This window comes from Cornus florida, unplaced genomic scaffold, assembly GCF_030987335.1.
Source record: "Cornus florida cultivar Cherokee Brave unplaced genomic scaffold, ASM3098733v1 CherokeeBrave_3.0.0_Hap2_Chr10, whole genome shotgun sequence".
NCBI lineage: Eukaryota > Viridiplantae > Streptophyta > Magnoliopsida > Cornales > Cornaceae > Cornus > Cornus florida.
In genome coordinates, this window is record NW_026775580.1 from 15,659,239 (window position 1) to 15,803,417 (window position 144,179).

General features: G+C 37.8%; 1 protein-coding gene and 2 pseudogenes across 4 annotated transcripts; all 3 read right to left on the reverse strand.

Annotated features, from left to right (window-relative positions):
• Positions 1 to 445: 445 nt before the first annotated feature.
• On the reverse strand, positions 446 to 546 carry LOC132280582 (small nucleolar RNA R71; annotated as a pseudogene).
• A 10,442-nt stretch (positions 547 to 10,988) lies between these two features.
• On the reverse strand, positions 10,989 to 11,089 carry LOC132280583 (small nucleolar RNA R71; annotated as a pseudogene).
• Positions 11,090 to 42,149: 31,060 nt separating this feature from the next.
• On the reverse strand, positions 42,150 to 100,543 carry LOC132278744 (AT-rich interactive domain-containing protein 6-like). 4 transcript variants are annotated; one of them, XM_059780613.1, is made up of 15 exons: positions 100,357 to 100,543; positions 100,174 to 100,243; positions 99,264 to 99,787; positions 98,981 to 99,114; positions 98,844 to 98,883; positions 91,554 to 91,606; positions 91,149 to 91,194; positions 81,772 to 81,864; positions 77,135 to 77,257; positions 76,909 to 76,960; positions 76,595 to 76,667; positions 73,779 to 73,845; positions 73,631 to 73,681; positions 59,770 to 59,862; positions 42,150 to 42,533 (listed from the first exon to the last, which is right to left on the reverse strand). In XM_059780613.1, the coding sequence occupies exons 3-15, from the start codon at positions 99,777 to 99,779 to the stop codon at positions 42,429 to 42,431; spliced, it is 1,446 nt and encodes a 481-aa protein (XP_059636596.1). In that variant the 5' UTR covers positions 99,780 to 99,787; positions 100,174 to 100,243; positions 100,357 to 100,543; the 3' UTR covers positions 42,150 to 42,428. The 4 variants fall into 4 exon arrangements, with proteins under 4 accessions (XP_059636596.1, XP_059636595.1, XP_059636597.1 ...); XM_059780612.1 differs by having other exon boundaries at positions 100,079 to 100,243; XM_059780614.1 differs by lacking the exon at positions 100,174 to 100,243.
• Positions 100,544 to 144,179: the final 43,636 nt, after the last annotated feature.

The window sequence follows — 144,179 nt, forward strand, 5'->3', positions numbered from 1 at the left end:
GTATGCACCACAACCCCCCATCATTAATCAAGCTCAATATAACCAAGGTGTCCATGTTGCACCTCAAGTTGCTAATCCACCACTCGCATTGAGAGATCACTATGTGCCTAATGAGTATAATGCACCCACATGCATTCAATTGCCACCATTTAGAGCACACCATTATGAGATTAAAGCACAAACTATCCAAATGCTACCTAACTTTCATGGACTTCCTAGTGAAGAACCTTACAAGCATTTGGATGAGTTTCTTGAAGTTTGTTCTACCGTTCGATACACGGACATGCCGGAAGAAGTTTTAAGGCTGAAACTTTTTCCATTCACCCTTAAAGATAAGGCGAAGTATTGGTTCAACAACCTTAGGCCTTTTTCTATAACTTCTTGGGCAGAAATGCAACAAGAATTTTTGAAAAAGTACTATCCGGTTTCGAAGACCAATGCTATGAGAACCACCATTAGGGAATTCACACATGGGGAGGGAGAAACTTTCCACGAGGCATGGGAACGCTTCAATGAATTGCTTAGGAAGTGTCCTCACCATGACATGCCTAAATGGCAATTGGTCCAATTCTTCTTTGAAAGCTTATCGGACAATTATAAAGGCATGGTTGATGCTTCAATGGGAGGTTCTTATATAGACCGGCAAGAGGAAGACGTGTGGCGTCTTTATGAGAGCATGAGTGAAAACTCTTTGCATAGAACATTGTCATCTAGGAATGGTAGAAATTCTCAAGGTAGGAAGAGTGTTGGCTTACATCAAGTTGACCACTCAAATGATATAACCGCCGAGATGAAGTCTTTATCTCAAAAGTTTGATCAATTGATCAATCAAAACTCGGCGAATCAAGTGTCTTCCTTTCCTAATCATTCTCCTAGAGCTCAAAATGAATCATGTATAACTTGTTCTAGTGTTCTTCATTCTACTTCTAATTGTCCTCATGGACAAATTCAAAATGAACCCATTGAGCAAGTTAATGCAACATTTGTGAACCAAGGGAACAATCCTTATGGTAATCATTACAATCCCGGTTGGAGGAATCATCCTAATTTTTCTTGGAAAAACCAAGGGGAGGGCTCAAACTCTTCCCAAGGCGGTTTTCAAGGGAAATACATTCCACCTCCACTTCAAAACCAAGGATCCCAAGGTTCAAGACCATATAACTCACAAGGAAATCAATTTGCTAATTCTCATTTTCCTAACCAATCATATTCTCAAGGAAATTCTAGAGGTTCCGCTTTTGAGGAAAAGGTTTTAAATGCTTTGGGCACTCTAGAAGCAAATACTCAATTGTTGCATTCTCATTCTCAGTCAATTGCCAAGCTAGAAACCCAAGTAGGGCAAATAGCTGAAACACTTAATGCTAGAGAGAAGGGAAAGATGCACGTGAATGCCCCAATCAAACAACAATGTGTTGTAGAAACCAAATCCTCATTGGAAGGGCATAATGTTGAGCATGTCAATGCGGTAACAACCTTGAGAAATGGTAGGGTAGTAGACAATCAAGTTAGAATGCCTAATGAAGAGAGTGAACCGGTACAACCTCAAGTTGTCACCCGTCCTGTTCCACACACTATTCCTCCTTCATTGCATGTGTATGATCTTGAGAATGAGAAGCTCTCAAATTGTGAGTTAAAAGATGATTTCCAAATAGATTCATTGAAAACAGTGTTGAAAAATGTGTTTGAGAAAAGTTCTTTAAAAAATGTTATTCATGATTCTTCTTTGAAAAGTGATTTGAAATCCAATGAATCGAACAAGTCCAATGCTGAAAATTCTTTGAAAGAAAATGCTGAAAGAGTTTTTGAAAAAGCTCCATTTCCGGACGCCTTGAAAGGGTCCATTTCAAAAGAAAGGCAAAAGACCAAGAACAATGAGATAATGGATATGTTTAGGCAAGTCACAGTTAATCTTCCACTTTTGGATGCAATTAAGCAAATTCCGGCTTATGCCAAATTCTTAAAAGACTTGTGCACCCAAAAGCGGAAGAACAAGAGCCAAACATCAAAAAAGGTGGTCTTAACCGAACAAGTGAGTTCCATTCTACAACACAACACTTTGCCAAAGTTTAAGGACCCCGGTGCACCTACAACATCTTGTGTCATTGGTGAACATGTCATCAACCGGGCACTTCTTGACTTAGGGGCTAGTGTTAACCTTCTTCCCTATTCGGTTTATGTCAAATTGGGCCTAAGTGAATTGAAACCGACGTCGTTGGTTTTACAACTTGCCGACCGATCCATTAAGAAGCCTAGGGGGATAATTGAGGATGTGTTGATTAAGATTGATAAGTTCTTCTTCCCGGTTGACTTTGTCGTCATTGACACGGAACCGGTGCCCAATCCAAAGAACCAAATTCCGGTTATCCTTGGCCGTCCTTTCTTGGCAACCTCAAATGCCAACATAAATTGTAGGACGGGGATAATGAAGATTTCTTTTGGGCACATGAGAGTGAAGTTGAACATCTTTAACCCCACACCCAATCGATTTGACAAATATGAAGAAGAGGTTAATGTGGTAGAGGAATATCATGATCTTGCTTGTGAAAGAAATAAGCTTTTGTGCATGAACAATGTTTCAAAGCCTTCATCTTCATCTTCAGCATTGCATGCCAGAAAAGTGATTTCGAACTCTTGTTGTGAAAGGTCGTGGAAGCCCAAGGAAGGTTTTGACAAAGAACTCAAGACGTCTTTTGAGTTTACCCCAACAAGTTCTTCTAAGAACCATTTGTTGGGAGTGACTCAAAACATCTCTCATCCCAAAAAGGAGGGGATGCATTGCAAGATCTTTGATCCGGGCTGAAAGAGCCCAAGGTCTTGCTAGAGACGTTAAAGACTAGCACCGAAATTCGTAGGATGTCAAAACCCTATTCCTCCCTCATTTCTATCTTGCATTTTGATTCTTGCGAAGTCTAGATACTGTTTTTGTGGTTCATATACATTAGAAGGAACTGAGTAAGGGATTGCATGAGCATTCAAGTCATTTTGAGCATTTATACATAATTTCGATCGATCCAAGACTTGGTTCGATCGATCCAACTATGGACTCGATCGATCCAGCTCTCATTTTGCACCCAACACTTAGAAAAATTTTGGACCTGCATCCAACCTCCAAAATGCATGCTCTCGGGATCTCCAAATTCTCAAAAGTTCGATCGATCGTAAACCATTTCAATCGATCGAACTACCTTTCGATCGATCCAACATGTGGTTCGAACGATCATGAGTCCCAACACTTAGAAAAATTTTGGACCTGCATCCAAATTCCAAAATGCATGCTCTCGGGACTTTTCAAAATTTTTCATGTTCGATCAATCCAAGGTTCCAACACATCAACTCTTGAACCCTTAAACTTGTACATTCTTTATCCTCTTCGATCGATCGAAATCTTTCTTCGATCGATCGAAATTTGCATCTCATTAAAAAAAAAAAAAAAAAAAAAAAAAAAAAAAAAAAATTCCATTAAGAGTGGAGACCTAAGTTCGATCGATCGAACTCTGCATATCGTGTTTTTAAAAATATAACCGAGTTGGATCGATCACTTTGGATCGATCCAACTTCAAAAGGAAACCAAACCCTAGTCTCCCTCTTCTCTCAATCTCATCTCAATCCGGCCAACCTCCATTCCAATCATCTTCCCCATCTCCGGCGAGCCAATTCCGGCAAGGTAGAGCCTTATTTTCACCGCGGCTTCGCACCCTCTCTCTCATCTCATCCCTCTCGCTTTTGAGGTAAATCGCGAGCCATTTCTTGATTTAAAAGTTTAATCAATGCATGATTCATGATTTTCTATATTGATTTATGTTGTATGTGTATTAATCATCCATTTTGAAGCATCAATTTCATGATTATGGTATACATATTCACACATGCATTCGGCCGAACCAAATTAGGGATTTTTTATTTGCTTTGGCATTTGGGGAGTGTTTGGGTGTTGAGGATGGGATGTTTGGTGTGTAGATGGGCCCACAAATACGTTTGTGTGGGCCCCGTGCTCTAGATCTCATAGATCTGTGACTTTTCAAATTCGGCATTCGCACAGTTCGATCGATCGAACTTGTTCTTCGATCGATCGAAGTAGTGAACTTCATTTCACTATCTTCGATCGATCCAATCTTGTGCACTTTCATGCTTCGATCGATCCAAGTGTTGGATTGATCCAATTCACTTCGATCGATCCAACTTTTGAACATTTTTCACTTCGATCGATTGAAAATCTCTGTGATCGATCGAACTTAAAGTTCGATCGATCGAACTTTCACAGATCATACATACACACTCCATTCATCTTATGTTGTCTTCATGCTATCTTTATATGCACAATGCCTGTGATATTCCACATTAGATGCATTTCACACCTACATTGCTTAGCATGATTCACATTTTATCATCATCATAGATTCATGTCATCCGTATTTTGTCTATTTTATTTGACATACATGTTTCTATTATGCACTTAAATTCTTATATCTGGCACCGACTTATATTGAAATATTCTTGTCTTTTTGTAGATCATGCCTCCGCGGTACAAGAGTATAGCCAGGAGATCTTCGGGGCCACAGCGACCCCACAGACATATACGGCCCAGGATAGAAATGGTTGCAGAGCCATCTCATGCTCAGGCGGAGCCCGCACAGGTTACTCCCCCTCAGTCCCCATCCCACGAGGCTGAGGAGGGAGCTGACCACATACCATCTACATCCCAGGCTCCTCCAGCCTTCACACCATCACCTTCTCCTGTGCGCCATCAGGCAGATGCAGCCGCCATGCCATCACCGCAGCCACCTCTACCGGCTCAGCGCCGTAACCAGTTGCTGCCGAGATATGCAGCTATGACCGTGGCTCAGGAGTCGTACTTCGATACTGCGTACTTCTACGAGTCTATCCTGACCTGGTCTGGCTATCAGGATATCATGCAGCGGGGCCTCTCAGCCATCTTTGCCCCAGTCACTGGCCTTGTATACCCGCGACTGGTGCGGCTATTCTTTCAGCATCTCCGGCCCTCGCCACGATCTACTGCAGAGATGATCACTACACTGGACGGCCACGAGATTGTCATCACAGTTGACACTCTGGCCCGTGCTTGCCGGTGCCCACACCGGTGTCCACCTGAGCTTGCAGAGACATACCCGAGGCTGCATAGGCCTTCATTTTCTGACATGGCTGTCTCCTTGATAGGCCATCATGCCGGTGGTCAGACATTCGCCACCAGGACCTTCTTGCCTAACGACCTCTGGTTCATCGACACAGTTCTTTTTCAGAACATTTACATGGCAGGCCACAAGATCCAGAGGCGTCATAACTACTTGACAGCTCTTTACGCTTTTTACACGGGCTGCTGGGTATCTATCCCAGTCCTCATCTGGAGCGTGATGAGGTTACTGTATGATTCTTTCATTTCCAGGAAGGACCCTAAGCGGTCCAAGGTCCTGCCCTTCGGACACCTCATCACGCAGATCCTTCTTGACCAGCGCTACAGAGTGCCCCCAGATGAAGAGCCCCTTACACGGTCCAGCTTCTATAGGAGGAGTGACTGGAATAAGAGCTACAATGCTCTTATTTGGAGTCTTCAGGAGCCAGCTGTAGAGGCAGCAGCTGAACTAGAGGAGGAGGAGGCAGCCCAGGCACAGCCGGCACCTCCAGCAGCAGCAGATATCGCAGCGGACGACGCACCGGTCGGTCCGGCTACCGATCGCATGGACATTGACCTGGAGCGACCTGCGGAGGAGTATGCCGATGCTGCAGATGATGCTGATGCCGAGGATACCAGTGATCGAGCCGCTGCTCAGGAGCGAGTTCAGGAGTCTTCTTCAGAGGCATCTCTGCCTGAGTCTCCAGTTCCCACTCCCGGATTCGGAGCACGCTTACAGACACTGGAGGAGGACGTAGCAGCCATGCGAGCCGACATCACTGCCCACCGAGCTGAGTTCACCTCTTTCAGGGCGGATGTCATGGCTTACTTTGCCGATCTCTCCAGCCGACTCCCTACACCTACACCCGCACCTGCACCTCCAGCCACTGCAGATCTTCATGATCAGGCCTCCTGAGACTCCACTTCCAGTTATTTTATGCTTTCATTTCTTTTATTCTGGATCTGTATTATACTGTCACTGTTACTGTATTATACCTTGCGGCCGGTCTGTCGGCTTTATTATTTTATTGATGTACCTGCACTTTATATTCTCTATATATTGCTTTTTGATTATGGATGTCTCTTAGTATCTCATATTCGTATGTTTGACTCCATCAGGTACACCACAGTGACTTCAGTGAGAGAGTGCTGCCTAATTTTTCAGGACCACTCTTACACCTCTCTCTCTATTCTCTATTTATCCCATCTTACACTTGCATGTCCACTGTGCACTAATTATCCTATCTTGTTATCTAATGAGTTTATCCGAGTGCAAACTTTTCAGGACCATAGTTTATCCCAAGTTTGGGGGGGGCCATGCCACCCACTTTGGATACTTCTATCCTGATCATTCATGTCTAAAGCACTGGTATACTCTTTCCTTTGTTCTCTTCACACATTGAGGACAATGTGCAGTTTAAGTTTGGGGGTATTGGTGTATATTTCAGTGTTATTTTAAAATTCAAATTTTGAGCATGTCTTGTGTATTTGAGGGATATTTCTATACTTGGTCCATTTCTAGCTATGATTTTGATCTTTTGAGGACTATATTGCTTAAAATTTAAAAATTGTTTGACTTGAGAGTCCAATACTCCTTGTATGCCTTGAGGATGCCATTTAGGAGTAATTTTTTCAAAAGATTGATATCTTGCTTGCATTTGTGGTCCACGTCATCCTGATTTTGTGATTATTTTGAGATTCATTCTAGGATTCTACACTAGCACCGGCGCACGCTAGCATTCAATTGTGGGGTACATGCTTTGTTAATTATTGAATTGGTTATATCCCAATTGGGCTAGTAGTGCATTGAAAGCTTTCATTCTTTATAAAGGTGGATAACAACCCCTTTTCATTGAGTAGCCGGGATTCTTGCCTCATTAAGTAGTGAAATTCTTGCACCGAAAGGTGGAGGGCCCCAACTCTAGGTTAATAATTGAGTTGAAAAAAAAAAAAAAAAAAAAAAAAAAAAAGGTTGCAAAAAGCAATAAAAGTGAGGACTTCTCCCAAAAGGTGAGAAGTGGGAAATGATTAGATGGTTGTTGTCTTTATTTGTAGCCTAGTTGATTTGAGTTTGTAAGTCCGTAGGGGTGTCTTAACACCTAATGCCCTAAAGCCATCTGGTTTGGGAGTCATTGACCTAAAGCTCACTACATGAATCTTCTAGAAAGCTTAAGAGATCAACACATTGCACAATACTTCCATCTTTGATCCTCAAAAAAAAAAAAAAAAAAAAATAGAGTGAAAAGATTTGTGTGCTAGTTTGAGGGTAAGGATGTGATTACTTCTCTTGTTAGCTAAGATAGCAACACACTTGATGCCGGACCTCTCACATGGATTCTAGACTTGTTTTGATTTTCATGATCATTTTCTTGATGTGTGGAGGACCATGCTTGCTTGCTTGATATTGAAATTTTGGGCGATTGCTTAGAAACGGTTGAAAAATTGCATACTTGAGGTAGTTTTCTCCCAATGCTTGTTTGCAATATTGGTGCCTCTTTTGAAAAAAATGAGCTTAATATTTGTGGGTACCATTTCTGAAACCCTCACGAGACTTTACTCGTCCACTAGGGGTAACCTAGGGGTTTAAAAGGCTTGTTGCATATGCTAAATGCAATCATGTTCCCTACGAAAGTGGCGCTATCATTTTACTTGCTTTCCAGTTTATACTTGTTTAGTTGTTCATTTCATTCTTTTACTTCTTAGTTCATTGCTAGGGACTAGCAATATTTAAGTTTGGGGGTGTGATGAGCACTGAAAAGTGCACATTTAAACCCGTTAAGCTTAAGGATTCTAGTACCTTTATCTATCTTACTTTGCCGTTTTAGACTTATTACGTGTTATTTATATTTTCAGGCACTAATCCCAAAATTGAGCTAACTCAGTCAAATAAGAGCTTAATTGAAGCAATCCTGAGATAAACCAAAGGAGGGAGCAAAGTGGAGAAAGCAAGGAGCAAAAAGGAATCAAAGTTATGCAGCTAAAAAGTTCGATCGATCCAACTTAGAGTTCGATCGATCGAACATCTATGATCGATCACAGTACTTCTCGATAGATCCAACCTTGGCCTTTGCTGAAATTCCAAGTTCTATCGATCCAACATCACCTTCGATCGATCGAACCCTATGTTGTCCTATTCAAATGATTGATCTTATCCACAGCTGTACGCCTACCAACCACTTTTGTCCTTTTCCCCATAAATATCTTTGAAATATCTCAGCCTTGTCCTTATCCGGAGGAGTCAGACCACTTCGATCGATCCAAGATGCAGTTCGATCGATCGAACCCATCTTCGATCGATCCAAGTTAAGGTTCGATCGATCGAACTTCCTCCAGCGAGAAAAAGTTAAAGTCTAGCTCATTTGTTCCGTCCTTCACCCAATCATTGGAGAATATGCCTTGCACGACCACAGCTCATCATAGGGTGTATTTGACCTACCTATATAAGGAATATGATACACTTTTTGGAGAGGAGCCTAGAGTCTCTTGTCACACATTGAAAATCATCTTGAAGGCTATTCTTGGAGAGGAAAAAGGGAGGAACCTAGAGCAACCATTGGAGGAAATCTTCATCTACAAGGAGCAGCCATGGAGTTAGCCCTTGAGGGTTGGATCATCACTACCATGAGTGGCTAGACATCTTCTTGGGGCTAGAGTTAGCCCCAAGCATGCTTTCTATACTCTAATCTTGTGTATTATTGAGGGATTAGTGTTGTATGATACATCTTGATATTCATGTATATATAAATCTTGATTATTTCATGGTTTGTATGGTTTAATGCTTCCAATTGACTATTCTATTCTACCCATATGTCTATGTATGCTAGAGTAGGATATTCATGTGCTTATCTCTAGATTTAGTGTTTTTGATGCATGTCTATGTGTATTGATGCTATAGATCTAGAGATTATCAAGATGATATGCTTAATGAATGCTATTTTGGTTCATTTGATGGTTTATGCCTATTCTTGATGGTTTGTGCCTCTCCCCTAGTCTAGATAGCTTTATTTTCATGCTAGTAGTGTAGATTTAGTGTAGTGGTAGTATAATGTTAGATAGGAGGACAATCTACTCTTGATGTTTAATGTTCCATGCTTGTGAGTCCAAATGGCATATTCCTCTAATATTGTGTTGCATGTGGATTGTGAGCTTAATGAAGGATTAATGATTTGTTTTGATCTATTGTGCTATCCCCATGTTGTCTAGACAATATATGCTCTATTGCTTAGATATATTGTGCTCTTCACATGATGTTTAGACAATACTTTCTTGATTTGTCATCCTTGCCAATTGAATCAACCTAATGCACACACACCCTTATCATATTGCAACACATCCATTACCCTCAATTGATCACTTGTTAGTAGTATAGAAAAGTATTGCTTGGTGGTAATCTCTACACCCCAAGACCTCTCTCTCTTGTTTACCTCATATTATTTTATTTAGTTGAATTCAATTTAGCTTAATCAACCAACCAACCAATTGTGTGATCACTTGACCTACTAACCCTAATTACCATAGTTTCACAATTCGATACACCATCAAATCCCTTGGGACGATCCCTACTCGCCCTATCTATATTTTATATAGAGAAAGGTAGTAGTGGCTTTTTATAAATGTAAAACTTGGCCACCTCCTAAACACACACAACTCTCAAGCTTTGATGGTTGTGGCGACTCCATCAAGGAAACCGACAGCAAGTTTTTGGCACCGTTGCCGGGGATTTTAAATTGGCAACGTCGAATTGTGAAATTCAATTAGGATTAGTACTCTTTTGATCGTGTCTTTACTTTCTTTTTATTTTCTGTTTTTGATTACTTATTAAGTTTGTTCTTCATTAACAAGGTGCATTGAGCAAGGAGCTAGCAAAGAACTTCCAAGCTATGGAGCAAAGCAAAGCAAAGGAAAAATGCTTTAAATGAAGAGTTGCTGAAAAAATTTTGCTAAGCTAAGCTTTTAAATTTGGAGTTGAAGTGCTAAAGGACTATTGTGAGACCTTCTTACTCAATCTCCTTAGTTAAATCGGGGGCCCACGTGGAGACATTTATTTGACATACATTGCATTTGAAAATTGTGGTTGTGAAGTTTAATTGCATTATTGAGAAAGTTGCTTATTCGTGTTGCATTGTGCATGCATGGTCGTCGTTCATTGAGACCTACTCTTGTCCCTCTTGATTTGCATTTAGAATCCACTATTAGGAATCCAAGGGGAAGAGGAAGTTCACATAGAACCAATCTACCAATGGATGCTCTCAATGATGATCATGTTGAAGACCTTGGTCACATAGACCAACAAGGCATCCTTCACCCTAATGTGCAAAATGATAATATGCAAGTTCCATTAGGCATGCCTAGGCCATACATTCATCAACCTCCTCAACAACAAGGCCAAATTCCAATGGGAATTCCAAGGCCAATGTATGCACCACAACCCTCCATCATTAATCAAGCTCAATATAACCAAGGTGTCCATGTTGCACCTCAAGTTGCTAATCCACCACTCGCATTGAGAGATCACTATGTGCCTAATGAGTATAATGCACCCACATGCATTCAATTGCCACCATTTAGAGCACACCATTATGAGATTAAAGCACAAACTATCCAAATGCTACCTAACTTTCATGGACTTCCTAGTGAAGAACCTTACAAGCATTTGGATGAGTTTCTTGAAGTTTGTTCTACCGTTCGATACACGGACATGCCGGAAGAAGTTTTAAGGCTGAAACTTTTTCCATTCACCCTTAAAGATAAGGCGAAGTATTGGTTCAACAACCTTAGGCCTTTTTCTATAACTTCTTGGGCAGAAATGCAACAAGAATTTTTGAAAAAGTACTATCCGGTTTCGAAGACCAATGCTATGAGAACCACCATTAGGGAATTCACACATGGGGAGGGAGAAACTTTCCACGAGGCATGGGAACGCTTCAATGAATTGCTTAGGAAGTGTCCTCACCATGACATGCCTAAATGGCAATTGGTCCAATTCTTCTTTGAAAGCTTATCGGACAATTATAAAGGCATGGTTGATGCTTCAATGGGAGGTTCTTATATAGACCGGTAAGAGGAAGACGTGTGGCGTCTTTATGAGAGCATGAGTGAAAACTCTTTGCATAGAACATTGTCATCTAGGAATGGTAAAAATTCTCAAGGTAGGAAGAGTGTTGGCTTACATCAAGTTGACCACTCAAATGATATAACCGCCGAGATGAAGTCTTTATCTCAAAAGTTTGATCAATTGATCAATCAAAACTCGGCGAATCAAGTGTCTTCCTTTCCTAATCATTCTCCTAGAGCTCAAAATGAATCATGTATAACTTGTTCTAGTGTTCTTCATTCTACTTCTAATTGTCCTCATGGACAAATTCAAAATGAACCCATTGAGCAAGTTAATGCAACATTTGTGAACCAAGGGAACAATCCTTATGGTAATCATTACAATCCCGGTTGGAGGAATCATCCTAATTTTTCTTGGAAAAACCAAGGGGAGGGCTCAAACTCTTCCCAAGGCGGTTTTCAAGGGAAATACATTCCACCTCCACTTCAAAACCAAGGATCCCAAGGTTCAAGACCATATAACTCACAAGGAAATCAATTTGCTAATTCTCATTTTCCTAACCAATCATATTCTCAAGGAAATTCTAGAGGTTCCGCTTTTGAGGAAAAGGTTTTAAATGCTTTGGGCACTCTAGAAGCAAATACTCAATTGTTGCATTCTCATTCTCAGTCAATTGCCAAGCTAGAAACCCAAGTAGGGCAAATAGCTGAAACACTTAATGCTAGAGAGAAGGGAAAGATGCACGTGAATGCCCCAATCAAACAACAATGTGTTGTAGAAACCAAATCCTCATTGGAAGGGCATAATGTTGAGCATGTCAATGCGGTAACAACCTTGAGAAATGGTAGGGTAGTAGAAAATCAAGTTAGAATGCCTAATGAAGAGAGTGAACCGGTACAACCTCAAGTTGTCACCCGTCCTGTTCCACACACTATTCCTCCTTCATTGCATGTGTATGATCTTGAGAATGAGAAGCTCTCAAATTGTGAGTTAAAAGATGATTTCCAAATAGATTCATTGAAAACAGTGTTGAAAAATGTGTTTGAGAAAAGTTCTTTAAAAAATGTTATTCATGATTCTTCTTTGAAAAGTGATTTGAAATCCAATGAATCGAACAAGTCCAATGCTGAAAATTCTTTGAAAGAAAATGCTGAAAGAGTTTTTGAAAAAGCTCCATTTCCGGACGCCTTGAAAGGATCCATTTCAAAAGAAAGGCAAAAGACCAAGAACAATGAGATAATGGATATGTTTAGGCAAGTCACAGTTAATCTTCCACTTTTGGATGCAATTAAGCAAATTCCAGCTTATGCCAAATTCTTAAAAGACTTATGCACCCAAAAGCGGAAGAACAAGAGCCAAACATCAAAAAAGGTGGTCTTAACCGAACAAGTGAGTTCCATTCTACAACACAACACTTTGCCAAAGTTTAAGGACCCCGGTGCACCTACAACATCTTGTGTCATTGGTGAACATGTCATCAACCGGGCACTTCTTGACTTAGGGGCTAGTGTTAACCTTCTTCCCTATTCGGTTTATGTCAAATTGGGCCTAAGTGAATTGAAACCGACGTCGTTGGTTTTACAACTTGCCGACCGATCCATTAAGAAGCCTAGGGGGATAATTGAGGATGTGTTGATTAAGATTGATAAGTTCTTCTTCCCGGTTGACTTTGTCGTCATTGACACGGAACCGGTGCCCAATCCAAAGAACCAAATTCCGGTTATCCTTGGCCGTCCTTTCTTGGCAACCTCAAAAGCCAACATAAATTGTAGGACGGGGATAATGAAGATTTCTTTTGGGCACATGAGAGTGAAGTTGAACATCTTTAACCCCACACCCAATCGATTTGACAAATATGAAGAAGAGGTTAATGTGGTAGAGGAATATCATGATCTTGATTGTGAAAGAAATGAGCTTTTGTGCATGAACAATGTTTCAAAGCCTTCATCTTCATCTTCAGCATTGCATGCCAGAAAAGTGATTTCGAACTCTTGTTGTGAAAGGTCGTGGAAGCCCAAGGAAGGTTTTGACAAAGAACTCAAGACGTCTTTTGAGTTTACCCCAACAAGTTCTTCTAAGAACCATTTGTTGGGAGTGACTCAAAACATCTCTCATCCCAAAAAGGAGGGGATGCATTGCAAGATCTTTGATCCGGGCTGAAAGAGCCCAAGGTCTTGCTAGAGACGTTAAAGACTAGCACCGAAATTCGTAGGATGTCAAAACCCTATTCCTCCCTCATTTCTATCTTGCATTTTGATTCTTGCGAAGTCTAGATACTGTTTTTGTGGTTCATATACATTGGAAGGAACTGAGTAAGGGATTGCTTGAGCATTCAAGTCATTTTGAGCATTTAGACATAATTTCGATCGATCCAAGACTTGGTTCGATCGATCGAACTTTGGTTCGATCGATCCAACTATGGACTCGATCGATCCAGCTCTCATTTTGCACCCAACACTTAGAAAAATTTTGGACCTGCATCCAACCTCCAAAATGCATGCTCTTGGGATCTCCAAATTCTCAAAAGTTCGATCGATCGTAAACCATTTCGATCGATCGAACTACCTTTCGATCGATCCAACATGTGGTTCGATCGATCATGAGTCCCAACACTTAGAAAAATTTTGGACCTGCATCCAAATTCCAAAATGCATGCTCTCGGGACTTTTCAAAATTTTTCATGTTCGATCGATCCAAGGTTCCAACACATCAACTCTTGAACCCTTAAACTTGTACATTCTTTATCCTCTTCGATCGATCGAAATCTTTCTTCGATCGATCGAAATTTGCGTCTCATTAAAAAAAAAAAAAAAAAAAAAAAAAAAAAAAAAAAAAAAAAAATTCCATTAAGAGTGGAGACCTAAGTTCGATCGATCGAACTCCATCTTCCATCGATCGAACTCTGCATATCGTGTTTTTAAAAATATAACCGAGTTGGATCGATCACTTTGGATCCATCCAACTTCAAAAGGAAACCAAACCCTAGTCTCCCTCTTCTCTCAATCTCATCTCAATCCGGCCAACCTCCATTCTAATCATCTTCCCCATCTCCGGCGAGCCAATTCCGGCAAGGTAGAGCCTTATTTTCACCGCGGCTTCGCACCCTCTCTCTCATCTCATCCCTCTCGCTTTTGAGGTAAATCGCGAGCCATTTCTTGATTTAAAAGTTTAATCAATGCATGATTCATGATTTTCTATATTGATTTATGTTGTATGTGTATTAATCATCCATTTTGAAGCATCAATTTCATGATTATGGTATACATATTCACACATGCATTCGGCCGAACCAAATTGGGGATTTTTTATTTGCTTTGGCATTTGGGGAGTGTTTGGGTGTTGAGGATGGGATGTTTGGTGTGTAGATGGGCCCACAAACACGTTTGTGTGGGCCCCGTGCTCTAGATCTCACAGATCTGTGACTTTTCAAATTCGGCATTCGCACAGTTCGATCGATCGAACTTGTTCTTCGATCGATCGAAGTAGTGAACTTCATTTCACTATCTTCGATCGATCCAATCTTGTGCACTTTCATGCTTCGATCGATCCAAGTGTTGGATTGATCCAATTCACTTCGATCGATCCAACTTTTGAACATTTTTCACTTCGATCGATCGAAAATCTCTATGATCGATCGAACTTAAAGTTCGATCGATCGAACTTTCACAGATCATACATACACACTCCATTCATCTTATGTTGTCTTCATGCTATCTTTATATGCACAATGCCTGTGATATTCCACATTAGATGCATTTCACACCTACATTGCTTAGCGTGATTCACATTTCATCATCATCATAGATTCATGTCATCCGTATTTTGTCTATTTTATTTGACATACATGTTTCTATTATGCACTTAAATTCTTATATCTGGCACCGACTTATATTGAAATTTTCTTGTCTTTTTGCAGATCATGCCTCCGCGGTACAAGAGTATAGCCAGGAGATCTTCGGGGCCACAGCGACCCCGCAGACATATACGGCCCAGGATAGAAATGGTTGCAGAGCCATCTCATGCTCAGGCGGAGCCCGCACAGGTTACTCCCCCTCAGTCCCCACCCTACGAGGCTAAGGAGGGAGCTGACCACATGCCATCTACATCCCAGGCTCCTCCAGCCTTCACACCATCACCTTCTCATGTGCGCCATCAGGCAGATGCAGCCGCTATGCCATCACCGCAACCACCTCTACCGGCTCAGCGCCGTAACCAGTTACTGCCGAGATATGCAGCTATGACCGTGGCTCAGGAGTCGTACTTCAATACTGCGTACTTCTCTGAGTCTATCCTGACCCGGTCTGGCTATCAGGATATCATGAGCGGGGCCTCTCAGCCATCTTTGCCCCAGTCACCGGCCTTGTATACCCGCGACTGGTGCGGCTATTCTTTCAGCATCTCCGGCCCTCGCCACGATCTACCGTAGAGATGATCACTACACTGGACGGCTATGAGATTGTCATCACAGTTGACACTCTGGCCCGTGCTTGCCGGTGCCCACACCGGTGTCCACCTGAGCTTGCAGAGACATACCCGAGGCTGCATAGGCCTTCATTTTCTGACATGGCTGTCTCCTTGACAGGCCATCATGCCGGTGGTCAGACATTCGCCACCAGGACCTTCTAGCCCAACGACCTCTGGTTCATCGACACAGTTCTTTTTCAGAACATTTACATGGCGGGCCACAAGATCCAGAGGCGTCATGACTACTTGACAGCTCTTTACGCTTTTTACACGGGCTGCTGGGTATCTATCCCAGTCCTCATCTGGAGCGTGATGAGGTTACTGTATGATTCTTTCATTTCCAGGAAGGACCCTAAGCGGTCCAAGGTCCTGCCCTTCGAACACCTCATCACGCAGATCCTTCTTGACCAGCGCTACAGAGTGCCCCCAGATGAGGAGCCCCTTGTACGGTCCAGCTTCTATAGGAGGAGCGACTGGAATAAGAGCTACAATGCTCTTATTCGGAGTCTTCAGGAGCCAGCTGTAGAGGGTGCAGCTGAACTAGAGGAGGAGGAGGCAGCCCAGGCACAGCCGGCACCTCCAGCAGCAGCAGATATCGCAGCGGACGACGCACCGGTCGGTCCGGCTACCGATCGCATGGACATTGACCTGGAGCGACCTGCGGAGGAGTATGCCGATGCTGCAGATGATGCTGATGCCGATGATACCAGTGATCGAGCCGCTGCTCAGGAGCGAGTTCAGGAGTCTTCTTCAGAGGCATCTCTGCCTGAGTCTCCAGTTCCCACTCCCGGATTCGGAGCACGCTTACAGACACTGGAGGAGGACGTAGCAGCCATGCGAGCTGACATCACTGCCCACCAAGCTGAGTTCACCTCTTTCAGGGCGGATGTCATGGCTTGCTTTGCCGATCTCTCCAGCCGACTCCCTGCACCTGCACCCGCACCTGCACCTCCAGCCACTGCAGATCTTCACGATCAAGCCTCCTGAGACTCCACTTCCAGTTGTTTTATGCTTTCATTTCTTTTATTCTGGATCTGTATTATACTGTCACTGTTACTGTATTATACCTTGCGGCCGGTCTGTCGGCTTTATTATTTTATTGATGTACCTGCACTTTATATTCTCTATATATTGCTTTTTGATTATGGATGTCTCTTAGTATCTCATATTCGTATGTTTGACTCCATCAGGTACACCACAGTGACTTCAGTGAGAGAGTGCTGCCTAATTTTTCAGGACCACTCTTACACCTCTCTCTCTATTCTCTATTTATCCCATCTTACACTTGCATGTCCACTGTGCACTAATTATCCTATCTTATTATCTAATGAGTTTATCTGAGTGCAAACTTTTCAGGACCATAGTTTATCCCAAGTTTGGGGGGGGCCATGCCACCCACTTTGGACACTTCTATCCCGATCATTCATGTCTAAAGCACTGGTATACTCTTTCCTTTGTTCTCTTCACACATTGAGGACAATGTGCAGTTTAAGTTTGGGGGTATTGGTGTATATTTCAGTGTTACTTTAAAATTCAAATTTTGAGCATGTCTTGTGTATTTGAGGGATATTTCTATACTTGGTCCATTTCTAGCTATGATTTTGATCTTTTGAGGACTATATTGCTTAAAATTTAAAAATTGTTTGACTTGAGAGTCCAATACTCCTTGTATGCCTTGAGGATGCCATTTAGGAGTAATTTTTTCAAAAGATTGATATCTTGCTTGCATTTGTGGTCCACATCATCCTGATTTTGTGATTGTTTTGAGATTCATTCTAGGATTCTACACTAGCACCGGCACACGCTAGCATTCAATTGTGGGGTACATGCTTTGTTGATTATTAAATTGGTTATATCCCAATTGGGCTAGTAGTGCATTGAAAGCTTTCATTCTTGATAAAGGTGGATAACAACCCATTTTCATTGAGTAGCCGGGATTCTTGCCTCATTAAGCAGTGAACTTCTCGCACCGAAAGGTGGAGGGCCCCAACTCTAGGTTAATAATTGAATTGAAAAAAAAAAAAAAAAAAAAAAAAAAAGTAAAGTTGCAAAAAGCAATAAAAGTGAGGACTTCTCCCAAAAGGTGAGAAGTGGGAAATGATTAGATGGTTGTTGTCTTGATTTGTAGCCTAGTTGATTTGAGTTTGTAAGTCCGTAGGGGTGTCTTAACACCTAATGCCCTAAAGCCATCTAGTTTGGGAGTCATTGACCTAAAGCTCACTACATGAATCTTCTAGAAAGCTTAAGAGATCAACACATTGCACAATACTTCCATCTTTGATCCTCAAAAAAAAAAAAAAAAAAAAAAAATAGAATGAAAAGAATAAGCGCACCTAGAACAATAAAGCTTTAATAAAAGGTCCACTCTCTTATCTTGATGATCGGTACTAGATTTGTGTGCTAGTTTGAGGGTAAGGATGTGATTACTTCTCTAGTTAGCTAAGATAGCAACACACTTGATGCCGGACCTCTCACATGGATTCTAGACTTGTTTTGATTTTCATGATCATTTTCTTGATGTGTAGAGGACCATACTTGCTTGCTTGATATTGAAATTTTGGGAGATTGCTTAGAAACGGTTGAAAAATTGCATACTTGAGGTAGTTTTCTCCCAATGCTTGTTTGCAATATTGGTGCCTCTTTTGAAAAAATGAGCTTAATGTTTGTGGGTACCATTTCTGGAAACCCTCACGAGACTTTACTCGTCCACTAGGGGTAACCTAGGGGTTTAAAAGGCTTGTTGCATATGCTAAATGCAATCGTGTTCCCTACGAAAGTGGCGCTATCATTTTACTAGCTTTCCAGTTTATACTTGTTTAGTTGTTCATTTCATTCTTTTACTTCTTAGTTCATTGCTAGGGACTAGCAATATTTAAGTTTGGGGGTGTGATGAGCACTGAAAAGTGCACATTTAAACCCGATAAGCTTAAGCATTCTAGTACCTTTATCTATCTTACTTTGCCGTTTTAGACTTATTACGTGTTATTTATATTTTCAGGCACTAATCCCAAAATTCAGCTAACTCAGCCAAATAAGAGCTTAATTGAAGCAATACTGAGATAAACCAAAGGAGGGAGCAAAGTGGAGAAAGCAAGGAGCAAAAAGGAATCAAAGTTGTGCAGCTGAAAAGTTCGATCGATCCAACTTAGAGTTCGATCGATCGAACATCTATGATCGATCACAGTACTTCTCGATAGATCCAACCTTGGCCTTTGCTGAAATTCCAAGTTCGATCGATCCAACATCACCTTCGATCGATCGAACCCTATGTTGTCCTATTCAAATGATTGATCTTATCCACAGCTGTACGCCTACCAACCACTTTTGTCCTTTTCCCCATAAATATCTTTGAAATATCTCAGCCTTGTCCTTATCCGGAGGAGTCAGACCACTTCGATCAATCCAAGATGCAGTTCGATCGATCGAACCCATCTTCGATCGATCCAAGTTAAGGTTCGATCGATCGAACTTCCTCCAGCGAGAAAAAGTTAAAGTCCAGCTCATTTATTCCGTCCTTCACCCAATCATTGGAGAATATGCCTTGCACGACCACAGCTCATCATAGGGTGTATTTGACCTACCTATATAAGGAATATGATACACTTTTTGGAGAGGAGCCTAGAGTCTCTTGTCACACATTGAAAATCATCTTGGAGGCTATTCTTGGAGAGGAAGAAGGGAGGAACCTAGAGCAACCATTGGAGGAAATCTTCATCTACAAGGAGCAGCCATGGAGTTAGCCCTTGAGGGTTGGATCATCACTACCATGAGTGGCTAGACATCTTCTTGGGGCTAGAGTTAGCCCCAAGCATGCTTTCTATACTCTAATCTTGTGTATTATTGAGGGATTAGTGTTGTATGATACATCTTGATATTCATATATATATAAATCTTGATTATTTCATGGTTTGTATGGTTTAATGCTTCCAATTGACTATTCTATTCTACCCATATGTCTATGTATGCTAGAGTAGGATATTCATGTGCTTATCTCTAGATTTAGTGTTTTTGATGCATGTCTATGTGTATTGATGCTATAGATCTAGAGATTATCAAGATGATATGCTTAATGAATGCTATTTTGGTTCATTTGATGGTTTATGCCTATTCTTGATGGTTTGTGCCTCTCCCCTAGTCTAGATAGCTTTATTTTCATGCTAGTAGTGTAGATTTAGTGTAGTGGTAGTATAATGTTAGATGGGAGGACAATCTACTCTTGATGTTTGATGTTCCATGCTTGTGAGTCCAAATGGCATATTCCTCTAATATTGTGTTGCATGTGGATTGTGAGCTTAATGAAGGATTAATAACTTGTTTTGATCTATTGTGCTATCCCCATATTGTCTAGACAATATATGCTCTATTGCTTAGATATATTGTGCTCTTCACATGATGTTTAGACAATACTTGCTTGATTTGTCATCCTTGCCAATTGAATCAACCTAATGCACACACACCCTTATCATATTGCAACACATCCATTACCCTCAATTGATCACTTGTTAGTAGTATAGAAAAGTATTGCTTGGTGGTGATCTCTACACCCCAAGACCTCTCTCTCTTGTTTACCTCATATTATTTTATTTAGTTGAATTCAATTTAGCTTAATCAACCAACCAACCAATTGTGTGATCACTTGACCTACTAACCCTAATTACCATAGTTTCACAATTCGATACACCATCAAATCCCTTGGGACGATCCCTACTCGCCCTATCTATATTTTATATAGAGAAAGGTAGTAGTGGCTTTTTATAAATGTAAAACTTGGCCACCTCCTAAACACACACAACTCTCAAGCTTTGTTGGTTGTGGCGACTCCATCAAGGAAACCGACAGCAGTCTTGAGCCATGATTTTGATCTTTTGAGGACCATGATACTTTGAATTTTAAAATTGCTTGACTTGAGAGTCCAATACTCCTTGTATGCTTTGTGGATGCTATTTAGGAGTAAATTTTTTTGAAAGATTGATATCTTGCTTGCATTTGTGGTCTACATCATCCTAACTTTGTGATTGTTTTGAGATTCACTCTAGGATTCTACACTAGCATATGCGCACACTAGCAATCATTTGTGGGGTACATGCTTTGTTAACTATTGATTTAATTATATCCCAATTAAGCTAAGTAATGCATTGAAAACTTTCATACTTGACAAAGGTGGATAACAAACCCTTTTCACTAAGCAGCTAGGATTCTAGCCTTATCAGGCACTAAATTTCTTGCGCCGAAAGATGAAGGGCCCAAACTCTAGGTTTAAAAAAAATAAAAATAAAAATAAAAAAGTGAGGACTTCTCCCAAAGGGTGAGAAGTTGAAAATGATTAGATGGAGGTTGTTTTGATTTGTAACCTAATTGATTTGAGCTTATAAGTCCTTAGGGGTGTTTAAAAACCTAATGCTCTAAAGCCGTCCGGTTTGGGAGTCATTGGCCTAACGCTTAACCTCATAAATCGCTAGAGAGCTTAATAGATCAACACATTGCACCACACTTCCATCTTTGATCCTATATAAATAAATAAAAATAAAAATTAAAATTGGGTGAAAAGAATAAGTGTTGAATAAATCTTTAATAAAAGGTCTATTCTCTGTCTTGATAATCGGTACTAGATTTGTGTGCTAGTTTGAGGCCAGATGTGATCATTTCTTTGGCTGGCTTAAATAGTAACATATTTGGTGCCGGTTCACTTAAAAAGGATTCTACAGTTGTTTTGATTTACATGATCATTGTCTTGATATGTGGAGGACCATACTTGCTTGCTTGATGTTGAAATTTTAGAGAATTGCCTGAAAAGGGATGAAAAATTGCATACTTGAGGTAGTTTTCTCCCAATGCTTGTTTTGTATGTTGGTACCTCTTTAGTGAGAAAGAGCTCAATATTTGTGGGTATCATTTCTGGAAACCCTCACGAGACTTTACTCATCCGCTAGAGGTAACCTAAGGGTTTAAAAGGCTTGTTGTATATGCTAAATGCAATCGTGTTCCCTATGAAAGTGGCGTTTTCATTTCATTGTTTTCTAGTTCATAGTTACTTAGTTATTTATTTCTTTATTTTCTTTATAGTTCATTGCTAGGGACTAGCAATATCTAAGTTTGGGGGTGTGATAAGTGCTCAAATGTGATGCATTTTAGCACTTAAGCTAGGGTATTTTAGTCTAATCATCTATCTTACTTTCATGTTTTAGTACTTATTTATATTTTTGTCTATTTCAGGGCAATAAGGTTTAAACAGGCTAACAAGAGTCTTTTAGCTCAGTTTTGGAGCTAAGGAGAAGACCTGGAAGAAGTCAGGAAAATTGCACCTGAAGGGACTTCGATCGATCGAAGGAAGTCCCGATCGATCAAAGATTTCTACAATCGATCGAGATTAAGGTGGTTCTAGCTCAATGGATAAGGTTTCTAGGTGTCAAAATATCTTTGCCACGTCAGCTTCGATCAATCGAAGCCTTCTTCGATCGATCAAAGTTATTGCTGGTAGTATGCTGTCTAATTCCCGAGCGCGCCCGGACTCTACCAACTTTTGTAGCTTCGAATTTCTACCAATTAAATGTTGTATTTTTGACTTGTTGCCTACTCAAAGAGGCTTGTATATAGATTAATTGAGCCAATTTGTAAAAAGTTCCTCTAGCTGATATTTTACCAAATATAGAAATAGTTTCTCTCTCTAGAACTATGGTTTGTGAAGAAAACAAGGATGAAGAAGATGATGCCAACCTTGAATCTAACCCTTGAGGGTTCCATGGCCACTACAATGAGTGGCTAAATCCTTTTTTTGGGGCTAGAAATAGCCCCTAGGCATGCTTCCTAAACCTAGTCTTTTGTAAATTTTTGGGGATTTTAGTTGTAATTGATGTTTTGACCATGAATAAATATAGATCTTTTAATTTTTACATGATTTGTATGGATTAATGCTTTCAATTGATCATTTAATTATATCCATATGTTTATGTATGCTAAAATTAGTGTTCATGTGCTTATCTCTAGATTTTGTGAAATTGATGCATGTCTATGTGTGTTGATATTATAAATCTAGTGATGGTCAAGGCATGGTGCTTAATTAATTACTCTTGTGGTTTATTTGACGGTTTATACTTATTTCTTGATGGATTGTGCCACCTCCTTAGCTTAATTAGTTTAATTTTCATGTTATTAGCACAGTTGTAGTGTAATTTCTTTAATTTCCTAGATAGGTGGACAATCCATTCTTGTTGTTTGATGTTCCATACTTATAAGTGCAAGAAGTACATTTCTCTATATTTTTGGGGTGTGCATTAATTGTGGTTTAATTGAATGGTTAATGGTCTTACTTGATAGGTTGTGCTACTAACTAGATTGATTAGACAATCTTTGTTTATTTGTCATCCATGCTTAGTTTTCAATTGATGACACACACACACACAAATTACAACATAAATTTCCCTATTAATTTACAATTGCTAGTGTTTGGTGAAGTAAAGCTTAGTGGTGAATTCTAAGCCCCAAGACCTTTATATCATACTCTTTTTCCCTAATTTCTAGATTGTTGTTGATTGCATTGTTTTAATTGAACCATTAGTTTAATTAACCAAACCAAACCCTATTTGATCATTCGACCTACTAATCCAACTTTGATTCCAGAATACCTTGCTTTTCCCTTGGGACGATCCCTACTCACTCTTGCTACGTTAGTAGTTAGTAGTGGTTGTGGCATTTTACAAATTTAAACTTGGCCACATTTTATCACAATTCGAGCTTTGGTTGACCGACCACACTAGTATGACACCTTAGTTTACTTGTAGTTAGGTAGACAATTCATGCTTGATTTTGATAGTCCATGCTCATTATTGCAAATTATATTATCATCTTGATTTATGTGTGCTTGTAGCCACATTTTGGTTGCAATAAGTTTTACCCATTAATTGAAGACTCTTGGTTTAGTTATATTTGCTTAGTGGTGAATTTCATGCCCTAAGCCCCCTCTTCCTATCTCTAAACCCTATTTACTTTGTGTTAATTTTAATTGCATGTTCACTTTAGTATAATCAATCAATCAAACCTCATTTGAATCTCACGTCCATTAATGTCAAGTTAGATTCCAACCCATAATCCCTAAGGACGATCCCTTCTCACTTTATACTCACATATAAGTGTTTTGTGGCTTTTATAAATTTAAAAGTTGATGCCCACTTAGCACTCTTATTTCTAAAGATTTAAACACATTTTTATTGGAAACACATTAGAGAGCATCAGTATAGCGAGATATAAACAATTTATTTATGAATCACAAAGCTAAACTAGAAAATAGCTCAAATCACAGGTCTGAGAAGTGAAATTCATTTGCAGCATAGTATAGCTCAAGAACAAGTGCTCAACAAATGTAAAGAGCTCAAATATACCTGGCTCAACCTTGATTTAGCACCACAACAACCTCAGACCTAAAGTGAACCTTTAAACTAACCCTTACACCAGCAAATGGACTCCATGATGAACACAGCAACAAGGATCAATCCAGTGACATTTCTATGAAGATTTCAGGTTCAGATCATCGTCAAGGACCTTGGGAATGTTGGTTCATAAGAAGCTCTCGAGATAGGTTCAATTTAGGTTGTAATTATGGTTTTACAAGAGGCTTAATTATGCAGAATGACTATCACATTATATATATACTCAAGCATACAATGCAAGTCCTACTACAAGAAGGATATACACATGGAACCTATAGCTAATTATTGGCCAAAGAATGTTTTGACATTCTTCATGTGAATAGACCACAATACCCTTACTGTGAGGACCTATCCCTTTTTCATTTTTTGGTATTTTCTTTTTTTGTTTATTTTTTTGGGTTCGCGTCTTGTCGAACCAGGTTGAGTCAAGTGCTTGGGAATAGTCCCTGACACTTCTTTCCTTTTGGATTTGTTTTGCACTTGCTTTGGTTTTGGCTTTTGGCACTTGGGGTTATTTGTGTGATTTTATTTTGTTGACATTCCCATTTATGGGGGTCTTTGTGCGAATATCTTTTGGAGATATTTTCATGGAGGGGTTTTTGTGTAATTATTTTTTAGAGATATTTTTATTTTGAGATAACAGTGCAATTATCTTATGAGAAAATTTTCATATGGGGGCTTTTGTGTAGTTAATAAAAGTTAGGGAAAAGTTCCTTATTTTGTGTTAAGATTCTTGTATGGGATTCTTTTTAGCATTTCCTCGAGCCATGGACTCCTAGAAATACATTTCCGACCTTTTCCCCCCGTTTGGGTCTGGGATATATTTTGAGGTACATGACTTATTTTTCAATGCCATTTCTCTCATTGTGAGTTATTTTGGACACCGGTACTATTATGTGTTCGGTTGTTGTCCGTTTGAGCACGTTCGGATAACTTTTGCTTTTTGGGGTCGTGTAAGGCGCGTTTGGGGGTTATTTTTGAAAATAGTATAAAAAGGAGGAGGAGAGAAAGAGAAATCAAAATTCTCCTCTCTTTGGCAAAATTTTCTTATTTCTTTTTCATTCTTAGATTCATGTCTTCTCTCCTCCATTTAGCCTTCCATCTTTGAGATTCATCCTTTGCCGTAGGAGGGTTTTGTGTTGGCCTTCGTACAACCTTGCTTTATGTCTGATAGATTTCCGTTTTGTCTATTTTTAAGTTTTGGAGTTGAACTTGGGTTTAGATTTGGGTGTTGGTGCAAGAGGATTAGTTATTCTCCTCGTTGTCCCCGACATAACCCTGAAGTTGTGTCGCGTTCAGGACATCTTCGCTTTGGCCTTTCTGAGGTTTTCACCTCAAATGGAGCTAGGGGTGTCTTATGCCTTTAAATTTCACTTTCTTTGGGTCTTATGGGTATGGAAGGTGTAAAGCATTCTTAATTGTAAATGTTTATTTATGAGCCTTGATTTATTTCATGTATATGTGATATATATGTAATGTTTAAGGTGTTGGTTTGATTTTAATTATGCCTTGGGCTATATTGGGTTTTAGAAATGTTGAGTATGATAGAAAAGGAATAGATTGGGGTTATAGTTTTGGCATATGGTATTCCCTTTGTGGTTAATTGAGGCTTCGAATTCATTTTGGGAGCATTTGATGCATATATGTATTGTTGTGTACTACGGGTACCTTGGTTGGCTTACATGAGGTTGTTGGGCTATTTTCAGGCAATGGGATGCATTGCATTATTTTCATCATGCGTGGGTAACGGTGTGGGTGCCACTTTGGCCATGGGTGTATTGTGGTTATTATTGAGTCCATGGGTTGTGTATGTATGGCATACATGAGATATTTGATGGATAGATATTATCCATCGGGTGTGGAAAGGCACTCATTTATTTTTATGCATGGGATATGATTTCCGGCATGGGGCATTGATAAGTGCTCAAATGTTGCACATTTTAGCACATAAACTAGGGTATTTTAGTCCATCCATCTATCTTACTTTCCTGTTTTAGTTCTAATTTCTGTTTTTGTCTATTTCAGGTCAATAAGATTTAAACAGGCTAAAAAGAGCCTATTAACTCTTATTTGGAGTCAAGAAGAAAATCAAAAAAAAATTCAAAAAAAAGTCCACTGGAGCACTTTCGATCGATCGAAGGTACTCCACAATCGATCGAAATCTTTTTGATCCATCGAAGTGCCACGTCAACGCTAGCACAGCAAAGGATAAGGCCTACAGAAGATATTTTTATGCCACGTCGTCTTTAATCGATCGAAGTAAGCTTCGATCCATCAAAACCATCTTCGATCAATCGAAGATCCTGCTGGCAGTGAGCTGTTTTATTCTCGGGCGCGCCCGAACTCCACCAACTTTTGTAGCTGCGGGATTAGACCAATGAAATGGCTATTTTCTAACTTGTAGCCTACTCAAAGAGGATTCTATTTAAATCAGATTGGACCATTTTTTTAGGGTTCCAACTTTTGTTCCCAACTTTAGCTAAAAATAGTATAGTTCTTAGATAATTTTCTCTCTCTAGATTAGGGTTTTTGGAGACCAAAGCAAGAGGAAGAAGATGGTGCCTACATTAAAGAAAGCCCATAAGGATTGGATGACAATAACCATGAATGGCTAGATCCTTCTCTTGGGGCTAGAGATAGCCCTAGGCTTACCTCTTAAACTTTAGTATTTTGTAATTTTTGGGGATTTTATTTGTAATTGATGTTTTGACCAAATAATGGTATAGATCTTCTGTTTCTACTTGGTTTGTATGTATTAATGCTTCCAATTAACCTTTTAATTCTATTCATATGTCTATGTGTGTTAGAATAAATGGCCAGGTACTTACACTAGATTTTATGAGTTTAATGCATGTCTATGTGTATTGGAATTGTATATCTAATGATGGTCAAGGCATGGTGCTTAATTGACTACTTTTGTGGTTTATTTGATTGATTGTGCTTATTTCTTGATGGATTGTGCTACCTCATTAGCTTAATTAGTTTAAATTCATTGTCCTTAGTATAATTGTAGTGTAGTTGCTTTACATTCCTAGGTAGGTAAACAATCCATGCTTGTTGTTTGATGATCCATGTTAATGATTGCAAGTAGTACATTTTTCTAGATTTTTGTGTGTATCAATTGTGAGTATGTATTGATGGATTAATGGCTTTAGCTTGATAATTTGTATTACACACTAGCCTAGGTAGATGAGTTACACTTGTTATTGTCATCCACACTTATTGATTCAATTGGTAACACACACACACTTGTTTTACAATATAGAATCCCCCTAAATTGACAAACGCTAAATGTTTAGTGAGGTGAAGCTTAGTGGTGAACTCTATACCCCAAGACCTCTCTCTTATTCTCTAAACCCTAATTAATTTAGTTCAAAAATTAATTTGCATGTTTTTAATTGAATTCTAGCTTAATTCAACAAACCAAACCTCTCTTTGATCATTCGACCTACTAACCCGAATTTGATTCCGTAATACCTTGCAAATCCCTTGGGACGATCCCTACTCACTTCGTGCTACGTTAGTAGTATAAGTAGTAGTGATTTTTATAAATTTAAACTTGACCTCAAAGGTTACTTGGACCACTCTCACACGCACACATTTTGACATATGCAAGCAACCTCATCAAAATTTTGGCGCCGTTGCCGGGGATTAGCAACGTAGTATTAGGAATTTAACAGGAATTAGTACTCTTTTGATCCTTGTTATATTATTTTTTTTCTTACATTGTCACTCTTGATTAGGTACTTAGAGCTAAGGGAAGTAAGCAAAGGAGCCTCAAAGCAAGCTTAAAAAGCAAGCATGCAAAGCATAAAAAGCATTAAAAAAATAATAATAATAATAATAATATAAGAAAAAAAAATAATATAAGAAAAAAAAAAAAAGGCATAAAAATTCTTAAAGTTGCTTAAGGACCATTGTGAGCATATCCTAAACTCCTCTTGCTTAATTAAGCATCGGCCCATATGGAGGCCTTGTTATTGGTGTTAAATCATCGGCCCGTGTGGAGGCCCTTTAATTTTTGCATTGTTTAAAGCATGGGAGTATCGGAACGATGTATGTGGACGCTTGTTATTGATTGATTTGTGTTCTAGAGGAGAAGTGTATTTGCTATTTGTTGTGATTGTTGTTGGTGTTGACTTGCATTGTGCATGCTTGGTAGAAGATCTCAAAACCGTCCTCTTGTTCCTTTGAATCCTAATATCGATTCCATCGTTCGAAATCCTAGGGGTAGGGTTCGTCCTAGTTAAAACCTTTCCATTATTGATCAATCCATTTCATCAATGGAAGATCACATTGAAGACCTAGGCCATGTAGATCACCAAGGCATCCATCATCCAAATATTGTGCAACAACATGATAACATGCACATTCCTTTCGGTATGCCTAGACCTCTTGCTCCTCAACTACAAGGCCAAGTTCCACTTGGAATGCCAAGGCCATTCTTTGTGCCACCACCACCTCCCATCGTCCAAGCTAATAATGGAGCTCATGTAGAGCCACTAATTGCAAATCCTCCCATGGCTTTAAAAGATCACTATGTGCCCAATGAATACAATGCACCCACATGTATTCGTCTTCCTCCCTTTAGAGCACATCATTATGAAATTAAGCCACAAACCATACAAATGCTTCCGAAATTTTTTGGCTTAAGCAATGAGGAACAATACAAGCATCTAGATGAGTTTCTTAAGGTGTGTTCAACCGTTAAGTATACGGACATGCCAGAAGAAGTTTTAAGGTTGAAACTCTTCCCCTTTACTCTTAAAGTCAAATTCCAACTTGAGGCCATATTCCATAAATTCTTGGATGGAAATGTAGCAAGAGTTTTTAAAAAAGTATTATCCTGCTTCCAAGACCAACTCCATGCGAACTCTAATTCATGAATTTGCACATAGGGATGGGGAGCTTCTTCATGAACCTCGGGAAAGATTAAATGACTTGCTTAGGAAATGTCCACATCATGACATTCTTAAGTGGCAAATTGTCCAACATTTTTATAAAAATTTGTCGAAGACCCACAAAGGCATTGTAGATGCTTCAATAGGAGGGTCTTATTTAGATAAGCATGAGGATGATGTGTGGCATTTATATGAAAGCGTGAGTGAAAACTCAATGTATCGATCATTGCCTTCTAGAAATGGTAGAAATATAAATGTAGGAGGGAAGAAGAACTCTAGCTTATATCAAGTGGAGAGTTCAAATGATATTGTCGCTGTAATGACCCGGTCATTTTCCTTCCTTTCCTTTTCTCAGATTTTCACGGATATTTTTTTTTCCGTTGATCTTTTCCTTTCTGAGTCAGTTTTTCGGCATTTAGTGTCATCTTGAGTACTCGGGAATGGTTTCTGAGACTCTTTTCGGTGGATTGACGACTTCCTTTAAGGACCGAATCATTTTCACATTTTCACTTTTGTGACACTATTCACTTTCGTCTTTTTCTCGGTTGTCACTTTGTTGGCATAACCTCACTTTTCGTGTTTGGATTTGATTACGGTTTTGCATGCTTCCACGATATTTAAATTCCATACTATGTGTATTTTCACTTTTGTAGAAAAGCATGCTAAGTGCTTACTTTTCTTGTAAAGGGTATAGATGCATGACTATTTTGTAATTTTCTAAACTTTAGGGGTTTTGTGTAATTACTGTAAAGTAATTATTTTTCGTCTTAGGGACCATTTTGCAATTTAATTTGGGAGATATTTTCAAAAAGGATTTTTTTGCAATTTCTGGAAAGTGTGACAAGTGTCACACTCTCATTGGTCCACTTGTTGTGATGTGTGTGGAAACACTTTGAGGCCTTGGATGAGGACATGTGGAGGGTGGAGATTTAACCACTTGTTGGCCTAGGATTGGTGCACTTGTTGGCTTGGATGGTTGACAAGTGTAGGCTTGAGATTTAACCTAGGATGGAGCCTTGGATTTGTGACAAGTGTAGGCTCACAATTTGATCTTGCATTAGTGTGTGTGTGTGAGGTAGTGTAAGAGCACATAGTGAGTGGAGGATCTCTATCCCCTCCCCTCACATTTCATCTTGATCATTTTTCATTTCCTCCCTCTTTTGTAAAGAAAACCCTAGCCTCCATGGATGGAGCCTAAAGCCTTAAGCTTTGACCTTGATTTTTGAGAGCCTTCCATTGATTTCCAAGCTTGAACTTAGGAATACATTTTGTTCCCATCATCTTCCTCTTCATAACCCTAGAAGTGTTTGCCATTTTGTGTTGATTTTGCCTTGGATTCTAGAGAGACACTTCTCTAGTGAGATAGGGAATGTTATAGGGTTATATGTTTGTTGTCTTGCATGTTTTTGATGCTTATACAACTTGTATGCATGTAGTGTATTAATTTAAGAAATTATGATTAATGGTAGTTTACTTATAACTCATTTTAGACTTGGTAAATGGCATGGCCATGAGTTGATCTTTGATATATGTTAATTTGGGTTGATTTAGATGAGTTTTCAAATCTAGAGATTAAATGGATTTAATTTGGTTTAAATTCTAGTAAGTTGTGTTTTGCTTGTAATCCATCTTAGACTAGATATATGGTATGACCATGACTTAGTGCTTGATATAAATTAATTTGAGATCATTTGGACAACTTTTGAAATCTAGAGATTTAATTGATTTAAATTAATTAAATTCTATTTGATGATATCTTGCTTATCTTGCACTTTTGATTTGATATATGTAAAGACCATGATATGTTGCTTAACATATATTAATTTGAGGTTATTTGAAATCTAGAGAATTTAATCACCTTGTTTAATTAAATTCTATCTAATGGCTCCATGGATCCATTGGTATTTTAGAAGTTGTTTCTATATTCAAATCATGGACTTGAACTTGTTATGTATTCACTTGATTGTGTTTTGAGCATTGGACAACTTTGTTGTTATATTTCTATTCATGAGAACATGTTTTCTTTACAGAATATATTAATGCCATGTGTAGTGAATTGCACACTTTGTAATTGACATTATGTATGTCATTTTAGAATTGAAACTCTAAGGCATGGATTGTGTCGTTTCAACCTACTTGTGCATGGAAGGTATTTTCATGCATTATATAAGTTATGTATAAGTTGTGAACTTATTTGGTTTAATTTTGGAATCTTGGAACATTGTTGAGTTGAGATGGCTAGGGTTTGGCTCTAGTACGGGGACGTGAGTCCTCTAAGTCATTGAGATAGTGCGCACTTAGGGTGGTCTTCCCTGCGGGTTAGTGCCCAGAATAACCATTGAGGTCTCGGCAGAATTCCGAGCGTAGATGTCCAAGTCTTCCATTATTTGTTTTCACATTCAATTCCAAGTTAACAATCATGTTTATATTGTAACTTGTGGTTTTAGTTATTGGCGATTTTGATGTTGTTAAGTACATCCATGTATATGATTTTAATGAATCATTTTGATGTTGTTAAGTACATCCATACTAAATTGATATATTTAGTTGATTTCACACTCTTAGATTTCTAGTTGATAACCTAGAGAACCTATGTCTTGATGTGTGGTAATAGATATTCTAATTATGCTAAATTGTTATATTTAGTTGATGTTGCATTTTAGACTTCAAGTTGATTACCTTGAGAATCTATATGTTGTGCTTTGTGTAAGCATGCTCCTATGTTGTTGCTTTGTGTAAGCATGACCCTATGTTGCTAAAATTGCATGAATGAGGTGATTGACGCTAAAAATGATCCTAGGTAGCTAGGATGCTCCTTGAGTCTCACCTTTAACATAGACGTTAGGTGGAATGAACCACAATAACTAAATAATGCACACTTGTAAAACGTAGGTCGATGCATGCTCATTTCCTACGAGTAGCTTTATGTTACTCACCCCTACGATACTGGGGCATATTTCAGGTATAAGAATCAAGGTTGCGATTCTCGACATGCTTGGAAAATTGGTGGACTTGAAGATTTTCATTTCTTGTAAAGGTTGGCTTGAAAAGCCATTTGTAGCCTTGTATGTCAAAATATGTATATTTGAATTTAAACATGTAATGTGTACATGAGTGCACTCCTTACAATGTATTTGACATGTATAAGATGAGGCCGGAGGCCAATGACATGTATTTGTATTCTATGTAGTTTTGACTTCATGATATATTATGAATTATTGAAAAATGTTAAGTTATTGTCTCACTATGTTTGCATCGGTCATTTTCGGGAGCCGCGGACCATTCCCGCATGCTCAAAATCATTTATTACGTTTGCGTGCATATTCGTTTCAGCCTAGAAGTGTATTTGGAGTCAAAAGTATGTTTGGTGCAAACTTACATTTTTTGCCGTTTTGAGCCTAAATTGAGCATAAGGGCATTTTGGGGTTTTCACTTGAAAAATAAAGTTTTCTTTCAGCATGGTTGGCTAGAAAACATGATTTTGAGGGTAGTTTCTTCTTTGTGTTTTTCTCAAAAAGGCCCAGAAAGTCCTCAAAATTGCATTTCAAGTCAACATTTCAGGAGCAGCCTACAGGAGTTCGAGCGCTCTAAGTAGGGAGTTCGAGCGCTCAAACTTCGGGCAGATTTCTTACGGCAATTTTCGAGCGCTCGAAGTCCTTGTTCGAGCGCTCAAAGTACTGTTCACGGGTGTGTGTGTCTTGGTTCAGCACTGCACCTCTGACTTCAAATCATCATAACTTCTTTGTTTTAACTCCGAATTGGTCCGTTCTTGAGTCTAAATTGATCGCGTCGAAATAAGCTTTCCAATGGTACTAATTAGAGCTTCAGATTCTTCTTATGGCTCAAGTTATTCAAGTTTTAGTAAGGTAATGTCTGTTTTTGGTTCGAACCGAGATAGGGTTTCCCTTCCTTCGACTTCCGAACTTGATATCTTTGCCGTCCGGACCCCAAATCAAGTGATTCTTGAGTCTATCTTTATTAATTTTTCATTGTCTTTCCAATGGTGTGCACGGTGGCACCCATTTCAGGGTGGAATGACCATTTTGCCCCTAGGTTCATTCTTTTCCGTTTTTGAAATGTTGCTTCCGCATTTTCTTCCTTTAGGTTTCGTGACCTCGTTGAGGGTCACATTGGTGTCTTAGAGGAGTGTTGTATCTCTACAGACCATTGTTCTATCTTTTGCTTCCGCATTTTGGATCCGTTTTGGGTCATCACAGGACACACTGGGTTGAAAAATCCAGGGTCGTCACAGTTGCTAAGGTAAAGACCTTAACTCAAAGATTTAACCAAATTTTGGCCAATTAAAATTTGGTTCATCAAGTGTCTTCCTCTCATTCTCATCATTATTCTAGTAAATCTTGCATGACGTGTTCAAGTGTTCTTCATACTACTTCCAATTGTGCCCATGGATATGTGCAAAATAAGCATCATGAACAAGTCAATGCCGCATTTGTGAATCAATGGAACAATCCTTATGGTAATCATTGCAATCCCAGGTGGAGAAATCACCCAAATTTTTCTTGGAAAAGCCAAAGGGAAAGTGTCCCCAAGGTAGTTTCCAAGGGAAATATATTCCACCTCACTTGCAAGTTTAAATTCTTAAGGCTATCGTCCTCCTTATTAACCATCCAATGTGAATCAATTTTCAAATTCCTAAGGTTCCAATCAACTATCCTATTCTCAAAGTCATTCTAGAAGTCCCGCTTTGAAGGAAAAAGTTTTATCAGCTTTAGGAACTTTGGAGGCAAACACTCAATTGCTTCATTCTTACTCACAATCAATCGCCAAGCTAGAGACCAAAGTAGGGCAAATAGATAACACATTGAATGCGAGAGAGAAAGGGAAGATGCCTCTAAATCCCGCACCTAACCAATAATTCGTAGTGGAGACAACTTCCCCAACGGAAGGTTCTTCACTTGAGCAAGTTAATGCGGTGATCACTTTGAGAAGTGGAAGGGTAATTGATAATCAAGTGCATGAACCAAGTGAAGAGAGTGAACCGGTGCAACTTGTGTTGACACCCGTCTCGTCTTACATCTTATTCCTCCTTCACTTAGCAAAAAGGACCCCATTGTTGAGAATTCATCATCAAATTTTTTGAAAAATCTTTTGAGCCAAAGGTGTAATGACCATGTCATTTTCCTTCCTTACTTTTTCCCTGTTTTTACGAATATTTTTTTTTTTCCGCTAGTATTTTCCTTTCTAAGTCCGAGTTGTGACCCTTTGGATTGTCGAGAGTGTTCGGGGATAGTTCCCGATACTTTTTCTTTCGGGAGATGGGTATCATCCTGGTGAGGACCGTGTCATCTCCTCGCTTTTATTTTTCATCATTTTCACATTTGTCACTTCTTCCACGTAACCTCACTTTTTGTGCTAGGTTTTGATTTTTGACTTCACGTACTTTTATTCCATTTGGTTTCCACGAAATACGTATCTTTACTTTATAGAAAAGTACGCTGGTTGTTCACTGTGTCCGTAGGGGCATGGATACAAAGTTTCTTTGGAAAAATTCTTTGTTCTTGGGATGTTTTTCATAAATATTGTAATGACCCAGTCATTTTCCTTCCTTTCCTTTTTCCTCAAATTTCACGGATATTTTTTTTCCATTCAACTTTTTCTTTTCTGAGTTTGGTTTCTTGTCACTTAATGTCATCTTGAGTACTCGGGAATGGTTTTCGAGACTCTTTCTTTTGGATTGACAACTTCCTTTAAAAAATACTATTTAATTTTTGTCTTCCCGTTTGTCACTTTGTTGGCACAACCGAACTTTTCGTGTTCGAATTTGATTCCGGTTTTGCATGCATCCATGATATTCAAATTCCATGCTATATGTATTTTTACTTTCGTAGAAAAGCATGTTAGTGGTGTACCTTCTTCCTTAGGGGTATGGATGCACACTTCCTTGGAATTTTTCTTTCTTTTGGGGTTTTTGTGTAATTACCGTAAGTAATTATTTTTCTCTTAGGGACCATTTTGTAATTTAATTTGAAAGATATTTTCAAAAAAGACTTTTTTGTAATTCTTTGAAAGTATGACAAGTGTCACACTCTCATGGAGCCACTTGTTGGCATTAGGGTGGAGTCACTTGGAAGCATCATCTTGTGACATTTGGAGGGTGGAGATTCACCCACTTGTTAGCCTAGGATTGGTGCACTTGTTGGCTTGGATGGTTGACAAGTGTAGACTTAAGATTAAGCCTAGGAAGGAGCCATTGATTTGTGACAAGTGTAGGCTCACAAATTAGTCTTGCATTGTGTGTGTGTGTGAGGTAGTGCAAGAGTACATAGTGAGTGGACGATTACTAGATCCTCCACTCACCTCTTTTCACTTTCATCTTTTTCATTTCTTTGTTCTTCAAAACCCTATCCTAGCCACCATTGGAGAAAAGCTTGGTTAATAGCTTATTTCTTCATTTTGGCCTCCTTCCACTCACCTTAGACCATTAACCTTAGGAGACAAAAGTTTCCTCTCACTCTCCTCTTCAAAACCTTTATTTGTTTTCCATTTTTAAGCTTGGTTGCTTGGGATTATAGAGATTCAATTCTCTATTGAGGTAGGGGGTGTTATAGTTTATTATCTAAGTGTTTTACTTGCTTTTGTATGAAATATAAGCTGTATGTATGTCTTTTGTTAATTTAAGAAATTAATGATGTATCATAACTTGCATATAACTCACTTTACACTTGGTATATGGCATGGTCGTGACTTGATCTTTGTTATATATTAAATTTGAATGATTTAAATGAATTTTCAAATCTAGAGATTTAACGAATTTAATTTGATTTGAATTCTACTTAATTATATTTTGCTTGTATTCCATTTTAGATTTGATACATGGGATGACCATGAGTTAGTGCTTGTTATATATTAATTTGGGATCATTTGAATAACTTTTGAAATCTAGAAGTTTAATTAATTTAAATTAATTAAATTTTACATGATGATATCTTACTCATTTCGTACTTTTGATTTGATATATGTAATGACTATGCTATATTGTTTAACATATATTAATTTGAGGTTATTTGGAATTGATTTGAAATCTAGAGAATTTAATCATTTTTGTTTAATTAAATTCTATCTAATTGTTCCATGTATTTAATTATATTTTAGAAGTTGTTCTATGTATAAATCATGGATTTAGACTTGTTGTGTTTTTACTTGATTATGTTTTTAGCATTGAATAACATGGTTGTTATGTTTATATTCATGAGAACATGTTTCTAATATTGAATATATTGTTGACTTGTGAATTCATAGTATTATGAATATGGAATGCTTATTGTGCACTAGTAGAAGTTAAATTGCTAACTTGTTGCTATGTAGTAGTAATATGAGATTCTTGCGAATCATTGATAGTATTAGCTTTGTAAATTTATTGCTACAATGTTGTAGAATTAGTGTTTAAAGTTTACCATGGAGGCATGATTTAAATTGTTAAGTAAATGATATTATATTGTACATTGTATCATGGTAAAGACTTGACATTATATATGTCATTTTAGAATTGAAACTCTAAGACATGGATTGTGTGGTTTCAACTTACTTGTGCATGGAAGGTGGTTTCATGCATTATATAAATTATATATAAGTTGTGAACTTATTTATTTATTTTGGATTCTTTTAGGACATTGTTACATGTGACATAGCTAGAGTTTGGCTTTAGTACGGGAGATAGAGAGTTCCCTAAATTATAATGCGCACTTAGGGTGGTATTCCCAGCTGGTTAATGCCTGGTTTAACTATAGGTCTCGGCTTTATCTGAGATTTGATGTCCAAGTCTTCCACTACTTGATTTCGCATTCAATTCTAAGTTAACAACCAATGTTTAATTGTGACTTGTGGTTTTGGTTATTAGCGATTTAATGTTGTTAAGTACATTTGTGCATTATGATTTGTAAAGAATCATCGCATGTTTTTTATGTTGTTAAGTACATTTGTGCATTATGATTTGTAAGGAATCATCGCATGTTTTTAATGTTGTTAAGTACATTTATGCATTATGATTTGTAAGAAATTTTTGCATGTCCTTGATGTTGTTAAGTACATTTATGTTAAAATATTCAAATATAGCTTAGGAATGATCCTATAGATTCATTTCGAACATAGACGTTAGGTGGTATGACCCACTTTTGTCGTTTTCATATTTTAGATTTCAAATTGATGGTTTTGAGAATCTATGTCTTGATGCATTGTATTAGAAATTCTAATTATGCTAAATTGTTATATTTAGTTGTTTTTTGTACTTTAGATTTCAAGTTGATAACTTTGAGAATCTATGTCTTGATGCATTGTATTAGAAATTCTAATTATGTTAAATGGTTATATTTAGTTGTTTTTGCACTTTAGATTTCAAGTTGATAACTCAGAGAATCTATGTCCTGTTACTTTGTATAGTATGCTTCTATATTGTTTGAATTGCATGAATGATGTGAATTATGCTAGAAATGTTCTAAGGTAACTTAAGATGCTCCCTGAGTCTCACTTTTAACATAGACGTTAGGTAGCATGTCCCTTTTGGATTGTTTCATGTTAATGTAAAAATCTATAAAAAGTTGAGTCTATGCATACTCATTCCTTACGAGTAAACTTGTTTACTCACCCCAAAGTTACCGGGTGATTTGTCAGGTATGGATGCCTTGGTTTGGGATGCACAATATCCCTGGATCGCTTCGATGAATTGAAGTTCCTTGAGTGTATTCATGTTCATGACTCTTGTAAATGTTGGCTTGAAATGCCACTTGTAGTCTTATTTGTCAAGATGTATATATTTTATTCTAAACATGTAATGTGTGTATGAGCACACCTTTTAGAATGTATTTGACATGTATGAGATGAGGTCGGAGGACAATGACATGTGTTTTATACCCTATGTAACTTTTGAACTCAAGAAATATTATGAAAATATTGAAAATTGCCAAGTTATTGCTTCACCATGTTTGCATCGGATGTGGGAATTCCATTTTCATTCTTTCATAGGGTCTCATTAATCATGTATGAAGTATGACCAAGGGCCAAACGGTCATTTGACTTCATTTTATAATTTTGGTTTTTAAAATTTTCATTTCAAGTTCATCTTCGCCTTTTTGGCTGTCGGGGGGTCAAATTTTGCATCGGTCGTTTTCGGGAGCCGCAGACCATTCCCCGCACTCAAAATCACTTATTACATTTGCGTGCATATTCGTTTCAACTTAGAAAGGCATTTAGGGTCAAATGCATACTTGGTGCAAAGTTGCATTTTCACCGTTTTGAGCCTAATTTGATCTAGGGGCATTCTAGACATTTCAAAGTGAGTTTTTTTTGTTTCCGTCTGCGTTGTCAAGTAGAAAACAAGATTTTGGGAGGGGGTTCTTCTTTGTGTTTTTCTTAAAAAGGCCCAAAAAGTCCTCAAAATCACATTTCAAACTCAAAAAGCTGTTAAGCTTGTCTGCAAGATGAACGCTCGTCCATGGGGGACGAGCGCTCGTAGATAGGGCAGTAGGAGTTGCCCTGGGCGTGCTCTATATGAGCGCTCGTCGCCCTTGTACGAGCGCTTGACCATCCTTTTTCAGCACTGCACCTCCGACTTCAAATCATCATATCTCCTTCGTTTTAACTCTGAATTGGTCCGTTCTTGAGTCTAAATTGACTGAGTCGAAATAAGCTTTCCAATGGTACCAATTACAGCTTCGGATTCCATTTGTACCTCAAGATATTCAAGTTTTAGTGAAGTGGTGTTTGGATTTGGTTCGAACCGGGATTAGGTTTCTCTTCCTTCGACTTCAAGACTTGATATCTTTGCCGTCCAGACTCCAAATCAAGTGATTCTTGAGTCCATCTTTGTTAATTTTCTTTGTCTTTCCAATGGTATGCACGGTGGCATCCATTTCAATTTGAAATGACCATTTTACCTTTGGTTCATTTCTCATTAGGTTTGACATTCTTACTTCATTGCTTGACTCATTTGAGTTCCATGGCTTCATGAGGAGCCATTTTGGTGCCTTGGGGATGACGTACATCTCTAAAGGTTATTTTAGACATTTCGATTCCGCATTTTGGATCCGTCATCGGGTTACCTTTCGGTTATCGCTGACGCACCGGGTTTATAAAACTTGGGCCGTCACAAATATCTTTTAAAGATATTTTATTTCGAAGGTTTTTAAGAAAGTATCTTTTGAAGGATATTCTCTTTTTGGGTCATTTGTGCAGTTATCCTTTTTTTGTATGGGCCATTGTGCAATTAATGAAAGTTAATGCCAAGTGTCCTGTTTTGAGCCTGGATCCTCGAATGAGATTCATTTTCACTTTTTATCGAGTCACGTACTCTTAGAATTGCCTTCCGGTCATTTTTCCCAGTTTTAGGATTTTTGACTCCGATTGCCGCCGAACTTGATAGGGGCATATCTTTCTGCTCGAGACTCGATTTTCGACGCTGTTTCTACCGTTGTTCATTTTTTTTTTTTCATTTCGGTTCTTTTTCATTCACGGTGCTTTTCCGTTTGAGCCCGTCTGGACAAATTTCACTTTTCGAGGCCGCGCGAGACCTGTTCGGGGCACTTTTTGAGAATTTTATAAATAGGGGGTAGGAGAGAGAAAACATCAGATTTTTCTTCCTCTCTCATGGCTGCCGGCCATTTTAGCTCCCTTTGGGCTGCTACCTTCTCTCTTCCTTTTGGACTCTTCCCCTTTGATTTTTCCCTCGCCAATGAAGGCTTTATCATCGGCCTTAATAAGGCCTTCATTTCCTTTCTTTTAGAATCCGATTTTGACCATTTTTGAGTTCGGGTTCGGATTTTGGTGTTGCCGCAAGAGGGTTTGTTGTTCTTAAAGAGTGCTCAAATGCGATGCATTTTAGTTCCTAAATTAGGGTATTTTAGTCCACATCTATCTTACTTTCCCGTTTTAGTTTTAATTTGTGTTTTTGTCTATTTCAGGTTAATAAGGTTCAAACAGGCTAAAAAGAAGCTTGTATTTACATGAAATTGAACCAATTGTATAGGGTTCCAAGAAGTTATTCCAATTCTAGATATACAATTAGGTAAATTTTCTCTCTCTAGATTAGGGTTTTTGGAGACCAAAGCAAGATGAAGAATATGGTGCCTACATTGAAGAAAGCCCTTGAGGGTTGGATGACAACAACCATGAGTGGCTAAATCCTTCTCTTGGGGCTAGAGATAGCCCCTAGGCTTGCCTCCTAAACTTTAGTACTTTGTAATTTTTAGGGATTTTAGTTGTAATTGATGTTTTGACCTATGATTATATAGATCTTATGTTTTTACATGATTTGTATGGATTAATTCTTCCAATTGATCTTTTATTTTTATTCATATGTCTATGTATGCTTGAATGAATGGTCATGTGTTTACACTAGATTGTATGAGGTTAATGCATATCTATGTGTGTTAGAATTGTAGATCTAGTGATGGTCAAGACATAGTACTTAATTGACTACTCTTGTGGTTTGTTTGATAGATAATGCTTATTTGTTGATGGATTGTACTACCTCCTTAGTTTAATTAATTTAATTTCCTTGTCATTAGTATAATTGTAGTGTAGTTGCTTCAAATTCCTAGATAGGTAGACAATCCATTCTTGTTGTTTGATAATCCATGCTTATGAGTGCAAGTAGTACATTTCTCTAGATCTTAGTGTGTGCATTAATTGTGGGTTTATTGAATGGTTAATGGTTTAATTTGATAGATTGTGTTATTCACTAGATTGATTAGACAATATATGCTTATTTTGCCATCCATGCTTAGTATTTCAAATAATGACACACACTTGATTTATAATATGAAATCCCCCTAAATTGGCAAATGTTAAATGTTTAGTAAGGTGAAGCTTAGTGGTAAACTCTATGCCCCAAGACTTCTCTCTCATTCTCTATACCTTAATCTTTGGATTGTCTTTAATTTGCATATTTTTAATTGAATCATTAGCTTAATTCAACCAACCAAATCTCTCTTTGGTCATTCGACCTACTAACCCAAATTTGATTCCGTAGTACCTTGCAAATCCCTTTCGATGATCCCTACTCACTCTTGCTACGTTAGTAGTAGTAGTGGTAGTGGTTTTCATAAATTTAAATTTGACCAAAAAGGCTTATAACTTGAACCACAAATCACACATTTTGGCAAAGCATAGCGGCAAGCGCTCCGTCAAATTTTGGCATCGTTGCCGGGGATTAGCAGCGCCATATTAGGAATTGAATAGGAATTAATACTCTTTTGATCCTTGCTCATAATTTCAACAAGTCCTACAACTATAAACTCCAAGAAACTGGAGTATTATAAACCAAATCCAATATAAGAGGCCAATATTTCCCAACCTTGATAGCAAAAGGACACTCATAGAATAATCAATAGTCTCCAACCCACCCTTTACAAATAACATCAACATTACCAAGTGGCCTAACGGTACTATGCTCATACTTCCCAAAAGGAGGTCAGGGCTCGAACCTCAGTGGAGGCATTCACGTGCTAGTACCAACTAAGAGAGACAAATAAATAAATAAAATAAAATATTCAACATTAATTAATCTTTTCTTTAAATTCACTAAAGTTGGGAAGTTTTGCAGAGGAAGACTGCAACATAAATAGTGATGAATTTTTCCTCTAGATTTAATCTTCTACAAAGCTTTCCAAATATTGGGTTCGAGTGCAGTATTGGATGGATTGTTCTAGTGCAAGCTGGGATTTGCCAAGAAAAGATAATAAAAAATCAATGACTAGAGCTTAATTTTCCCTAATATACTTTTACAAAAGTCAAACACCAAAAAATATTTTCAACGCCTTTACCAACAAAAAATTTAATTGAAAAATATTTTACAAGAAAAATATTTTACGTCAAAACAAACAGAGCTTTAATGCAAGTTTTTCAGAAATTTGAAAAGAAATTTTTTTTTAAATGTCTCAGAGGAATCGTTCCATTAAGATTTTCATTTTGCTGTTGTTGCAGTGAAAATAAAGAACTGAAAAGAAAATTTGATTCTTATGTTTATGTCTCAAATCAATTTCCAGAGTGGTTCAAATCCCCAAACAAACATGTGGGGTGTCAATTTCTTGTTTGGATAAAAATTATATAAATAAACAAATAAATTTTATTCTTACATTTATGTCCCTAAATTCAGTTTAGTCTTTGTTAGCAAGTAATACTGCGGTGTTTTAACACATGCGTATTGAATACTAGGTATCACCAAGTCACACAAAAGCACCAGAATAATTAGAAAGTCCAAATAATTTGAATTCGATATATCCTACAAGAAGCACCACAAACTATATTTTATTCACAAGACCTCCAAACTAACTTAAAATTCAAACATATAAAATAAGTTGAATACTCATGAGATAGTTCGTGCCTAATCAGCAAATGCCAGTTTTTGCTCCAATCTGAACTTCATACTTCGATCACTTCAAATGACGTTAGATTTTTTCTCAAAACTTGGTCAACCCATTCGTTAATTTTTGGACATATCAAGTTCACATTTCGGACTGCTCAAAAGGGACACGAACAAAGAGTCGGCCATGCAGGCTAACGACCGCAGACGTCTGAAGCGGATCAATTCTGGCTGGTAGGCTCACTACCTGAAAACCACATTATGTATTAATCCAAATAAATTTTACACTTTTCACACAATACATCTATATTATACACACTGCACACACACGAGTTAAATTTCATTACAAACATTGAATTAGTAACATTTTTGCAGAAAACCCCTTGAACTAATCAAAATTCCCCTTGCCATCGGGAAACGTTGTCCCAAACACATGACATACGATTTCTCCCTATCACCCAACTAAAAAGAGAACTAATAATAACATAGTAAAAATATAAAAATAAGAAAAATGAGAGAATTATGTAAAGACTTGAATGAGATGAATCACTAATTCATAATTCTAGTATTGATAAATAAAAAGAGCACATGCTCATATTACAAGAAAGGAAATTAAATCAAACCTAAATTAATTCATAGCATATTCGTGGCTACCAAATCTCTCTGCTAATATGACAAGTCATTCTATAAATCGTAGTTATCATATCTGCTAACACTCTCACAAAGTGCAAATCTGACTAGCGATGATTCTCTCTAATGAGGTTCAGATCAACAAATCAAAAATGTCTCCTCAGACCGTAAACAACCAACAATGTCTCCTCAGACCCTTTCCCTTTACAACAATGTTTAAAACATGTAGATGGAAGAATTAACAATATCTCCTCAGACCATTCCCCTTTATACATATGTTTAAACAATGTAGATGAAAGAATCAACAATGCCTACTCTAACCATAAAAAAGAAACAACCGTCTCCTCAGACCATAAAAGACAATAACTATGTCTCCTGATACCATAAAAAAGAAACAATTATGTCTCCTCGGACCGTTTCTGAAAAAGTGTTGCCAAACTCGCAATGTCCTCATTGAGTCGGACCACCCTGCCAACCCGACACCTCCCAAAGTCGCCTTTAGACCATTCCCGAATGGGTGACACCGAACTCGCAATGCCCTCATTGCAGTCGGACCAACCTGACTCTGATACTAAGTAAAAATATAAAAAGAAGAAAAATGGGATAATTGTGTAAAGACTTGAATGAGATACATCACTCATTCACAATTCTAGTATTTATAGATAAAAAGAGCACATGCTCATATTACAAGAAAGGAAATTAAATCAAATCTAAATCAAATCACATCATATTCTATGCCATGATTCGTCGCTATCAAATCTATGCTAATATGGTAAGTCATTCTATAAATCGTGGTTATTATATCTGCTAACAAACATATTTCAAGGCCCCAATGGAAGATTCCTCCCTTTCAAAAGACTTTCTATTCCGCTTCATCCAAATGCACCACCAAACGCAAAAAGGGGTCGGCCTCCAAAGGTCAGGTGTGGGCCCCAATCCTACAACCTCTCCACGCATCAAACAACTCCCTCGTAAACCGAGGCATAACCCATTGAGCGCTGAACAAACCAAAAATAAGGCTCCAACAATCGTGAGCCATGGGGCAATGCAAAAGAAGGTGATCCACGAACTCTCCATCCTTTTTACACAAACAACACCAATTGCCTGTAATCTATTTTCTCTTTCTTAGATTGTCAATGGTCAAAATTTTGCCCCACATTGCCATCCACACAAAAAATGCCTCTCTGAAAGGAACCTTAAATCGCCACACTATCTTCTATAGGAAGATAGAACCATGAACCCCAAAAAGACGGAGGAACAAGAAACGGACCTTGAACCTCCCCTGAGGAGAAGGCACCCAAAATAAGGAATCAAAGCCTCTACCATCCACCTTCTGTCTATACAAAAGATCTAGCAGGCCAGAAACATCGTCCAACTCGTACTCCTAAAGAGCTCGTTGCACGAACAGCTACCGTTATTAAGCCAATAACAGTCGACCACCATGGCATGTCTATCTACGGCAATCCTAAAAAGTCTGGGAAACAAACAAGGCAGCAGGCGATCCCCGCGCCATAAATCCTCCCGAAATCAAACATCCCTGCCCTCCCGAACTCTGAATCTAATGTGTTTAGAAAACTCACCCCAGCCATTCCGAATAGACTTCCACACTCCAACACCAGCAGCAGATCTAATTGGACCAGAGGACTACCCCCTGTCTCCTCCCCAAAGCGGCACAAGATCACTCTCCTCCAAAGACAATGTCGTTCGCTACTGAATCTCCACAACCACTTCCCAAGGAGAGCCTTATTGAAAGGGATGAGCCTCCTAATGCCAAGACCACTCAACTAAAGAGGCGTGCAGACTTGCTCCCAACGAATAAGATGATACTTCAACTCCTACCCCTGCCCACCCCACATCCGTTGAAGAGTCTCAATCCTTCCAACAACAGAGGTTGGAATCTGGAATATTGAAAGAAAGTAAGTTGGAAGGCTCGACAACATATTCTTCATGAGAATAACCTTCCCGCCCTTCAACAGATACTACTTCTTCCACCCAGCTAATCTTCTCTCAAGCCGTTCAATCATCGAATCCCAACCTCCCACCCTCCTCGACGAAGCGCCTAAAGGCAAACACAGATAAGAAACAGGGAAGGTCGTCCCACACCCAAGTACCACAACAAGATAAGCAACATCCTGAACCTCTCCCACAGGAACGAGCACTCTCTTACCCATATTGGCTTTCAAACCTAAGACTGCCTGAAAGCAAACCAAAACACACCTCAGATAGGACACGGACAATCCACATCACAAAAGACTAGTCCATCTTCAGCAAACAACAAATGGGTAATCTCCATATGCTGGGAGAGTCTGAACCCACCTTGAAACCCCAAATAAATCCCAGTGCCTCTGCCCTCCTCATCAACCTACTAAGGGCCTCCATAACAATAAATCCCCGTCTCAAGCCTCAAGAGCTTCCAAAAAAATCGGAGGGAAAACCATTCACCAACGCAGAAAATCTAACAGAGGATATATAAGCCTCAATCCATCTCCTCCACTTCTCACCAAAGCCCAACTTCACCAACAGATACAACAGGAACCTCCAATTAACATGATCATAAGCTTTGTCAATATCCAACTTATACGGAACTCCAGGAACACCACTAATCAACCTGGAATCCACACATTCGCTGGCCATAAGAGCGAAGTCAATAATTTGCCTGCCAACAACAAAAGCATTCTGGGACTCTGATATGATACCATCAAAACTTCCCTCAATCTCAATGCAAGGACTTTAGTAATAAGCTTATAAATACACCCGAGTAAACTAACTGCTCTAAAATCCTTGACATTGGAAGCTCCACCCTTCTTAAAAATAAGGGCAATGAAAGATGCACTCAGCGACTGTTCAAACCTCCCATTAAAATGAAACTCATGGAAAGTGCTCATCACGTCATTTCATCCCAGCTTTCCTACAAGAACCTCGTAGTAAAACCATCCGGACCCGAAGCTTTGTCTCCATTACAGATCTTCAACGCCTTCAACACTTCCTCCTCAGAAAAAGGAATCTCGAGCCCATCCCTGTCCAATGCTGAAATAGAGCTAAAATGTCAACCATTAAGGCGAGGTCTCGAACTTGAAGGCTCCGAGTAGAGCCTATGATAAAATGAAACAATCCCCCTACACAACTCCGACCCGTCCACTCAGATCCTCCCGATGTAGTTACCCCTCCTGTGTGCATTAGCAAGCCTATGAAAGAACTTCATATTGCGGTCTCCCTCTTTAAGGCACAAAACCCGAGATTTCTATCGCCACAAAATCTCCTCCAAAACAACGATCTCTGCAATTTCCACCTGATAAATTGCTCTCCTAACCTGTTGAGTCTCCAAAATACCACCCACCCCTTCCAACTAGTCAATCTCAGCGATATCAGCAAGAGCCCTATTATTCCTCCATTCAGGGTTCCCAAACAACTTATTCCATTTTTTTAGTTCCACCTTTAGGAGGCAAAGCTTCCTACCAAAACACAACTCGAAGTACCCACCACCGTGGCCTCCCACCAAAGCCGAACATTCCCTTGAAAATCTTCAGCTCTGAGCCACATATTCTTGAATCTGAAAGGAGTGCTACGAGATCTCAAACCCCCACAATCCAAGACCAACGAAATATGATCAGAAGTCACCGTAGCCAAAGCCGACTAAACAACATCCAGAAATTTCTCCTCCTAATCCCCAAAGATCACAAATACATCCAGTAGGCTGGACCAAGCAAAGGCAACACCCTCCAATGGTAAGTCAAAAAGATGATGTCCATCGATGAACTCATAAAACTGCATCATAGCCAATAATGACCATCTACCAGCTGTAAATCTCTCAAATGGGGACCTAACCACATTAAATCCCCTCCCGCGCACCAAAGAAGAGACCACAACCCCATCACATCACTGAGCTCCTCCCACAACACAATTCTCTCCCCATCATCCACCGAACCATAAACCCCAAAGAAGGCCCAGTAAAGCCGTCCTCCTCCAACACGAATGCACATGAAATAGAGAACATCCCTCTCTAGGTGTCCACCCTTGACAGCCACCTCCTATCCCACATAACGAGAATACCTGCGGAAGACCTTGAAGCGTTCAACGCCTCCCACTCGACAAACTTGCTCCCCCAAAGGCTCCTAACCACCCTATCCGACATGGAACCAACCTTCATTTCTTGGATGCAAACCACATGAGCTCCCCAATTTCTCACTACTGCCAACTTCACAACCTTCCTCTTATTTGGATCATTTTGACCACGGACATTCTAATAAATGAGTCATAGCTTCATGAGGAAACAATATCAAGCTCCTCCCCTTTACCCAACTCTCTCAACCCCAACCCCATTGCCGCCGCCCACCCCCCACCCCCCCCCCCCCCCCCCTTCCCTTCCCTTCCCTTCTGTCTCTCACCACCCCATCCTTCCCTTCATAATGAACATAAGATGGAAGATTTCTCACCTCCCTCTCCCCTTTCCAAAGAGGGGTGTTCCTCTTCCTTCTGCCCTCCCTTCCAAACTTATTTTTCATCACCCCTTCTTTTCCCTCCACTGTTGCATGGAGAATCGACAGGGCCTGTTCATTGTTACCATCAAAGGAAACACCCAACAATTCACCAGTGACGCCAATATTCTCCTTAACCCACTCCTTCCAATGTCAAGGAAAAGGAGCCTATCAGCATCTCTCTCCATACCTTCCGGTCTCACTACTGCTAGAGGATCCACCACCCCCAAAATTTGGATGCCCCTCTTCTGCCCACACAATCAGATCAAGAGGGCCAGCCTGCTGATCCCTCACCCCAAGCCTTTCGCCACCCTCCTCATCAACACACGACAACCAATCAATAACACTATCCACCCCATCTTTCGTTTTGTCAGGCAATGTGTCCAGAACAGTGGTATGCATATCATTAATCCTATGTTTTTTCAGTTCTTGAACCAACAAAGAAGCAGACTCATTGCTGAGAATGATACGAATATCCTTGCCAACACAAATAGTCATCCACTCACAAAGAACAGACAAGGCATCCAACTGCGGTCTCATCACGACGTCTCTGTATATATGTTTTGGTTAATCAATCTTCAAGTATTCAATTAATCTCCATGCTTTAGGACTCAATATAACAAGGTATTCTGTGACCTCGATTGTGATTGAAAAATAAAGCTGTCAATCTCTCTCACAATTTTGTAATGTCTCTTATGTTTCTCTTATGTTTAGAGACAAAGTCAACTTTTAATAGTTTTAGAGTGACTAGAAATTGATTAGGAACGTTTTAGATGAGTTTTGGAAAGTTAAAAAAACTTTTTCAGATTTGGAAACGCATATTTTACCGACTCCCGAGGTCTGTACAATCGATTGATGTATCGGTTGATACCTTTAGGGTTTGCTTCAAAGGATCGAGCTTTTGGTTGAGCTAGTCTAGTGGAACTTTGAATATGGTTCCATCCGTCAAGCTCTTTTGCTAAACCTAACTCAACATAGCATAATTTCGGATGCTTCATTGAGGGATCAAACGGATTCGAAATTAGACATATAATATATCATTGGAAAACTTATCGGGGCTAGTTTCTATATACATAAAACTAATTACGAGATTCCAAGTACTGTATTTTTAATAATTTTGAACACACGGAGGTCAGTTTTCTTAACTTGAAATCCTTGTCAAAATCAACTTTTAGATTGGTCCTACCGAAAAAATTTAAAAAAAAAAAAAAAAAAAAAAAAAAAAAAAAAAAAACACTTTTAGATTGGTTTCAATGTTAACACAAAATCTAAGCTTTCTAAGGTGTTGTTTGATAAAATTCAAATTTAGTAGTAAAAATTTTAAGAGCTAAATTTTAAGTGCTGAAGTTTTTAAGGTGTAATTAAAAGTTTATGATTACTAAATTCTGTGGATTTTGTTATACCTTTTTTACCCTTTTTCTCTCTGTTAGAGGCGATTTTTGGGCGATTAGGGTTTCCTGGTGATTATTGATGCGATCATAGATTAGGGTTCATGGGAGGATCATTTCTTGATGTCGCAAATCTACCACGTCTCATTCTTAACGGCAAGGTTGAAAGCTTCCCAACTGCAGATGGTAGGACCTTCAAGGTGGATCATCATAGAACGGCCAGCCGAGAATCAGTCTTAAAATATTGCCTTGTTGGACGCTTCGATAGAGATGTGGGAAGCATTGACTCGATCGAGAAGTGGGCAGTGCAGACGTGGAAGACTGCGTGTAGAGTAAAGGTTTCAATCTTGCCTGACCGTCTTCTTCTGTTCAGACTACCGTAGGAGAAAGAGGCACAAGGAGTTCTCAGTTATGGCAAGAAGAATTGGGGCACTGCTTATTTGGCCATTAATGTATGGTATTTTGCAATCGGTTGCTCGGCGGTAAGACCAAGTGGAAGAAGACGACGAGTGGTGATGTACGGATTACCCCTTCATCTTCGATGTCAGATGTTGTTCGAAGCAATAGGGAATCTATGTGGTGGTTTTCGAGACGTGCAGGTGGATGATATGGTGGTAGGAGACAGACTTGTTCTTTTTGTTGCTGATGAAGGTTTGATCCCGGAATTCATTTACGTGGAAGATCAGAGAGTGGCCTTTAAAGTTGAATTGAGGGAGGAATTATTACCATCCATCCTTCCGAAAGCCTCCATCGATTCATATGTCAGATTCATACCACAGGATGGGTGCAAGGAGCCAAGAAATGGAAGACATCATCGTCCTTCTTCCCGGCCGGAGTTTCAGATCATTCTTGGTCCTCAAGGAAAGAGACGAGTGCACTTCAACACACCGTCCGCGAGTGGGGCAAAGGGAATTATAAGTAGTATGCATACGCGTACGAAGGTTATCCACACACATGGATAGGCTTGCGACAGGCTGGGACATGGCTATGACGGGCCTGTTTTGAATAATGGGCTTCATAGGCCCAAGCCTAATGGATCATTGGCTAGGCCTAGGCTTCAGGTCCCCCAAGGGATTAAAAGGAGGGTCCAAAGAGGGCCCAATAGATCCTTGTCCATCTCATTACAAAATGACAAGCCCGCCCCAAATGTTTTAGTGGAGCCATGTGATGAAAGATCAGCCCAAGCCCAGGCCATGCTCAGTCTATTTCACAGCATGCTACACACACGGATTTGTCATCTGCCAGTAGACATTGGTCCTTGTCTGAGAAAACGAGGTGGAGGAAGACGAGTGTAAGCATGACTGTCATTCATCCTCGAAGCTCTCTTTCTGCTCCTTCTTCTACTCCTTTTTGTGGGGTGTTGAGAAGTGGTGGTAGTGTGGAGGATGTTTGTGTTCAATAGAGGGATGTTTCTGGCCTATTGTTCCACGGTTTGATGGGTTAGTGACTAAGGCTGCAAAGGAAACGTCTGGAAGTGTAGGAAGCTCTGATGGAGTGACAGTCTGTGTGGGACGAGATCTCCAATTTAGATTGACCGACGAATTAGCTGTGGCCTTGCTTAAAGAGCTTCAGCTTTTTGTAGCTTTGAAAGGTCTAAATTGTTTGCCTTCCGAAGGTTCAAAGACGAACGATGTTCATAGTTCGACGACACTTGATCCGGGCGATTCTACTACAAATATGGATCTACAATGGATATGTATGTTAATGGTAACGAGAGTGGGGGGGAGGAGAATGGAGATTGGGCTTCCTTTTAGCAGGATTATTCCAATTATTTACTTCCATGGATGGAGACGGACCAATCTGTTATGGGAATAGTGGAACATTTGGCAATATTGCGACCCGGTAGTTTGGAGACGACTAATGATTTGGGCAAGGAATGGGTGGTAGAGAATATTGGTGTTACTAGTGAAGCGTTGGGTCTCTCTTCAGAGGGCAAAGATGATCAAGCCTTGTCCATTCTTCACGTAATTGTGGTAGGGAGAGATGTTGCAGAGAATATTTAAGGCACGAAAGAGGTCAAAAGTAGGAGACCTTTAACGTCTTGAAAAGGGGAGCAGGAGGTCAAGAACCTCATTTCTTATGTTAACTATGAAGGGAAGGATGGGGTGGCGAAGGAAAGGGGAAGGACCAGAAGTGGGAAATGGGGAGGAGGGGAGACGATTGTTTATGGTTCTTAATGAAGCTACGAATTATTATGTGAAACATTCATGGTCTAAATGATCCGGACAGAAGGAGGGTGGTCAAGGTAGCTGTGAGGAAGTGGAGTGCCCATGTTGTTTGCTTGCAAGAAACTAAGTTAGCCTCTATTTCTGACGGGGTGGTAAGGAGTCTTTGGGGAGGAAGGTTCGTGGAATGGGAAGCGTTAAACGCCTCAGGCACCTTTGATGGAATCCTATTTATGTGGGATCGAAGATGACTGTCAAGGATGAACATTTGGAAGGGAAATTACTCTTTGTCATGCGAGTTGCAATTTCAGATGGGTTTTTTCTGGGGTTTATGGGACAGTTATTGACAGTGAAAGACCTGCCTTTTGGGAAGAACTTTGCTACGTTAAGGGACTGTGGTCGTTGCCTTGGTGTCTAGGCGGGGATTTCAATTCTGTTAGATCTCCGTTTGAGAGGTCCACAGTGGGTAGGTGGTTCTCAGAAATGACCCAGTTTTCAGAGTTTATTGATAGTCATTTTCTTATTGATCTGCCAATGGAAGGGGCAACCTTTACCTGGTCTAATGGTAGGGATCCGGTTACTTTTTCAAGGCTGGATAGATTCCTGATTTCTGGGGAGTGGGAAGAGAAATTCCCGGATGTTATTCAAGAAGCTCTCGTAAGGGTGACATCTGATCACGTTCCCTTAGTCCTTGATTGCGGGGGTTTGAGTTCTCGGCACACCCCATTCCATTTTGAGAATATGTGGTTAAGATCAGAGGATTTCCAAGGGATAGTCCAGTCTTGGTGAGAGGAGGCGATTGTTACAGGTTCCTATAGATTTGTATTAGCTAGGAAGTTTCAGATTCTCAAAACTAAGCTTAAGAGGTGGAACGAGGAGGTGTTTGGGAACCTTGAATGGAAGAAGAATAGAGTTCTCGCTGATATCGCTGAGCTTGATCGTCTTAAAGAGTTGGGACATGATGTGGAGTCTTTGCTGAGATCGCTACTATGGAGGAGATTTCGTGGCGTCAGAAATCTCAGGCTTTGTGGCTTAAAGAAGGGGATCGCAATACAAAATTCTTTCACAGGCTTGCTAATGCTCATAGAAGGTGTAATCATATTGGGCGTATTTGTGTGAATGGCTCGGAGTTGTGGAGAGAGGATGAGGTGCGCGGGGGGATTGCTTCTTTTTATGAGCAGTTTTTACACTAAGATGTTGGGGTGGAGACCTAAGCTTGATGGTCTCCACTTTGATGCCATTACTGAGCTGGATAGAGACAGGCTTGAGGTTCCATTTTCTAAAGAGGAAGTGCTGGAGGCGTTATCGAGTTGCAATGGTGATAAAGCTCCGGGGCCAGATGGGTTTACTATACGATTTCTTATGGAGAGTTGGGAAGTGGTGCGCAATAAGGTGATGGGCACCTTCCAGGAATTTTATTCTCATGGCATATTCGAGAAGTCATTAAACGCATCTTTTATTGCCCTTATTCCTCAGAAGTGTGGCGCTTCTGATATTAAGGACTTTCGGCCAATTAGCTTAATGGGATGCATGTACAAGCTTATTGCCAAAATTCTTGTTCTTAGGATGAGTAATGTATTGGATGGAATTATTTCGGAGTCCCAGAATGCTTTTGTTGGAGAACGGCAGATCTTGGATTCTGTTCTTATAGTAGGGGAATGTGTAGACTCCAGGCTGAAGAGTGGGGTCCCTGGCGTCTTATGCAAACTTGACATTGAGAAAGCTTATGATCACGTTAATTGGAAGTTCCTCCTTTACTTGCTTCAGAGGATGGGGTTCGGAGTTAGGTGGAGGAAATGAATCGAAACATATATTTCGTCCGTCATGTTCTTTGTTCTAGTGAACGGATCTCCTGCTGGTTTCTTTGCGAGCTCTCGAGATTTGAGACAAGGAGACCCCTTGTCATCTTTTCTATTCCTTATAGTCGTGGAGGGTTTGAGCAGACTAATGAGGAGAGCGGAGGATTTGGGTTATATCAGGGGGTTCAGAGTCGGCAAAGATGTAGCTCATCAGATGGAGATCTCCCATCTGTTGTTCGCGGATAATACATTGGTTTTTTGTGATGCCGATGTCTCCCAACTTAGATATTTGAGGTGCATTCTTGTTTGTTTCCAGGCGGTTTTTGGGTTGAAGATCAATGTTGGAAAGAGTGTGCTTGTCCCGGTAAGGGATGTTCCAAATATTTCCTCCTTAGCTGCAGTTCTTGAATGTGGGGTGGGTGCTTTTCCTCTTCCTTATTTGGGATTGCCTTTGGGAGTTTCCTCTAAGAGGGTGGGGAGCTGGGATCCGATGATCAATAGGTATGAGAAGAGGTTGGCAGGATGGAAGAAGCAATATTTGGCGAAGGGGGGGAATGTCACTCTTATAAAGAGTACTCTCTCGTCCCTTCCCACTTACTATTTATCTTTGTTTCAAATCCCATACTCTGTCGCTGAAAGAATTGAAAAAATTCAAAAGGACTTTCTATGGGGTGGAAGTGGAGAGGAGTTCAAATCTCATCTTGTTAACTGGGAGCAAGTTTGCAAACCCTTGAAGTTAGGCGGTTTACGCATCTGAAAGTTAGTTCCTTTTAATAGAGATTTATTGGGAAAGTGGTTATGGAGATTCGGCAGGGAACGACATCGCTAGTGGAGAAGGATCGTCTCGTGTCGTTTGGGGAGGAGAGTGGAGGCTGGTCCTCTCGTTCAGCCTCTGTTGCGGGAGGCGTCAACGTGTGAAAATTCATTCGGAATGGTTGGGATGTCTTTTCCACACATCAGATTTAAGATTCGTGACGGTAGGCGTGTCCTCTTTTGGGAGGATTTATGGTGTAGAGATCAGTTGTTGTCTTCTTCCTTTCCTAGACTTTATAGTATTGCCGAAAATAGGCACGCCTACGTATCTGACTGTTATCAGCTTGATAGCAGCGGGGTTACGTGGGATGTGCATTTTCAGCGTTCTTTTCAGGATATAGAGATAGACGAAGTATGTGTATTTTTGGATTTGTTGTATCAGCAGAAGGATGTTGGCAGAGGTAGTGATATCATTTTGTGGGTCTATTCCACCCATGGTAGATTTGTTGTTCAGTCCATGTTCCTTTGTCCAATTTCGTTGGTCATGATTTCCCATGGAAGACTATATGGCGTTCTAAGGCTCCACTTAGAGTCGCATTCTTTGTTTGGACTGCCGTCTAGGATAAGATTTTGACGTTGAACAATTTCAGGAAGAGAGGCAATACTATTGTTAATTGGTGTTGTCTATGTAAAACAGACGGTGAGTCTGTGGATCACATTCTTATGCACTGTCTTGTGGCGTATGATTGTTGGAACCTCATCTTCGGCATTTTTGGCATCCATTTGGTAATGCCTCGGTCCTCCATAGGACTGATTAACGCGTGGAGAAGATGCCCAGTGAAAAGCCACGCTCGTGACTATTGGAGGATAGTTCCAAATTGTGTTTGGTGGTGCATTTGGAGAGAGAGATAGCAGAATTTTCGAAGGAAAGGAAACGTCTTTGGCGACCTTGAAAATGCATATTCTTCGTTCTATTTTCTGTTATGTGAAACGAAGTGATTGCTCCTCCACTGATGACTTAGTTTATCTTTTGGACTCTATTAGTCTTTAGGTTCAACTTTCGTTTTTTGTATTAGAGACGCGTTCCCCTTTTGAACGCCTTTCTAACCGAATTTTACTTATCAAAAAAAAAAAAAAAGCTTTAAATGTGTAATTAAAATATATATATATATATATTTGAATTTTCAGCATCAGTGATAAGTGATATCCTTTCACTTAAAATTTTATCTCATTTTAAGTGACGTTTACTGTTTTCAGTGATATTCAAATTGTATTATCAAACGCACTTAATTAAATAAGCACTTAACCCCTTCAGTATTAAGTGCTTAACTCGTTCAAAATTAAATGCTGAATTGAGTTATCAAACAGCACCTAACCCACACTACTAAAGTTTCAAAATTCATTCCTAATTAAATAATCTAATTAATAATTCCTTTTAGATTAACTACATTGATTCAAATTCTTTTGCATTGTCCCTCGCTTGGGACTGTTGGGTAATGCTATTGGGTTTGTTTGGATTCTAGTGGGTTATGCCCAGGTCCTCAAGAGACTTGGTGGAGGCTTAGAGAGGGTGTTGAGTAATTCTGGAAGATTATGCCCTTTTTGTTTATGGCTCGAGAGAAATACGAGATCCTTTGATGGAAAGGAAAATCCTATTGGTGCGTTGAAGTTCTCCATTATTAGCAATCTTTTTTGTTGGGTTCTAAGGACAAATTGTAAATCCATGGAGGAGATAGTTGACGTTTTTGGACTCCTTTGAGAGTTTAGAGGCCCTATTTGGCCTTGTGTTGCCTATGCGGGATGCATTCCCCTTTTGAACTCTTTTTCAATACAATCCTACTTATCAAAATAAAAATAAAAATCAAGTTTCCTAATTAATCCTAAGTCAATCCTAACCAATTTTTCATGGATAATTAGGATCTTCTAAATCAACTTCCCAATTAAATAAACTAATTAATAATTAGTTCTAGATTAACTCCATTAATTGAAGTTTCCTAATTAATCCTAAGTCAATACTAACCAATTTTTTCATGAACAATTAGGATATTCTAAATCAACTAAATTATTACATCCAGTTCGGAGTTTGGAGTGGGAGGCACATCAGGTTTTGGGAGGATGACTTGGGACGTGCATTTTCGTAGAGAGTTTCATGATTGGGAGCTTCCGAAGGTCACAGAGTTCTTAGCTTTGCTCTATAGCCAAGTGGTGGAAGGTGTAGGGATGGATGAGATGGTGTGGATGGGCATCCCAAGAGGGGTATTTAGGGTTAGGTCTTTTTATCAAGAGTTTGACGGAGATCCCAAGTCCTACATTCCCTTGGAAGACGATTTGGAGGTTGAAAGGCCCCGTGAAGGGATCTTTTTTTGCTTGGACTGCTACCCTTGGAAGCATTCTCACCCTCGACAATCTAAGAAGGAGACGGCAGATTGTGGTCAACTGGTGTTGTATGTGCAAAAAGATGGGAGGAAAGAGTGAATCACCTTCTTCTTCAATGCCCAATGGCAAAGGATGTTTGGTCTATGTTCTTGGTTGCGTTTGGCATGTTTTGGGCGTCCCCAAATCCACAGTGGATATGATCGAGGCTTGGAGAGGGTGTTTGGTGGAGCCAAGCCAGATATGCTTCGAAGGTAGGGAGTTTACGAAGGTCACTGAGCCAGGTGGTGGAGGGTGTGGGGATGGATGAGATGGTGTGGATGGGCACCCCGAGATGGGTATTTGAGGTTAGGTCTTTTTATCAAGAGTTTGACGGAGATCCCAAGTCCTACATTCCCTTGGAAGACGATTTGGAAGTTGAAAGGCCCCGTGAAGGGATCTTTTTTTGCTTGGACTACTACTCTCGGAAGCATTCTCACCCTCGACAATCTAAGAAGGAGATGGCAGATTGTGGTTAACTGGTGTTATATGTGCAAAAAGATGGAGGAAAGAGTGAATCACCTCCTTCTTCAATGCCCAATGGCAAAGGATGTTTGGTCTATGTTCTTGGTTGCGTTTGGCATGTTTTGGGCGTCCCCGGATCCACAGTGGATATGATCGAGGCTTTGAGAAGGTGTTTGGTGGAGCCAAGCCAGATATGCTTGGAAGGCCACTCCCCTTTGCTTATGATGATGTTTGTGGCGCAAGAAAAGTAAGAGATCCTTTGATGGAGAGGAGACTCCTATTTGGCCTCTCAAATGCAATATATTGTTTACTTCATTTTTTTGGGTTAATGGGCGTAAATGTAAATCTATGGGGCATCTTTTGGATTTGTGGATAGCTTGAAATTATAGTTGTCGCCTTTGGTGTGTTGTGTTTTCTTTTAGAAGCGCTCCTCCCTTAAGCGCCTTTTATTTTTTATTTTTTTGATAAATAATAATCGATTAAGAAGCGTTCAAAAGGGGAACGCGTCCCATAACAAGAGTGGAACCAAGTTCTAAGGACCCAAAGAATCCAAAAAATTAACTAAGTCATCAGAAGAGGAGCAAGAAGTCCTCTTCACGTAACTAAAAATAGAACGAATAATATGAAGTTTCAGCGTCACCATGGACGACTCCTTCCCTTCGAACATTCTACTATTTCTCTCCTTCCAAATGCACCACCAAACGCAATGTAGAACTGTCCTCCAATAGTTGCGAACACTACTTCTCATGCGGCATCCCCTCCATGTGTTAATCAATCCCTTGGAAGATCCAGGCATTACCCAAAACACACCGAATAAACCAAATATAAGGTTCCAACAATCGTACGCCACTGGACAATGCAAGAGGATATGATCCACTGACTCAACATCTCGTTTGCAAAGGCAGCCCCAATTAACAATACAATTACCTCTCTTCCTCAAATTGTCAATCGTTAAAATCTTGCCCCATACAGTTGTCCAAACAAAAAATGTCACTCTAGGAGGAGCAGTAGAACACCAGATGGTCTTCCATGGAAAATCAATGCCAATGAAGTTGGTCAGGCATCGAAACAGGGATCGTACTTCAAATCAACCATGGGACGAGGGGATCCACCTAATATCATCACTACCTCTGCCAACTGCCTCCTGTTTATTCAATATATCCAGAAAAACACATACCTCGTCCATCTCCCAATACTGAAAGGAACGCCGAAAGCTCACATCCCACATAATACCACTACTATCAAGCTAATAACAGTCAACTCCGCAGGCATGTCTATCGGTGGCGATGTTGTACAAACTTGAAAAGGTGCAAGATAACGACTGATCACTGCACCATAAATCCTACCAAAAACGAACATATCTACCGTTATACACCTTAAATCTAATATGGGAAGAAAAAACATCCCAACCCTTCCGAATGGATTTCCACACACCAACTCCTCCCGCAATAGAGACTGGACGAGTAGACCACCCGCCACTCTCCTCGACAAAACGACGTGAAACGAGCCTTCTCCAAGGGTGATGCCTTTCCCTGCCGAATCTCCATAACCATTTACCCAAGAGAGCTTGATTAAAAGGAACCAACCTCCGAATACCCAAACCACCCAACTTGATGGGCTTGCAAACTTGCTCTTGAGCGCCTTTATAAAATCTTACTTACCAAAAAATAAAATAAAAAACTAAATTATTAATTAATCAGCCCAGAACCTATAGTCTCTTAGGTTACTTACCTTCTTTATGTAGTGTGATTGATGAAGCTTGAAGTAGGATGTCGATGTGATCGTCCAGCTTCGTCTTCAATATACAATCATAGTTTCAATTTCAATGCGAAACTTCCACTAAAATGACACCACATATAGACTAAGAAATAACTTTTGCTTACGGAATATGCCAACACATGAAACCTTTTTCCTAACAAGTTAGTTTATAATTTTGTTACAATTAGATTTTTAATCATGGGCAACGCACATACACTTTTACAGTATGTGTGTGTGTGTATAAAGGAATAGGGTCTGGACAAGTATTAATATGATACCTCTGCATCTGTTAAATGGTTGTAATTGCTCTGTAATTTCAGAGTAGAAGAGCAATTAAGAACTTGAAAATTCAAATGTAATGAAACCTCACGATCTTCTTCACTCTGAATCCGCAAATTAGGGTTCACCAAAACAGATAACTTATTCCTCTTTCTTTCTTTTTACTCTGCATACTCTCTAATAAAGATAAACCCAGAAGAGAAAACAAACGCAGAGAATACACCAAGAAATGCTAACTAGGGCTCATAATGTTGATTGGACTAAAGGAGAATAAGAAGATGCAGTTAATGGAAGAGAAACAACCACGGAAAGACCAAGGATGGCGGCATAAATGCTTCTCTCCCTACTCCAAACCAATGCGTAAAAGTGACTGGTATATGTGGGTTTGGAATGGGTTTCGCACAGTTAAATAGCAGAAACAGGATGCAAAAGAGCAGAATAACAGGAGGGAGGGAGGGAGGGAGGGAGGGAGGGAGGGAGAGCATGAAGATAGAGAAGTTAAAGAAAAGGAAGAGCAGAGGAGTACTGGAGGAGCACAGAGAGGATATTTTGAAGTAATCCTTTCTGAAACAACTTTGATCGAATTGTTTAGTAATCGTCAGAGACAGCTCTACACCCGCAACTGCCAGCAAATCCACACAAATTATGTGAACTCGTGTGCTTCATATAGGCATTGCCCATAATTTCAATTAGCTCAATGGGGACATGATGTAACAGAATTTTGTGATGCTCCCAGAGATGGTTGAAGCTCCAGTGACTAAGCTCAGAAGAGAGACTAATTCTAGATGAGGACAGGGCTAATAAAAACAGATAGGTTTTTGGCAAGTTTTTTACTTTCTTTATTTTATAGGCACCTGGCATGATCTTATTGAATGGATAGATTACTTAATAAAGCAACATTTGTCAAGTTAGGGGTTTGTTTGTAATTTCTCATCACTACTAATGGCAATCAGAGGCTGTACTCTTAGTTGCACATTTGGGATATCTTGAAGTTATTTGCAATGTCAGGAGCAATCAGCAAAAATTTGATTTTCAAAAGAACCGGAAAAATAGATAAAATGCTGAAGTGGTTATTTAAGTTCTAATGATAACCGCAGACCTCTTAGCCCAAGCAGTATCATGAAACGTATGCCCAATAGCCGTTCTCAAGCATCCAGGACCTTAAGGAATGATGTGATCATCTTACCAGGACCACAAAGTATATATATAATGATAATATAATGAAGTTCATTGAACACCTAAAAGAAACAAGGTGGTGTCTATTTCTTGTTAGGCCAATGCTCATTGGCCCATGCACAGTTCTTATAGTATCAAACGAGTTTCAGATTTTCTCAATCAACATTTAATTCAATGACACACCTTCTTAAAGGCTGTGATACCCCATGGATTGTCAAGCTGCTCAGGCTGACCAGTTATAACCAAACGTCCAGCTGGATCTGATTGAACTCGCACCTGAGACCACCAAGAAACAACACCATAAATACCATGAGTTATATTCATAACTTGTAAGGAAAAAATGGCCAACCCCATTTCTATGGGAAAAAGGTAAGTATGATGATGGTTCATAATTTATAAGGAAAAATGGCCGACCCCATTTATTTGGGAAAAAGGCAAGGATGATGATGATTCAACTTGTGAGGAAAAAATACAATAAATTTTACACAAAATCTACGCAATTATATCATATCATATAGCAGATGGTGCTATTAACATGTTCTATACATGTATACTAATAGCACTTCACTAAAAGAAATTTGAATCTGTTCCCATGATTTTTTGAATTTTCAATTCCATAAATTGAAAATAAACGGTAAGAATTATACAATATACATTTGTGTATCCATGTGTACACAACATGAAAATACAAGTCGAAATTCGAATCTCCACTAACTGAAATACAAAGGCTAAAAATATCATTGAAGACACCCAAAATGGTTTCTGAATTTCTATATGCTTTAACTGTGTTCACATTTATATATATGAGAGAGAGAAGTTTCAGACTTGTATATATTCATCATCCTCAAACCTAATAAAGTGTACAAGGCTAATATAAAGAGTACAAGTCTTACTTAACTACACAAGGGCCCCTATCAACTTTCTGTAATTACATAATGGCCCAACACTTATATATATAAAACATTCTAACACTCCCCCTCAAGCTAGAGAATATATATCAAATAATCTCAGCTTGGAACAGATAGTTCTTAACCGGTTATGACCCAATGCTTTGGTAAACATATCAGCTAATTGATCTTTAGACTTCACAAATGGAGTAGAGATGCTCCCACTTAATATTTTTTCTCGAATGAAGTGACAATCAACTTCAATATGTTTGGTCCTCTCATGAAACACAGGATTTGATGCAATGTGAACTGCTGCTTGATTATCACAGAACAATGGAGTAGGAGGCCCAACTATCAACCCAAGTTCTTTTAGAAAATGTTGTATCCATGTCAACTCACTAGTGGTATCGGCCATTGCCCTATATTCAGCTTCAGCACTAGATCGAGCTACCACCGTCTGCTTTTTACTTCACCATGTAACAAGATTTCCTCCTACAAATGTGCAATAGCCTGTAGTAGATCTCATATCTGAAGGAGAACCAGCCCAGTCAGTATCTGTAAAACCTTCCACCCTGAGATGACCATTTGATTTATAAAGTAACCCTAAACCTGGAGCTTTCTTGAGATATCGTATAATCCGAAGAACAGCAATCCAATGTGGCATTCTAGGAACTCCCATAAACTGACTTACAACACTGACTGCATATGAAATATCAGGTCGAGTGATAGTGAGATAAATTAATTTCCCAACAAGGCGACGAAACCTGCCCGGGTCATTAAATAGATCACCCTCATCAGATACAAGTTTTGTATTTGAATCCATAGGAGTATCAACCGGACGACCACCCAACATACCTATTTCTTCTAATAAATCCAACACATATTTGCGTTAGGATAAACTTATACCCTTCTTGGATCTAGCAATTTCAATGCCCAAGAAATACCTAAGTTTACCCAAGTCTTTAGTGTGGAATTGATATTGCAGAAACAACTTCAACTTAGCAATGCCTTCAGAATCATCACCTGTGATCATAATATCATCTACATACACCACAAGAAATATGAAGCCAGCTTTAGCGCACTGGTGAAACACCGAATGGTCGGTCTGACATCTCTTAAGACCAAATTTTCACGCCACCTCAGAGAATTTTCCAAACCAAGCCCGTGGAGATTGTTTCAATCCATACAAAGCCTTTTTAAGGCGACAAACAGTGTGAAGATACTCCCCCTGAGCAACAAACCCAGGTGGTTGCTCCATATAAACCTCTTCTGCTAAGTCACCATGCAAAAAGGCATTTTTAACATCTAACTGAAACAGAGGCCAATGTCTAGCAACAAGAGAAATCAAAACACGAATAGAAGAAATCTTAGCAACGGGAGAAAATGTCTCGTCACAGTCAATACCATAAGTTTGAGTATAACCTTTGGCAACAAGACGTGCTTTTAAACGCTCAACAGACCCATCTGAAAGATACTTCACAGTTTATACCCAGCGACAACCAACAGGTTTGACATTCGGAGGTAATGGAACAAGATCCCACGTGCCATTCTTATGCAAAGCATCCATTTCATCTTGCATTGCTTTCCTCCAGCCCAAATCAGACAACGCATCCTGCACAATCTTAGGAACGAATGTAGTAGACAACTTAGAGGAAAAACAGGAGAATGATGGCAATAAGGAATTATAAGAGACATAATGAGCAATGGGATGGTTAGTAACACTGAGCGAGGAGCTTTACGAAGTGCAATAGGCAAGGAATCGGACACAGTGGAAGGCGCCGGATCCAAAGACTCTGAAGACGATGGAGGAGGCACGACAACAGATGGCTTTGGTCTTCGAGTGTACACCTGTAACGGGGCAGATGAAGGAACAAGAGATCAAGGTTGAAGAGAGAGTGAGGGAAAAGGAACGACAGAAGGAGGCGACTCAAGAGTGATATCAAGAAGTGAATCAGTATTTGAAAAATATGGGATGGACTCAGAAAACGTTACATCTGCGCTAATAAAGTACCGTTGAGAAACAGGACTATAGCAGCGATAACCTTTATGAGAGCGAGAGTAGCCAAGAAATACACACTTTGTGGCACGTGGGTCTAATTTATCAAAACCAGGACCAAGATTGTGGACATAACATACACATCCAAAAACCCTAGGAGGAAGAGAAAACAAGGGAGAATCAGGAAATAAAATAGAATGTGGAGATTTGCCATCTAATACAGATGACGGCATACGGTTAATAAGATGACAGGCAGTAAGAACAGCATCACCCCAAAACCGTTTAGGCATACGCATATGAAACAAAAGAGCACGAGTTACTTCTAAGAGATGTCGATTCTTACGTTCTACAACTCCATTTTGTTGTGGAGTATAAACACATGAATTTTGATGAATAATTCCTTTATCACTAAGATATGTATCAAATGGAGTTGAAGAATATTCCTTAGCATTATCAGAACGTAGAATACGAATTGGACATCCAACTGAGTTTTGATTTCTTTGCGAAATTTTTGAAAAATTAAAAATAACTCAAAACGATCTTTCATTAAAAACAACCAAGTTAGGCGAGAATAATCATCCACAAATGTCACAAAATAATGAAATTTATTGATTAAAGAATGTTTTATTGGACCCCATACATTTGAATGAACCAAATGAAAAGGACTAAAGACACGATTATTAACCCTAGACTTGAAAGACACGCGATGGTGCTTACTAAGTTGACAAACTTCACATGACAAGAATTTCAAATGACTAAGACTAGGAACTTGACGCTTCAAAACTTGAAGTGACAGGTGACCAAGGCGACAGTGCCACTGGAATGGAGACAGAGAAGACTGAAGAGCCACAGGAGAAGGTTCGAAATCAAAATAATATAAGCCACCAGCTTCATGACCGTACCAATCGTCTTCTTCGTCTTGAGATCCTGAAACACACAAGAAGTAGGATCAAATGTAACAGAGCACTGGAGAGATTTAGTAAGCTTACTGATAGACATTAAATTAAAGGGAAACTGCGGAACATGTAAAACAGACGAGAGAGACAATGAATCACTAAGTTGAGTTGTCCCCAAACCTGAAACTTGAGTGGATGAACCATTAGCAAGAGAAAAACTTTGAGAAGGATGTACAGAATGAAAATCAGATAGAAGAGAAGAACATCCGGTCATATGATCAGATGCTCCAGTGTCTATGATCCAAGGACTGCGAGTGGAAGACAATAGACATGCGTGTGCAGTACCTGACTGGACAAAAGTAGTCGTGGAAGATGAATTAGATGCTTGCTTATAAGACAAAAACTGAGTATACTCATCCTGTGGAACAGGAACTGTATCTGATTCAGCTACGTTATGCGATCCAGAAGCAACATCATTCGGAGAAGAGGAAACTTGATTGGCATAACTAGATGGTTTCCCATGAAGATCCCAACAAAAGTTCACAGTATGATTAGAAAGACCACAATGGGTACACTTTCTGAATTCCCTGCCACGGCCACGTCCTCCACGTGAATCACGACCACCACGTGAGGAGCGTCCCCCATGACCTCCACGGTAAGTATTATGTTCACCCTTTGAAACCACTAATGCTGAATGCTCACCACTCTGTCCAGTATTCAAATTTGATGTATCACTTGCAAGTGTAGCTTGCTGAAGTCTAGAAAACACCTCAGCAAGAGATGGAAGTGTTGGACTGCTCATAATCTGTGCACGAAAAGGCTCATATGCTGATGATAAACCAGTAAGAAAACGGACAACATTAAAGTCCGCACGCTGTTGTTGCATACTGCGAACATCACCTGTAATGGGCTGATACATATTCAGCTCTTCACAGACTCCCATAACTTTGGAATAATACTCTTCTGTACTTTGAGTACCTTGTTCAAGATTGAAGTACTGCTTACAGAGCTCATAAACACGAGTGATATAACCTGTCCCAAAATACAATTGCTGCAATCTGTCCCATATCTCCTTGACAGTATCCAAATAAAGTAGAGTTGAACTAATTTGGGGTTAAATACTGTTTCTCATCATAAAGAAGATCTGAGCATCTTCCTTTTCCCATGCATCAAAGGAGGCATCAGTTGCCTTGGGTTTCTCTTTAGTCAAATGAGAACCAAGACCTCTGCCTTTGAGGAAAATGGCAACAGATTTAGCCCACAATATGTATTTCTTCCCATTAAGTTTAACTTAAGTCATGGGAGAATTAAGACTGTTCGTGGGTGATAGTAAATCTGAACTAGATGCCATGTTGAATCCAGCAAAAAAAAAAAAAAAAAAAAAGATTTTGTATTCTGACCGAACCTGGAAAACGGGTCGGATCTTGGACCGGGTCGGACCTGGTCAAACGGGTTGGACTGACCTGGGCTATCCAAGTTTAGCAAACCAGGGTTGAAGTAGCTATAACCGTGTAGCCAAACAGAGGTCTTCTTCTTCACACCTTCACAGACGCCAGGGAATAACGCGGCGGCGACGACGGCGACCCAATCACAAGTAACGGCCGAATCAATAAGCAGCGATCGCTGCAACTTCCAGCCAACAGAGTTGAACCTCACCTCTGCGAATCAAGATTGCAGAGGTCGGCGAGCTCGCTAGCAACCAAAGAGAAGCTGCCGACGACGACGAACACGGTAGAAATGACGACGAACAACTCCCAGATCTGACGACGCTGCAGATCTGACGACGATGAACAAGCCGATGCTGATGACGACGATGAACAAGCCGCTGCTGATGACGACAAACAAGGAATCGACGGTAGAGATCACCAACACCACAACTGCAATTCAAATCTTATACAATAAGAACCCAACTACAGATTCTCACACCCATGATCGTACGCTCTGATACCATATTCACAGTTATATATATGAGAGAGAGAAGTTTCAGACTTGTATATATTCATCATCCTCAAACCTAATAAAGTGTACAAGGCTTATATAAAGAGTACAAGTCTTACTTAACTACACAAGGGCCCCTATCAACTTTCTGTAATTACATAATGGCCCAACACTTATATATATATATATATATAACATTCTAACAAACTGAAAACAAAAACTGGCTGTACAAATAAATTCAAGCTACAACTTATATACATATATATACCTGAAAAACCTAGTGAGTAGCAAAGCAGTGGACCTTAATCACTCACTAGGGCCTAGAAAGAAAAAGATCTGACTAAAGGAATTATTAACCCATAGTCAACGAGACAGTTAATTTAACATAATTTTCTCCTTTTCTTTTTTTCAGTAAATAATTTTCTCCTTTTCCTTTACCAATAATTAATTTTCTCTCTCTTTCCTTTATCAATTATTACATTTTCCATAATTTTCTCTGGTTTTTTATCAATGACAATAATAGAACCCCTAGCTTCTTTTCAGAGCCCTTTTGTTGACCTCTGACCCTGATTTAATGATGCTGCCCCATAAGTGGCTGCAAAGAGGCAAGAGACCTTTCACATAACCCCACTGCTTCGTTCTAGATCTGATGCTAACACTTGACAATTATGTTAAAACAGCTTTGGCAACATAGTTTTCTTCCTTTAGAAATAGATGTATCAAATGAGAATGAAGGCAGCAACTCCATTGTATCATAACATAAAATTATAAATGAGATATTAGGCACGTGCAATTCAGGTATCAATGAGCTACTAGGCACTTGCAATTCAGGCATCGAGTACAAACTTCCTACAAGAAATTTCAAATTAAATATAAACCCGTAGGCATCAGAATCAGTTCAGCACAGTTTTCTCCTTTCATAGGTAGAATGTGTCAAAATGAGAATAAAGACTACAAGTAAAAAACAAAACTTATGAAAGCATAATTTGAGCATCCGCCATTAAGGCAATGAGCACCACCTTTGCAAACTTTCAGATTAAATACAAACCTGATTACACAACCCACCTAACAATATTTAACTTTACTGGTCAAACACCTCCTCAACTCAGTGAAGCACAAACTAAGGGCCATCATCAATGGTTGACAAATTTCATTACAAAAGTTTGAGTTTGTATTCTTATTTAATTTTTAGATAGAGTTTTGAATGTATTAGAGTGAGTTGGTTACCTCTTGTCCACGGGCAAATTCAGAAAGCAAACCAATAGTCAATGGCAGAAAGGTAAATTCAATCATCTTATACGCACTCACCAAAGCGTAGCGGAACGATAAAGAACAGAGTTAAAACCCTTGAATTCACAAGGAACACACTCACAAGAGATATAACTTGAAATTGTATTGATAACTGTCTGCCTACAAACTTAAATCTCTTGCCTTTATATAGACAAGTCAAAAACCAAATCACTTATTAAAATAAAGGACACTTATTACACTCATTAAAGCACTCCGTAAAATACTAGTAAAGGGAAATCCAAAGAGGTATTTGTTGAGATTTCGGTGGGGCAGAAGCCTCCTTAAATCTTGCAATGAAGAACAATATTCTTCAATCAAGTTGTCTATTGTTGGCAACTACACCAATCATAATGTCGTCTATTGTCCAACTCCACCACCAATCTTGTTATTTATTTTCAACTTTTACTTTTTCTATTGTTGACTTTTCCTTATTTATTTTTCTTCTATACTTGTATATCTCTCCTTACCCTTTCAGCCTCCCTAACTTGCGGTGATCCTGTGTGCTCATATACTAGTGAGCCAATTGTTCTACATCAGTCTCCCTTATGTGAAAAGAACTCATCCCCGAGTTACCCAAATCTGGGGTATAATACTTATGTATGTCAACCACATTGAAGGTAGAAGAAATGGCCATGTCAACACGTAAATCAAACACGTAGAAATTGTCATTGATTTTCTTTAGAATCTGATACGGGCCTTATTTCTTGGCCTTCAGCTTGTGTATGTTCCCACTGAAAACCTCTCTTTTCTTATATACACTACAACCAGAACCCCTTATTCAAATACTCTCTTCCTTTGTCTCTTGTCAGCTGCAGTCTGTAGCCTTGTATTTGATGTAATTATCCTCTAGATGTTTCTTGACACTCTCCCGAATGGTCTTAACGTGCTCAGCCATTTTCTCTGCAAAAACACTCTTCCCAAATGACTTTGGCAAGGATACCAAATCCAAAGCGACCTTTGGAGGACAGCAATACACAACTGCAATTGGGGATTTGCCAGTGGACTAGTTAACCATGCAATTGCAAGCAAATTCTTCATGGGCAAGACCAAGATTCCACTACTTTGGTTTCTCTCCCGAAATACATTGAATCATATTTCCAAGGTCCTATTCACCACCTCCGTTTGGCCATCAGTCTAGGGGTGACTGGTGCTACTGAAATTAAGACAGAGATCAAATCTCTTCCATAAAGCCCGCCAAAAGTGAGACAAGAACTTGGTGTCACGATCTGAGATAATGGATTGTGGCACCCCATGTAAACGAACCACCTCCTTAAAGAACAAATTGTCCATCTGCCTGCATCGTTCGTCTTCTTGCATGCAATAAAATGGGCATCTTGGAAAATCGATCAACCACCACAAAAACAGAGTCTGCTCCTCACTGCGTCCTCGGCAACCTTAAAACAAAATCCATGGATAAAACCTCCGATGGAGTTTCTGGAATTAGCAGCAGTGTGTAAAGGCCAGTATTATGAGATTGGCCTTTATTAGTTTGGCAGATCGAGCACCGCCGCGCATGGTTCTCCACGTCACACTTGAGATGCGGGCAATAATATCTATCGTTCTTCCACCAACTCTCATGTCTTATCATGCCCCAAATGTCCTCCTAATCCTCCTCCATATAGTTCATGAACCACTTTCTCTCGCAAAGAACTCCGTGGGATACACTATTGATTGCCTTTAAAGAGAAATCCTTCCTGCATGTGCGACCCTTTAAAGGATTGGCTTGGTTCACACGCTGCCCAGGCTTGGCCAAAATATTCGTTGGCCTTATATAACTCCTTCAAGCACTCGAACCCTGTGATTTTGACCCTCACAGTCACTAAGCAAGTTGTCCTTTGATTTGGTGCATCTGCAACTTCGTTTTGCTGACTTGTGTTTTAGCGAGAAGATGAATCGCTGGATATAAGCCACCCATCGTGCATTCATCCGATTAACACTGTTTTGATTGTTAATGAATTTCAGTGTCTGGTGATCTATAAACAGCACGAACTCTCACTATATAAGATAATGCTTCCGCATATGCAAAGCTTGCACCACCGCATAGAATTCTAGCTCATAGGTAGTCCACTTGTTGCATGCTTCACTCAGTTTCTCACTATAAAACACCACTGGCATTCCTTGTAATAGTAGTAGTCAAAGAACTAATCTGATTCCCACAATTGAGGCATCACAATCCACCTGGAATAGCTTCTCAAAATCTGGAAGGACTAAGATTGGGGTTGTTGACAGTTTTTCCTTGATCAAGCCAAAACTCATCTCAAACTTCCTCCCCCATTGGAATTTTCCTTTCTTCATGCAATCTGTGATGGGAACCACAATGCTACTGAAGTTTTTGATGAACCTTCGGTAGAACGTGGCTAAGCTATGGAAACTATGTACTTCTCCCACATTCTTTGGCATAGGCCATCCTAAATGGCCCTCCCTTCTCATCATCTACCCAAATTCCATCACTACAAACCACAAAGCCTAGGAATAATAGGCTTGGGGTCACAAAACTACACTTCTTCATATTAATGAACAACTTATTCTCCTGCAAAGCTGTTAATACCTCTCTATTTCTGTCTGACTATAAACCAGCATATCTTTTTTTTTTTTCTTAGTTGGTACTCACACACCCATGCCTCCACTGAGGCTTGAACCCCTGACCTCCCTTTGAGAAGTAGGGGCCTAGTACCGCTTGACCACTACAAATTGACCAATAAACGGATTGAGTACCTGATTCATGAACCGCATAAAAGTACTTGGCACGTTGGATAATCCGAACGGCATGATTAACCACTCGTACAATCCTTCCTTTGTCTTAAATGCCATTTTCCACTCATCCCCAGGGAGCATTTTGATCTAATAGTATCAGCTCTTAAAGGTGCACTTTGGTGAAGACTTTCAATACCTCCAACATATCCAGCATATCATCCAACCATGGAATGGGAAATTTGTACAGTGATTCTATTGATTACGTGACTATCAACGTACATTCTTCAACTGTCGTCTTTCTTGGGTACTAGCAGGACCGGAACAGAACATGGGCTTATGCTCTCCTAAATCAAGCAGTAACTCCCCCACTTGCTCTTGTAGGATCTAACTCTCGTTGGGACTTGTAATGTGGTAGATTTGGTAGGCTCATCCCAGGCACCAAGTCAATGTGATGCTGAATGTTCCTCATGGGCCGGAGACTATTAGGCAAGTCTTCCGACACCAACTCACTAAACTCCTCCGATAATGGATGCACTGTTGCTGGTATCGTAAAAGGAGGTTGTTCAACCACTCCCCCCTTGCACATTACTACAAAGATTTCAGGGGCTGTTTTTACTTCGCCCAGAGAGGAAGTTGATCAACATAACTGAATTTCCTTTAGCAGGGATAGTCTTGGAATATTCGACCTCTTTCAGTGGACCCAAAACAATCTTCTGACCATTCTTTTATAGAATGTATAAGCTGTCTCTACCACGGCGAGTGGCATCGATATCAAATTGCCATTGTCTACCCAAAATCATATGGCATGCATCCACATCAACTACATCACAACGCGCCTCCTCTGCATATACTTTCCCAATTGAGAATGGAACGGTGCAGGTTTCAGTTACTCGCATTTCCTAGCCTTTCTTGCTCCATCCAATTTTGTATGGATGGGGATGTTTCTCTATTTTAATCCCCAATTTTCAAATCATTGTTGAGGAAACAATGTTCTCACTACTGCCACTATCACTGATAGCATCACATACCTTGTGGTTAACAATGCAACGTGTACGAAATACTCTATAACGTTGCCGGTGCTCCTCCTTAGGAATGAACATCAACCTCCTCACGACCAAGGAATGGGAGAACTCCTCGCCATTGTCTCCTTCAATCACCACTTCTTCTTTAAAGGTGGGGTCAAAATCGCCTTCCTCACCCTCGTCTACCCCATACTCGACCAAATTTACCGTCGGTTGCTTGGGGCAATTGTGGCCAGGTTCTGCACACCGAAAACACTTGCCCATACTTGGGTGTGCATAGGGATTTTCTCTCACAACAAGGCCTATCAGTGTTGCGGTTTTGGCCTTTGATGGACCATCTCCAATGCCTCGCCATGTCATCGGAACAGGGATTGTCGCGGTTTGTTTACCCGTGTCATGTGTAGGACATGGGGTATTATATGAACCACAAGACCGATTCTTCGACTTCTCTAATAACGATTATGCTCTCTCTGCTGCCATAACAATCTTAGACAATTTCAATAGCGGTTGTAGCGCCACTTTCTCCTAAATATCCCATAATAACCCGCCTTTAAAACTGGCCACCATGCTAAATTCAGGTTCCAACAGGTTGTTACAAGATGACAACCGATAGAACTCTTCAGCAATTGTTTTGCTTCCCTACGTGGAGGACTGACATTGCTGATAAAGAACCTGCTCGTAATAAGGGGTAAAAATTGGGTTATCATCAACTTCTTCATCTTGACCCATGTGAGTATCGAATCTTTGCCCTCGCGTACGCGGGTAGTCTGCACTTGATCCCGCCATTCAGATGCGCCTCCCCTCAACTTACAAGCCACTAGTTTAACTTGCTTCTCTTCCTAGATTCTCATACAGTCAAAGAAACGCACAACTTCAATAATCCAGTCCAAGAATTCTTTACTACAAAGATGACCTTGAAAAGTGGGTAGGCCAATCTTCATACGAAAATCCCTGGAATCATCAAATTCCCATCGACCTCGATTATCTCTAAAGACCTGTACGACTCGGTTGTTACCGAAACCAACGTTTTCCTCATACGCTGGTAGCCTAATCGATGGGTTTGGGTTGCGATCACCAGCAGGATGTCCATAATCACCGTCGTTGGGCAGTCTGTTGTTCTCGCGGTTAAGTTATACCGTTGTCAATCTAGCCATTATTTGACACATAGTTTTATGCATATCAAGCAAGGTTTGATTAACGTGGTATAGAACCTGTAACTCAGCCCTCAAAAGAGTTACTCCATCACGATCACTGTCGCTGGAGGGGTTGCTTCTATCTCGTGAACCGGCCATCGAAACAAAGGCAAATCTTGGATTCGAAACCTTGCTCTAATACCAACTAACGTAGCGGAAACGATAAAGAACAGAGTTAAAACCCTTGAATTCACAAGGAACACACTCATAATAGAGAAAACTTGAAATTGTATTGATGAATGTTTGCCTACAAACTTACATCTCTTGCCTTTATACAGGCAAGTCAAAAACCACACCACTTGTTAAAATAAAGGACACTTATTACGCTCATTAAAGCACTCCGTCAAATACTACTAAAAGGGAATCCAAAGAGGTATGCTGAGATTTCGGTGGGGAGCATAATCCTCCTTAAATCTTGCAATGGAGAATAATTCTTCAATCAACCTATCTTTTGTTGGCAACTACACCAATCATGATGTCACCTATTGTCAACCCCACCAACAATCTTCTTGTTTATTTTCAACTTTTCTTTTTTCTATTGTTGACTTTTCCTTATTTAATTTTCTCCTATACTTGTATATCTCTCCTCACCTTTTCAGCCTCCCTGACTTGCGGTGATCCTGTGTGCTCATATACTTGTGATCTAGTAGCTCTACATCACACCACTAGGGTTCACGCATTCATCAATAGTTGGAAAAATCAACAAAAGGCCACTGGCCTAGTCTGAATAGGATGGGGTACTTCAATTGATTGAGGGATCAATGGGTACTTTTCCTTCTTTAATTTTCTTCTATACTTGTATATCTCTCCTTAATTTTCAACCTCCCTGACTTGCGATGATCTTGTGTGCTCATATACTCCTGATTCAGTTGTTCTACATCACACCACTAAGGTTCATGCATTCATCAATAGTTAGCAAAATCAACGAAAGGCCACTGGCCTTGTCTGAATAGGACGGGGCACTTCGATCGATCGAGGGATCAACAGAAGGTCATTGGCCTTGTCTTTGTCGAATGATTAATCGAACTAGGCAAAATCCGGTTTCCTTATTAAACAACATATCTATTAACACGTCTCTATAGGCTTTTAAATTCTGCATAAAGACTACCTATATTAACAAAAATCTAAGCATGCACTATATCATTTTCTCCGAGTATACCTGAGCATCTAAAGAGAGCATTCCATCAATTCTTTTCTAGAATTTTGTTTCTTCAATATTCAACATTGCATCTAGATTGGTGAGTTATGTGTTGATCATCTAATCATGCTGCACCTACAGGGATTAAAACACCAACAAGGAGTTCCACACAACAAACAATCTACCAGGACGAATAGCCGAGGAGATCAAAGTACTTGTCGAGAAGCGAATCATGTGATGAGAAGAGCTCTGGCGGATGGCCTGGAGACTCAAATGGAGAGTTTGGCGTCAAATGGTGTCAGGAGGTAAAGGGGGTTTTCTAGGATTTGAGAAACTGTTAACATAGTTGTAAACTTCTTTCTCGTTACTGGATTTGATTTTCCTGGACTAGATCGCGTGGTTTTTCCCATGGCAATTCCATGTAAAAATTTGGTGTCTATTGTTATAGCTGCGTATTTTATTTTTCAGTAATTAATATGATTTTAATCTTGATGAAAGGATTGATTTGCATGCTTTCTATTTAAGAGTAATTTTTGAATAGTTGTTAATTTATTTTAAATTCAAAATTTAGTTACAATTCGTTAACCCCCCCCCCCCCCCCCCCCCTCCTCTTCCAAAAAAAAAAAGGGACCCACGCAACCCTCTTCCTGTAAATTATGGCCTTGCGCTACTCTATATGGGCCTAGGGTTACGGTCCTCGAATTTCTCATATCATAATGATTTTCATCAATAATTTCACTACAATGGGATCCATAACAGCTGAAAACATCACCGATGCATCTGTTTTGTGCTTGCTAATAAACAATATGACATTTCCTGTTCACGTATCAAAAAAAAAAATTTGACATTTCCTGTAATTACACAAGTATCCTCTGCAAAAAATCCCTCCCAATACATGTCTTATCAAAATAAGGGCCAAAGGAAAGATAGAGAACCATGAAGAAGTAAATAAAAGGAAAGCGAAAAATAAGTGCCGCAAGAAGTACATACCTCCTCGCGCAGAAGTCCAGGAACTAAAGCATAAACCTCAAAACAATCTTTCTGTGCATAGGGACAGCAAAATTAGATTTCCAACATGAAAAAAACAAAATAAGAGTTGAGTAAGATTTCAGTTGGAATAGTTCCACAACAAACTCACATTTTCACGCACATTGATCTTCACCCAATCAGCAGGGGGGCCAACGTCGACAACTGTTGTCACCAATCTAAAAAATGAAGTCCCCTTTAGCATAGTTACAAAAGCAAGGAAATAAAAGTGTTTGTGTTGTTGGGGGAGGAATACGTTTTTATCTATTTGGAACAGTGTAAAGAGAAGATAAAAAGGAAAACAAAAACAGCCTAGTTTTGAGAGCAAGGTTCAACAACATTTAATCATCTTCAGAGCAAGATCCAGACTAGCAAGCAATGGACAAAATACCCCCACTTTCACTAAAATATGGAAATCCTTAATCATCTTCAGCTCAATTGATTACACTCAAATATTGATAGTTGTTGGCCCCAAGGTTTCAACCCAAAGTTGATTGGATAGTTTTGATGATAAAAAAACTATTTGTGTGAAGGAATTGACAATCTACTTGAGTATTGTTGACAAATTTATCATATAGACTCAAGTACTCAACGGCTCATGTGGACCTTGTATCATAATGAACAATAGAGCATAAAGGTTCAAGGCATGGGTAGTATAGGTAAGCGTGTGCTAGGACTTGATTGTAAAGTGGTAAATGTTGCATGTGCATCGAAAGCTCAAGTCTAGAACACTATAAATGGTTTAGGGCCAAAATGATTCATTCATGCATATCATACATGGACCCTAGAATGACTTGACCCTTGGACTTAGATGAATTATATCTTAAGGGCAAAATAGTTATTTGACTATGATAAAGTCACTATGTGCTTAGACAAGCTCATATCTAAAGAATACAAGTGACTAAGACATCAAGGAGATGTCTTTATGGCCTCAGGAACTTGAATTGCAAAATCCCATAAAGATATATGTCTATGAATATACACAGCCGTCTATGCCTTAGTATTTTGGCCAAGAACAATGAGTTAGTATTTTCAGGAAAAAGGTAAGATGTCTATAATCCCAAGATAGACGTCTATGAGCAAATAGCTATACCTTATACCTTTTCTGAAAATGTATAAATAGACGTCTATGTCTTTGTGATTGTAGAGTTGACCGAGAGAGACAATTCCTAAAAACAATGAGACAGGCGTCTTTGATCTTCGAGACAGACGTCTATGGCAAATAGACAGGCGCCTATAGTTGGACGAGATTTTCAAAATGAATTATCCAAACACGTCCTAAGAGTATGAAATGGTCATATTTATCATTGAGGCTATAAACAGACCATCCCTACCAATCTGGGGGGAATCCAACCATTGAGAAACATTTTGAAATATATTTTTTCTTTTTATTTTTTTCCTATTTTATATTTTCTTTTTTGACAAGATATCATTACAAGTGCTCAAAAAGGGGAGCGAACCCAAAAGAATACAAAGGGCACCCAAAGCGACACTAAAGTTTCAAGCTATCCACAAAATCCAAAAGATCCCCCAAGGATTTACAATTTCGCCCATAAACCCATTTTTTTGAAATATTTTGAAAAGCTAAGCTCATTCATTGAAAGTTAGAGAAAGCCTTAGATCTCTATCATCTCATTTATATTCTATAGAAGATCACTGGTAGGGTTGTGATGTACATTTGAATATTTTTACAACTCTAGAATTTAACTTTTTTTTTTTTTGATAAGTAATAATAATATAAAAAAGGTGCTCAAAAGCGGAACGCGTCCCTATTACAGAAATAGAACCGGGACTAAGGCCCCAAGGAATCCAAAAAAATAATTAAATCATCAGAAGAAGAGCAAGAACTCCTCTTCACATAAGAGAATAGAGAGCAAAGAATGTGATGTTTCACTATTGCCGTAGACGACTCTTTATCTTCAAACATTCTACTATTTCTCTCCTTCCAAATACACCACAAAACACAATGTGGGATAACTCTCCAGATTGATTGGATCCCAATCTTTGGCCTCCAACCTAGAAGCAATTGTCTTGACAGAGTAATTGGATAATTATCATTTAGTGACTAAAGATAGAAGTTAGAAGCAATCGTTGTCCAGTGAACGCGGTCTCTACAAAGTAATATAACCAATAATTTCGTCTAAAACTTCATTAACACCGACAACAATAATTTTTAAGTGTAGTCAGTAAAGTGATGCAATTTTGCACTCTACTTGATGCTTTTTCAATTTACTTGATCATTTTGATAAAAGAAAAAACGACAGAATGACCCCTAAAAAGTAGAGTGCAAGTGTTCTTTTAGATAATTGTGAAGTAAGTGTGCTTTTGAATGATAATTGTGTCATTTTCTTTTTTATTTAAAAAACAAAAAACCAAAACAAAAAGATTGGAGTGCCAGAGTACAAAAGTAGAGTTTGAAAACTTATAATTCTCCAAAAGAATAAAAGAGGTTTTGAGAACTTTGAGCAGGCAAATTTCTAATTTTTAAAATACATAATAAAGTTGAAAAAAAAAAAAAAAAAAAAAAAGATTCGAGTCCTTTAGAGGCTTCATCCCTCCAATGGTGCAAGATCTTACAGTTATCAACCCAAAAATAAAATAAAATAAACAAACAAACAACTTTCTTTTAAATATGCTTTTGATAGGAATAGCCCAAATACCCAAGTAGAAACATCTACTAAACATTCTGAAAGGATTTTATCTTTAACTGTGACAGAATCTAAAAAGAGATCCAATACAACCCATAGCAATAGTGGTTTTATGTGATAAATGAATACTCTACAAAGTGATTTCATCCAATTTTGTCCCCAAGCTTACAAGCAGCGAAAGGAAATGACGAAATGTATAAATTTATAGAAGAAAAGGGCAAAACAAACTTAAAACAGGAAAAAAGAAAGGTATAAATTGAGACATGATCGAATGCTTAACTGCTTAGCAGTTTCAGTTCGTGCAGCTTTCACAGCATGCTCCACCTCAGTTGATCTTTTGTGTTTAAGTGAACCTGAATCATCAGAACAAATTCAACAAGTAGCTCAACATTCACTAACAGATCTTACAAGCACATCTTACAGACTCAAACTGATCTTGAAAATAGCATGTTAGACACTAAAATTTTCTGAACTGCTTTTTTCAGGACTGTTAGAAAGTAGATCCATCAATAAGAGAGCATTTATCACCGAGAAATACTTTATATGCTTATAATTTAAAAATTAAAAATTAAAAAATTCATTAAATGAGCATACCAATGCTTTTAAGATTTTTTTCACGCTTCGGCATATGATTGAAGTTCTTGTCCTATTCAATAAAAACAAGGGAAATCCATAAATAACTCAAATAAATCAGCAGAAGATTTTCTTCACGAACTAAAGGATACATACATATATATATATATATATATAATAAATGGTTTAATACATGAGTAAAACCAAAATACTGAAACAACTTTTAAGGTTAGTAGTTTCAACAAACCTTGATAATTGGCTCACCAACCTCGCCATAACCATAAAGACGCTGGACATGCCAACCCTGCATAGCACGAGCTGCAGCATCTCTCCTAGCCCTACCTGATCCTGGAGCTTGGTGACCATTTGCCTACACAGGTAATTTGGAAAGTTTAGTTTAGAGAGAGGTGGAGAGAACATCTGCCCAAATTAAAAGTCATGTAGAGGTTGATTAGATACTCCTTGATTACCTATAAAAAAATTAAAATGTATATATATAATATACCTCCTGACAATGCAAAGCTAAAAGTACCAAGTTTCTGACTATTATCTAAATCTTGAATAATTGACCCAATTAATTGTTCTTGCATAAATTTCATCTATTTCATTATTTCTGGCTTAACTTAATCATTAAACTGTATGAATTGATACAATTGTTGTTCGATTGAAGTTATTGAGTTGAGATTTGATATAGATGTTCATGATTAAAAATTAAATTGCAATTTTGTACAAGGTTTGGAAATTATTATTATAGTGAGATTGTTGTTGCTTATACTCATTAACTGACAAGGAATATTGAGATTTCTTGAATTAAAGATGGATTTGAATCCTCTGTTGATGAGTAGTGATATTGGTGGACTTATGTTTAGGTATTATTATTGTGGATTGTCCTGAGAAGTTGTACAGGTTCTGTCTAGACAGATTGTATTGTCTGAAGAATCATTATGCATTAATAGGGGGTCCAGCCCCTAGTTGAGAGTCCCTAGAATGACTTATGCAATAGTAGGGGGAATGACCCAGGGTCAGAGTCCCTAAAATGATTTTTGCACTAAAAGGGCTATGGCTCTGGGTAAGAGAACCTAAAATCATTTCACATTACTAAAATCATTCTGCATTAATGGGGAGTACAGTCCTAGGTGAGAGTACCTAAAAGGTTTATCCAATAATAGTACAGCCCATGGGTCGGGACTGCAAAAAAAACCACCACCACGGCAGGGCCCCACCCGACCCGTTTAAAACAGTTTTGGGGAACCGTTTATTTAAATTGGACGGGGATGGGTTAAGGTATTAAAAAACTGGTCAGTTATGGGGCGGGTCCAAGGGCCCGGAGGAACACACCACCCCTCCCCAATTATTATATGAATTTACTAAATTACCCGTACATGTTATACCATATTACTGAAATAGCATAGGCTTCAATGAAGAGAAAACCTTAGCCCTTAATTTTACTACCTCACTAGTCACTCATCATCTGCGACTGTGCTGCAATCTACCAAACTACCTCACTTCTTCACCTCGTCAACGTCGTCATTGAGAGATCGGTTGTCGGTGAAGGAAATTGGACTCCTCATGTGAACAATACAAAGGCAACAAAGACCTTCTGAAAGGTACTTCTCTCTCATAAATTATAGATTCGAATGTCTTTGTGTAATAGTTGTTTATCTGATACATCATCCATTTTATTTTTTGGACTGAACTCTAAAGGTTGTGGCTGGGGCTGGAATGTTGAGATTCAAAAAATGGGTGAATATGAGATTTAAACAGGCGGGTCGGGCGGATGAGGGTGGAGGGGTGATATTTTAATTGGTTATGGGGGGGCGGTCATGAGGGTAACAAAATTAAACGGGATCGGGGATCCCGTTCCCATTCCCGCCCCGTTGCCATCGCTACCCATGGGTGAGAGTCCCTAAAAGGTTGATGCATTAATAGGGGGTACAGCCTCTAGGTGTGAGTCCCTAAAAGCTTTATCTATTACAGATTAATAGAAGACTCTGAGAAAGGGTCCTAAAGATTTGAATCATAAGTTTGTTCAAATATTACTTTGAGTTACATTTTTTGGTTTAAATTATTGCCACTAATTTTAAATTCATGTTGTTCTCTATCTGCATTTGTCTTGCATATTAGTGATATAAAATTTAGAGTTAGGGTGAGCCTCAGCGCAATGGTAAATGGTAAATTTGTTGCATTGTGACCTAGAGGTCACAGGTTTGAAACACGAAAACAGCCTCTCCGCATATAGAGGAACGGCTGCGTAGCAATGGCGGGAGCCTCGTGCACGGGTTTTCCCCTTTTTAAGAATTATAATATTGTTACTATTGAAGATTTAATGGAGGAATCAGTGAAGGAAAATCCTCGAGTAATTGATGTAGTTTCCCATTATTGAAGATTTGTTGTTATTAGAGGAACAGTGGAGAAAAATCCTCCTTGTTTCCTATTTTCTATTTCTTTCCGTTCTCATAATTCCTTCTCCTATATAGAGGAGCCTCCACCATTGTATTGTGTATGAGTTGAGAGATTATAATAAAAGTGATGTAGCCCTTTAGGCTCTTTGTGCCGTGGATGTAGGCCCTAGTGGCTGAACCACAAAATATCTTTGTATTTTTCTCGTTTAATTTCTCTTCACATATGTTTTATACTTTCCAACATGGTATCAGAGCCTAATTTTTCTTCCTAGGTTTGGACCCCTATTTTGGGATATTCCCTTAGCATCTGAAATATTGCTAAGGGTTTTTCGGTGCTATTTGTGACTTGCTTGGGCTGCCAATGTGTTCGGTAGCACTTTTCTTCACCTTCGCCGTGTCTCCAGCAGTTTGTATTGACTTGTTTGGGATGCTGGTGTGCTCAGTAGCATTGTTGTTCGTCTTCTCTCATTTCTCTTCATCATTCGCACTTGTTGCTACTCGTCATCTCAATGGCAAGTTGGGCATTCATGCTCCAACTTGAGGAAGAGTATTGAAGATTTAATGAAGAAATCAGTAGAGGAAAATCCTCGAGTAATTGATGTAGTTTCCCATTATTGAAAATTTGTTGTTATTAGAGAAATAGTGGAGAAAAATCCTACTTGTTTCCTATTTTCTATTTCTTTCCATTCTCATAATTTCTTCTCCTATATAGAGGAGCCTCCACCATTGTATTGTGTATGAGTTGAGAGATTATAATAAAAGTGATGTAGCCCTTTAGGCTCTTTGTGCCATGGATGTAGGCCCTAGTGGCTGAACCACGTAATATCTTTGTATTTTTCTCGTTTAATTTCTCTTCACATATGTTTTATACTTTACGGTTTTTTTTTTTTTTTTTTGACAAGATTTTTATCAAAGATGCTCAAAAGGGGAGCGTTCCCAAAAAAGACAAAAGCCGACCAAAATCGACACTATAGCTTTAAGCTATCCACAAAATCCAAAAGACAATCCATTGAATTACAATCCCACCCATTTACCCAAAAGAATAAAGTAAGAATATTGTATTTAATAGCCCAAATGGGAGACTCCTCTCCTTCAAAGTATCTCCTATTTCTTTCGGGCCACAAACCCCACCAAATACAAAGGGGAGTGGTCCTCCAAGCAGCTCTGACTCAGCTCTCCACTGTACACCCTTTCCAAGTCTCTAACAAGTCAACCGTGGATTCTGAGAACACCCGTGGAAGACCAAACACAACCAAAAACATAGCCCAAACATCCCTAGACACTCAGCAATGAATAAGAAGATGGTTAACTGATTCCCCCATCTTCTTGCACATATAAAACCTGTTAACCACAATATGACTTATTTTTCTACGGTTATCAATAGTAAGGATGCTTCCCAAAGCAACAGTCCACGAGAAGAATGCCACCTTCAGTGAGGTAGTAAAATTAAGGGCTAAGGTGAAGAAGTGAGGTAGTTTTGTAGAGACACTGTTTATGGTCTAAGGAGACATTGTTAATTAAGTGTCTTAGACACTAATCGAAAAAAACAAAAAGGTGTCTTAGACATGTGGATTATGGAATTACAGGATATTTGAAACAGGTTCCCTATTTCTTCCGAAAGTTCAAAATTCTATGATGGCATGTTGCCGAAATATGCACCTAATGATTCTTCTCAAGGAAAAATGTGCGTTCAAGAATTTTCAATATAAGCAGGATTTAAAGAAAAGTAATTTGGGTCTCTCTTAACGCTATATTTTTCATGAATTTGACCTTACTGGAAAATGTGGAATTATGATTTTGAAATATGAACCTATTGGAATGATATGCTTAATTTTAGGAAATTATATCACCTTATTTTTCCTTAAAATCCCTTAACCCCTCTCATCACACCTTGGGTTCCGGAATCTGAGGTGTGCTAGTATTGCATGTGATGCATTAATGTGCTCTAGAATTGGTGTTGATCCTCTCTTTCTTAGTAGAGGAAAGATGCAATGACGGGGAATTAAATCATTAGTTGATAATTTATTGCAGACATTCCATTTAATCCTGCACCTTAGCCACATGGTTGAGCTCCTTTACTTCCTCGCCAATAACTAGTAAGATTTTTGTTAGGTTCAGGTTTATATTGGAATATATATAGCCTCTATTCTAATACCTAACCACTACTTATCAGCAGCTCCGAACATGATATCACCACCAACCACGTATATCTTCTACCAAGAAAGCTAGAGTCCCTAATTGAACCCCACATACCTGCCAAATCTGATTCCAGGTTAACCACCATAAGTACATATAATTCTAAAATACTAAGTCCTCTCGTTCCTAACAAACCATCTATACTTTCAAACAAATCCAAGACACTAGACATTTTTTGTTGGTCCCAAGTCTGTCTAAATCACTTACCATGCATGAAGAGAATACAAGCATACCATTAAATATGCATCCAACCATTAGATCCAAATACATTCAGATGATAGTTTACCTCATTTTCAACACTTGAAGGCTCGGGGATGACAGCAACAGCAAGTTGAAGCTCACCACTTTGGCTCTTATGCCTTTCATATTCCAAAAGTGCCTGCAAAATTTGAAACACTCAGAACATGATATACCTTGGAAATTATTGGAAACTAGTTACAAAGATTGAATCAATATGATCAAATCAATAGCATAAATTATAAAAAATCCAGAGCAATCACTAGAAAAAATTATACAAATAGCTAAACAAAGTTACGTCAAGATAAAAATGAGGTTGCAAGTAATAGACATAGCACGTGATACTGCTCACTCCTTACACATGACATAAATGCCAAGCATTCATATGTTGTCTATCCCATGACTAGTCACTAAAAAGAATTTTAAGTGTAATTTAGTGCTAGCCATCTTGTAAAAGAGTAGCACTGTAGCAAATTACTGCATCAGTGGTGCACTAACGTGCTTTGAACAAGATGGATGGTGTATGGGCCAATCAAGGGAAGCCCTCTGTTGGACATAACATTCCTACACTGCTATGGAAATTCATCCAGAAGTGGGTGGGATGAATTTTTGAGACACATTCGGTTTAGGGTGAGGAGTGGTAGTGTGGGCTTCTGGTTGGATGTTTGGTGTGGGGATCAACTGTTGGCAGCTACCTTTCCAAGTCTTTTTCAAATTGTGGTGGACAAGAATGTATTGGACCTATTTGTTGCCAACTGTTATTGCCTAAATAGTGTGACATTGTCTTGGGATGTGCGGTTTGGGAGACCCTTCCAGGATTTCGAGTTCGAGGATGTTTGTGAATTCCTGGGGTCGCTATTCCGTCAAGAGGTGGGTGGTATGGGAATTGATGAGTGGCGGTGGATGGGTTCCAGATATGGGATGTTTACTGTGCGCTCATTCTATTAGAGGCTGGTGAATGCTCGAGGGCTTTCATTGCCCTGGAAGGTAGTGTGGCACACCAAGGCACCTCTAAAGTGGTTTTCTTCTAATGGATAGTGGTCTTGGGGAGGATATTGACGATTGACAATCTGAGGAGGAGCAGATTGTCGTCAACTGGTTTTGTATGTGCAAGGGAGGTGAAAAATTGGTGAATGGCTAGGGATAGCTGGCCATGATCTTCGCCACCTTGGCATTCATTAGGTCATGCTGAAGTCTCCAAGAAGTATGCTCGATGCTTAGAAAAGTTGCATAGTGAGGAGGCAAGCCCGAGATGCTTGGAGGGTGCACCCACGTTTGTATTTGGTGGGGCTTAAGGAGGGAGAGAAACCAGGGTCTCTGAGAAGTATTCAAATATCCTTTTTTTTTTTTTTTTTTTTTTATTAGAGACAAAGTTGGAATTGTAAATTGATACACGATATGACAGATTTTGCGGAAATGTTGATAGTATAGTGGGGCGTGTTCAGTCCTAGTGACACCTCTTGTATTTGGGCTGTTCTCCCCTTTTGAGCACTTTTCTAATGAAATCTTACGTATCAAAATTAAAATAAAAAATAATAAAAAAATTATACAAAAAATCTTTTTTCACAATCAAGTTTCCACTTTATTACAACGCAACAATGAAGTTTGACCGCCAGCAAACCTTTTCTTCACTTTCAATAATTCCTCTTTCTCTAATATTTTTCTTTTTGTCCTCTTCACAGACCTCTTTCTCCCTCTAGAGGTTTTCTCCTTCATTATCAACAAAGAGCTATTCTTTATTTTTTCTTTAGCACATTCTCTCTCTCCTAGTAGAATTCTCTTTCCCTTTTTCCAACAAAAACCTTCCACTTTAACCAATTCTCTCTCCCTCTCTCTCTCTTTTTCATTCTTTATTTTTTTTTTTGATAAGTCTCTTTCATTCTTTATTTCACTGTAGTATTTTGATAAGTTAGGGATTTTTATTACAACAAATTCTATAAAGGGAGTTAAGGAAATATACTTGAGAGTTGAGCCCATTCTCTTCTCGTTTTTCTCTTCTTAAATAAGAATTGTTGTTCTAGGTCATTAGTTATTGTGGTATGAATTTTTTCATTCTTAGTTTGATGAAAAGTAATATTAGTCTTACAATATAATATCCCATTTCTGAAAAAACATATATTTATTACTCGTTGTGTCCCTGCAGTGTCCATGTCTTAATTATTTAGGAGGAGTTGTGTAATCATGTCCATGTCCATGTCGATGTCGTGTTGACACATATCCGTATCTGTGCTTCTAAGTCCAAAATTAATGTGGGATAAAGTTGTTAGAAATGATTTTAAGAAGTTAAATATAATAGGGGCGGGCCATTGCTTGTAATAGAGAAGAATAGAAAAAGAGAATACTTATGATTGACATCACTCATATGGGAATGAGGCAAGATGAAGATGAATGTTTAATGCTAAGAAGCATGGAAACAGATACGGAACATGGATACGACACAACATGGATACGGCGACACGGAAAATCCTAAAATATTAGGACACGGACACGGTGACGATACCGTCAATAATAAATATTTATATATATATATATGATGTTGTACTTTAAGAAATTAAGAGTAATATTATTTTTATCAACCTAATAATGAAAAATAATAATAATTGTGTTTTGCTGGGAAAAAGAAAGAATAATAAAAACAGGGTTAAGAAAGAGAACGAAACAAAGCAGCAAAGAGGATTAGGGCTAGTTTGGTGTGCAGGAATAAAATGGAATGGAATGAGAATTTAAGTGGGAATGGAATAAGAATGGAAAAGGAATGGAATGGTCATTCTCATTCCATTGTTCATTTCAAACGTGAAATGATAAGGAATGGAATGCTTATTTCCATTCTAATGTTTGGCTGGACCTTCCTAAAACTAGAATGGAATGAATTTTTTTTCAAAATATTCCTATCAAAATTCAAAATTCAAAAAAACTAAAAATAAGTAAGAATAAGAATTGCTTAACAGTTCAATTTGTAGTATGAATCCACCAACATCAGTGACATCTTTGAGTTTTATCAATTTGCTTGATATCTCTAATGAACATTTATGCATCTATCATCTTTGAGTTTTATCAATCTGCTTGATATCTCTAATGAACATTTATGCATCTATCTCTATGGTGCTTACTATTTGAATTTCCATCCCCAAATCGCAGATCTACCACCGCCTTATCTGACTGGCAGTGTTTGAGAAGGCGAAAGTCGATAGAGATACCAAACCTCCTCTCCACTGTTGCTTCGACTGTGAATACTACATACCTTAATTATTCTATAAATCTCAAAAAGTTGGAATTTTTTTCTCTGATCATTTCATCGATATGTTCTTCAGCAGAATCGAATTCATCCGAATTCAATTCTTTGTCGGTGAAAACAACAGTGAGATTGAATGAAGCATAGGCATCACAGCCCTCCGCCGCCACCGCTGCCCACCGGCAATGGTGAGAGAGAAGGAAGACATCTATGGGTGGTGAGAGAGGAAGGAGGAGAGAGAGGAAAGTATGGAACTGTGAGGGGAGAAGTGGAGGCAGAGGAAAGTTCTTTAGGAGTGTCTGCCATTTATTGGAAAAGAGAGACGGTGGAGGAAGATGGCTGAGGAAGACGACTGAGGGAAGCGGTAGCAGGTTGTCTCAGAGGTTTCGTGAGTAATGTGTGAGAGAAGTTTTTAGGTTAGAGGTTTTTTTTTTTTTTTGCTTTTTCTGTTTTACTTATATTTTATTTTAATTTTTGTTGGAAATGGAAAGGCCATTCCTTTGGTCAAGAAGAGGAATGGCCAATTCCAACTTTTTGATGGAATGAGCATTCTCAAGGCCGTGGAGTTCTTTGTCCCGGGCTGAACTTGATGCTCTTCAACATCTACTAGCTCAAAATGCATCCATTTCCACCTCTAACTTTGCTAAGACATGTACCTCTCATTCGCCACATCAAGTTTCCACATTATCTGGTGGGCTAGCCTGGATCATTGATTCAGGAGCCACTGATCACATGACTAGTATGGCATCTGATTTTTTTTTCGTACAGTTTATGTTCTGGTAAGGACAAGGTTAGAGTGGCTGATGGCACCTTTACCTCCATTGCGGGGAAGAACACTGTTTCTGCCTTTCCTAATCTTACCTTATCCTCTGTTCTTCATGTCCTAAAGATTACCAATAACCTCCTTTTTGTTAGTCACATTACAAAAGACTTGAATTATAGTGTAACCTTTTTTCCATCTCCCTGTGTTTCAAGACTTGGACGCTGGGAAGACGAATGGAAGTGGACGTGAGGACAATGACTTGTATTTGTTTTTTTTTTTTTTTTTTTTGATAAGTAACAATGGCTTGTATTTGTTGAACGCGAGGCCAACTTCTTATTATGTTGCAAATCAATCTAGTGTTAGGAATAGTAAGATCAATAAAGATCTGTTAATGCGATGACATAATAGACTAAGTGATTTACCTCTTCCTACTTTGAAGCATGTGCTTCCCCAGTTTGCTTCTGTTGAATCTTTTGAGTTAAATTGTGCGTTCTTGCCAAACAATGTCATGTTTCTTATCCTACTAGTATTAATAAAAGTACAGCTCCATTGCAGCTTGTTCATTCTAATGTGTGGGGTTCTGAATCTACTACTTCGTTACATGGCTTTCGTTACTCTGTTGTGTTTGTTGATGACTTTAGTCAATATACTTGGCTTTATCTTATGAAAACCAAAGATGAAGTTCATTCCATTTTTAAAACCTTTTATAAGATGATATGTACTCAATTTGGTTGTCCCCTCAAAATCCTTTGATCTGATAATGGAGGAGAGTTTATGTATGGTGGTCTTGCCTCCTTTTTGCTAATAACGGGATTGTCCATCAGACCTCCTGTGTCGATACACCACAACAGAGCAGTGTAGCTGAAAAAAAGCAATGTCATATTACGGAGGTGACCCGTTCTCTTCTAATTGGGATGGGAGTGCCTAAAAGTTATTAGGCTGATGCAACCTTAGCAACTACATACCTTATCAATCGCATGCCTTCTAAGGTTCTTGGCTATTAATCGCATGCCTTCTAAGATTCTTGGCTATCAATCGCCCTTCTCTGTCTTACACCATCACACTGCCTTGTTTACTGTCCCTTCGAAAGTGTTTGGTTGCGTTTGTTATGTTCACATTTATCATCGCAAGGACAAAATGGAACCTAAGGCAATCCGATGTGTCTTTCTTGGATGCTCCGCCACTCAAAAAGGGTATCGGTGTTATAACCCTACCACTTGTCGTCGCTTTGTCTCCATGGATGTAACATTCTTTGGGTCTGTTCCTTTTTTTTTCACTGCTCGGGATTCTCTACAAGGGGAGACTACTATACAGGTAAAGAATCCGTTGCCCATTCAGATGGAACGCCTCCTTCCTTTGCCTGTTCCCGAGGTTCCCATTCAAGGGGAGCTTCTTACTGAGGTGCCTCTGTCTAGTCCTCCTTAACACTAATGATTTATAGCAGGGAAAACAACCAATTGTTTACACTAGGAGGACAAAACAAGTCAATGACTCACCCCAGGACTAAGAAGTCTCCCTCGATCCAGGTAATTTCTCAGTTGACAATGATACTCCTGATTCTTTTCCCAATAGCATTCTTGTTGATCTTGATGTCCCTATTGCCTATAGTAAAGGTGTTCGTAGTTGTACAAAACATCTCATATCTCAATTTGTATCATATGATGCCTTATCTCCAACATATCGTGCTTTCACTTCATGTATCTCCTCTGTATTTGAACCTTCTAATGTTTTAGATGCTCTAAGTCAAACTCCATGGAAGGAAGCCATGCTTGAAGAGATGAAGGCTCTTGAGAAGAATGGTACTTGGGATATTGTTAGGCTGCAAATGGGTCTACACAATAAAGTATCATGCAAATGGAAAAATTGAGAGATATAAAGCCCGATTAGTTGCAAAGGGCTTCCTCAGACCAATGGGATTAATTATCCGGAAACATTTGCTCCAATTGCCAAGGTGAACTCTATACGTGTCCTTTCTTTGGTAGCTAATTTGAATTGGCCTTTACATCAGCTGCATGTAAAGAATGTTTTCCTTCATGGTGACTTAAAGGAAGAGGTGTATATGACTATGCCACCACAGTTTAAGCTTGCCAATGGTCAGAATTTAGTGTGCAAGCTAAATAAAGCCTTGTATGGGTTAAAGCAATCGCTACGTGCTTGGTTTAAGAGGTTCAACACTCCTGTAAAAAAAGAAGCGTACACACAAAGTCAGGTAGATCATACTCTCTTCATTAAGAAGCACCAGGGGTGCACCACTGCCCTTATTTTATATGTTAATGATATTGTTATCACTGGAAATGGTCCAGAAGAGATTCATCGAATGAAAGTAATTCTTGGGGACAGAGTTCGAGGTTAAAGACCTTGGATCATTGAGATACTTTCTTGGCATCGAGGTGTGCAAATCGAAGAAAGAGGTGTTCATTTCTCAACGGAAGTATATGTTAGATTTGTTGGCTAAAACAGGCAGGCTTGGAGCTAAACCTATTGATATTCCCATTGACCATAACCATAGGCTTAATGATTTAGATGGAGACCCATTAGATGATGTGGGAAGATTTCAGCGATTGGTTGGGAGACTGATTTACCTATCTCTCACGCGCCTGAATATTGCCTACATTGTTAGTGTGATTAATCAGTTTGTGCCTCCACATACACCTCACCTAGAGGCAGCTCATCATGTTCTTCGCTACCTCAAGGGTTCACCTGGTAATGGGATATTGTTTGGCCGCCATGGCCACTTGTGTGTTGAAGCCTATACTGATGTTGATTGGGCAAGGTCTGTGACAAATCGGCGATCTACTTCAGGATATTGCACATTTGTTAAAGGTAATCTTGTTTCATGGCGAAGCAAGAAACAGTCTGTAATAGCTAAAGCTAGTGCAGAGGCTGAGTTCAGATCCATGGCACATGAAGTTTGTGAGTTGTTATGGCTTCGAACAATGTTAGGTGAGCTGGGTTATCATGTTCGCAAGTCAATGAAGTTGTATTGTGACAACAAGGCTGCTATTAGCATTACCCACAATCCAATTCAACATGACACGACAAAGCACATTAAAGTCGATCGACACTTCATCAAGGAAAAGCTTCATCTTGGGCAAATTTGTACTCCATGCATCAACACACATGATCAGGTTGACTAAGGGTGTGAGCAAGACTTGCTTGCAAAATATGTTAGTCAAGCCGGGCACGACAAATATCTTTGCACCAGCCTGGGGGGGAGTGTTGTCAGGGGCTTATTTGTTATTACTTATATAATGTTGGGGCTTATGTGTAATTTCTCTCTTTCCCCATCTCTCTCTCTTTTTCTCTCATCCTCTTTCTTCTCTTTTTCTTCTTCTTCTTCTTCTTATACTTTATTCTTGATTTGATTAGCTCTTAAAGTCAACAAAGAGCACGTTGTCGAGTCTCCTTACGTACTTCCGTTCTCTCTTTCAGATCCCATCCTCCGTGGTTGGAAGGATTGAAAGACTTCAGCGGAATTTCCTTTGGGGTGGTTTGGTGGAGGAGTTTAAGTTTCATCTTGTACGATGGGAGCAAATGTGTAGACCTCTTCATTTGGGCAGCTTAGGCATTAGGAGGTTGATCCCTTTTAATAGGGCTCTCCTAGGGAAGTGGTTGTGGAGATTCGGAGGCGAGCAAGATCGTTTATGTTGGAGGGTTATTTATTGCCGCTTTGGGGAGGAGAGAGGTGGTTGGTCCTCTCGTGCAGTTAGATCAGCTAGAGGTGTTGGTGTTTGGAACTTCATTCGGAAGGGTTGGGATGAATTTTCTGAACACATCAAATTCAGATTCAAAGCTCGGGACGGTAGGGACATTCAATTTTGGGAGGATTTATGGTGTGGGGATCGTCCGTTGGACTTTTCTTTTCCTAGGGTTTTCAGGATTGCCACTAATAGACATGCCTTGGTTGCCGACTGTTATCGGCTTGATAGCGGAAGGATTTCTAGGGATGTGCAATTTCTGCGACACTTTCGGGGCTGGGAATTGGACGATGTTTCTAGCTTTCTGGATATCTTAGATAGACAGGAGTTGGGTGGTAGAGGCTCAGACTCCCTTATTTGGATGCCCTCGCCTCGGGAGATTCGAGGTCCGTTCCTTGTTCCTTTGCCTTTCCCAACTTCTTAGGTGCTGATTTGTTCTTGGAGACAATGTTTTGTGGGAGCCCATGCTCATATTTTTGTAGGGTGGCACCCTTTGGGGTTTGGTGGTGCGTTTGGAAGGAGCGGAATAGTAGATCTTTTGAGGGGAAGGAATCTTCCATTGGGGCTTTGAAATATCTTATCATTTGTTCTCTTTTTTATTGGGCGATGGGGAGAAATTGAAAATATATAGAGGAGTTGGTTGATTTTTTTGGTTCCTTGGATCCGTAGGACCTTTACGTTGGGTTTTGCCTTTGTGTAGATTCGGGATGAATTCCCCATTTAAATGCCTTCTAATACATATATACTTATCAAAAAAAGAATTAAATGTGACATAAAAAAAAAAAAAAATCATTTTTTTTCTTAAATAGGAAATTCTTCTCTACTCCCAAATTTGAAGATTTTTCTTCCTCAATCATGCCATGTGAAGGAACTGGTTTCTGATTTGGGTTCATGTGTTTGAACACATGTTAACACGAGCACATGAAGACCACTAAGAGAGCCCACGTAACAGAGTTTCGGAGAGAGAGTTGAAATGTAAGGGAGGATATGATTAAAAAAACATGGGATGTTAGACAGAGAAAAATGATGAAAGCTTCTTACTGATAGTGTAATCGTCTTCTTGGTAGGTGGAAGCTGCAGTTAATCGAGAAAAGACGGCGAACAGTGATGGGCAAATTGGTGAGTAGATATTGAGAATTTGATTTTAAATTTAGGTTACATTTGACCTTGTATTTATTGTTACACTTCAAGAAGGGTAATATATTTATAAGCTAGCATCATCAAATAGTCATTGTGGATCAATGAAAGGGAAATCTGTATGGACAACCATACTAGAAGGGATGGTTTTGTAATTTTTAAAAAAGCGGAAATATTTGCAATGTCACCTTAGTTGAGATCTCTGTAAATGACCCAAATGGGTATCCTAAAAAAGGAACTCCAGTGCAAATGTTGCCTGTTCCACTTAAGTTCTCCACCAGGCCTCTCCAAAGATGTATACACCAGTAAAACAAAAATGATTTTATTTTGAAATAAATTATAGAAGAAGCAACATTTTAAAAAATACATGATTCATAAAGGTAAAATCAGGAGGATTTAAAAATAAATAAATAAAAGGTGGTTGTGGACACCATTTGAACTTTAAGCAACTAAGATGCCTAATAGCTTAAAACTCATATTAGGATAACAGAATTATATATTTTTACCAACTATTGGTTGTCTAACGGATGAAAAACACATGAAAATGCTTGAATACTGGGGCAGGGTGGGGAACATTCCGGCAAAATAAATGTTACCTTCTCATAGAATATGCGGAATGTCCAAGACACTGTCGTGCAGGTCCTGAAAGAGAAAATTCATTGGATCGAATGAAACCAACTTATAAAGACATCCAAGTGAGCAATATACTCAGTTTTGAATCAAACGACCACATAAATGACTTAGACAGTAAAGAGAATCTTGATAAAATAAGTATAATTCCCAGCTTTATATATTGTAATAAAGCTTGATTAAATGTCAACTTAATACAGCTTAACAGCAAAAAAGTCCAAAGAACAGAAACAGATAAAAAAATCTATACTTCATATATCAAAGGCAAATTCAATAAAGGTAATGATGATACATCAGAACAATAGAAGATTGCACGAATTGGCTGGAAACAACCATGAAGTTAAAAAAATGAACCATCATGCTATTCTTACTTGGGGGGGTGGAATGACTCTCCTACTTGGCGCCATAACTTGGATGCAGTCACCTACAAATACCCAGAGTAAAAGTAGGTCTGTTATGGCATCATTGCAACAAACATCTTTCTATATGAACCATAATTAAAAACTCTCGAGCACTCAAGAACCGAAAATCAGTACATAAGTGATCTCAATCAAGTTTCCTGAAATATGTAAATCAGAATCATGTGATGTAACATTTCAAATTTGAACAAGTCCGCAATCTTCATCCAAGTTTTGAGTACAGATAAACTCAAGCTTCCTCATAAATGATGATTGGGAGACTGCTGAGACTATTATTATCATTATTATCTTACTACAAAACCTGATGAGAATTTAATTTATCACATTGTTAACTTCATAACTGTAATGTTATAAAGATATCCTATGTAACACAAAACTTTAATGAATGTTAAAGACAGAGTCATAACCAAGCATTGCATGAGTAATAGAGCTCTCCTAATCCAACAAGAAGTTTATTCTCCACTTCTCCCAAATAACAAGTAAAAATAATTGCGACTGCATTTTACACCATATAAAATAATAATAATTATCATGTATATTTCTTCAATGCAAATAAAAGCTATAAACCCAATAAAACGATTACAACATTATCAAAAATGATATAGCACAATATTATTTAAAGCTTCAAAAGAATATACATGGGATGATCAGTTCCAGGATCAACAGTTTAACAAAAATCACATTGCAGAGCAAAAGGCAAAGTGTCTGATCTCAGCACAGGTTTTACCAGCCCTCTTAGGATCAGCATAATAAATTTAACACAAATTTTTTACTAAGCGTCATTTTATTGTAAGAGAGAGAATTTAAAGAACATTTAATTTCTTCAAAAAAAATGTCTGCACTTAACAAACACTACAAAAAGATTAATAAATTGTTGATTCACAATTTAAAGAAAAATAAATAAATAAATTGCAATTATTATTATTAATTATTATTATTACTATCCTTTAAGTCACGGAAAATCAAATATGCTTAAGTTCCGCTTGGCATTGTTATGAATCCAACTAATCTAAAAGCAAGCTTCGATATCTAGTTCTAGTTAGGATTATTTAAGTTGTTATGAAAGCTTGAAATTTCACACCCCTTTCCCCAAAAGAGTAAAAGGAAAAGGAAAGGGAGGAAGAAAGAAAAAGAGAGTGAATATAATACATTATCAAAAGTGTATGTGTGTTGTGCGTGTGAGAGAGAGAAAAAGAGAGAGATTGAATTGCAAGGTCAATCAATCCATGAACTGCTCAATATTTTTTTTTTTTTTTTGATAAGTAACTGCTCAATATTTAAATGACAATATGCTCCCCTCTCTCAAAGTTCTCCACTTCACTTTTGATTACAAAGAAAAATCAGAGCAGGGAAAAGGGGGAAAAAGGTCCTTGGCTTGGGTTTTTGGTTTAGAAGACCCAGTGAGATAAACTTATGGTTTTTGATGTTACGGTTCTAAGCACAATATGGGTTGTGGTCTTGACGGAAATTAGATATGATTTTCTTGCTAGGAGTTCTGAAACAACCTGTACCTGGATTAATAATTTTCAAGATTGAATTATATTATTTTAGATATTGTTTCAGCAGGACACTGATTAATTTTCAACATACATGCATGCATTGATACACACAGAAAAATAATAATTTAAAATTCATTTCTTTAAGATTGATAAAGTAAATAACTAAAAGAATAAATAAATAAATGATCATAAAATAATATTGGTAGACAAACAAGGCTTATATGGACTGTGAGAAGACAGGGAAAACTATACATTTGGCGTCTTATAAGAATAAAACATTTTGAAAAATGGAAAGTTAGGAAAAGAAAGGAATTTTATCCGGGAATGGAAAATTTTTGAAAAGAAACTATCTCAGAAAGGGAATGATTTGAAAAGGGAAAAAAACATGTTTAGGTTATTGAAAAAAAAAAAGCTGTTTTACTCCCAAGAATTTAATAACCCTTTGTTGATAGCTTGATGTTATAGTTGGTTTTTTGTATTCTCTCTTGGGAGCGCTCCCCTCTTGAGGGCCTTTAATGAAACTATAGTTATCAAAAATATATATATTACCCCTTGTTCATACATATAGGCACAAGAGATGAGTCTGCAGATGTGAACTTTTGGTGTGAAAAGTTGAAAACTGCATATAGGCGACCTGGCTTTTTACATGTTCTGTTAAATATTCCTAAGAAAGCTTTCTATAATATGGTATTCATGATGTTTATAATCCCATAAATTAAATTTTCAGGGAAAAAAAATATATATATATTTAAAGTAACATATGGGATTATAACACACAGTTTATACCCTGTGCGTGCCTTTGCTGAATCTGAGTTGATTTATATCCCATATGTCTCTCGGATGAGAGAAAGAAAATTATCCAATGTAAATGATAATTTGCAGTCCGTAACAACTTAACAGTTGTAGTACTTCCTCTCTAATATATAGACACGCAAAGACATTTTATATATATATGTCTACAAGATATATGCTTAATGTTATGTTCGGTGGGAAGGAAGGAAGGAAGAGGATGGAAAATAGGAAGGAAAGAATGAAAGATCAAACTTCCTTTATTCGGTAGAGAGGAGATAATGAGAGAAAGGATAACAGTAGGGATGAGTCATCCTTCCTCCTTTACAAATTTTCATCCCTCCAAATATGGGCGGAAGACGAGGGAAGAAAAGTGGTGCTATTATGGAAGTTTTGAATTACAATACTATCCTAAATTATACAATTTTAAATTACAATACTATACTCTATAAATTACAATATTATAGATAATGATGGGTGTAATGGTAAAAATAATTAAAAACTAACTTTCCTTCTCTTCTAACAAACACAATAAATTGTGACTTTATTCACTTCTATTACATCAAACCGAACAAAAAGAAGGAAGTACATAATCTCTTCTCTAGGGATGTCTCATCCATCCCTTCTTCTCTCCCTTCCATCCACCAAAGTTTTTCTTTCCTACCGAACGAAGCATAAAGCAAAACATCCACTTGGTTAATTATGAACTTTCAAAAGGGAAGGTTCTGGAGGCCTTCGAGGTTGTCTTATATCTGATGTATTTGGGCTAGTTAACCCCTTGAGATGAATTAGACTAAGGCTATGTTCGGCTGCATGGAATTGGAGCCTTGGAATTAGAATTGGTGTAATTGGAGAATAGTTTAGTTCAAAGCATGCACCCAAACATAGCCTAAAAAATGTCTTAAGCATTCCAAGCATATTGAGCGAATATATACAATCTAGGGCAATTTTGTTTCTTTCATCATCATTATTCCATATAGATGGCGGCAAGTAAGTTACTGGATTGTTGATTCAAATATATTGAAGAGCTTCAAAGGAGATCAGCACTACAAATTTACACATGCTAAATATATATGGTTTGACAACTAGCTGAAGGAGAACAATCAAGGCAGAAGAAGAAGTTCGTGTAACCAGCGGATTAATTGATCAACTGAAGCTGAGACCCACAGTAGTAATTTTTTTCTTCATAGGGTCTTTTCCAGTTTCCTACCTGGGTCTATCCTTCGGTTGGGTTGGGTTGGTTTGGGTTGGGTTGGGGGGGTTGTTGGGGTGGTGCCGTTTAGAAGAGTCTCATCTTGGGATCATGTCGTGGAGCATTTTGGAAGGAGGTTGGTGGGTTGGAAGAAGATCTCTCGAAGAGAGGGAGGCTAACTCTCTTGAGAAGCATTCTTTCGAGTCTACTAACATACTTCATGTCCCTTTTTATATGTCCTCTTCGGTGCTAAAGAGGATTAAGAAGCTTCAATGGAATTTTCTATGGGGAGGCATGGGAAAGGAATTTAAGTTCCATCTGCTGAGAACAGGTTTGTATGCCTATTTAGCTTGTGGACCTGGGCATTAGGAGGGTGGATGTGTTTGACAAAGTGTTGTTAGGCAAATAGCTTTGGATGTTCGGGGCAAAGAGGGACAGACTGTGGCAGAGGGTTATTTTGTGCAAATTTGGAAATCTAGGAGTGGTTGGGGCTCTTTGGAGGTGAGGACTCAGGTAGTGATGGTATTTGGAAGTTCATCCGAAGAGGGTGGGAAGGATTTTCAAAACACATTCAATTCAAGCTGAAGAGTGGGAGGCTGATTTGATTCGGGTTGGATATTTGGTGCAGGTACAGGTCGTTGGCGAGTGTCCTCCCAAGACTATTTAGGATTGCCGTTGATTCTCAGATTCTGATTGCCGACTGTTATCGGCTCGTAGCAGGAGGTTGACTTGGGTGCATTTTGTCAGACAATTCTAGGACTGGGAGGTGGAGGATGTTGATGATTTATTGGCCTTGCTCTATCGTCAGATTGCAGCCGTTGAGGAGATGGACAAGTGGATATGGCCGGGCTCTATTCACGGGAGGTTCGAGGTACACACCTTTTATCGGACGATATTAGTCCCTCGTAGTCCTTAGAAAGCAACTTGGCTCACCAAAGTTCCTCCTATGGTGGCTTTCTTTGGGTGGACAACAGCCTTGGGGAAGATTTTGACGATTGATAATCTAAGGCAATGGAGACAAATATGGTCAACCGGTGTAGCATGTGCAAGAGTGACGAGGTGTAGCACGTGCAAGATTCGGTTAATTACCGCCTATTGCATTGTCGTGTGGCTAGGGATGAGTGGGACATGCTCCTATCCATTTTTTGCTTCCATTGGGTTGTGCTGGGATCTACAAAGAGCATCTTAAAGGGTGGTGAGGTTTCTTAGTGGGGCCATGTACTCGAGAGGCTTGGAGGGCTGCATATGGCGGGAGGTTGACTTGGGTGCATTTTGTCAGACAATTCTAGGACTGTGAGGTGGAGAATGTTGGTGATTTATTGGCCTTGCTCTATCGTCAGATTTTGGCCGTTGAGGAGATGGACGAGTGGATATGGTTGGGCTCTAGTCACGGGAGGTTCGAGGCACACACCTTTTATCGGAGGATGCTAGTCCCTCGTAGGGAGTCTTTTCCTTGGAAGGCAACTTGGCTCACCAAAGTTCCTCCTAGGGTGGCTTTCTTTAGGTGGACAACAGCCTTGGGGAAGATTTTGACGATTGATAATCTAAGGCGATGGAGACAAATATGGTCAACCAGTGTAGCATGTGCAAGAGTGACGAGGTGTAGCATGTGCAAGAGCCGGTTAATTACCGCCTCTTGCATTGTCTTGTGACTAGGGACGAGTGGGACATGCTCCTATCAATTTTTGGCTTCCATTGGGTTGTGTTGGGATCTACAACGAGCATCTTAAAGGATGGTGAGGTTTCTTAGTGGGGCCTCATACTCAAGAGGCTTGGAGGACTGCTTATGGTGGGTGTTATGGGGGAGAGGAATAGGAGATGCTTCGACGAAGTGGAGGCTCCTATTTGGGTGTTGAAAATCCATATTTTTCTTGGGTCCACATAAAAATTGTAAATTTATGAGGGATTTAATTGATTTTGTGGATGGTCTAACAGTATAGTGTTCCTTTTGGCCTTTGTGCAGTTGTTTCAGGAAACGCTTCCCTTTTGAGCTCTCTCTCAAATTACAAGAATTTTTAAGACCTAAATCCCCCTTCTAGATCTAGTTTGTAGTATAGCGTATTCTGATGTTCAAAGCCTAGATGTCAGTCCTTCACTCAATTGATATAATAGCAGATTGATGTAGTGATCATGGATGCACTAAAGGAAGGTGGACCCATAACTAGACCCATCATGCTTGACGGAACAAACTATAACTATCGAAAGGCTCGAATGAGAGTCTTCATCAAGTCTATTGATAAAAAGTTATGGAATGAAGTTGAGACTGGTTAGGAACTTAGGTGAGTCTGGCTAAAAGTGTAGATACAATGATACAATTCTGAATATAACGAATTTGAAAACGAGGGAGCAAATGGTAATGCTAAAACTTAAATGTGTGTTGCAACTCCGGATGAGTTCACTAGAATCTCCATGTGCACCACCGCATTTAGGGAAGCTTTGGAAATTACATGATGGTATCTCAATAGTATTAAGTTTCGAAACTTCAAATCTCAACAACTAATTTGAAACTATAAGAAGAGATGAAACCGAAAGTTTTGTTGCATTCTTTGCAAAATGGAATGACATAATTTATAGCAATTACAATTTGTGTTTAGATTGAGGTGTCCACGAATAGCAAACAACATACCTTTTCCTGGAGCAAACTTTATCTCAAAACACAATAGACATCTTCTAGTCATGTGCAAGGATCACGCATAAGTAGATTAGCAACTCCATCTGCATGCGCTATGTCAAGGCGAGTGTGAGACCGACATATGTCTCCCCACCTATCAATGATATCTCACCTTGTCTACTAGACTATTTTAATCACTTCTGCGGCAGTAATTCGCTTCAATGGCTGAGTAAGACAACCACGATCCATCTCATGGACCGACCAATACAAGCATTCACCATATAAGTATGCAGAGCATTTAATGACAACCCAGATTCTATTATTCAACAAATGGCAATTACATCCCATTCATTGCCATGAAGGGACACAATCCCAACATCACCCTATCCAATCTTCTCAAGTAATCAGCACCTCGTTATGAATATTTTGCTCCCCTAATAGTTGTAGAATCCTCCCCTCATTAGAAGGAGCAAGAGTGTCCTCCCCAATGTACCAAATGGGAATATGGGTTTAGACTTGAGGCTACAGAAAAAACCTCTTTTCCTCTATGCTACGCCTCCCCCTAAATAGAGGGTTGATGAGTAGAGTAAAACGCCTTTAACTCATGAAATGTGGCATCCATGCAAAAAAACACTTTCCTAGATTGGGAATGATAACATTTGTACCCATTCTGAGCGGCCAAGTATCCAATAAAGGCACGCCAAAAGCCTTTAGATAAAGTTTCCCCTTCGATATTCAATAATCATGAACAAAACACACACATCCAGATATTCGTGGAGTAGTGGAATAAATGGAAGTATTTCAAGAAGTAACTCAAGGGGGAGCTCTAATTTCAAGAACATCGAAGGGCATTCTGCTGATAAGATATGTTGCTATGAGCATAGCATCATCATGAGTAATTTTTTGTAAAAACCTAGCAATTCATTTTCTAAGTATTCAATATAGGCCACTATCACATTTGATCCTCTAAACTATTTAAATATTTCTCAAAACAAAAACCATACTACTAGAGACATCACATTATCTAATTGTCTTCAAGATTTTACTCAGCACCTACCAAGTACAATAAGGGGTAGGTAAAAACATTGTTGATGTTTCCAAATTATGAAAAACATGAAAATAAAATATAACTGAATATGACACATGCATACCCGATCATATCCACCCAATCTTGTGACGGCTCTCCATAACCTACAACCAGTTAAAAGCACACCAAAAAAAAAAAAATTAGGCTGTAATTAAAATGCCAATACACTAATAAGCAGAGTCAAAGCCAGAGGAAACTTACTTGAGGCAATTTAGTGGCAGCCCATAGAACCTGGGGGGTTTAAATTCCATGGCCCTTTCCCTGTAGAAAATTTCCAGATCTTTCATAAATGCTGCTTGGTCTTCTGGTGTTCCAGATTCATCATCCTCAGCCTTCTGCAAGTCAACAAGAAATAGCAGTTAATAAACATTCAGACTATCACGGTGTCATTCAACTTCCCAACTCAATTTCTCAGCCCATTTATCTGAAATTGCAAACCTTATTTTTCTTTTTTCCCTTTTCAGGGTAAATTTTACGAAAGTACCTTCTTTTCATTCACCCAATTCTTGGGTGTTTCGCTGGTGTCATCTTGAGCTTTAGCATTTGAACATTTCACAATGGAATTGGGTGTAGTGAGTTCATGCTGATTTGCAATACTAGTATCATCACAATCATGTTTACTATCTGGAACTTCACTAAGACCAGCATCACCATCGACAGCAGCTGGACCGGCAGTGGTTTTATGGTCAAGCTCCCCTTGTACATTTACCAATCCATCATCGTCGCTGTGGTGGGCCTCATTCACAGGCATTTCTAGAGGTGGTTCTACTACATTTTCATTAGGTTCTTCGCCTTCAGCCTCATTTTTGCTAGGTTGTTTCTCCTCCTCCCATCTTCTGTTGGTATTTTGGTCACCTGCATCCTCAGAGCGAGGTGATTCTTCACTTTCGGGTTCAACTGTCGCATCAACCAGGTTGTTCTCAGAATCTTGTCCATCAACCGCCAAACTTGACCCCTGTATTTCTCTATCCTCCATCTCCACCTCGTTTATATCATCCATTCAAAAGTCTACAAAGCAAATATAATAATAAATGACATTCAAAAATAAATAAATAAATAAATAAAAATATGCAACAAATCAACAATTTCAAAAATTTTAAAAAAAAATAAAAAATGAGAAGGACAAAGCACAGTTTGGTGGATTAAGCCTATTCAGAAATCACAATCTTCTCGGTGAAACCAAACCCTAGATTCGTTCAAAAGTAGATTTAAAAATTAGTCCGGACTAACAAAAACTCACTCTTAATTTAATCAAATGCATTGACTAAATAATGTCATGAACAAAAACAAATCTCTTACAATTTCCTGAACTTCCGAGTCGATGAAAATATGGGGAATTCAAACAGATAAAGCTAAAAATCCAAGAGAAGCGTGCATTGTCAGAGGAATCTTGCCTGTGTCGGAGTTTCGTAACTGCCAGAGACTCAAGGCGAGAAGAGAAGAAAAAAAAAGGCTGTGAAGGAGCTGCAATGGCGTGGAACTAGGGTTTCAGAATCAGAGTTCATGCGATGTAAGAGAGTGTGTGTGGATAGTATAATTAATGTTATTATTATGTTAAATAAGGGAAGGAGATATACAATGGTTATATCAGTACATAGATAGACATCAACGCTCATAAGGTAAGAAGAGGTGGAGCCTTGGGATAAGCAGGAAGTTCAGAGCCAACGCCGGCCAATTTGCAGACTGACTAGAACCAGAGCACGATGCCTCTGCTTATACGGTTTGAACGCCTTTACCTCAACCATACCTGACCTCTCAATAGACCAAATCTCTTAAATACCCCCTCAAAATTAAATCTTTTGGCCCTTTTGTTTTTTTTTCCTTTTTTTTTTTTTTTTTTTTTCTTTCGCTAGAGGAAAACAACAATTTTTCTGGCTAGAGTATTTTAGGTAGACATCAAAAACATCTTTGCTAACGAAATTTGTTATCGGAATTCGAAAAATATAAAAATGCAAAACATATTCGGTAACGTCTTGAATTTCAATAAATTCAAAAATAAAGCACATTTGGAAAGTCCTTTTATTGCCAAAATTTTTAAATCATGTTTAGAAAATATAGTATTGTTTTTGTTTTTAAAAATGGGAGATGATATTCGCATTATATTTTTCTCTAATTGCATTGTATTTATCATTTTCTTTTAAAAGAAATGACAAAAAAAGTCCTTGAATTTAATAATGCACAATTCCTTAATTTATAATGTCATAACTACCTTTTATATAATTTTTTTTTAAAACCCTTTTTACTATTTTTTTTTCTTTCATTTTACTTTCTCCAGAGGTCCTCTCAAAGAAAATAATTTATTCTATACTAATAAAATTTATTCAATAAATATATATTTTTGGGAGTTTTCTTTCTTCATGTCAAAAGAGATAATTTTTTAAATGGTTGCTTTTTATTTTTTTACCCGGCCAAAAGAGGCAATTTATTTAACATAACAAAATTTTATTATTTTTTTGGTCCCTTAAAAAAAAATTATTCAAGTTTTATTTTATTTGTGTTGCCAAAAGATACTTAAAATATTAAAAATTAGAGATAAGGAGATAAAATATGAAAGGGCAATTGTGTCATTTAAAAAGTAATAATTAACTTGTAAAGGTAAGGTCAGAATTGTCATTTTATTTAAGATTGTAATGCAAATATTGAAAAGTGGAGCGCGAATATCACCTCTCTTAAAAATTAAATATATATTGATACAATTATTAGTTTATATCTAATAGTCTATATAAATTTATATGGTTTGAACAATTTTGTACGCAACAAATTTTTTTATCCATTAACGCTAAGACTAAAATTAGAAATTTTATTTTATGTATTAACACTTGGAATAAAATTAGATGTACTTATGATGTAAATGTTAAAACCTCTCTAAGAGTATCTCAAGTTAAAACACCATTTTATGTAAAATATATATGATACGTGGTTGGTTATTATTGGCAGATATATTTTTATACAAAAGGTATAAAATAATTGTTGGAGTTAAAGATGAGTAATCCAAAAATTTTGGGTAAATCTACTATAACACATTAGATTCACAAAAAAATATACATACACAATAGCTGGAGATGCTCTAACTATTGGTTTTATATATTGGAGTGTTTAGATCTTAGAACTTACTGAATTGAATTTTGAGAACTCTTGAGCCACTGGATTAGAGTAACTTTTATTTCACTTGCCTAAACCATCTCCATTATATATTACTCTAGTAGGCCCTAGAGGCATAACGGCATTGGCAAGGATCCAGGAGGTAAGTTCTTGAGGTATCGTTTTCGAACCGCACTTCGGACTTGAATGGTGCTTGTGTTGTGTGATACCCCCAAATTTCAAAATACAAGTTGATCAAATCCACGCACAAAATTAAGAAATATCAAAACAATTAAAGTATTTAAACAAGTACAGATTACAAAAAGAATTAAAAATAAATAAATAAATCGCTGACGAAAACTAATAAATAATAATTTTATTAATAATTCTCCAAAATTATAACTTGGGAATCCCATAATGCAAGCACCCCTAAAAACATTATCCAATAATCCAGTCAACTATAAATAAAATAAGTTTATCATCCTCCTTTGTAATAAACCGAAAGAATACATAAGTCCTTCAGCTGCGGATCCTCAACCTTGAGACTTGAACATCTAATAACCTGAAAGATAAAAATAAGTGGGTCAAAACCCATGAGCAAGTTCTCTCTATCAGGTCTCTAAAAACTATTAAAGAAATCATCTCTGACCAAAACAAAACCTAATAAAGTTTTTATCTTTAATAAACAATGATACACATATTATAATGATCCAGTCATTTTTCTTCCTTTCATTTTCTCAGATTTTTACGGATATTTTTTTTTCGTTGATCTTTTCTTTTCTGAGTTCGATTTTGTGTCACCTAGTATCATCTTGAGTGCTTAGGATGGTTTTTGAAACTCTTTTCTTTGGATTGACAACTTCCTTTAAGGACCGAGTCATTTCCATATTTTCACTTTTTGGACACTATTCACTTTTCATATTTTTTTCTATTTTGTCTTTTTCCCGTTTGTCACTTTACTGGCATAGCCTCACTTTTTGTGTTCGGAGTTGGTTTTTGACTTCATGTATCTTCATTCTAAGTGGTTTCCACGAAATACACATCTTTACTTTTGTGGAAAAGCTCTCTGGTTGCTCCCGGTGTCCATGGGGGCATGGATGCATAGTTCTTCATAAACATTTTCTTTTCTTGGGGTATTTTTCATAAATATCTTTTGAAGATATTTTATTTTTGGAAGATATTTTCATTCTGGGTCATTAGTGCTGTTATCACTTTTTGGAGGAGCCATTATGCAATTAATGAAAGTTATCGCAAAAATGCTTTGTTTTGAGCCTGAATCCTCGTACAGGATTCATTTTCACTTTTCGTCGAGTCGCATACTCTTAAAATTTCCTTCTAGTTATTTTTCTCTAGTTTCAAGGTTTTTGGCCCTAGTTGTCGCCGAACTTGTTCGGGGCATATCTTTTTACTTGAGATTCGGTTTTTGACGTCATTTCTTCCATTGTTCGTCTTTTCTCATTTCAGTTCTTTTTCATTCACGGAGTTTTGCCGTTTGAGCACATCTGCATGAATTCTACTTTTCCGAACTCGGGGAGGCCCGTTCGGGACACTTTTTGAGTTTTTTTATAAATAGAGAGTCTTAGAAAGAAAAATCAGATTTTTCTCTCTCTTTCTTCTCTCTTGGCCGGATTCTATGGCAGCCATAGGCTGCCACCTTCTCTTTCCTCTTTTGAGCCTCCTCCCTTTAGTGAAACACCGTAGTGCCTTAGTGTTTTATGTTAGCCTTAGTGAGGCCTTCGATTCCACCGATTGGAATCTTGTTTTGGCTAGTTTTTTGAGTTCGTGTTTGAAGTCAAGTTGTGTTTTTAGTATGGCTTCCTTGGGGTTTTTTTGTTCACCGTGTTGTCCCGGACAAAACCCCGAAGTATCGTCGGATTCGGGGCGGTTTCATTTTGGTGGCTTTTGAGATTTTCATCTCAAATTGCGGTAGGGGGTGTCTTAAGTTTATATTAATGTTGTATTGATGATTTTAGAAGTTTATACAACTTGTATGCATGCTTTGGTTTAAGTTTTAGAATTTAATTTAATTATTTTTAATGGTTATGATTTAATTCTCATGATGATATACAACTTAGAATTAAATTGTGGCGTACTAGAAAATTTGGATTTGGTATATTTGTTAACATATATTAAATTGGGATTATTTGAATAAGAATTGCACTTTTTATTTAATAATTTCCTTTTGTGAAAGTTTAATTCTCATGGACATACCTTGCATGAAAATAACTTGTGATATACTTTTAAATTAAGTCTTGATATATTCTTTGACATATTTTAATTTGAAAACATTTGGATAAGTTTGAAAATCTAAAGATTTTAATTAAAATGATTAATTAAAATCTATTTAATGGTTCCATTGGCTTAATTAAGTTTTTAACTTGATATTTGTGATGATAGAACTTGTATACTAGCAAATATTAATTTGGGACCATTTGATATTGTTTTAGAATTTAAGGATTTGATTATTATGATTTAATTACATTTTATTGTTCCAAGGCCTAATTAAGTTTTTGATTTGATATATGTAATAATCAAGTTATGTTGTTTAACATGCATTAATTAGAGATCATTTGATTGAGATGTGAAACCTTGAGAAATTACTTAGTTATTTAATTAATTTTTGTTTCTATTACATTACTGATTTAATTATGTGTTTGACGTTGGGAGTATGTTTAAATCATGATTTTAGATTTGTAATGGATTCATGAGTTTTTGCTTTCAATATTGAATTGAATTGCTATAGCGTGTAACGAATCGCACACTGAAGATTCGACATGTGATGTTATTATAGCATGTAATGAATCGCACTCTGAAGATTCGACATTTGTCATCCTATAGTAGCTATGGATTTAGAGCATGTGTTGTATAGTTTCAACCTACTTGCGCATGAAAGGTAGTTTCGTGCATTACTTAAATTGCGTATAAGTTGTGAACTTATTTCTTTTGATTTTGGAGTCACTTGGGACATTGTTACGATTGTTATGGCTAGAGTTTGGTTCTAGTGCGGGAGATACGAGTTCTCCCTATTTTGTATAATGCGCACTAGGGTATTATTCCAAGCGGTTAGTGCTCGGAATAACCGTTTAGGTCTTGGCTTTATCCGAGATTTGATATCCAAGTCTTTCACTATTTGTTTTCGCATTCAATTCCAAGTTGACAACCAATGTTTAATTGTGACTTGTGGTTTTGGTTATTGGCGATTTAATGTTGTTAAGTACATTTATGCATTATGATTTGTAAGGAATCATCGCATGTTTTTAATATTGTTAAGTACATTTATGCATTATGATTTGTAAGGAATCATTACATGTTTTTAATGTTGTTAAATGCATTTATACTTTATTATTTTAATAAATCATCGCAGTTTTGATGTTGTTAAGTGCATTCAGGCGTATTGATTTTTAATGAATCATTGCAAATTTTGATGTTGTTAAATACATTTATGTTAAAATGTTCAAATTTAGCTTAGGAATGATCCTATAGATTCATTTGGAACATAGATGTTAGGTGGCATGACTCACTTTAATTGTTTTCGCATTTTAGATTTCAAGTTGATAACTTTGAGAATCTATATCTTGTTGCCTTGTATAACATGCTTCTATATTATTTAAATTGCATGAATGATGTGACTTATGCTAGAAATTATCTAAGTTAGTTTAGGATGCTCCATGAGTCTCACCTTTAACATAGACGTTAGGTGGCATGACCTTTCGAATTGTTTTATGTTAAGGTAATAACTTTGTAAAACGTTAGGTCTTTGCATGCTCACCTCCTACGAGTAGCTTTTTGTTACTCACCCCAAAGTTACCGCGTACATTTTTCAGGTACAGGAATCAAGGTTGATATTCTCGTTATGCTTGGACGATTTGTGGACTTGAAGGTTCCATTCTTGTAAAGGTTGGCTTGAAATGCCACTTGTAACATTTTTTGTCAAATGTGTATATTTGATTCGAAACATGTAATGTGTGCATAAGCACACCTTTTGACATTCATTTTATGTGTATGTATAACATGAGACTAAGGGCCATTAATTTTAAAGTTCACAAGTATGTTTTAGACTTGTTTTGGATCATTGGGAATGCATGTATAGCCTTAAACTTGTTTTCTATTTTGTCGTTCTACAAATTCTAGCATTTTGTTTTGTTATTCGGCCAATTCATTTTGTTCTTTGTTTTGTCGTTCGGTAGTTAGAACGCTTGACCCTTCCGTCAGAACGCCTGACCATGTAGGTCAGAACGCCTGACCATGCAAGTCTAAACGCTTAGCCATAGCTTAGAACGTTTGACCATAAGTCCGAACACTTGACCATAGGTTAGAACGACTAACCTTGATGAGTGCTGAACCGGTGCTCAGCCCTGATGAGTGCTGAACGAGTGCTCGGCACTGAGGAGTGCTGAATGGGCACTCAATGCTTTGACATTGGACTAGTGTTCGTCCATGCCTCATAATCTTTCTTTTATCTTGCTTTGAGCATCTTTCACTTCCGCATTTTGGATCCGTTATCAAGTCATCTTTTGGTCATCACTAACGCACCGGGTTTACAAAACTTGGACAGTCACACATATATATAAATACAACAGTCACATTTATTACTAAGTTCATTAATTCCAAAACCATTACCAATGATTAAATAATAAGCATTCCTAGACCAATCCACCATTTCTTTTAAAGAAAAGTTCCTTAACCTCAATCTCGTCCTACACAATTAATTAAACATTTAAACAATATAATTAAAGAATATTATATTTAATTCAAAACCCAGTAATGATTTAATTATTTAAATCACACAGCCAATTTATAGGCTTTGACAAATCGTCCAAGTCTTCACCAACATTATTTTATTAATATATATATATATACATATACAATAGCTATAGATAAAATTTTAATCATCTAACACATAAGAATTTAATTACGCTTTGGTAACTCAACAATACCATTATAAATATATTTATTTATATATTAGCAATTCAATCATGTCTCCTTAAATATATTTATTTATATATTGGCGATTCAACCATGCCTCCTCAAATATAAATATTTATACTTTTAAACTAGCAATTCATCCATACTTCCTATGTATGTATTTTATTCATACAAATAATAAGGCAGTAGTATATTTAAGCCTTTGGCTACTCATCCATGCTTACAATTCAACCATGTACCAACCTTAAACTTAATCAATAAGCCAAATCATACATAGACATTTTACGGATATAATAAGCATATCATTAATTAATAACCAGCCTAATCCAGATATACCAAATAAGAATAATGATTTAATCATCTTAAATAATATATATATACGCACATATATTATTTAATATATATGTGTTTAACACATTCCTTAATAATCCTTGATTATTTAAAATCATATATATATAAATATATATATATATATATACATATACATCATTCTATACAACTCATAAATGAATTAAACTATATGTACACATATATAAATAATTATATATATATAAATATATACACACACTTCCTTCCATAACAAATTATTAATTTATTATATTTACACAAATTAAATGCTACTAAATATGTCAGAAATAGTTTCCCTTAAATACTCCATCTTTGTTTAAATAGTTTTCCGATATCGTCTCACTAAAATATAAATATCTCCTAGTATGATGTGAATCTGATAATGAAATTGGTATCATTGGAAAGAGGACGAAATATCCTTAAATTTGAGCTCAAGAGTGACCCAATTTCGATTTAAAATGAATGAGTTATGACCGTTTCAATTTCAAGCAACAAAACAAGTAAAATAATAGGCTGAGCTCAATCACTACTGTGAGCGCAACCACACCGGATTAAGGATGACATGTGGCGCACTGTGATTCACTGTTGCATGAACTCTGATGGTTTGCGCCGCACCAGATTATTTCTTAGTTGACTGCACCTAGTCCATGGTTCAAATTCACAAGCACACCATATTATCATGTGCCGCGCCACACCTGATCAATCCATCATCCATCAACTCCACCCATGGCTCAAATCAGTGTGTGCATCCTCTTCCTATGCACACGCCCACACTGGATTATAGGTAACTCAACCTTGTTATCAACTTTCCGCTCATTCCTCAAGGTAGAAATAGTTTACGTTTGCTCATGGGTGGAAAATCCCAATGAAGGACTTGTTTCCACCATGAAATGTGGCTTAGGATTAGATTCAGTTCGGCTTGGCAATTTTCCTATCTCTCTTGAATTCATGGAATTAGCTATTTGCCCGATTTGGGACTCAAGCTTTGCTATTAATTGCGAATGAGAGTGGATCAATTGAGTTTCTACTTCAAGGTTGCCCAAATGGGCCAAAACCTTGTCCTTAAAAGCGGAAGAGTACTCTTAAGTTGGAGCTTGATAGTTGGAGGAATGATTCACATTTTGATGATATGATGATGATGATGGATGGCATGCTTGACTTGATTGGTTTTGAAGGTGAGGAGGGACATACTTCCCTTGAAAATTTTGCGAAAGAGAAGGATTGGTACCTTCTCCTTCATTTCTCCATGAAAATTTAGGATGATTCTTCCACCCTGGATTATAGGTATTAGAATATGGATTATTCCCTGGACAAGTAACTGTGGCATTGACTTGTTCTTGAGGCTCACTTTATATAACATGTCCAAGAGCACAATTGGAAGAATTGTGAAGAGCGCTAGAACAAGTCATGCAATTCTCATTTTGAGGGTGAAAATAAGAAGACGATTGGCTTGCTGGGTTTTGATTCGAGATGAATTGATCCAATCTTTGGGTGAGAGTCTTAACCTTGGTGGCAATCTCCAAATAACTTTTTACTTGACATAGATTTGTGAGTTACTTTCCCTCTATAATGTAAACTCACTGATAAGTGCTCAAATGTTACACATTTTAGCACCTAAGCTAAGGTAGTTTAGTCCCTTCATCTATTTTACTTTCTCATTTTAGTTCTAATTTGTGTTTTTGTCTATTTCAGGTCAATAAGGTTCAAACGGGCTAAAAATAGCCTATTAAAGCCTTTATGGAGTCAAGTAGAAAATCCAAAAAAAAGTTCAAAAAATTGCCCTAGAGCATCTACGATTGATCACAGATCCTTCACGATCGATCGCAGGCCACGTCATTGTTCGTAGCCACGTCAGCACTGGATAAGGCTACCACATCATCGTTCATCCAACTGCGATCTTCGCAATACCATGTCAATGCCAGCTTAGCGGATAAGACAGCCAATTGTCAAGATAGGATTGCTACGTCAGCCACGATCGATCGCAGAAGTCCACGATCAATCACAAAATTCCATGATCGATCGTAATTCTACTGGCAGTGAGCTGTTTTATTCCCTGTTTCGCCCGAACTTTACCTACCAAGTGGTTCCGAGATTAAATCATTTAGGGGCTTATTTTCTTACTTGTTTTGTACTACAAGGAGCTTGTATTAAAGGCAAAATGAACCATTTGTGAGGGGTTCCTCACTTTTTCATTCATAGTTTACTCATTAGTTAACTTTAGACATTAAATTTCTCTCTCTAGAATTAGGGTTTTGTGAAGAAAAGAGGCAAGAACATCATTATCTCTAGGGTTTCTACCAAGAAGATTAAGAGGAAGAAGATGGAGCCATGTTTGGAGATTACCCTTGAGGGTTTTAAGATCACATCCACCTCTTCCATAAGTGGCTAAACACTATCTTAGGGCTTGGATGAGCCCTAGGCTTGTTCTCTAAAACCTAGCTCTTTGTCTTTTTGGGGAATTTATTGTTGTATTGAATGTTATAGCCTTGCAAATATATGAATCTTGGGTTTTCACATGATTCCTATGGTTGAATGCTTCCTATTAATTCTCTAGATTGGTTACATGTCTATGTGTAATTAGTTGAGGATTATATCTCTACACTACCTTTTCTATGTTAATTGCATGTCTATGTGTGATTAAATTGGGAGTTTAGTGATGGTTATGCATGGATTTCATTAGATACACTTGTTGATTAACATGATGGATTATGCTTATACTTGATGGATTGTACTACACCTTTAGCTTTATTATCTTAATTTCATTATCTTAGTTTAATTGTAGTGTAATTGCATTTCAATTCCTATATAGGTAGACAATCCATGCTTATTGATGCAAGTTGTATGATTCTTTAGATTGATGTGTGCTACAATTGTGGATTAATTGGATGGTTTATGCTTAGACTTGATGAGTTGTGTTACATCCTAGTTTACTTATTATTAAGTAGACAATTCATGCTTGTTTCTTATATCCATGCTCATTGTTTCAATTGATAGCATACACTTTGATTTACAACATTGTTTTTCCCCAATTAGATGAATGCTAGTGGTTTAGGGACGAGCTTAGTGGTGATTCCTACGCCCTAAAACCTCTCTCCTATTCTTTAGACCTTACTCTATTTAGTTTGTTTCTTCTTGCATTACTTAATTTTGTTAATTGTAGCTTAATCAATCCAAACCAAAACCTTTTTTCAATCAATTAATCTACTAATCCAAGTTTAATTCTGAGTACCCTAGATCTCTTGGGGCGATCCCTTCTTACTTCATACTACATAGTATAAGTGTCTAGTGGTTTTATAAATTTTAAATGTGGTGGCCACTTGATACTCTCTTAAAGTTTAACACCAATTTTGTGTGTTGGCACGAAGTTACGTCACTCACCCCGACCTAGAAGATAATGAACGGTGTATGGAGATTTCACTCATGTTTTCAAAGAGAGTCCATATGTCGTCTTTATGTTTTTGCAAATAGGTGCTTCCACATGAAACATCAACCATGCCTTTTTGAGTGTCGGATAAGCTTTCATAGAAGTATTGAACTAATTGCCACTTAAGGAGTGTATGATAAGGGCACTTTCGTAACAAGTCGTTTAAATGCTCCCAAGCGTCATGTAATGGCTCTCCATCACCTTGGGAAAATTCCCAAATTGAAGTTCTCATGGCATTGGTTCTACTTGTGGGGTAATACTTCATTAAAAATTCTTATTGCAATTGAGCCCAAGATGTTATGGTATAAGCCCCCAAGTTGTTATGGTATAAGCCCCCAAGTTGTTAAACCAATACTTAGCCTTGTCCCGAAGAGTGAAAGGAAATAGTTTCATTCTCAAAGCTTTTTTGGGGACATCCGTGATCTTCATGGTAGAACAAATTTCAAGAAACTCATCCAAATGTTTATAAGGTTCTTCATTGCTTAACCCATGGAAAATGGGACACATTTGGATGGTTGAGGCTTTAATCTCATAATGATTGGCCCTAAAGTTTGGCAATTGGATGCATGTTGGTGCATCATAGACATTAGGAATGTAACGATCCCTAAGGACCATCGGAGGAGGAGAAGGAGGAGCTTGATTTCCTTGAGGTGGTTGCCCTACATTGTTTCCAAGGCCTCCTTGAGGTAGTTGTGCCATGTTGGGTTGTGGAATAATGGAGTGTAGTTGCACCATATTTGGATTGACAAAACCAAGAAGAGGATTTGGGTCCTCTATTGAATTGATCGGATGATTAAGAGTGGAAAGAATTTTACTCACTTTATTCCTTAATTGCCTTAAAGATGATTCGATCTCTTGATTAAGAGGGATGAGAGGAGTATGAAGAGAGCTCCTACCACGCACGCACAACAACAATTCACAACAACAACAACTTTGCCATAACAAATCACAACCTCCACATACGATGTTCCCATTCTCCTCAGTATATCAATATATAAAAGAAGTGACCTTGACAAGGGCCATGTTTTGAACATTAAAGTAAATGGCCTTGACAAGGGCCTACGCTTAGACAAGAAATTTAAACAATGGGATAGCCTTGACAAGGGCTATATCATAAGCATATATGGCAATGTATAATAAAGGTGCAAGAGTTCAAGATGCGCTCACAATGGTCCCAAGCAATGACGTCGTGATCCAATGTTCGTTTCTCCTGTAAACAAGTACCTAATTGCACATTAGAGAAAACATAAGAAAAGAGTAGGGGATAAATCCTACTTGTAATCAAATGAACACTAATTATCAAATTTGATTCCAAATTAACAACCGTTTAATCCTCGGCAACGGCGCCAAAAACTTGATGCTTCCTTTGAGTGTGTGCACAAAATGTGGTTAAATTTCTAGAATTAAAGAGTGTAAAGTGGGCATCAACTTTTACAATTTATAAAAGTCACTAAACACTTATACCATGAAGTATAGTGAGAAGGGATCGTCTTTAGGGATTAAATCTAATTCAACATTAGTGGACGTGAGATTGAAGAAGAGTTTTGATTGGTGATTAAACTAATGTGAAATTAATAACATGTAATTTAAATTAAAGCTAATGAAATAGGGTTTACAAGATGGAGGAGAGGTCTTAGGGCATATGAATCATCACTAAGCTCATTCGCTAAACAACTTGCCTTTAACTATTGGGGTAAACAATATTGTAACACAACGTGGCTAAAATAAATTACACTAATAAGTATGGATTATCAAATTCAAGCATGAATTGTCTACTTAACTACAATTACTCTAAAGTATTGAACAACCCAACAAGTTTAACCATAATCCATCAAATTAGTTGACAAGTGTAGCACACATTAATCAAGAGGATAATATAATTTGCAATAATAAGCCATGGACTATCAAAGACAATATTAAATTGTCTACCTAACTACAAGTAAACTAGGGTGTAGAACAACCTATCAAGTCTAAGCCATAATTAATCAAATTAGTTGACAAATGTATCCAATAAGTACCATGCATAGCCATCACTAAACACAAATAAGACAACATACAACTAACATAGAGAATCAATAGGAAGAATTAATAGATAAAACCCTTGGTAGAACCAAGTTTCATTACACAAGACTATAACATCAATTACAATGTATAAATCCCTAAAAAGTTGAAAGACAAGAGTTTAGATTACAAGCTTAGGGCTCATCCAAGCCCTAAGAAGAAGACTAGCCACTCATAGAGAAGGTGGATGCGGTCATAAAGAACTTAAGAGCAATCCCCATGCCTTGCTTTATCTTCCTCTTCTTCTTCTTTGTTGAAACCCTAGAGAGTGTGTATGAACTAGAGAGAAAATGTCCCAAAATGTTTCCAATCCTAACTAATCATTTGCCAAAATGTCCAACCTCTAGCTAAAAAGGGCTAATTCCCTTATATAGGTAGCTCAAATGACACCCCAAATGGTCAGACCTCGTGCACTAGGACCTCCAAATGATTCCACCACGAACACCCCTGAAATCGGGCTTGAATGCTGTTTTGCATAGTTTTCAAGGCAATTCGATCGATCACACTGTTGCTTTGATTGATCATAGCATGGCGGTGCATAATGTGGATAAGGACAAAGTTGAAATATTTATGAGGATAAAGACAAGGATATTTGTGAAGATAAGATCAAAACTTACGATCGATCATAAAAAGGTTTGATCGACCGTAAAGGGTGGAAATTTTCTGAGGATAAGGACAAGAGCTTTGATCTATCGTAGCAGTTGGCTGGAACGATCAAAAGTACGATCGATCACATTGTAAGTTCGATCGATCGAAGAGGAAATTTTTGCATTTTTTGCTCCCATTTTGCTCCATCTTCCCACCAAGACTTTGGTTGACCTTCATAAAGCTCTAATTCAGTTGAGTAAGCTCATTTCAACCTTAAGCACCTAAAAAGAGGAAAAACGTAAAACAAAGCTAAAGCAGGAAAATAAGATAGAATAAGGTCCTAATACACTCAAGATCAGGGGTTGAAATGCACACATTTCAGCGCTTATCACATTCATTCAATGAGTTGCATGTGGTGACGAGTACTTGGAAGTGATCGATTATCCTTCCTCGCCATTCATCGTGTTTTGGACTTAGATGGCTAATGGGATGTTTGAGGGGTGGGAAGCTTCTCACTTCGAGTTTCATGCATTGTTAAGTGCACATATTTTTTTTTGTAGAATGCTAGTTGCTATGTTTACATATATGATATGTGTTAAGCACGAGTACGTTCAACATGATTAGATGCAAGTTGGTTAGACACTTAGGATCTTGAGTTGCCTTTTTGCCAAAGTATGCTAGTTGATAGTTTTAGCCAGTGCATGTTATGTGTTTTATGCCTTATGATGTATGCTAATTGTCGAGCATGATTAAGTGTTAAATGTTTATGTTGAATTTGTGCTATATTGTGAGCATACTTGTTACTACTTGCATTGTTTGTTTCGGTTTTCACATACTTGCTATGTGACAGAGCATGTTTTATATGGATTGTTTACTACTTGTATAAGTATGTGGTCATGTTGCTATATTATTTGTTAAGTGTTTAGTATACCTATGTGTATAAATGAATGTATTCTATGTGCTTAACATGGTTGTAGTGACAACATGAGATGTGGTTTCTTGAAGTGTATTATCATGAGATTTTACTATGTGACGCGTGTGATCTTAGTGGCTTTATGTTTATTTTTTATCTTGTTTTGATTTTATGCATTGTTCATGCTTGGTTGGGTGAGATTGATGCTAGGGCATTGTCTCTTAGAGTCCATAGTATCCTTAGACACGTTTTTGTCATTTAAGATTTCTTCTTTGGGAAGGAGGGATTTGTTTTATAAGGTCTCCACGGTGGGAGCCTTTTTGTCTATTTTGACGACTTGGTGGTTTTGAGACTCTGGGTTTGTGGTTGATGCGAGGCTCATATGAGCGTAGGGTTGTAGTTTTTGTTTAGTAGGTTGAGACGTGGGCTATGGAGGCACCGTTTCATCTCATTTTCTTTTTTTGCTTCATGACATGGTTGTGGTTGTGTTTGGGTGTTGGTATTATCTCTTGGAACCTTGTGGTGACCTTGATGTGGTGATATCATTTGGGGTTTTGTTTCTAGCATCATGGGACGGTGAATCAGGATTGACTTGAATTCTTCCTTAGGAATGAGAGATTCATTTTTGTGAGCCCTAACGATAAGGTTCTCGTGTTTTGTCTTCTTGGAGTGATGGTTTAGGGACTTGAGAGGTATGTTTACCTAGGACTCTTCTTGATTTTGCCTTGGACAGCTCTAATGTAACGACCTGGGTTTGATTTCAACCCGGTGGGTCAGAGATGAATCGAAGATTGACCCGTTAACGGATCCAGATGCGGAAGCAAGAAACAAAACGACGGTCTTCCAACGCACAAAACACCTCTAAGACCCTAGGATGACCCTCCATGAGGTCACGGAACTCAAGAAAGTATGTGTGGAAGCAAAAGATAACCAAAGTCTTAAAAGATATGGATCATCTTTCAGATGTAAATGTGACCTTCCATGAAGTCACGGAACCTAAGGAAACAATCGGAAGCGGAAACCAGGATAAAGAGGTTAAATGGTACCCTATGGTACCAATTACAACTAAGGGAACAAAGTCTAGTTCAAACTAGACCACGTATGCCATTAAATAGCTTGAACAAGATCAACAAGGTCAAATGGGAACGAACGAAACGAAGTTAACCTGTCTAGGCAACAAACCAAACAAGACCCACAAGACAACTCCATTTTGGTCGATCGAAATGGAGCTTCGGTCGATCAAAGTGAGCTAAGAAAAGAAGGGAAATGAGCCTTCAGTTCGGTCGACCGAAATGACAAACCGGTCGACCGGTTTGTGGCTCGAGATGAAAGATGGTGCTTCGGTTGACTGAAGTAGAGAACCGGTTGACGGAAATAAGCCTCTACAGTGAAAAAGGCTACTGGAATTGGAGTTTTTGCTAAACAATTGAAATCCAAAGGGTTCGGTCGACCGAAACAAGCCACCGGTCGACCGAAACTGGTCGAAAATGTGCATTTGAACCTATTATGCACTTAAAATGAAGAAAAGACTCTAAGTCTTATATGAATCCCCCATGACATGATCAAATTGCATTATATGATATTGTGTGATGATGTGAACATACACGCAAGTGTAATATGATATTTTAAACATGTTACAATGGCTTACGGCCTCATTACAATCCATTTACAAGATTTGACATCCCAAACCTCCAAAGTTGGAAGAGCAACATTTTTAAACCAAAGGTGGCGCCAAATGAGTACAAGTGCAAATATAAATATGCTTGGCCCTTAGCCTCATGTCATACATGTTAAATACAATGAAAAGAGTGTACTTATGTACATATTATATAAATGGAATCAAAGAATACAAGTTTGATACATAAGGCTACCAAATGACATTTCATGCTAACACTTGCATGAAATGGAAACTCGAAGATACAAGCCATCCCTATGAACGACAAGCATCACGAACCAAGTCTTCATATCTGAAAAAATCCCCCAGTAACGTCGGGGTGAGTAAACAAGTTTACTCATAGAGAATGAGCATGCATCGACTCGATTTCTTTCAGATTTTTAGACTAACATGAAACAGTTCAACATGAATCATGTCACCTAGCGTCTATGTCAAAGTGAGACTCAGGGATCATCCTAGGCTACCCTAGAGTACAAACAACAAGAATCATGATACATATACATGTATGAAACGAATCAAGATTGGGATAATCCAAGGAACACGGCAAGAAGGATGCTTGAATATAAGTTAAAATAAATTACATTATCAATACAATTAAGCAAGGTTTAGAATACTCTATACAATACGACAAGAAAGGATACTTGAATATGGGCTAACAGGGATTACATTATCGATGCAATTAACATGATTGGGATATTTCAATTGATAAGACGAGAGAAATGCGTGAAATCAAGATCAGGGCATAATATCTATGCAAGTAAACAAGATTGAAACATTCCAATTAGCAAGACAAGAGTAATACATGAAATCAAGAATAGTGCATAATATCTATGCAATTTAACATGATTGGAGCATTCTAATTTAACAAGACAAGACGAATACATGGACATGAATTAACTAGAATTACATTATCGATGCAATTAACATAATTGGGGCATTCCGATTAACATGATATGAGTAATACACGAAATCAAGAACAAGACATAATATCTACGCAATTAAACAAGGATGGAACATTCCATGAAATATGAAAAGAGTTATACATAAGATCAAGAACAAGGCATAATATCTATACAAATAAACAAGATTGGAGCATTTCACATACACGGAAAGTTTAAATCTTCTAGGAATAGCAACTTGAAATTTAAAGAGTGAAATCAACCAATATGGAAAACTCGGATATCGCCCGGATTAAAACTGTACTCTTGAGATCACTTTAGAGCTACTAACCCATGGGTACCTTTCCCCTAGTGCATACTATAGTGTAGGAGGACATTCCCCTGTGCTAAAACCAAGTCCTAGCCATGTCAATTCTTGATTGATATCCCAAGTCCCAAAATCAACAAGTTGTGCAAACCAAGATAGTATCAAAATACAAGAAATGCATTAACCACGTTTCATGCACAACCAAGATTTTGGAACATACAAGTCATGCCCTAAGTTCATCAACTATAATGGCATGCGAAATGTTAAGAAAATCATAGTATGCATCTATATAGATTAGAGTCAAGATATATAGCATAAGAAATCAATTGAAGTATATATACCACAAGTATAAGACACATGATTCAATCACCTACTAAACAATACATGAGTAATTAAATCTTTCTAAGACAAATGTGCGAGTTCATTAAGTACATTAATGAAATCAAGATACAAGAGGTCACGATGCTTGATAAAAAGATAAAAACCCATGAAATACAAGTCCGATTCCTAAGTTTGACAAGAATTCAATATCAAGGCATGATTAACGCGATGGAAGCATATAAGAAAATTTAATCTTCTTAAGGGATTAAATTGTCAAGATTACAAGACAAGTCAAGGATCATGTCAAGGACAAGTCTAATGTCAAGTTAAAAACTTAATCTAGACCTAAGAGCCACTGAATTGATTTTAATTAATATTTTTAATTAAAATCTCAAAGTTTTGAAATTCATCCAAATGATCTCAATTTAATATATGTTATACAACATGTCAAGACTTGATTCAAAAACATGACACAAGTGAATTCTAAGCAAGACACGACCATTAGTATTAAACTTTAATATTAGAAAAATAATAAATGAGAAATTTCAAAACTTAATCAAATATTCTAGATTTAATATATGTGAAACTATATGACATGCATATCAATAATATCAAGTCGGAATTCAAATGGAGTGAATAGTATGCATGGAATAAATTAATTAAATATTCTCTAGATTTTAAAACACTTCCAATTATTCTCAAATTCACCTATGTTAAAGAGTAGGCTAGGGCCTAATATAATATGCTAACACCCATTGATTTCAAGCTAGTTAAGGTCACATGAATTAATCTTTCACTTAAGATAAATATTAAATAAAAACTTCATTACTTGTCCAAAAGCTCTCAATTTAATATATGTCAATGATCATATCAAGGGGTAATATCCTATCATGCCACATGTTTAAAACAAACTATGGACAACCGGGAAAATCAAATCTCATTCAAGAAAATTAAATAATAAATTCTCTAGATTTTATATTTAAGCATGTAAACAAGTTGTATAAGCATCAATATCATGCTATATAACAAGAATATAAATTATAACATCCCTTACCTCAATTTGTGATGAAAACCTCAAAGGCCCACTGAAATAAAAGTGCTTTGAATCCGACGATACCGAAGGGTTTTGCTCGGGACAACACGATGAACAAGAATCCCCAAGAAGTCCCATGAAAATCACAACTTGACTTCAAACCCGAACTCAAAATTTGGCCAAAAACGGGTTTTAATAAGGGTGAAAGGTAGAGTACGTCGAGGGGAACAACAAACGTTAAGGCGGAAGACTTTTCGCCAAGGAAAAGTGGTTCAAAGGAGGAGAGAGAAGGTGGCAGCCATGGCTACCATAGAATCAGGCCAAGAGAGGGGAGGAAGATGATCAAATCTGAATTTTTGACTTAAGACCCCCCTATTTATAAAAAATCTCAAAAAGTGCCCCGAAAGGGCCCCGCCGGGTCTGGAAAAGTGGAATTTGAGCAGACACGCTCAAACGGGAAAACTCCGTGAACAAAAAAGATTCAAAATGAGAAAATATGAACAACGGAAGAAACAACGTCAAAAATTGAGTCCTGAGCAGAGAGATATGCCCCGAACAAGTTCGGCAACAACTGGGGTCAGAAACTCTGAAACTAGAGAAAAATGATCAGAACGGAATTCTAAGAGTACAAGACTCGACAAAATGTGAAAATGAATCCTATACAAGGATTCAGGCTCCAGACGAGGTATTTTTGCAATAACTTTCGTTAATTGCACAATGGCCCCTCCGAAAAGGGTTAACTGCATTAATGACTCAGAATAAAAATATCTTTCAAAAATATTTTCTTAGATACCCCTAAAATAAAATATCTTCAAAATATATTTATGAAAAACACCCCAAGAAAAGAAAAATATTCTAAAGAATTGTGCATACATGCTCCTATGGATACCGGGAGCAACCAGAGTACTTTCTTGCAAAAGTAAAGATACGTATTTCGTGGAAACCACTTCGAATGAAGACACGTGAAGTTAGAAACCAACTCCGAGCATGAAAAGTGAGGTTGTGCCAAAAACTGACAAACAGAGAAAAGACAGAATAGGGAAAAGGACGAAATAGGAAAAAGGACAAAAAGTGAATTGTGTCTGAAAAGTGAAAATGCGGAAATGACTCAGTCCTTAAAGGAAGTTGTCCATCCGAATGAAAGAGTCTCAGAAACCATTTCCGAGCACTCGAGATGACACTAAACGACGAGAAACAAAATTCAGAAAAGAAAATTAAACGGAAAAAATTTATCCGTAAAATTTCAGAAAAAAGGAAAGGGAGGAAAATAACCGGGTCATTACATCTTGCATGTTATGGTTGGGATGTGTGGTTTCATGTGATTAATTATAATGTAATTAATTACTCTCCCTTGTTATTGGAGACTTGGGGTTGCGTGTTAGGGTTCCGATAGAATCCTATAGAGTCCTTATTGGACTTATTGGTATCTTGAGACGTGTCCTTCTTGTGGATGTCTTGTGATGGTTAGTGTTGGAACTATCCATTATCTTTGTTGTTTTGTTTCTATGCGGGTGCAGAGGTTCCACTTTGGGTAAGGACTAGTGTTGGGAAGGGCTTGTTGGCCCTATGTTTCTTAGAGGGGTATGCTTCCTATAAGATGGTCCTTTTGAGAGGCATTCCATTTTACTTATGATTTTGTGGCATTGTTATGTATATAGTCACCCTTGTATGTGTATACGCTTTATCGTTTTTGAGCATGCCTTAAAAACATGTTTATGATATGCGACTATGTATTAGTTTATGTGATGATAAAAATGATGCATTTCTCACATGTTATATTTGCTTATCATATTAGTATCCTTAGTGATGTATATCATGCTGTCGTTTGTTTGGATCCCTATGGGATATATGACCTATTTGGTTGCCTTATGTGGATTGTATGATATACTTGTAGAGTGTTATTTGAGTCATGTATTATGCTATATGAGTATGTGCTATGTGAGTGTTAAGTACATACCTGGGTGCATTGTATTGGATTGTAGTCACATACACGATGTACGTTTATTTCAGGATTTGTGACATGGTTACTATATATGTGGTTATTTTATAAGTAGGGACATGGTCCCCTATTGACATTTTGTTTCGGTGTTTCATTGATGGGTTTCATCATGACATGGGTTCATGAAATTATTGCATTGGGTTGTTACCTGCAAGCATGTGACTCAAAAATAACTATCTTGCATGGGTTGCTACGTGTTAGCATGTGACTCGAAAATAACTATCTTGCATGGTTTGTTACCTGTGGGTATATGACTCGAAAATAACTATTCATTCATGGTGTTTATTCCATCTTGTTATTCATGCATTGATGCATGGGGTTTTGTGACCTTGGTTGTTAGGAGTGTTATGTGTGCACTACGTGGTGGACTCGTGTGATATCCGTCGACTCCGGGACATGGGTTGATCAGGCCCAAGCCCTAACCCGAGGAAATATCAAACAATTAAAGTATTTAACAAGCATGGAATACAAAGTGAAATAAGAATAAAGAATAAAGCTGAAAGAAAACTAAATAATAATTCCTTAAATTAAATTAAATGATCCTCCAAATTATATATCCAAAACCTCCGATATCATTACAACTCAGGAATCCATCATGTGGATCCCTAATCCAAAATCCAACTGAAACTAAATAAATAAATGAAATAAAACTGAATCTAAATACTAAAACATAAGGAAGACTCCTACGTCGAATTGAAGAGCGAATGGATAGTCTCTACTTGGCACGAACCACCTCTATGACTAGATTTTACAAACACTTGAAAAATAATAGTGGGTCAGTCCTACGAACAAGTTCTAATCTACTACATCCCAAACAGAGACCCGATACATGTATACATCCTAGACAATTCAACAATAACTATATAATCCGTATATATATAAATACACACTAAAGGGTTCCCATTAGACTATAGGGCGGCCTCAACCTGAATAGTAGGCAACATGCAAAACGTACATAAAGTGGGCATGAGTACCTAGGCCTAACAGGGCATACTACAGTCCACTATAGCCAGTTAACCACCCCTATGTGGTGTGTCTTCGGTCGCATACGCACCAAAACTGCTTGTTGATTGTGGCCAAGTTTGAATTTGTAACGACCCAGATTTCTCAACCCGGTGCGTTAGTAATGAACCAGAAGTTGACCCGATAACGGACCCGAAATACGGAAGCGAAAGAAGCCAAATGACCTCAAGAGATGTACGTCATCCCTAAGGCCCCAAAATGACTCTCCATGAAGTCACGGAACTCAAATGAGCCAAGCAAATGAAGCAAGAATACCTAACCCGAAAAGAGATGAACTAAGGGCAAAATGGTCATTTCTCACTGAAAAGGGTGCCACCGTGCACACCATTGGAAGGATAACGAAAAATGAACAAAATTAGACTCAAGAATCGTCTGATTCTGAGTTCGGGCAGAAAAGATATGAAATTCCAACACCCGATACGAAAGTTATGAAGCAATGACTTAACATTTTCTAATATTTTCATAATAAACTTTGAAAACAAAAGTGCATAACGAGATACATGTCATTGGCCTCCGGCCTCATCTCATACATGTTAAATACATTGAAAAGAGTGCACTTACGTACACTTTACATATACGAATCAACGAATACAAGTTTAAACAAATAGGGCTACAAAGAGGCATCTTATGCTAACACTTGCATAAAATAGAAACTTAGAAATTGTAAGCCATCCAAGGAGCAATGGAATCTTCAAATCCTGAGTCCTGTACCTGAAATATGCCCCAGTATCGTAGGGTGAGTAACATAAAGCTACTCGTAGGAGATGAACATGCATCAACCTAGCATTTTACAATTTTATCACCTTATGGTGGAACATGTTAAAGGGGCTCATGCCACCTAACGTCTATGTCAAGATGAGACATAGGGAGCATCCTAAGCTACCTAGATCATTTATATCATAATCACATTGTTCATGCAATTCAAACAACATGGAAATATGTTATACAAGGCAATAAGATATAGATTCTCAAAGTCTACAACTTGAAATCCAAAATATGAAAACAACAAGTGTGGGTCATGCCACCTAACGTCTATGTTCAAAATGAATCTATAAGGTCATTCCTAAACTACATTTGAACATTAAAACACAAATTATGATATCGATGCAATTTAACCAACAATGGAACTTCCAATACAACGCATGAAGCATGCTTTCACAAAGCTACATCTTAAGCTCAAAATAGGAAATCAAATAAGGAATAACAAGTTACGAAATCATCTAGTTAACAACTTGAAATGAAATACGAAATCAAACAAAGTGGATACTCGGATGTCACGCCGGATCAAACCGACAGCATAGTTACTTTAGGGTTACTAGCCCATGGGTAACCTCCCTATGTGCGCACTAGACTATATAGAGGGACAATCCTCCGTACTAGAACTAAGTCCTAGCCGTAGCCAAACAACGACATCCCCAAGTTTCCAAAATCAACAAATTGTGAAACAACTTATATATATCAACATGTATATACAAGATATCAACTATTTACCAAGCACAATCCAAATTTTGGAAACTTATACAATAAATGCTCAAAATTCACAACTACTATGGCATGTAAGATGTCAAATACAAAGTGTGCAATTCTTTACACATAGCAACAATATATTTAATAAGGAAAAACATATTCTCATAAATATAAAAGTAACAACTATGTTATCCAATGCTCAAAAGTAATCAAGTGAACATACATCAAATCCAAATCCATGATTTAAATATAGAAACAACTTCCAAAATGCAATTAAATCCATGGAGTAATAAAGTAGAATTTAATTAAACATAAATAGTTAAATTCTCTAAATTCCAAGTTAATCCAAATAACCTCAATTTAATATATATTGAAAGACATGTCATGGTCATCATATATATAACATCAAATGACAAGTTAAGTGATTAAAACACTTAAAACAAAATTAATCAAGCTAATTAATTAATTTCCTCTAAATTTTTAAACAATTCCAAATGCCCTCAATTTAATTTATGTTAGAGAACATGTCAAGGCCTATTTAAATACCACATTACAACTTGATTTAATGCTTGATACAACCATGTGAATTAAACTTTCACTAAAGATAAATATTAAATAAAAGTTGTAGTTCTTAATCAAATGATCCAAATTTAATATATGTTAACCAACATATCTAAGTATAATTTCCTAGTATGTTACAATTCAAATCAAAGTTATACATCATCATAAATTTTAAATCTTATACAAAGAAATAAAAATTACTAACTTTCTAGATTTGATACAAGGCATACATATATGTTGTATAATCATGGCAAACACACAATACAACACACAATACAACACACAAATAATCCTAAAACATTCCCTACCACAATTGGAATGAAAATCCCAATTACCACCGAAATGAAATCGCCTCAAATTTTCGGTCCACAAAACAGATTTTTCAGCTTGCTACCTTCAACTTGTAAAATTCATAAAAAATTCAATTCTAACCCAAATTGAATGAATTCAAAGCGCAATGAAAGCTTAAACACTGTAATTTGATAATATCAATTTAGTTTAACAAAATATTTGACCCACAACTTTGAAACAAATTCTGCCCAGAAAACACATTTTCAGCCTGTAGCTTCCAACTTTGAAAATTAATGAAAAATTCATTTGACATTCAAATTGGGCAAACCTAATTTATTTTGGAAGTAAACATATGAGAGTGTAAAACTAAAAATTTAAGCCATGATTCAATATTAAAAGGTTAGTGAATAAATCATCTAAAAATATATTTTCCAGCTGCAATAAAAACATAGACAGCAGATAATTTCGGATTTTTAAAAAAATTTAGAAATGCTCTAAAATCGTGAAAAAATTCTGAGTAGTGTAAAACCTATGGGGGAAGTTTTAGTAAAAATTTCAAGGTAATTGAAGCACCATAGCTTCATATAAAAATTCATTTCTAGACCAAAAAAGAAAAGCTTCAAATTTCTAGCAACTAGCTTACAACTTCAAAAATTTATAACTAATTCATTTTAAATCCAAATTACATGAAACCAACACTAAATGAAAGCTAATTGAGTATATTTTTATATTCTATATTTAATTTAACAAGATTAATTTCAAGTTAAAACAGTTTAAGGGCAAAATACAAGTCCTTCTCTTCCATGCATGTAAAACACTTAATAATGATATAAAAATACTTCAAAATAATAGATCAATACCTCACTAGAGAATTAAATCTCTAGATACCAAAGCAAAACTAGGAGTTAGGCTAGATCCTTCAAGTGTTTTGAAGAGGAGGATGAGGGGAACAAAAAGTATTCTAAGCTTTATGGTCTAAAGTAAGTGGAAGGGCCTCAAAGATCAAGGTCAATGCCTAAGGCTTCAAGCTCCATCCATGAAGGCTAGGATTTTCTTGTAAGGAAGAGAATGAAATAATGTGGTTAAGTGTGAGTGGAGGAAATAGAAATTCTCCACTCACTATGTGCTCTTACACCATGGTCAACACACACATCTATGGTCAATTGCACAAAAACCCTCCTTTAAAACCGTAATCCCAAAGTGGCCCAAAGATATTTGCAAGACTAAATTGTGAACCTACACTTGTCACCAATCTATGGCTCCTTCCTAGGTTTAATCCCACACCTACACTTGTCAACTATCCAAGCCAACAAGTGCACCAATCCTAGGCCAACAAGTGGGTGAATCCTCACCCTCCAAATGTCATTATCCAATGCATTAAAGTGTTTCCACACAAATGTTAACAAGTGGACCAATGAGAGTGTGACACTTGTCACACTTTTTCAAAAATTGCAAAAAAGGTCCTTTTTGAAAATATCTTCCAAATTTAATTGCAAAATGGTCCCCAAGATGAAAAATAATTACTTTATTTAATTACACTAAAACCCCACAAGTTAAGAATAATTACACTAAAGTATGCATTAATGCCCCTTTATGAAAGAAGTAAGCAATCAACATGCTTTTCTAGAAAAGTAAGAATACCACTATCATGGAAATCAAATATCATGAATGCATGCAAAACCGGAATCAAATCCGAGCACAAAAAGTGAGGTTGTGTAAGGAAAAAGGATAAACGAGGAAAAGAGAAAATGTGAATAGTGTTAAGAAAAATAAATATGGAAATGGCACAATCCCCAAAGGAAGTTGTCAATCCAAGGAAAAGAGTCTCGGAAATCATTCTAGAGCACTCGAGACGACATCAAGTGATGAAAAACCAAACCCAAAATGGAAAAGACAACGGAAAAAAAATATCCGTTAAAATCTGAGAAAAAGAAAAGGATGAAAAATGACCGGGTCGTTACAGAATTTATAAAAGCCACTACCACTACTAACTACTAACGTAGCAAGAACGAGTAATGATCGTACCATGGGATTTGCAAGGTATTCCGGAATCAATGTTGCATTAGTAGGTCGAATGATCAAAATGGGGTTTGGTTGGTTGAATTACACTAATGGTTCAATTAAAACAATACAAATTAAATCACAATCTAGAGATTAGGGATTTAAGGGGAGTTTTATGTTATAAATTAAATGTGTATGTGTGTGTCATTAATTGAAAACTAAGCATGGTTGGCAAAAATAAGCATAAATTGTCAATTTTAGGGGAGTTTTATGTTGTGTAAAAATAAACATTAAGAACTGTTAATTTAAGGGGAGTTTTATGTTGTAAATTAAATGTGTATGTGTGTGTCATTAATTAAAAACTAAGCATGGTTGGCAAAAATAAATATAAATTGTCTAATCAATCAAGTGAGTAACACAACTTATCAAGTAAGGCCATTAACCATTCAATTAAACCACAATCAATGCACACACTATAACGACCCAAAAATTTCCTTCTTTTTCTTTTTCGGTAAATTCATTTTTTCGTCTTTTCCCTATTTCGTCCTTTAGTCATTTTTTTTTTTTTTTTTTTTTGTTTTTGTTTTTCCGTGCATAACTTCACTTTTTGTGCTCGGATTTGATTCCGGCTTTGCATACATCCATTATATTTCATTTCCATGATATCTACATTTTCACTTTTGTAGAGAACCATGTTAAATGCTTACTTCTCTTGTAAAAGGCTTAAAAACAAGACTTTTTGTAATTATCCTAAACTTGAGGGGTTTTAGTGTAATTAAGAAAAGTAATTATTTTTCGTCTTAGGGACCATTTAGCAATTTAATTTCGAAGATATTTTCAAAAAGGACCTTTTTGCAATTTCCGAAAATGTGACAAGTGTCACTTTCCTAAGGTGCCATTTGTTGATTTTGTAGTGAAGCCACTTGTGGGCTAAATCCTTTAACACATGGAGGGTAGAGATTCAACCATTTGTTGGCCTAGGATTGGAACACATATTAGCATGGATGGTTGATAAGTGTAGGCTCAATATTTGATCTTGGAAGCTCACTTAGATTCATTACAAGTGTAGGCTTCACAATTAGTCTTGGAAGTGTGTGTGTGAGAGGTAGTGCAAGAGCACCTAGTGAGTGGAGATCCCCACCACTTTTACTTAAGGTTTTCTAGTACATTTTAATTGATTCACCACCTTACTTCCAAGAACCTTAAGAAATCTCCATTGAAGCTAAGCTTGAATTAAAGCTTTGAGCTTCATTTTGATAACCTTCCACTTACCTTAGAACTTTGAACTTGGAATACAATAGTATCCTCTCACTCTCCTCTATATAAAACTTAGCTTGGCTTTCCATTTTAGCTTGTTGCAAAGGATTATAGAGATTCTATTCTCTATTGAGGTAGGGGGTGTTATAATTTATTTTCCAAATGATTTAATTGTTCTTATAGTGATATCCATTTTGTATGCATGTCTTGTATTGAAATAAGAAATAAATGAATTAATTGATTTAAATTCTCCTAAATTGTACCATGCTTAAATTCTATTTTTGACTTGATATATGGCATGTCCATGAGTTACTACTTATCATATGTTTAATTAGAATCATTTGGACAACTCTTGAAATCTAGAGAAATTACTTAATTAGTTTAATTAATTTCTATCTTATTGTTCTAATGATTTAGTCATTCAATTCATGGATCTTGTTGTGTTTTATCACATATCATGACTTGTTTCTCTACTTGTTGATTTTGGAAACTAGGGATATTATCAAGAACATGACTTGGCTAGGACTTGGTTCTAGTACGGGAGCTAGAGAGCTCCATACACTATAGTGCGTACTAGGGGAAAGGTACCCATGGGTTAATAGCCCTAAAGTGATCTCAAGAGTTCGATTTTAATCCGGGCAATATCCAAGTATCCACTTTGGTTTGATTTCGCATTTAAATTCCATGTGACAATTCTAGATTTTTCAACTCAGTGTGTCCTATGATGATCCGAACCAGATCTAAGATGCGGAAGAAAAAAAAAAATAAAACAATGGTCTCAAGAGACACAACACATCCCTAAAACACCAATGTGACACTCAATGAGGTCACGGAACCCAAAGGAAACAAATGCAGAAGCAACATTAAAAAACGGACAAGAATGGATCTAGGGGTAAAATGGTCATTTCAAACATAAAAGTGGGTACTATTGAGCACACCATTGGAAAGACAACGAAAAATTAATGAATTTAGACTTAAGAATCACTTGACTCGGAGTCCAGATGAAGAAGATATGGCTAGCAAAAGAAACAGGGGCACGGTCAAAATAGTGAACCCAAGACCATCTAACCGGTTACCAAGCCTTCCTAATCGGTTAGAAGACCAAAAACCTTGACCAAAACACTAGCCACACTTATCTAACCGGTTACGAAACCTCTTCTAACCGTTTAGATGTGAAGGAGGCAAAATGGGCAGCAAGAAACCCTAGCAGCAGGGGTTTTTCCGGAAAAATTGGGATTTTAAGGGCCAAGATGACATTTTCTGGAAAAACACAAAGAAGAAACCCCACACAAAATCGAGTTTTCTACATGACTATTGAGATGATTCGAAAAAAACCTACTGTAAAATGCCCAAAATACCCCTCCATGAAATCTGGTCATGAAGGTCCAAAAAGCTGCTAAATTGAAAAACAGAAGCTGAACTTTGCGATCAAATTCCGATACCAAGATGACATTTTCTGGAAAAACACGAAGAAGAAACCCCCCCTAAAATCATATTTTCTAAGTGACTATGTGGAGACCACAATTTATTTTCCAAAGAAAATTCCCAAAATACCCTTAAGCAAGATTATGCAACAAAGATGCAAAATGAGTCCGTAGGAGGCTCAAATCACCAAGGATGAGGTTTTTCTTGAAAACGATCATGCACACAAACATAACTTACCTATTTGGATGCACTACAATGGTCCATGGCTTAAAAATATAGCCGATGCAAAATTTGACCCCCAAACGGCCAAAATGACAAAAATGGAACTTGGAATGAAAACTCGAAATTCAAAACTACAAAATGGTTTCAAAATACCATTCGGCCTTTGGCCACACTTTATACATGATTTATAAGACCCTATAAAAGAATAAAAATGGAATTCCCACACCCGATGCAACCATGGTGAGACAATGACTTGGCATTTTTCAATATTTTCATAATATTTCATGAAGTTAAAACATAAATAGAATTCAATATACATGTCAATGGCATCCGACCTCATCTCATACATATCAAATACATTGTAAAGAGTGTACTTAGGTACACGTTACATACATGGAATCGAAAGATACAAGCTTTGTCAAAATAAATAAAAGCAAACATGATATGCTAACATGTGCATATTCAATGTCATCAAAAATACTTCAAGACTTCTAGCATGTCTAAAACTGTTATGTATCCCACACAAAGCTTCTTTACCTGCAAAACACCCAGTAACTTCGGGGTGAATAAACAAGACTAACAAGTTTATTCGTAGGGGATGAGCATGCATCGACTCGATTTCTTTAGAGATTTTTAGGACTAATATGATATAGTTCAAAAGGGATCATGCCACCTAACGTCTATGTCAAAGATTAGACTAAGGGATCATCCTAAGCTACCATGGAGTAATAATAACAAGAATCATGATATATATACACATGAAAGAAGTCATAGTTGGGATAATCCAAGATCATGACAAGAAGGATACTAGAAGATAGGTTAACATGAATTGCAATATCAAATACAATTAAGCAAGATTTAGAATGATTCCATACAACATGACAAAAAGATACTAGAATACAAGGATTTCATTTTCAATGCACTTATCATGGTTGGAGCATTCCAATTAACATGATAGGATTAATATAAGAAGTCAAGAACATGGCATGATATCTATGCAATTTAACAAGGTTTGTACATTCCAATTAACAAGACAAGAATAGTATATAGAATCATGGATAATACATAGTATCAATGCAATAAAACAAGATTGGGGCATTCCAATTAACAAGGTAAGAAATTATACATAAAACCAAGAACAAAGCATAACATATATGCAATTTAATAAGGATGAAATCTTCCATACGACACGAAAGGAGTCTTAAATCTTCAAGGAATACAACACTTGAATTTTAAGGAATTAAATCATGAATGAAGCATAAAATCTATGCGATGAGACAAGATTGAAGCATTTCATATACACGACAAGTTTAAATCTTCAAGGAATAGCAACTTGAAATTTAAAGAGTGAAATCAACCAATGTGGAAACTCGGATATCGCCCGGATTAAAACTGTACTCTTGTGATCACTTTAGGGCTACTAACCCATGGGTACCTTTCCCCTAGTGCGCACTATAGTGTAGAGGGATATTCCCCCATACTAGAACCGAGTCCTAGCCATGTCAATTCTTGATTGATATCCCAAGTCCCAAAATCAACAAGTTGTGCAAGTCAAGATTGTATCAAAATACAAGAAATGCATTAACCACATATCATGCACAACCAAGATTTTGGAACACACAAGTCATGCCCCTAGTTCATCAACTATCATGGCATGTGAGATGATAAGAAATCGTAGTATGCAACTATATAGACAACATCCAAGATATATAGCACATAGAGTTCATTAAAGTAAATATACTACAAGTATAAGATACATATTTCAATTACTTTCTAAGCAACATATGAGTAATTAAATCATTCCAAGACAAGTGTGCATGTTCATTAAGTACATTAATGAAACCTAGATACAAGGGGTCATGATTAAACCGATGGAAGCATAAAAAGGAAAATTTAATCAAACTAAGGGATTAAATTATCATGATTACAAGGCAAGTCCAAATGTTCTATGAACAAGGTGTGTCAAGGATCGTATCAAGGTTAAGTTCTATGTCAAGTTACAAGTCCATTCCATGCAAGATATAACTATGTGAATTAAGTTCCATACAAAGGAAGTAAATGAATATAAGTTTCAAACTTATCCAATTATTCTCAATTTGATACATGTGAAGGAATTTGTCACGAAAAGCATGAATTCGAAGTTAGAAACTTAATCAAGACCAATGAGCTATTGAATGGATTTTAATTATTACACTTAATTAAAATCTCTAAGTTTGAAATTCATCTAAATGATCTCAAATTTAAAGTTATACAACATACCATGACATGATTTAAAAACACGACATAAGGGAATTCCATGCAATGAATGACCATGAGCATTAAACTTTAATACTAGAAAAATAATAATTGAAAGGTTTCAAAACCTAATCAAATATTCTAGATTTAATACATGTGAAACTACATTGCATGCACGTCAAGAATTTCAAGTCGGAAATCCAACGGGATGAATAGTACATTTGAAGCAAATTAATTAATCTAATAAATTAAATATTACTAGATTTCAAAACTTCTCCGATTACTCTCAATTTAATCTATGTTGAAGAGCATGCTAGGGCCTAATATAATATACTGTCACATGTTGATTTAAAGCTAGATAAGGCCATATGATTTAATATTTTATTCAAGATAAATATTAAATAAAATCTTCATTTCTTGTCCAAATAATCTAGATTTAATATATGTCAATCTACATATCAAGGGGTAATATTCTATCATGCCACATGATTAAACAAAGTTATGGATAACAGGGAAAATTAAATCCTTCACAAGAAAAATAAATAATAAAATCTCTAAATTTTACATCCAAGCATGTAATCAAGTTGTATAAGCATCATAAGCATGTAATATAGCAAGAATTTAAATTATAACACCCCCCACCTCAATTTGAGATGAAAACCCCAAATCCCCACCGGAAGAAAAGTGTTCCGAATCTGCCGAAATCGAAGGGTTTTGACGGGGACAACACGATCTACATGAATCCGAAGGAAGCCCCATGAAAATCACAACTTGACTTTAAACCCAAACTCAAGAAGTGGTCAGAAATGCATTCTAATAAGGGGGAATGGTAGAACAAGTCGAGGGGAACAAAAACCGTGAAGGCCGAAGACTTTTCACTTAGGAAAAGTAAATCAAGGGAGGAGAGATAAGGTGGCAGCTCCATGGGCATCCATGGATGCTTCAGGTCATGCAAGGAGAGTGGGGAAGATGAAAAATAAAATATTTCACCCCTCTTTTAAAGAAATCTCAAAAAGTGCCCCGAACGGGCCCCGCCGGGTCCGGAAAAGTGGAATTTGAGCAAACGCACTTAAATGGAAAAACTTCATGAACAAAAAAGATTCAAAATGAGAAAATATGAACAACGGAAGAAACGACATCAAAAATCGAGTCCCGAGCAGAAAGTTATGCCCCGAACAAGTTCGGCGGCAATGGGGTCCAGAAACTCTGAAACTAGAGAAAAATGACCAGAACGGAATTCTAAGAGTCCACGACTCGACGAAATGTGAAAATGAATCCCGTACGAGGATTCAGGCTCCAGACGAGACATTATGCAATAACTTTCGTTAATTGCACAATGGCCCCTACAAAAAGGGTTAACTGCGAAACTGCCCCAGAATGAAAATATCTTCCAAAAGATATTTTCTTAGATACCCCTGAAATAAAATATCTTCAAAAGATATTTATGAAAAATACCCCAAGAAATGAAAAAGATTCTGAAGAATTGTGCATTTATGCCCCTATGGGCACCGGAAGCAACCATAGTACTTTCTTGCAAAAGTAAAGATAAGTATTTCAAGAAAACCACTCAAGATGAAGGCACGTGAAGTCAAAAACTAACTCTGAGCACGAAAAGTGAGGTTTTGCCAAACAAGTGACAAATAGGGAAAAGACAGAATAGGGAAAAAGGCGAAATAGGGAAAAAGGACGAAAGACGCATAGTGTCCGAAAAGTGAAAATGCAAAAATGACTCGGTCCTCAAAGGAAGTTTTCAATCCACGGAAAAGAGTCTCGGAAACCATTTTTGAGCACTCGAGATGACACTAAGCAACAAGAAACAGAGCTCAGAAAAGAAAATTGAACGAAAAAAATTTATCCGTAAAATTTCAGGAAAAAAGAAAGGAAGGCAAATGACCGGGTCGTTACAACCTACCCTCCTTAAAGGAATTTCATCCCCGAAATTAGGAACATACCAGAGAGAACAGAATAATGACCGAACAAAAGGTCAAATCAAAGGACAGCTCACAATGCACCGAAGGACAAATCCTGAAGTCTAAAGATCAACTGAAGGAACGCGAAACCATGAACTGAGACAACACCTCATATGAATCGGCACATTAACTCAACGTCAACCACCGAGAGAGTCCCAAGACAACGAAAGGCTAGAAGAGAGTGACAAGGCAGTACGAACAGCGACCGGAACCTGCCCACACTTACTCATCAGCAAGGTAGCATGACAGTATAAGGCACTAGTCCATAACATGCCCCAAACCAGGTCAACTCTGAGAAACCCATTGATACTGATGACATCATTGTCAGAATGATCATTACCAAAAGCACTGCGAGAACCAGGCATCTGTGAGAGTGGGGTATGGTCCAATGATGTCTGGCTAGACCATCTTGGACAATCCCAAACTCTGATAACAATGTCCAAGGCACCGTTATGCGTAAGGCCTTAGATCTAGAAGCCACGAAAGAAAAGGAAATGAAATGGTGCCTCCCTGGCCCACGTCTAACTCCACCAGACAAGGATTGTGATTCTACGCTCACATGAGCCTTACTCGCATCAACCGTCAGACTAAGGTCTCGAAACACCCAACCAAGAAAACAGACAAGCAGGTTCCCGACATGGGTCCTTATGGAATGAATTTCTCCTATCCAAGGAAGAAACTCGTGGAACAAGAAGGCATCCAAGGGATACGACAGATCCTAAGAGACACTGTCAAAACCAGACATAAAAGTAAACAGCTAGCATGCAACATAGCAATGGACTATCTACTCAAGGTGCCACATAAGCAAACAGACATGTTATCAAATCAAAACATGTTATCAAGAAGCACGTAAGTACAGGGTATGGCAATACACGTGAATAAAAAGCATAAGGTATGTCGACATATGTCGCATATGGTCATGCTAACATAAGCACACACACATGATATCACACCAAGACATGATAGCGACACAGACCATGTTATCAGGAAGCATATATATATACATAAAGTATGCTTAACAAACAATAGGCGTCTCACAACACCTGAGCATGTGAACATGTTATCATACAAGACATGTTATCAAATAAGGCATGTTATCAAGATAAAAATGACACATCAAAGCAAAACAACATGAGTATGATATGCACCCAAAACCTGTCGTCCAAGGTATTTGAACCCGGACGCTCTGATACCACCTGTGATGACCCTGGATTTTTCAACCCAGTGTGTCCTGTGATGACCCGAACTGGATCCAAGACGCGGAAGAAAAAAAAAAAAAATAATGGTCTCAAGAGACACAACACATCCCTAAGACACCAATGTGACACTCAATGAGGTCACGGAACCCAAAGGAAACAAATGCGGAAGCAACATTCAAAAACGGATAAGAATGGACCTAGGGGTAAAATGGTCATTTCCAACATAAAATTGGATACTATCAAGCACACCATTGGAAAGACAACGAAAAATTAATGAATTTAGACTCAAGAATCACTTGATTTGGAGTCCAGATGAAGCAGATATGGCTAACGGAAGAAACAGGGGTAAAACGGTCAAAATAGTCAACCCAAGACTATCTAACCAGTTACCAAGCCTTCCTAACCAGTTAGAAGACCAAAAACCTCGACCAAAACACTGTCCACACTCATCTAACCGGTTACAAAACCCCTTCTAACCTTTTAGATGTGAAGGAGGCAGAATGGGCAGCAAGAAACCCTAGTAGCAGGGGTTTTTCCGAAAAAATTGGGATTTTGAGGGCCAAGATGACATTTTCTGGAAAAACACAAAGAAGAAAACCCCTTCAAAATTGAGTTTTCTACATGACTTTTGAGAGAATTTGAAAAAAACCCACTATAAAATACCCAAAATGCCCTTCCATGAAATCTGGTCATGAAGGTCCAAAAAGCTGCTAAATTGAAAAACAGAAGCTGAACTTTGCGATCGATTTTCGATACCAAGATGGCATTTTCTGGAAAAACACGAAGAAGAAACCCCTCTAAAATCACATTTTCTAAGTGACTATGTGGAGACCGGAATTTATTTCCCAAAGGAAATTCCCAAAATGCCCTTAAGCAAGATTATGCAATAAAGATGCAAAATGAGTCCGTAGGAGGCTCAAATCACCAAGGATGAGGTTTTTCTTGAAAACAATCATGCACGCAAACGTAACTTACCTATTTGGATGCGCTACAATGGTCCATGGCTTAAAAATATAGTCAATGCAAAATCCGACCCCCCAACGGCCAAAATGACAAAAATGGGACTTGGAATGAAAATTCGATATTCAAAACTACGAAATGGTTTCAAAATACCATTCGGCCATTGGCCACACTACATGATTTATAAGACCCTATGAAAGAATAAAAATGGAATTTCCACACCCGATGCAACCATGGTGAGACAATGACTTGGCATTTTTCAATGTTTTCATAATATTTCATGAAGTTAAAACATACATAGAATTTAATATACATGTCAATGGCCTCCGGCCTCATCTCATACATATCAAATACATTGTAAAGAGTGTACTTAGGTACACATTACATACATGGAATGTGACGGCCCAAGTTTTGTAAACTCGGTGCGTCAGTGATGACCAAAAGATGACCCGATAACGGATCTGAAATGCGGAAGCGAAAGGTGAAACAACGGTCTCTAGAGATACAATGCATCTCTAAGACACCAATGTGACCCTCAATGAGGTCATGGAACCCAAAGGAAAACAAAACGCGGAAGTGTCGTTTCAAAAACGGACAAAAAGGAACCTAGGGGCAAAATGGTCATTTTACAAAAAATGGATTCAAGTGCTATCGAGCACACCACTGGGAAGACAATGAAAAACTAATGATGATGGACTCAAGAATTTCATTATCTGGATTCCGGACGAAGGAGAAATGACAAAACAAAGAAAAATAGCAATAAAGCTAAAAGGGTAAACTGGTAATTATCCAGAAATATCTGGGTGCAACCGAGCACACCGTTGGATAGACAATGAAAAATTAATCAATTTAAAAAAAAACTCACTTGATTTGGAGTCCGGATGAGGGAGGAAGGTTAAAAACAAAATCAACGTCGCGGCGGCCCGACGAAGGCCGTGACAGCTACAGTGCCATCAACCCACTACTACCGCAACTGAGAGTAAAAACGGGCATCTAAACAGACTTTTCTGGAAAAACTCAAAGAAGAAACCCCCCCTAAAATCAAGTTTTCTACCTGACACTCAGATGGAAACTAAAAAAATACATTATAAAATGTCCAAAATACCCTCAAGAAAATCAGGTCTAGAGGTCAAAAATCGTTCCAAGCTATTGCCCAAAGAAAGAAAATGGGGCTTTGGAAGGTTTTTAAATTGCCTAAATTGAAAATGCAATCTTAAAATACACCCACAAGACCCCCGGAAGTTTCGGATCAGTCGTCACGCTTTTCAAAAAAAAGTTGATGGTACTATATTTGCACTAAAGTCGGCAAAAACCTGGCAGCAATGATTTTTTGGAAAAAAATCAATTTTTGAGGGTCAAGATGGCAGTTTCTGGAAAAACACAAAGAAGAAACCCCCCCTCAAAATTGAGTTTTCTATGTGAATTTTGTAGAAAAATGAAAAAAACACATTTTAAAATACCCAAAATTCCCCTAGAACAGAATAGGGTAAAACTCCCTAAAAATGCTACTTAGAGTCTTTGTTTCATCAAGGATGGTTTTGTTTGCCAAAGTGAGCATGCAAGCATATGTAATGTGATAAAATAGATGTGTTGCAATGGATTATGGACTCATGGCATGTCATATGCAAAATAGAACCCTTCAATCCATTAATCCACATATCTTCCATAGGCAACAATGAAGTTCAAAGTTAGCATACATTTCACATAAGTGTCTTTGGCCCTTGGCCTCATTACAACCACATTCTAAGAGTGTCAAAAGGTGCACTTAAGTGCACATTACATAACTTAGACAATAAGTACAAGTTTTATCAAGGTAAGCAAAAGTAGGACAAGATATGCTAACATATGCATATTCTATGTCATCAAAATATACTTCAAGAACTCTAGTGAGTCTAAGAATGCTGTGCATCCCACACTAAGGCTTCTTTACCTACAAAACACCCATTAACTTAGGGGTGAGTAAACAAGTTTACTCGTAGGGAATGCATGGGTTTATCTTTGTACCAAGTTACAATCCAATACCATTTAATTCATGCTATCAAGTGACAATAGAACTTTCAACATAACACAATGAGATGTAATTTTACAAAGTTAACAACTTGGAATTTAAATGCAAAATCAAACCAAAGTGGATACTTGGACGTCACGCCGGATCAAACCGACAATGTGGTTATTTTAGGGTTACTAGCCCATGGGTAACCTCCCTATGTGCGCGCTAGACTTGTAGAGGGACTTTCCCCCGTACTAAAACCATGCCCTAGCCATAGTCATACGACATCCCCAAGTTTCCAAAATCAACATTTTGTACACATTACATATATGTATCAACATAACATATATATATACAATGTAAAGCCATCAACATACACAAATCAATTTTGGAAACACAATACATGCCCTAAGTTCTCAACTAAAATGGCATGAAAAATATTGAATGATCATTATACAATTTGCCACTAATTACAACAATATCATTCAACAGCAAGAACATAACCTCACAAGTATGATATAAGTTTAAAATCATAATTTAAACAATTTAATAAAACAACTAAATTCCTTAGATTTCACTTCTCATCCAAACATGCTCAATTTAATATATGTTGTAGTACATGTCATGGTTATTATATAAATCACTTCAAAACTTGATTTAAGTCATGGGAGCATATAAATAAAAATTAATTAAATTAATTCATTAATCCCTCTAGATTTTAAAACAACTCTAAATGACCTCAAATTAACATAAGTTATGAATCAAGCCATGGTCATGTTATTTATCAAGTCTAAAGTGAATTACATACAAGTCACAATTAATCATTTATTTCTCATTTTAATACAAGACAAACATATAACTTAGATATCACTATAGGAACAAATAAAATCACTTGGAAGATAAATGATAACACCCCCTACCTCAATAGAGAATTGAATCTCTATAATCCAAGCAACCAAGCTCAAAATGGAATACAAGTTTAGGGTTAATGAAGAGGGGAGTGAGAGGAAGCTTTTGTCTTCCAAGGTTTTATGTCTAAGGTGAGTGGAAGAAGGCCAAAATGAAGAAAAAAGCTATTAACCAAGCTTTTCTCCAATGGTGGCTAGGTTATGGTTCTTGAAGACAAGTGAAAATGAAAATGATAAAGTGTAAAATGGTGAGTGGAAGGGCTAGAAATCCTTCACTCACTATGTGCTCTTACACTACCTCTCTCACACACATAATGCAAGACTAAATGGTGAACCTACACTTGTTATGAATTTATGGTTCATTCCTAGGCTTAATCTTAAGCCTACACTTGTCACCATCCTATGTATACTTCCAAGACTTATTATTGAACCTACATTTGTCAACCATCCATGCCAACAAGTGTACCAATCCTAGGCCAACAAGTGGGTGAATCTCCACCCTCCACATGTCATTATCCAAGGCATCAAAGTGTTTCCACACAAATGTCAACAAGTGGACCAATGAGAGTGTGACACTTGTCATACTTTCCAAAAATTGCAAACAAGTCCTTTTTTAAAATATATTCCAAATAAAATTGCAAAATGGTCCCTAAGACGAAAAATAATTACTTTACTTAATTACCCAAAAACCCCTCAAGTTATGGATAATTACAAAAAAGTCTTGTTTTCATGGCTTTTACAAAGAAAATAAGCATTTAATATGCATTTCTACAAAAGTAAAAATGTAGATGTCATGGAATTTAAATACCATGAATGCATGCAAAACCGGAATCAAATTCGAGCACAACAAGTAAGGTTATGCAGGGAAAAACGAAAGAAACGGGAAAAAGACGAAATAGGGAAAAGACAAAATAGGAAAAAGGCGAAAAAAAAAATCGCCAAAAATGAAAAAGGAGGAAAAAGGCCGGGTCATTACATGGAATCGAAAGATACAAGCTTTGTCAAAATAAACAAAAGCAAACATGATATGCTAACATGTGCATATTCAATGTCATCAAAAATACTTCAAGACTTCTAGCATGTCTAAAAGTGTTGTGTATCCCACACAAAGCTTCTTTACCTGCAAAACACCCAGTAACTTTGGGGTGAATAAATAAAACTAACAAGTTTATTCATAGGGGATGAGCATGCATCGACTCGATTTCTTTAGAGATTTTTAGGACTAACATGATATAGTTCAAAAGGGATCATGCCACTTAACGTCTATGTCAAAGATAAGACTCAGGGATTATCCTAAACTACTATGGAGTAATAGCAACAAGAATCATGATATATATACACACATGAAACAAGTCATAGTTGGGATAATCCAAGATCATGACAAGAAGGATACTAGAACATAGGTTAACATGAATTGTATTATCAAATACAATTAAGCAAGATTTAGAATGATTCCATACAACACGACAAAAAGATACTAGAATACAAGGATTTCATTTTCAATGCAATTATCATGGTTGGAGCATTCCAATTAACATGATAGGATTAATACACGAAGTCAAGAACATGGCATGATATCTATGTAATTTAACAAGGTTTGAACATTCCAATTAACAAGACAAGAATAGTACATAGAATCATGGATAATACATAGTATCAATGCAATAAAACAAGATTGGGGCTTTCCAATTAACATGGTAAGAAATTATACATAAAACCAAGAACAAGGCATAACATATATGCAATTTAATAAGGATGAAATCTTCAATACAACACGAAAGGAGTCTTAAATCTTTAAGGAATACAACACTTAAATTTTAAGGAATTAAATCACGAATGAAGCATAAAATCTATGGGATGAGACAAGATTGGATCATTTCACATACACGACAAGTTTAAATCTTCAAGGAATAGCAACTTGAAATTTAAAGAGTGAAATCAACCAATGTGGAAACTCGGATATCGCCCGGATTAAAACCGTACTCTTGAGATCACTTTAGGGTTACTAACCCATGGGTACCTTTCCCTTAGTGCGCACTATAGTGTAAAGGGACATTCCCCCGTACTAGAACCGAGTCCTAGCCATGTCAATTCCTGATTGATATCCCAAGTCCCAAAATCAACAAGTTGTGCAAGTCAAGATTGTATCAAAATATAAGAAATGCATTAACCACATATCATGCACAACCAAGATTTTGGAACACACAAGTCATGCCTCTAGTTCATCAACTATCATGGCATGTGAGATGACAAGAAATTGTAGTATGCAACTATATAGACAACATCCAAGATATATAGCACATGGAGTTCATTGAAGTAAATATACCACAAGTATAAGATATATAATTCAATTACTTTCTAAGCAACATATGAGTAATTAAATCATTCCAAGACAAGTGTGCATGTTCATTAAGTACATTAATGAAACCTAGATACAAGAGGTCATGATTAAACCGATGGAAGCATAAAAAGGAAAATTTAATCAACCTAAGGGATTAAATTATCATGATTACAAGGCAAGTCCAAATGTTCTATGAACAAGGTGTGTCAAGGATCGTATCAAGGTCAAGTTCAATGTCAAGTTACAAGTCCATTTCATGCAAGACATAACCATGTGAATTAAGTTCCATACAAAGGAAGTAATAAAGATAAGTTTTAAACTTATCTGATTATTCTCAATTTGATACATATGAAGGAATTTGTCACCAAAAGCATGAATTCCAAGTTGGAAACTTAATCAAGACCAATGAGCTATTGAATGGATTTTAATTATTACACTTAATTAAAATCTCTAAGTTTTGAAATTCATCCAAATGATCTCAAATTTAAATATGTTATACAACATACCATGACATGATTTAAAAACATGACACAGGGAATTCCATGCAATGAATGGCCATGAGCATTAAACTTTAATACTAGAAAAATAATAATTGAAAGGTTTCAAAACTTAATCAAATATTTTAGATTTAATATATGTGAAACTACATTGCATGCACATCAAGAATTTCAAGTCGGAAATCCAACGGGATGAATAGTACACTTGGAGTAAATTAATTAATCTATAAATTAAATATTACTAGATTTCAAAACTTCTCCGATTACTCTCAATTTAATCTATGTTGAAGAACATGCTAGGGCCTAATATAATATGCTATCACATGTTGATTTAAAGCTAGATAAGGCCACATGATTTAATATTTTATTCAAGATAAATATTAAATAAAATCTTCATTTCTTGTCCAAATAATCTAGATTTAATATATGTCAATCTACATATCAAGAGGTAATATTCTATCATACCACATGATTAAACAAAGCTATGGACAACCGGAAAATTAAATCCTTCACAAGAAAAATAAATAATAAAATCTCTAAATTTTACATCCAAGCATGTAATCAAGTTATATAAGCATCATAAGCATGTAATATAGCAAGAATTTAAATTATAACACCCCTACCTCAATTTGAGATAAAAACACCAAATCCCCATCGAAAGAAAAGTGTTCCGAATCCGCCGAAATCGAAGGGTTTTGACGGGGACAACACGATCTACATGAATCCGAAGGAAGCCCCATGAAAATCACAACTTGACTTCAAACCCAAACTCAAGAAGTGGTCAGAAATGAATTCTAATAAGGGGGAATGGTAGAACATGTCGAGGACAAAAACCGTGAAGGCCGAAGACTTTGAACTTAGGAAAAGTAAATCAAAGGAGGAGAGAGAAGGTGGAAGCTCCATGGGCATCCATGGCTGCTTTAGGTCATGCAAGGAGAGTGGGGAAGATGAAAAATAAAATATTTCACCCCCCTTTTAAAGAAATCTCAAAAAGTGCCCCGAACGGGCCTCGCCAGGTCCGGAAAATTGGAGTTTGAGTAAACACGCTTAAATGGCAAAACTTTGTGAACAAAAAAGATTTAAAATGAGAAGATATGAGCAACGGAAGAAACGGCGTCAAAAATCGAGTCCCGAGCAGAAAGTTATGCCCCGAACAAGTTCGGCGACAATCGGGTCCAGAAACTCTGAAACTGGAGAAAAACGACCAGAACGGAATTCTAAGAGTCCACGACTCGACGAAATGTGAAAATGAATCCCATATGAGGATCCAGGCTCCAGACGAGACATTTTGCAGTAACTTTCGTTAATTGCACAATGGCCCCTACAAAAAGGGTTAACTACAAAACTGCCCCAGAATGAAAATATCTTCGAAAAGATATTTTCTTAGATACCCCTGAAATAAAATATCTTCAAAAGATATTTATGAAAAATACCCCAAGAAATGAAAAAGATTCTGAAGAATTGTACATCCATGCCCCTATGGGCACCGGGAGCAACCAGAGTACTTTCTTGCAAAAGTAAAGATACGTATTTCAAGGAAACCACTCAATATGAAGGCACGTGAAGTTGAAAACTAAATCCGAGCATGAAAAGTGTGGTTTTGCCAAACAAGTGACAAATGGAAAAAAGACAGAATAGGGAAAAAGACGAAACAGGGAAAAGGACGAAAGACACATAGTGTCCGAAAAGTGAAAATGCAGAAATGACTCAGTCCTCAAAGGAAGTTGTCAATCCACGGAAAAGAGTCTCGGAAACCATTTCCGAGCACTCAAGATGACACTAAGTGACAAGAAACAGAGCTCAGAAAAGAAAATTAAACGAAAAAAATTTATCCGTAAAATTTCAGGAAAAAGGAAAGGAAGACCAATGATCGGGTTGTTACATTCCAAGTTGTTAACTTTGTGAATTTACATCTCATTATGCTATGTTAAAATTTTTAATGTCACTTTAATAGCATGGATTAAATTGTATTGAATTGCAAACCTTGTATAAAGATAAACCTATGCATTCCCTACGAGTAAACTTGTTTACTCACCCCAAAGTTACCGGGTGTTTTTCAGGTAAAGAAGCAATATTGTAGGATGCACAACAATCATAGACTTGCTAGACTTCTTGGAGTATTTTTGCTATGCTAGAATATGCACATGTTAGCATATCTTGTTCCATTTTGCTTAGTATGACAAAATATGTATTTGTTATCTAAACTATGTAATGTACACTTAAGTACCTTTTCATGCTCTGTGGATGTGTTATAATGTGGCCAAGAGCCAAACATGTTTCCTTTAGTATTTTTATTCAGTTGGTGCATTAATTTGCCTTGAAAGCATACTTTAGCTAAATTGGAGGTTTAACATATGAAAATTATGTAAATGAAGTGTATGAGGCCATGAGCCAATGTTTTGTATTCATTCATTCATATCTAGGTTATGGGTATGTTCACACACTTGAATCCTCATGAAAATCAGTTTTAAACTTCATTTTGGACTAAGTCTTCATAAAAATTCAAAGCATAGGTTGAACCTTAGCACTTTATGCATTTAGCAGCTTTTTTAGCAGGTTTTTGAGGTGTTTTGGTCGACCAAAACTCCATTTCGGTCGACCGATGGTTAATGGTTTTGTATTTGAACAATAAAACTCAATTCCAGTAGCCAAATCTACTATTCAAGAGTCATTTCGGTCGACCAAACCTTTATTTCGGTCTACCGAAGCAGCAAGCACCTTTTCTTCATGATTTCAGCTCTCAGCATGTCCATTTCGGTTGACCGAAATAGCAAGAAACCGAGCATAGCTTCTGTTGAGTTTCAGCACTGATCTTCCAACTTCAAAGGGTCATAACTTCTTCATTTCTAATCCAAATGGGGTGATTCTTGAGCCTAAACTCAAGGATTTTGAGTAAGCTTTCCAATGGTATCAATCCCATCCTCAGATTCAAAACACAGTGAGAGATATCCATGTTTAGTGAGGTAGGGTCAGTTTTCGCTTAAACCGGGAAAGGGTATTTTTGTGGGATTCTTATCCAAAGTTCTTAGAACCTCTTGGAATGTTAGAAAATGGTTAGATTAGGTTGTATTCACCTTGTTTGACTTATTTAGAGTCAAATTTCTCTTTTTAATTGTGAATTGATCATTTTGCCCTTGTTTGACGGATTTAACCCGTTTTAACTCTAGTTTCCTCTTTTGTTCTCTTTAGCTTCTTGACCTCATGGAATGTCACATTAGTGTCTTAGAGATGATTTATATCTCAAATGACTATAGTTTATCTTCTGCTTCCGCATTTTGGATCCGTTAACGGGTCAATCCTCGGTTCATCACTTACTCACCGGGTTGAAGAAAACCTGGGTTGTTGCAAGTGGTATCAGAGCTCCTAGGTTCGAAAACCTTAGGACGACGGGTTTTGGGTGCATGTCATACTTTTGTTGATGTACTTTGATTTATTCATATGCCTTGATAACATGTTTTAGTATTATAACATGTTTACA

Excerpts from the sequence above, each read along its gene's own strand:
- LOC132278744 (XM_059780614.1), bottom strand. The coding sequence starts at position 99,779 with ATGGATGATATAAACGAGGTGGAGATGGAGGATAGAGAAATACAGGGG. Across the intron at positions 81,865-91,148 it reads TCCGCATATTCTATGAGAAG|GCACTTTTGGAATATGAAAG; the intron begins GTAACATTTATT and ends CAAATTTTGCAG. Across the intron at positions 73,682-73,778 it reads AGATCAATGTGCGTGAAAAT|AAAGATTGTTTTGAGGTTTA; the intron begins GTGAGTTTGTTG and ends CCCTATGCACAG.